General features: G+C 42.6%; 2 long non-coding RNA genes and 4 pseudogenes across 3 annotated transcripts; 2 read left to right on the plus strand and 4 right to left on the minus strand.

Annotated features, from left to right (window-relative positions):
• Nucleotides 1-6091: 6091 nt before the first annotated feature.
• Nucleotides 6092-8326, minus strand: LOC144369697 (C2 domain-containing protein 2 pseudogene; annotated as a pseudogene).
• An 18734-nt stretch (nucleotides 8327-27060) lies between these two features.
• Nucleotides 27061-31374, minus strand: LOC144369698 (large ribosomal subunit protein uL18 pseudogene; annotated as a pseudogene).
• A 2253-nt stretch (nucleotides 31375-33627) lies between these two features.
• LOC144369918 (uncharacterized) lies at nucleotides 33628-46376 on the minus strand. Of its 2 annotated transcripts, XR_013429760.1 has the most exons (4): nucleotides 46090-46376; nucleotides 43976-44116; nucleotides 35319-35473; nucleotides 33628-34891 (listed from the first exon to the last, which is right to left on the minus strand). It is a non-coding gene; the product is annotated as an uncharacterized LOC144369918 (long non-coding RNA). The 2 variants fall into 2 exon arrangements; XR_013429761.1 differs by lacking the exons at nucleotides 33628-34891; nucleotides 35319-35473 and having other exon boundaries at nucleotides 42904-44116.
• On the plus strand, nucleotides 40636-41321 carry LOC144370086 (gamma-glutamylcyclotransferase pseudogene; annotated as a pseudogene).
• A 10928-nt stretch (nucleotides 46377-57304) lies between the features above and the next one.
• LOC144369919 (uncharacterized) lies at nucleotides 57305-78488 on the minus strand. The gene is made up of 3 exons (XR_013429762.1): nucleotides 78252-78488; nucleotides 62355-62451; nucleotides 57305-59035 (listed from the first exon to the last, which is right to left on the minus strand). It is a non-coding gene; the product is annotated as an uncharacterized LOC144369919 (long non-coding RNA).
• An 18862-nt stretch (nucleotides 78489-97350) lies between these two features.
• Nucleotides 97351-98481, plus strand: LOC144370175 (C2 domain-containing protein 2 pseudogene; annotated as a pseudogene).
• Nucleotides 98482-144179: the final 45698 nt, after the last annotated feature.

Here is a 144179-nt window from a genome sequence, read left to right on the forward strand (position 1 = left end):
ACCACAACATACCAGAACAGGAAAAGCAGTGCTAATAGGCAAATTTATAGCAATGAGTGCCTAAGTCATAAAAATAGAACTAAAATCAATAACATTTTCTTATAAAAACAAAAACCAAATCCAAACTCCATGGAAGGAAAGAAATAGTAAAGATCACAGAATAAATGAATGAATTAAAGGCTAAAGAATAATACAAAGCCTCAATAAAACAAAAAGTTGGTTCTTTGAAATAATAATATTGACAATCCCTTAAACTGTTAAAGAGAAGGCTCAAAGAAGTAAAATTAGACTTAAAAAGGAGTCTTAACAACAGTGAAATTCAAAGGATCATTAAGGAAAATTTTGAAAAACTCATTAAGGAAAATTAGAAAATCCAGAAGAAATGGAAAAATATACATTTCTGTACACATATAAATTACCAAATTCAACAAAGAGGATATAAAATACCTAACTAGATTGATGACAAGTAATGAGAATGAAGCGGTAATAAAATTTTTCTGATTAAAAGGAAAAAAGAGATCTGGGGTTATGGCTTAACAGTAGAGCGCTCGTCTAGCATATGTGAGGTGCTGGAATCAATTCTCAGCACTATGTAAGAATAAATAAATAAAATGAAGGTCTTGAGTTCAATGACAACTAAAAAATAAATATTAAAAAAAGGACAAAAGAAATGACGATCCTAGGACCAGATGGAATCATTGCTGAATTTTACTTAATTTTTAAAAGTACTAACATGAATGCTGCTCAAACTAATTCATAAAACAGGGAAAGGAAGCTTCCAAACTCATTCTACAAAGCCAGTATTACCCTTCTAAGAAAACCTATAAAGGACACAACAGAAAAAGAGATCTTAAACAAACTTTAAAACAAAATCAGGAAAGTAGGTTACTATATATTGATCAAGGCATAATTCATCATAAAGATATAATTATTATAAATGCATAAGCAATAAATCTTGGAGCACCTAATTTTTAAAACCAAAGGTGATTAGAGATAAACTGAAAGATATGCCAATATCTATGAGAGAAACACAGATATGAAAATCTTTAATAAATACTTTTAGATTTAATTAAATAACAGATTAAAAAGATAACATGACATGATTGAGTTTCTTTCATTCCAAGGATGAAAGAATGGTCCAGCAAACACAAATAAATAAATGAAATAAAGCAAATAAATAAAATCAAGGATAAAAATCACATGATTATCTCAATTGATGGCAAAAATCCTTTGATAAAATTCAGCATTCTCCTTATGATGAAAACCCTGAAGAAACTACATATAGTAGGATCATGTCTCAAGACAGTGAAGGCTATACAACATACTAAACTGAGAAAAGCTGAAAACACTCCCTATAAGGGATCAGGAACAAGATGAAGATGCTCACTCTCACTAACCTTATATAACATAGTACCAGAAATTTTAGCCAAAGAAATTAGGCAAGAGAAAATAAACATTAAAGCAGGAAGTCAAATTATCCTCATTTACTAATGATCTGTTTGTGTAACAAGATAATTGGAAAAAAAGCCAAAAAAGACTTATAGAACTGATAAAATCATTTAAGTAGGATTCAATATCAGTATGCAAAAATCAGTAGCTTTTGTACATACCAATAATGAGTTCTCTGAGAAAATAATCAGGAAAGTAATCTTATTAATCTTATTACAGCAATGAAGAAGGAGGAGGGGAAGGAGAAAGGGAAAAGAGGGAAGGAGGAGAAGAAGAAAAAGAAGAAGAAGAGACACCTAAAAATAAATCTAACTAAGAATGTGAAAGGCTTCTACCATGCAAATTACAAAATACTGAAGAGAGATATTGAAGAACATATTAGAAGTTGGAAACACCTACTATGTTCATGAATCCAGAGAATTCATATTGTTAAAATGGGCCATACTACCCAAAGAAATCTATAATCCACTGCAAAACCCCTAAAAATACCAATGACATTTTCCAATGAATTAGAAAAAAATAATTCTAAAATTTATATGTAAGTAAAAAATATCCAGAATGAAGCAATTTTGAGCAAAAAGAACAATGCCAGAAGCACCACAATACCTTATTTCAAATTGTATCAGAGAGCCATAGTAACAAAAACAGTATACTAGTGGCATATAAAGAGACATGTACACCACTGGAACAGAACAGTGAACCCAGAAATAAATATAAACTGCAACCAATTATCAAAAAAAATATGCCAAAATATTGGAGAAAGAACAGCCTTCTTCAACAAATGGTGCTGGGAAAACTGGATGTTCTCATGTAGAAGACTGAAATTAGATCCCTACCTCTCACCTTGTACAAAACTCAGCTCAGGATTAAAGACCTTAATGTATGTCAGGATCCTTTGAAACTACTAAAGAGAACATAGAGGAAACACTTCAAGATCATGGCAAAAGCAATGATTTTCAAGTGAGGACTCCAACTGCTCAGGAAATCAGAATGAGAATGAATTTGACTATCAAATTAAAAAAAAAAAAAGCTTCTGCATAGCAAAGAATACAATCAGCAGAGTGAAGAGGAAACAAAAGAGAATTGGAGACAGTCTTTGCCAGCTATCTGTCTGATAGAGGATGAATACAGGAAAAAAATACAAACAAAAAGCAAGTCATATAATAAAAATGGACCAATGACCTGAATATGTTTCTCAAAAGAAGAAATGCAAATTTCCAATAAATATAAGTGAAAATGCTCAACATCTTTAGCCATCATAGATGCAAATCAAACCTATAAGGAGATTATGTCTTACCAAGTTGAGTAAGATGGTTATTCTAGTTGGAATGGTTATTTTATATTAATATCACTGGTGAGGATGTGGAGTAAACAGAATGTTAGTAAGAATGTTGGTAAGAATGTAAATAAGTATGACATCTATGGATGTCAAACAGTAGGGATGGATCTCAGAAAATTAAAATAGAACTACCATATGACCCAGCTATGCCACTGCTTGGTATTTATTCAAAGGAAATGAAATTAGCAAATAAAAAAAGACACCTGAATGACCATGTCTATTGTGACACTATTCACAATAGGTAAGATGTGGACTCAGTTGAGGTGCATCAATAAAGCAAATATAGTAAAAATAATGATGGAATATTATTCAAAAAAAATGGATCCTGCCATTTGCAAGAAAACACTTTTTGCTAAATGAAATATTTAGCCACATTAAGGAAAATATTGCATGTTTTCTCTCATATGTGGAAACTAAAAAAAACAAGAAAAGATATCCAGAAACAAGGACCAAAGGTATCAGGGAGAAGGGAGGGTGAGCAAGGGTAGAAAGAAGATCAATTCATGATACACGCATGTATGAAAATTACACAGTGAAGCCCATCAATTTATGTAATTAATATGTGATTATATATGCATATATATGTATATGTTTATGTACATATATGTACACACACACACAGGGAAAGAGGAGATTAGGACAAAGAAACACAAGAAGGGGGACCATGTGAGGACATAGGAAGAAGATGGCATGCACAATCCAGGGAGAGAATTCTTAGAAGAAAATATCCTAATGACATCTGGATCTCAGCCTTACAACCTCCAGAACTGTGAGAAAACAAACTTCTATTGTTCAAGCGACTCTGTCACTGCACTTTGTTATGGCAGCCCAAGCTGAGTACTATACATCCCTTTTTGCAGAGAGGAAGAGAAGGTGGACTCTGCCTTCCTCAATGGCAACCTCGGCCCCATGTCCCTGGAAGACAGGGCCCTCATGTGAGTCTGTTACTGAGTCCAACAGCACCTGGAACCATTCTCATTATTTTAATGCTTTTGATGACATAAAAGCTCTAACAAATTGAAAGCTGAATGCCATAATGGGTACAGATGGGTCAATTACAGATTGAAGAAAGTGAAGATGGGGTGGAAAACCTCTAAGGGATGCCAAAAAGTAGTAGTCAAGATAATGAATGAACAATTTTCCAAAATCCAAATTAACACAAAACTCTATGATGAACTCCGAAATGTCAAAAATTTAAGTAAGAGCAGGATCCACTTGATGATATTTAAAAACTTAACCACAAAAAATATCACAGACTACAGTCAATGAGAATGTACACCCTGTCCATAGGGCTGGAGTTGACCCAGAGGGCTTCAGCTGACCGGAGAACAGGGAGGTGTAGTTAGTATCAGAAGAGATGCAGGGACAGGCTGGCAGCAGGGGGCCCATTCAGGACTCTTCACCAACTCATATGGAAGTATTTCAATATTGTAATAATCCACACAGCCACACTGGTTTGAGCCATGGAACACCAGCCTATGAGTACAAGTGGAATCAGTCACTCCAGAGCACTCTGACATTGACTCAAAACATTTCTAACATAGTAAACCACCACTTGAATGACTGAGTCAAAGTCAAATGAATTCTTTGTAAATTTCTATTCCATGCAGGTCATACATTCTGATTACTGCTACTATTAATATTAATTATAGAGATGTTGTCAACTGGCTTTTGGTAATAACTTTCCCTAAAATTCAATGAAAATCAGCACAAGGAATTCTATATCAGTACAGTATTTTTGCTGTATGTTCTTTGTACTTTTCTCTCTCTCTCTCTCTCTCTCTCTCTCTCTCTCTCTCTCTCTCTCTCTTTTTGGTGGGAGAACTAATTTGCTATTAATACATTTGGAACTTTACAATAGGTTAAAAGTCAAATGCAATCTTTAAAAACAAAGTGAGGTTAAAAAGTCCCCAGCACCACATACAAACAAGCAACAAACAAATAAATAAAGCTAAATTCCAAAAAAACAACAACAAAAAAAACCAACAAAAAAAAGTCACTTGATAATTTCTGAAACACCTAGGAATTTTAAAATGTGCATTTGAAAGTGGAATTCTCAATGTAGTTTTTGAATGTCTTCCTCAAAACCAGGAAAAAAAAAAAGTGCTTCAGTTTTGGCTCTCACAGAGGGCCTTGCTCCTTGATGGCTCTATTCCCCTGAAATACATGTTGAAGGGTTAATGGAGCCTTGGAAGGCACACACCCACTTGCCCATCTGCCAGAGGTCAGGGTCACACCAGACTTTCCAATCTTACTAAAAGAACACCAGTCTCATTAAAGGGTCAAAATATGTCACTCCAGTGACAATCACTCTTCAACAAGCATGTCTGCTGGCATTATACATTCAAGAGGAGCAGAGCAACATGAAAACTGAATGACCCAAGATATAGGCATACTGATGAGGGAAGTGGTTTGCTAGGTACAGAAGGTTTTAAAAGTGTGTGCCACGCTTATCATTTTTCCTACTGGAAACCAAAAACAAGGACACTCCAAAATGTGTCCAGGAGCACTATTCACAGCAGAAATCTGAAGAGCCCCTAAAAAGATTTTTCCATGTTTGAACCATTTGTTATTAAATTCCCATTCCTAAAATGGGCACCTGAGATGCAAAACAATTTCTTCTAGTGCTCTACAAGTACTTGGTTTGGGCTGTAGGGAATATTTGGCAAAATAGTGTGTGTGTGTGTGTGTGTATGTGTGTGTGTGTGTAGCAGGGGTAGGCAGGTGAAGGGGGTGTTACCATGTTCTATGCCTTATCACTTATTGCTCACAACTTTCTGGGTCAGGTTCCCACTCTAGTCTAGTAAGTGCAGCAGACAGAAAGGAAATCTGCACATAAGCTGTTCCATTGGCATTCTGAGCTGCAGACGTGGCAGAGGAAGACTTAAGAACCATATCAGCATTTATGTTATATCCACTGGAAAGTAGGCTCAAAGTAACCATGGGAAAATGTTCAGTATAATATGCACAGGACATACTTAGTGTTTGCATAACTGTTCAAGTTCTATGGCTAAGGGCAAAGGCAAATGCCTTTCTATATTTGTCAAAGCATTTCAACTGCTATCGTAATTTCGTTATCAAAATTCCTGCCTGTTGGGGCTGGGGTTATGGCTCAGTAGTAGATCACTTGCCTAAGGCAGGTGAGGCCCTGTAGATCCTCAGCACTACATACAAACAACAAACAAATAAATAAAGTTAAATTCTTTAAAAAAAAAAAAAAAGAATCCAGTCTGTTCTCAGGGCCAGGTGTACTTTTTACTCCTGAGAAATGAATTAGGAGAGGTGAGCATCCACTCTGTTCATAGTGACCGCCCAGAGGGGCACACTTCCCCATGACACGATCCAGGCATGGGCCCCAAACATGTGCTGCTAGAGAGCTGTGTGGGTAAAATTGAATCCTCAGCTTCCCTCCCAGGCACTGCTGAGCATGGTATTTCTCTTGCAAGGAACTCTTCTCCTAACTGTTACCTCAATGCTAGGTGGGGGCTGCAGGTTCCACTGAGATTCTGGTGGCAAATTGGGCTTTGTCAGTTCTCTTTGGAGGAAGCCTCCAGCTGGAGACTTAGATTGTTCTTTCCCTTTCAAAAACTAGATTGTTGGGGAAAACCATGCTGGAAGAGGGCCATATGGTAGTGGCCAGAATGCCTGCTCTGTCCGGGTGAGGGTGCTGTCTTAGGTGCCTGTACTCCAGCTGCAAAGAAGGAGGCAGGTAGGGCTCCACAGGGCCCTATTCATGGCATTCATGCTGCTCTCCTCCTAGTGCCTGGAAAGTAAGTAGCTTCTTGTTCAGCAGCTAAGTGAGGGTCGCCCCCTTTTTCCAGGTGCCCTCATGTTGCTATAGAAACATGAGGTCACTGTGTGACTGGCTCATGCCGGGATATTTCTGCTGGTGCCACTGGAGGAAAAACAGCCTGGCATCCCACCTTAAAATTCCTCCTTTAGGATTCTTGGTAGTGCATAGCTCTGAGATGCTCAGGGAGCTCTCAGCTCGTCCCATCAATCAAGTGGTGGTGGGCCACCTCATGTTGCTGACAGGGGATTCTTCTCCAAGTCCTAGGGGTTCAGTACCTTCTCCTGGGGCTCCAGGGAAGCTGGGAACTGGATTGGCTTGTCTTCCACCAGTGAATAGAGGCCACAGCTGCATCTGGGGTCCAGATGTGCATCCTGGTGGATTCTGTCCACAGAGGATGCATAGTCCTACATCGGGGCAGTGTTGAGGACCTGAGAGAGTGAGGTCTTGGAGATCCTTGAAATGATGATAGTGTTGTTCTTCCATGATGACTTGAGTTTCAGCTTTGAAGAGTCAATGAGTTGCAGAATGGCAACTTCAGTGACCTGACCAAAGCCATTCAACACCAGCAGTTCCATATCTGAAGAAGAGAATATCTTCCTGACAAGTGCACCATGGCATGAAATGGTCTAGATAAAGATGTCCTTCTTAATGACTTTCACCTTGTTGGGTGTCTTCAGGGGAGACTCAGAGCTCAGCTGGGACACCCTCCCCACATCACAGTAAGGCTTCATCTTCACTGAAGTGATAGTAGTGACCACAATCCCACGTGGCATCACTATGCAATCCTTTCCTATCTTGGCAGCAGCAACAGGGGAAGGGATTTGCCAGGATTTCAGTTCACTAGGTTCTATGTAAGAAAACTCTGCAGTGACAGAGCGCAGTGTTGATCTGCTGAGCATGGGCCCACTGATCAGAAAGATCTACAGCCTGGATGGCTGCTTCTAGAACAGGTTGAGAGCACAGTGATCAAGGCCAACAGACCTTCTGAGGACTGCCAGTCCTCTGTAATCTGCAGGTGTAAATCCTTGGACTTTATATTCTGCTCAAAGGTGAACTTTTCCTACCAAATGAGGTGAGTAGTATTCTTGGCTAGGGTGCTGGTAAACTTCTCAACAGGATCATTCAGCTGGGCAATACACACAGGGTTAACGCTGCCCAAATACCAGGATCATTTAGCAGTGAGGTGCAGATGTTCTTCATCTGTGTTTTTAGTTCGTGAGGTTTAGGAGGACAGGATTCTTGAGCAGTAGATGAAGTGCACTGTAGATCTGAGCTTACTTTATGTCTGTGGGCTTGGTGCTCAGAACCATGACAGAAAAGCAGAACCCACAAAGTAGTTCAAAATATCCTTGAGGGTTTTAGATACTATGTTTGTCTCACCCACCTGGCCCTCCCTTGGTGCTTTGGGCTGGATTTTAATTGTCACTTCTGGCACATGGATGCAGGACCACCTAATCTGGATGTCTTCTTCTTCTTCTTTCATGTGTAGCTCCAGCTGTAGATGAACCAGGGAGAGCTGTATGTTATACAGCTGATGTACTGAGCCGACCACTCAGGGCACTGTGCTCTGAACTGAAGTGTCTTTCCCACCACATGATAGGCCACCACCTTCTCCTGGGCTGACTGAACCACATTGGAGACTTCTCCAACTGCCAGATCCTAGAGCTTCAACCACGGGTCCTGCTAGAAGAAGACCTGCGGGGGGCCCTCCCTTTCCTTTTGGCCTCATGGTTCAGGGCAATCATCTAGGTTACCTGCCCCTGGTACCTTCAGCTATTCAGTATCAGGATCAAAGAAAGCAGTGTGTAGGACTCCCAGCACTAATCTTCTTCAGGCTCTGCCCACTGCTGGAGGTGGGGAATGGATATCCAGAATATATATAGAATGCAAAAAATTTAACACAATAAAATCAAACATCCCAATCAATAAATGGGCAAATTAACTGAACAGACACTTCTTAAAAGAAGCACAAATGGACAATAATTATGTGAAAAAAAAAGTTCAACATATTTAACCATCGGGGGAATGCAATTCAACACTACATTGAGATTCCATCTAACCCAGTCAGATGGCAATCAAGAATGCAAAAGAAGAAATGAATGCTGGTGAAGATATGGGGGGAAATGGAACACTCACACACTACTAGTGAGAACTAAAATTAGTACAGCCCTATGGAAATCCGGATAAAGGTTCTCAGGATATTAAATATAATACTACTTATGATACAGCTATGGCATTTTTTGAAAGGATTAAAGTCAGCATACTACCCTATAGTTTATTGTTTCTTATAAAGTACAGCACAATTGACAAGTTTTGGAATCAGACCAGGTGTGTCTGTCAATGGACGAATGAATAAAGAAAATGTGATACACACACATACACACACACACACACACACACACACACACACACACACACACACAGTGGAGTATTATCCAGCCATAAAGAACAATAAAATCATGTCACTCATAGAAAAATAAATGGAATGGAGATCATAATATTAAGTACAATAATCCAGAAACAGAAAGACAAGTATTCCACAAGTTCCCTCATATGTGAATTCTAGGGATGAAAAAAGATATGCAAGTAGCAGGGAGACTTATTAGAGAAGATGATGGAGAATGGGGAAAATAGAGGGTCATGGGCATGGTTATCACTCTTGATACATTCAGAATTGGAAGTGCAGTCCCAGCTCCAACACTTTGAGAGCCCCTCCTGCTGAATTATGTACCTGGTATTATATCTAGACTACAAAGCTTTTTTAGCTCATTATGAACATTGGTGCCGAAGAGTATTAGTCAAATTCCCACCACTATAATAAATACCTGACACAACTAACCAATAAAGAGAAAAGGTGTATTCTGGCTCACAGTTTTGGAATCCATGATTAATCAGACCTATTTTTTTTTTGTCTCTGGTATTAGACAACATATTGCAGAAGGAGGGCATGGCCAAGCAAAACTACTAGTCTCAAAGCCAGGAAGAAAAGAGAGAGAGGCAGTGAATGGGGTCTTAAAATCCCCTGATAACATGAAGACTTCCCACTAGCTGCAATATCTAACAGGTGTTACATCAGCTCCCAAGAGCACCACCCTGGGAACCAAGCCTTTACCTCATGGGCCTTTGTAAGACATTGCAGATCCCAACTCTAATATATCCAAAGTACAACACTACCTCATAGTGTATAATGACAGCACACTATTTTGGGATAATGCTGTTGCTGTGTTTACCCTCTGGTTAGCAATGTTTAGGGGTCTTAAAGGATGTAAAATTAGTAGATCTAGTCTGGATATGTGAACTTTGTGCCAAACTAGTTTGCTTTTTTGTTTTTGGTCTCTTTTATACAGTCTCATTTTCATATAAGCTTCAGTTCCTATATCTTTATCTGGCAACATCTACTCTAAGATTTAATGAGCAATTCCATTTGTTTTTATGAGCATCAGGAAAAATAGGAAAAACAAAGCCATTAAAAATTCAGGGAAATAATGTCTTTTAAAAGTATTTCAAGAATTAAAATCATTGCAGTCTCTACCTTTTTCCCTAAATGAGGTATGGCACATAAAAATTACATAGTGGTTGCTTAAATCAATTTTATGATGTATCCAGAAATTCACATTTCTGCACTCACAGCTCATCCAATAATCCAAAATATCAAATACTTTCTTTTCTGAATTATTCAGCTTTCTGTTACTGTGATAAAATACCTGAGAAAAACAGAGGAGGGAAGATTTGGGCTAATGAATTCAGAGGTTTTCATCCATAATCACAGGGCTCCATTGGTTCTGGGCCTCTGGTGAGGGAGAACATTAAGGCCAGAAAATATGGCAGAATAAAGCTGTTTACCTCATGGTCAGGAAACAGAGAGAGAGAAAGAGAGAAGCACCAGGGACAAAATAAATCTTCAGAGGCACACCCCAAATGACCCACTTCCAAGGGGGCTCAACTTCCTCAAGTCTCCACTACCTCCCAATAGTGCCACCAACTGGGGACCAAGCACCTACCACTAGAGTCTTTGGGGGACACTCCAGATGCAAACTATAATATTTTCCTAAAAGGAAATGCTAAAAGTAAGAGGTAGCTCTCACACAAATTCTTTAAAATTGCATGCCAAGTTCACATCTTAAAATCTGGTCCTGATCAAGCAAACTGCATGTCCCTAGGTTCCACAGTGAACCCCACATTTTGTAAAATATCAAGCAATGTATCAAAATTAAGTGGCGTAATTGTAGAAATAGGCTTAAAATCTTAAACTCTTGGCACTTTTTCTTCTGACTATACTTATATTTTTAAAAAGTTAATTGTCACAAGGTACGGTGGCATTCATCTTTAAACCCAGCAGCTTGGGAAGCTGAGACAGGAGAATTGCAAGTTCAAAGCCTGCCTTAGCAACTTAGGGAAGTCCTAAGCATCTCAGTGAGAACCTGCCTCAAAACAAAACAAACAAACAAAAAAAAATGAAAAGGGCTAGGGATGTGACTCAGTGGTTACGGGGGTTGGGTTCAATTTCTGGTACAAAAAAAACCATAATTTGTAAATGCATACCTAAATAGACAAAATAATAAGTTTGAGTACTTTACAGCATAATGAGGGGACTATAGTTCAAAACAAATTATCATATATTTTATAAAATATACCAAACCCTACATTCTAGGGAGACCCTACACACCAGAAAGTAGAGGTTAGGGCTTCTTTTCATCAACCCTGATGTCCAGAAACTGTTGGAGATGCTAATCACCAAAAGAGCAGAACCAAAAATGTGAAAGGAAAACACTAAGAATGGATCCTCTTTCAAACCAAGGACAAATGCTGAAGTCACTGGGGGGCAAGAGAGACACCACAGCACACCCCTTCTGGAACACAAAATGGAAACCAGGACAGTTTCCTGGTTCTCAGCATTTCTCTTACCAAAAGGCCTTGGTGGATTCTTTAGAGCATAAATGTAGCCAGCTGTTCTGGGGCCTGCCCTCTCTGCACAGTGAGTCCCTGGTGGATACTGCCTGGGTTTCTGAGAGGTCTTTCTCTGCACAATTTAAAGCTGTTACAATTAACAAAAGTTTCTGATTCTTCCCCAGTTCAATCTTAGGCTGAAGAATCTCCACAGCTTTCCCAGAACCAGCCCTTGCCCAACTATGTAGCGCAGTCTCAATTTTTTAACCCAAACACTGACCCCACCTGTGTGTCAGGTCCAGAACCACACCTGCCTCACATCTTCTCTCTCAAACCTACCACCTTCTTCTCAACCCCAAAAGAGGACACAGAAAACAATTTGCTCTACATCCCAGGAGGAGGTATGGCCTCTGAGTCCAGCTGAAAATCAGCATGTGGAATGGCACTTGCAGAATCAACAGAAACAGAGGAAGGTTTTACTCCCTTTGCACCAAAAATCTCTCCCTAATCCTCAAGTCTGCCTCCATCCTTCTTAGGGATTCTAACAGCACCAAGCTCCAGGAGCGACCAGGGAACACAGTCTAGGGAGGTTCATCACAGATGCAAAGCAGCATGGCCCTCCCTGCAGATTTCAAGCATCCCAGGACTTGACTCAGCCTCAGGGCAAATTCCCAAGGAAGAGTTCTGGGTGCCAGGCTAAAAATAAGCATGGCCCCTTCCTGGCTGCCCGGCCCTCAAAACTTGTTTGTGAAAGCAGCAAAGGTGTTCAGAACATGAGGTCCAGGTGCTCTGAAAGATTCCTCAAGGGCCCAGAGCAAGACCCAGAGAGGGACCCGGAAGATCTATCCTGAAATTCAAGAGGCACCTCAGTAAAAGTTCTGGAAAATGAAAAGAAAGATTCAGGAAGTGACTTGATGAGGCCAGGGAAGTGTGACTTAAAAAGTGACATATCTATGGGTTCAAACAAGAAACTTCTGGAAAAAAGCCTGCAAGACCATCTGAGCAGAAAGTTGATGTAGATCAATGAGGGTATAATCCCCACATATGTGTGTGGATCCTGTCTTGATGCCAAGTATGCTTTCCCAAAGTCCAACACCCACAGAAAAGAAGAAAAAAAAAACCCAGCAATCTAGCATACTCCAAGGATCATCAATCTCAGATGAACATCTCCCAGAATCTTTCCTTCCTTGATCTGGGAACTCTCTTGATGCTAGAAACAAATATTATGAGGTATTGAATGAGACACAGGTTGAGTCCACACCTTCAGGCCCTTGATCCAATGAATCATGACTTGGTGAGAGACCACCCTTGCCTCTTCCACAATCAGACTTTCTCTTGGTCCCCTGTGACTCCAGGTCCAACTCTATTGCTAAGGTTACCAGTTTCCCAGAAGGACTTCCTTGGAAAGGTCCAGGAGAGAAGGTGATTTAAAAATTGTCAGTTCCCACCCTGCAGAGTCCCCTCCCTGGTCCCTCACCTGCAGAGATGCACAAGTCCAGGACAGGAATCCCACTGAGGCCATGAGCCCTCAGTGGTCCCTCCAGCTGCACAGGAGGACCCTCTTCCTTTCTCAGCCTTACACTTAAGTTTCTCAGGCAGAAGCCAGCACAGCAAGATTATCACAGGATATGCAAGGGACAGCCTCAAGCCCAGTCCAGGCTTGATAGAGGCCAGGTATGAGCCATGGGAGGAGAGTAGAGTTGTGGCCTCAGGAGATCCCTGCTTTGGTATGGCAATGCTGGAAATCAAAGAACATTCCCAGTCCCAAGAAGACAGAGGTGGAGAAGGAGGAACCTCCTGAGAGGAAAGTCCCTCCCCTCCCTGCCAGAGAAACATTAGATCCTTTGGAAGGCTATATTGAGAAAAGAAAGACTCACTTTCTGCAGTCACTACACTCTAATAAAAAAGGCAGAGGGCAGGAAGATTTCTTGCCACTGCCCAGATCCAGGGATCAGTCACAAGCAGACTGTGAATGGATAATGAGATGGTCGAAGCCCAGAACATCATGACAGTTATTCAATGGATCCTGGTGGATAAGATGGAGCATCAGCATGGAGGTGGTTCACCAGAGTTAAACTGACATGAAGTGGAACCCCAGACCCTTGTGGTAGGCAATCTTGTCACCAGACAGTTCCCTCCTACACAAATCAAAAGAGAATGATGAGTCATATGGCCTGTAGTAACCATGCCAGCCTCAAGGGCCACAGCCTTCCTAATAATAACAGATGCATCAGAAATAAGGAGAGCAATCAGGCCTTGCTGCTCAGGGAGCCTGTACCACCAGCTAGTCCCTGCCAGCTTAGGCCAAGAGGGCAGGCATCTCAGGTCACCTCCATCATTACCAACATGCTGTCTTCAAAAGGTTTTATGTGATCAAACATACCATGTTTTTTTAGTTTACATGGTAAGAAAGAAAAGTTTTCTTTCTGGAAAAAAAAAATCAATCCATACAGAGAATGACTATTTTGTCTCATGTACATTCTTTGTGTGCTAATGGCTCCTTCCTATTGATATGTCTACTGCTTTCTAATTCACTTTTTTTTCCTCATTAGAGGTAGTGGCTTCTGTCTGTGCCATGTTGAGTCATAGGGAAGGGGTCAACAGCCCTGTGTCCCCTTCTGGACAGAACTATTTGTGTGGTAACTGTCCAGTGGTTTGGTATGAGTTCAGAGTAAAATGTTTGAGAAAAATATTACATGTTTTAGTCAAGGAAGAAGGTAGAGTGGCATGGGGTCATCTTAAGTGGTGCCACAGACAAGAAGCCCATGCCCTCCCAGTACCAACCACCAGCTTAGAGGAAGGGGACAGCAGAGACTAAGTTGTTCACCCCATTCCACCCTAGGCCTCTCTCTGCCCTGGTTCCCAGACTACAGGCCTGGAGAAGCCCCTTTAACTCTGACACAAATGCAAAAGGAAGCAAATCCTTCAAGCAGAGATGATAGATTTCTGAAGGGTATATTAATAAGCCTGTTCAACACTGTCTCTTGAATTCCAGAAAAAATGAGTTGACAATTGGTGGAAAAGCCAAGACCAGGGCACTCAGATTATGACTTGAAGCCTAGTGACCTTTACACATACATATAGCTCTAGTTATGTTACCTGGAAGAAGCCGGGACTTAAAAGGGCCAAGGAGCCAGCCTGGGGTCACAAGAACAAGTCTCCTGGCTCTAGTCCTTGTTTGTCCCATAGATTTCCAGGGGAAAAGCAATCAGACAGGATATGTTCCCACAAGGTAAAGTGACCTGTTCAAAATTTTGGAGTTTCCTGGGTAGGGGGACAGGTCAGGACTGGTCCCTTCTGGGCCTTGCTCTGCTTCCAGTCCAGATTTCCTCTTCTCACAGCCTGTCCATTTGGGAAAGCAGAAAATTTCCAAAGCAGAGAGATGAGAATCCATTTCTCCATAGTGCTCCATGATGTGCCCTACATATTGTGAGCAATGGGCACTGCTCCATGGGTCTCATTTATTCCCTGGTGGGCAGTCCTGCTCCAGGAGGCACCACTGAGCCAGAAAACATGGCATGAGTTCTATTTCCATGCCTATCAAGATACTCCCTGTACCTGGAACTGAGCAGCCCTCAGGGTGTGGGTACAATCACCACAGGCCTCTTCTGAGCCTTTCACTCTCCTTTCCAGAGTGAAAGCAAAAATGGTCCTGGGCCAGGCACTGCTGGGTCCTTATGGACCCAAGTGGCAAATTCTGGGTGGGAGAGAGTTGAAAAGGTACAGCAAGTCTCCTGAGTGAACAAGTGCCCCAGACAGCAAAGTCAAAGGACCAGTCAGAAGCAGGAGGGGGCAAGTTTCTGTCCCTTCTCTTGCCATCAGCCCTGTCCAGGGTGGAATTCTACATTGTTATCTCTTGGAAAAATTCCCCTTCATAGACCACAATGCTGTTGACAATGTCAAGCACTTTTACTTGTAAATAACTCCCACAGGAAGAAGTTCCTCCAAGTTTTCCCAGACACAGCTATTCTTTCTGTCCTTCTCACCATGTAAACAGTATGACACATCCAACTCCACACAGTTCCAATGGCTTCCCCCTGTGTTCTCTAAGGTTGGTCACATTCATAACCATTCTTGTAACACAATCAATTGTAATTATTTCCAGGGCCAATATGGATTGCTTTATATTCCAAACAGGTGATTACTCAGAGGTCTGCTAGGGCGCCCCCTCCCTGGGCTGGGGTATCCTGATCAGAACCGCCATCTCCTCATAAACACGTGGCCCATGCTTCTCACTCCCGTGGAACCACAGTTATGCAAACCATACAGGTGAATCTAATGTCCAGAAATCTATAAAATAATGTTGTGCCAGCCACAGTGAATAGGGATTAGAAAATGCTAAGCTCTCTCTAGGGAACATGGCTGGTACAGCCCTGCAGTCTGATCATTTTTGTGCATTAGCTTTTCTCACCCTCATTCACTCTCATTATGTCTACAGCTCTTCCTTCCCCCCTTTGTCCAGTACTGGAAATTGCTGCCATCTGCACCCTCATGTTGTCACAATCTCTACCATTTGATGCCAACAACCATTTGACCAGACAGACATCCTCGGCTCAGGAATCCTACTGAAACTATGCAAGCAAGCCCATCCCACTACCCTTCTATATTCTTGCCATAATCTGTTGCTAGGAACACTTTACATACCTATCTCCGACATGAAGAAAAACTTCATAAGGTACACAAATTTCTTTTGTATGCTGTGGTCCCTGGAGTGAAACTTTCCACATTCTAAGTCTATGACATAGGCAAGTCACTCAGTGTCTCCAAACATCACTTCCTAAAATGAGAATGAATGTTAATAATATTGTAATGAAGAGGAAATAAGTTAAAATATTAAAATACATAATTCCTACTAGATGATTTTTATATTAACAGTTTTAATTTTTATTTTACTAGTATTACCAACTTACTGGATAACTTTTATATTATAATTGCTTTTATTTTTACTGCATGATTGCCAACACTTGTTAAATAAAGTACACACAATTGTGATATATTGTTTCCAGAATTAAGCAATTCACTTTCTAGCACAAAAGCTAAAGTTTAATAAACACTAGAGATTTACATTTCTGAGAAAAAAGGAATATTCTTTCAAGTAATATTTCAAATTGCTTTTTGAACATGATATTTACCATTTCTACTAATTTACTTTGGTGTTAAAGGACAGTTTTCTGTAATCCCAGTTACTACTGTTTTGACTGTGAACAAGCTGCACTCACAGAGTTCTTCAAAACTGACTTTGTTCTCTCCACACTGCATAGGCACACCTGCTTCAGCCCTTGGGTGAAATCTAGGGACCCCAAGGCTTAACTGTTTATGTTCAGATAAGAAAAAATCCACTGGTTCTCTCCAGGGGCAGAATGAGGTCTGGTTGCAGTAATTACTCTGCCAGTCCATGGTTCATAGTCAAAACAGGACACTGCATTGAAACACAGAGTTTCTTTCTCAGGATCAGCCAGACTTACTGGAATCCTGCAGAGCCAGTCCAGCAAACCGCATATAGACTTCTCCCTTCGCATTTGGTACATCTACCTCTTTTGACAGACAGGCCTGGTGATCTTGTCCCTGACCACATCAAGTCCAGCATCTACCCTGGAGTAAAAGAGCAAGAAAATATCACTTGATGGGTGCTTCTCTTCCCTGTGCCCACAAGGATTCTATCTGAACTAGACATGCGTTCAGAGGGGACTCCTTCATGGGCATTCCCTGGGGTTTCCTGGGCCTCGCTCTTGTAATTCCTCTTGCTGGTCCTCACAGTTTTCCACCTGGACCACCTCATCAAGTAGTACCCTTGCAGTCACCCTCTCTTTCCCCACCCCAGGGCTCTCAAGCTGTGGTCTAACTTTGGACCCTGTGGTGGAAAGCAGTTATTCCAAAGGCAGCCTCTTCTTGTTTCTGGGTTCTACAGCTCTCTACTCCCAGATTGCTCAAACATGGGCAGAAAATAGTGTCTGAGTTCTCCCAAATGCCAGAAGGAACCCAGGCTGGTTCTCACAGCTGGTACCTAGATGGGAATTGTTTGAAGAAAAACTGAGAAAACTTAATTTAGCAAAGCTTGCCTAAAGAAAGACAAAGAAAAAAGGTTCTAGCACAGGTTGTACTTGGGACCCAAGACGATTAACCCTACCACCTCTGCAGATTACACTCACCACCAGAGAAAAGGAAGTGCCATAACAGAAATCATCTGATTGGCTGCCATCAGCATTTCTGCCAAGTTTGTTTTCCTCTGGACATAAATTTGTTCAAAGTTCCTAACATCTTGGAGTATTGTATGTCCAGATAACTACTGCCTATGTGCACTGCTAGGTTACTCAATATATTTACTTTAGACTAAATAAAGCCAAGAGAAAAAATTGTAGAGACCTACGATATGAGTATGTTCCAAACATTATCTATGACAAAATATTGTCAATCTAAAGATCATGACAACTAGACCATAGTGAAGCACCCTGTTCTGCATGATTAAGAACCTTGAGCTCACCAGGCTGGACCACTCCCACTTACTTCTCACATTTACTGTTTACAGAGTCTCCTTTAAAAAAAGACCCCAAAGCATGTCCATTCCTGAGATGGCCCACATTCTCTGTTCCTGGAAGTGTGTTGAGGGCCACAGCCGAGTTGGGATGACGCATGGCATTTTTGCCAGAAGTAGTGGTTGAGAGGGGACGCCAGCAAGCCATTAAGATGATGACTTTTGAGTTCTTGCGGAGTTCCCATTGAGTTCCGGTTGAGCTCTCACGGGGATTCCTGAAGAGTTCACGGTTGGTGATGTTCCGGTGGTGGGAGTTCTGGTTGTGTTCCAGGAGGAGCTGGGTGGGTGGCATTTGGGAGAGTTCCCGGGGCATGTGCTGGTGGAGTTTGGAAATAAAGTTTGTTCCTGCTTGAGTGGCTCGTGATTTGTGCCCAGCCAGACTTCGGCAGAAGTGTGTATTCCTAGCTTTCCCAAATAAATAATTCCTGTTTATGACTCTTCCTGACACATCCTGAAATTCTTTTCTCTGGTATAAACAAAGAACCTATCAGGGTTGGGTTGAGGTCCCCTTCTTCTGAAGGACCTCTTCAGACCCCTGTCAGGTAACAATTTAACAGCATCTCAGTACCACTGGTCACATCTGGCATTTGATGGTGATCAAGGACCATCATGTGCTGCAAAGTAGTGTTATCTAGACAGGTGTTCAACTTTGCATTCAGTCTGTCAGCACAAGTCCCAGTGATATAAAGACCCATTTGGGCAAAACCAGACTTGCCAACAAGTACTGAGGATGAAACAAGCCAGCTGTTAGCAATTCCCACAAACAAACCAGGCGCAGGAAAGATAGGAGAGAACTGATGGAGTCATAAGCCTAAAATGAGAAACTAGGAAGCAGCACAGAAAAAATTCCTGCTACAAGCATAAGTTTCCAGTCTCCCCTTTGTGGTTTCTCTACCCTCCCACCTTTTTGTGTGTGTTTTGTAATACTGGAGTGTGAGCTTATACTTGGAGGCATTTTATCTGTGAGAACCCTATGATGTTGTTCTAAGGAGGAGGGCAGACCCTCAGTAAGAATATCTTGTAATTCAATGACAAGCTGTTGGTGCTACCAACCTGTGGCCGTGGTAATTTAATCCTAAAACCATTTATGTATTGCTAATTTGAATTAAAAATCTATGTAAGGGCACATCTATAGACATGAGGTTTCAGACTTAATTTTTTTCTATCTCATGTGCTAACTGGAAGATTTGTCCCTGTTCACCTTTTCATTGGGTTTGTAGCCTTTTGAAACCTACAACTGTAGGCAGAACTTTGAGTTCTATATGTCCCTTTTATGGACCCAAGGGTTTCCCTCATGTGGCCACTTAAGGATTTATGGGGTTAAAAAACAACTCAAGATTAGCCATGGACACTCAGTTTAACTTTAAGAAGACTGACATTTCATTTCCACCGAATGTAGAACATTAATCTGGTATTTGATTTTGTTTTAGTAGAAAAATAAAATAGACATAATTGTTCATAGGTAAATTGAAATAACCATCTTGATATTTTAGGCCTCAGATAAATGACAACATACACAACAAAGCTCATTCTTTAACTTCTTGGGGAATTCTTTGTTCTTCTTATTGTGCTATCTTGTCTAATATCTGCCTAAGGCACATAGTTTAAGCAATAAAACATTGCATTTTGCACAGAGAAAGCATGTGGAAATCACCATTCATTCCATTCAGCATCACAGTTGCAGTAATATTGAGAATCAATGCAGTTCCCCTTCTAATCCACAAGTACACTTTTGAGTATCAGGCAGGGAAGCTTCCCAGTAAGTGTGTATTTCATTGGTTCTTCCAACCTACCTCATCACTGGGGTTCCATCTGAAAGACAAGTATACTAAAGGTGAGACCTACTTGGCCCCCACTGCCTGTCTCCTCATATCATTCCTTTACTCCCTTCTATGTAAAATATAGACTATTTTAGAAATGATCACATTTTTAACTCTGCAACAACATAGTTTTTAATGGACTTCTGAATGTTTAAAAAAAATTAATATTGAGACTTAAGTAACCTTGTTTTTTTTTCTTTTATTAGAATATAAGCAAAGAGTCTTTACTCATTCAGGCATGATACTTACAGATTTTACTTGAAGATTCCAATTATAGAATTTATTGGGAAATAGAATTCAAAATACAATTGTCACCAAAATAATCATCAGACTAATTTATACACTGAACCTAAAATCTGTTTGAGATCATAAAATGCCATGAAAAAGTTATTATTCAAAATATGATTTATTTTCCTTTTTTTATTAAAGTAACACTGATACTTCCTATTGTGTGTTAAAAATTCTTAGGAACACATGTTTGTGCCTTTTCTTCTACTAAATGGCTTGGCTCTTTATTTGGAAACTATGGAGATTAACCTCCTTCCTGCTGCAGGTGAATTTGGGCTCCTAACTATTCAACCAAACATTTCTCAGTCCTCCAGCACTACCTCCTCAGGGCCACCATAACTCAGCCATAGAGAAGGAGGCCACCTCAACTCTAAGGTCCTCACCTTGATGCTAAAGACACTGTGAATCCCCAGTCTAGGTGAGAGTGAGGGTGACTATAAAGTGGATAGCTTACAGGTAGGAAGGGGGACTTCCCCCTTCACAGAGAAGTAAGGCGAGAGGTAAAATGGAGGTGAAATCAAATCAGTTAAAAAAAAAATGCTTGTCCTTTTCAGCATGTCCTTTCAAACCTATCAGCTGTCACCATTAGGCCACAACTGAGAATCTGGAATGGGACTCCTCTTCTCCCTAATGCACAGCAGCACTACTCATGATGGCTCCCTGTTAAAGAAGCCCTCTGCTTCTGCTGACAACAACACCAGCTTACAAACACACCAACTTCATTCATCACCACGCAGCCCTGGACCAGTGGCTGAGGCATGTGCAAAAAATCAGTACCAACCACATTTTACCTTTTTTAAAATTTGCTGCAAACTTATCTCTAGGGAGCAGAAAATTTCAACACATATTTCATAGATTATTCCAAAATTCCATTTTAAAAACATAATTATTCAACATTTATTCTTTCATAAATTGAACAGCAAAGAAATTCTTACATATAAATGAACGGTTTTGTGTTTATATTGGAGTTTATAATTTCAATTATAAATTAAGAATTAATAGATGCTGGATTTCTGTTCGCAACTAAAATGCTCAGGGGTTACTCCAGGGAAACTGGGCTAACTGGGCTACGAGAAACAACCACACAAGAGACAGAAATACCTTTTTCTTTGAGGTTGCTGTGGTGGCTCCTCTGACCTTAAGGGTCTGCAGAAAGAGAGAGAGACTGAGAGAGAGTGGGAGCCCTCAAGTGCTGACCTCTTTTATTGAGAAGCTATTCAAATGAGGCAAGGGGTCAGGTTTCAGGGGGCTGCGTCTAGTTTCATGATGTCTGCTGTCAGCAGGTTGACTGACATTAGGTAGGCTAAACCAAGGGCACAGTAATATAAGGGGACACACAAAAGGTGTTTCCATGGAACATTCTATCCCAAACAGGGCAAGGAGTGATATTACAAAGGGACAGGCGAGCATAGCTCCACCCATGGGCTACAGCAAGACACACCCATGCAGGAGACACCATCCCTGGAACCCAAGAAGGGTGGGGCATCTAGGGACATCTGCCCCCTGAAGCCTCCATCACCCAGCTGGGGAGTGACCCGGTCACATGCAAGGTTGGTCTCCCACAAATGAATGTTCTTAAAGGTACAGAATACCTTTGGCTCCATTCAAGATTTATTTCACCAACAGGATTTGTATAGGGAATGATTTAAAAAGACATCAAAAGGAATCAGAGGCTGAAATGAAGGCATTACTCCTTCTGCACAAAGGTAACATCCACATTCTGCACACCTATTTGCATCTATTGATGATAAAAAGCCAATTAGTGCAAGGATTTGAAGGAATTTTAGGCTACACTTGCTGCCTATCTTATTTCCAGTTTAGAGCTTCTGGAGATACATGGGTCTGCAACAGAATTTGTTTGAATTAAGTGTCTACTAAAAATTCTCCAGAGATCGAATGTAAGAAATTCATATATTTTGAGTATGTATGATGTACTTCCTTTATTTTCTTTAAAAAGTGTTTATCAAATTTAATTTTTTTTTCTCCTAAGCTCAACAAAATACTTGGTTGTGTCACTCTTGTTGTTTTAAATATTTATATAGAAAGAATGACAATCAAACACTTGCAAATCACAAGGAACACAAGGACCCTTCGTGCAGGAATCCTTTACCGATCTGGGCAATGTTTCGCTTCTGGAATAGACTACATGTTGGGGATACGTGTTTGACTCCCTGAGTCACTGGATGATTTTTTTTTTCTTTCTGACTGTTATTGATTAACTAATAGTTAATTTGCCTCATTTTCTCTGCTTAAATGACCTAACTTTGATTGTGCAATAGCATTAATTTACTCTCTAGGAGCCAACTTTCTCATTGTTCTGGTAATATACAATCTTAGGTCAGTGATCTATGTGGTAGCAATTGACTAACAATAAGTACTAAGTCTCCCAGCACTAATTATAATTTCAATACACTGCAGAGCTATGAATAAGGAGCATTTACTTCACATGCTTTACAGATGCTGCATTAATAAATCTTAGAGAGATGGGTGTCTTACCCCTGAAGATTCAGAAAGATGCTAGCTGCTGAGTGACAGACTTGACATATGACCTCCAAGAACTCAGATCAGCCTCCAGAAAACCAAAGAGGTTCATCAAGGCAGCAGGGTTGGACATAGTCACAAATCTAATGGCTTCAAAGGAAGAAAATACAAACTCATAACAGAATTGTACAGGGTAGATTAAAAATAAACAAACAGCCATCCACAGAATTACCTGGAGTCCTGAAAGAACTGTACAACACCAACTCTGTTCTCTAATTAGCGATTATCCAAGACACTAATTGCACTCAGTCTGAGAGAGAATCTCATGGAATAATCACCTTCAAAAAACTAAGCCATGCTGTTAGCAATCTTTTCTGAGAAAAAAAAAAAAGTGAGGCAACACTGCCCCTCATAGTGTATGAACACTATATTCTAAGGGCCTCATCAGGAGGTCTTTATTGCTCAGTTGCCCAAATGAGGCTGGGAAGAGACTTCAGACCCTTCACAACTTTCAGCAAAGAGAAGCAACTTGCCCTGGCTCTTTGTCCCCAGGAAAAAGCATTTCTGCACTTTCCTCCTGCTGAGGATACAGGAGTCTCATGAATGTGCAGCTGCTTGGTACAAGCTCCTGGGAACTAAAGTCTGTAATGGCTGATGACTTACCAAGGTGAGCTGAAGGCCTTGACCTCCTGCAGTGGAAAGCCAGCTCCTGTTGGCAGTGGTCCATCTAGTCAATTAGTGCCTGGAGTTGGTCCATGCTGGCCATGTACTTGAAAATCACAAGCTGGGGGTTTTCTCCATGAGAGCTTTTGATTCTGGCCAGGTGGCAGCCATTGTGCTGCACTAAGTACATGCATGTTCTTATGGGCAGAAAGGACCTGGAAGGGAGGAAACAGAACATGACTAGGCTGAAATGAGTCTGAACATCAGAGGCATCTCTTATCTAAATTAAAGTTTTTAATCATCAGATATCTTTGAGATTAAGATCAACATAACTAGAATTCTTAAGATATCAATATTAAAATTTGAAATTTACATTACCATATATTTGTAATAATTAGCTTTGGTGAAATCTGTTTGACAATTTAGTCAACATTGCCAAAGGGTCCATTTCTGAATTTCTGTGATATAATACCACAAGTTATGAATATTTATCTTTTTGATAAGCATAGTCCTTTCTAAATTGAATATCTTTTTCCTGAGATAATCAAATGCATGTATAACAGACACATTTGAGAAACAAAAAGCCTATATGATCATGAAACATAATATAAAATAATTCTTTTCAAGTCCTGAATTAAATTCAGGAAAGTGTTCTACCACTGAGCTACAGCCCCAGCCCTAAAATAAATATTTTTGACTAAAAATGACCAATAAGCTATCAGCAACTCATTCTGTGGTCAACACTAAATCACACGAGACATTTGAGCATCGAATATATCTATTCCAGGTAATAATCATGGGGACACAAATGTCAGCTGACAAATTCTGACAGATTTCTGTTATATTACCTGTTTTTTTAATGAAGGAAACTAGAAAAAAATTAAAATGCATTCCAAAATATTTACAGAAGAAAAAACTTATGACTTCTCTCACTTTCCTCCCAATTCATCTTACATCATAAAGGTAAAAAAGTTTACATGATGTAAAGGGCCTATATTTAAGTGTAATAAAGGAGACTTGAAGTTGCCTTAACTCTTATTTAGAACATCAAGTCATATGACCATTCCTCTATGTGAACTTGGTAAAATGATGAGTTTCTCTCTATATAGAAACATTCCAAATTACTGAAGACACAAAATAATTGTGTAGAGTTTGTGCTGCTAAATGAACAAATGCAATGGTATGGCTTCTCCATGAACAAAATTAAATTATCAAAACAATATTGCTAGAAATCCCCTAAGAAGTTCCCACAGAACTCTGACCCTCCTGCAGGGACCTAATGGCTGGCTCATCTTCCATACCATGCAGCAAGGGACAAATCTGACAGCCATATTGCTGTTTTGTGTACACAGGCCTGAAATGCAGCAGATACAACCAGAAATCCAAGAACTCCAAGGGCCAGGGAAAAGAACTCTGGCTCAAAGACTGTGAAGAGCAAGGTTATAAAATATCTCAAAACTAGCATGAATCAGAACAAACTGAACTAGCAGAACTAATGTCCATTTTATATTCAATGGCATTAGGAAAAAGACTTAAGAGGTCATCTCACTCTCTCTGTTGGCTAAAGGAGGCTATGAGCATTCCTACAGCCCCCTTGAAATCCATAGTTTGTTTTTTTCCTCTTTTAATCACATTTTCACTGGGCAATTCATATTTCAAAATTTTCATGAAAAATTACATAAGTGAGCTTGGCATTTATTTTCTGATTACCTACTCCAACCATAGAAGAATTTACCAATGTAAAAGAAAATAGGTAGAAGACTGTGAAGCTTAGGAACTCATAAATTATGATGCCATACTCTCATTTATTTTCATGGTTTTTGACATAAAGAAAAATGATGTGCATGAACAGATCATGCAGGCTAGTGGTCAGTGTGATATATTCAGGGTCTTGCATGGTTAAAATATAAGAAATCTTTTCCTTCAACTACAGAAGAGGAGAAGATTGAACATAATCTCTCAAACTATTCTTCTGAATAAAAAATCATAATTTAAATGATTGCCCTTTATAGTGAAATTATTTAAAAGACCCCAAGTAAGACACACATTTTTTTTAAGAGAGAGTGAGAGAGGGAGAGAGAGAGAGAGAGAGAGAGAGAGAGAGAGAGAGAGAGAGAGAGAGAGAGAGAGAGAGAATTTTTTTTAATGTTTATTTTTTAGTTCTCGGCGGACACAACATCTTTGTTGGTATGTGGTGCTGAGGATCGAACCCGGGCCGCACGCATGCCAGGCGAGCGCGCTACCGCTTGAGCCACATCCCCAGCCCAACAATTATTTTCTAGGTAACACATTGTTGCACATAAATATATGCTTACATACAGTATGTATGATTTAGGAACATTTATTAACTTCCAGAAAAATTCATGTGCTTACATAGATGTAAACAAGACATCCTTAGAAGTACAGAGTACAATGGCCATGTCTGGGCTTGGGCAAGGAGGAAATAGAGAGATTTTGGTCAAGGGGTACAAAGTTTCAAATATGGAGAATAAAAAAAGCTCCTATAATATAATATGCAGTATGGTGACTATAATAACAACACTGTAGTGTTTACCTACTATTTACTAGGAGAGTAAATCTCAACTGTCTCATCAAAGAAAGAATGAAAGAATTATAAATGGCATAAGGTAATTGCTATGCTAATAAGCTTAATGAGGGCAAGCATTTCACCATGTAGACATATTTCAAAACATCTGGTTATCTGTTTTAAATATATATCTTTTTATTTGTCAATTACACCTCAATTACATCTCAATAAATCCAGAGAATAAAATAAAATATTTTTGAAAGATTCAAAAGAAAGCAAAGGACATTTTCATAAATTTAAAAAGTGAATAGAGAACTGGGAATGAAGCTCAGCTGTAGAGCATTTGCTAGCACATGTGAGGCCACAAGCTCCATCTCCATCATCATAGGAAAAAAGAGTAAAGATTCTCTGAAGTGTTTTACATTTATTGATGTAAAAAATCATTTATCCTTTTTTCTTTTAAACTAATAAGCAAAGACTTATTGGTATTACTTCACAAGGAAAGAACTTTTCCAGAAAATAAGGACACAACCATTAACCCCCACATTTTACCTGTTTTCTAACTTTTTAAAAATACTTCTTGGCTACCACATTACAATCACAATGCACATCTAAATAAGCATGTCAACTTAGTAAATCCTTGACTTTCTTAATTTTGGTTTTGCACAGAGCAAACACCCATAGGAATTTAACTTTTACAGAAGAGCTTAACATACCTGTCATGTTACAGTACACAAGAGCTGATACGAGAGGGGTACTTCCATCCAAGTAAATGTAGTAGAGGCCTGAAGAGTTTCCACTGTGCTTACATGTAGGCTTCAGATGACCACTCGTATAGAACTGCAAAGAAGTCACAGTGTTTCAGAGGGGCTTTGAGGGAATGGAACTCTCCATATTGCCCATGGAGTGAGACTTTTCTTCCCATGAGGCTCATCTTGCATTGTTCTTAGTCATGTCTTCTCTCAGAGAGTGTCATTCCATCTCAACTCTATAGCAGGTAGATTCAGAGGCACAGAGTGAAAAATTTGGGGATATCTACTCTGAATCAGAATCCTACACATCCTTATTTTCAAAATCAAACAAATTAGATTTATTCTAGTCTAGTCCAAAGATTTCAAGTGCATTGGCTTAATCTGCCTAAATGCTGTTATTATCTAATGATGATTAATTTTTTTAACACTTTACTTAGTAATTATACCTTTTGTTTACTTAAAACAATTTATATGTTAAAACACATTTTTCCAATAGTTGAATTATTCACATCAGCAACTCTTCATGTCATTTATTTTCTGGTTCAATAAGTTTATTATCTGTATCTGAAAAAACTTCATAGAAAAACTGTTGTCTGGTTTAGCTCTCTGCAGCCCTTTCCTGAGCTCTGAGGAAGCTTGCCTTCTTTTGAGCTACCCGATCTTTCTTCTGGGCAAGGAACATTTTAGGACTGTTCCGCCTTTTTTCTTTTTTAACTTCTCTCTTGGGCTTTTTCTCATAGACTGGATTCTCTCGTATAGCAGAATGAGCTTTCTAATACATCTCCTCCATCATATCAGGGGTAACACTGTTCTTTATATACTGAGAAAATTGTTTCTTGTAAGCATCTTCATCTTCTTCCATTAGATAACGCATATAATCTGCAAAATTCTGACCCATAATGTGCTTCCGATGTACTTCTGCATTGAACTCCTTGCTTTCAAAATCATAACTAGGGAATCGTTTGGTACTATGGGGGATAGACAAGTCTCCATCCACAGCTCCCTTCAGGGCCCCAAAAACTTTATTGCCAGTTGTAGTTCTAGCAAGGCCTGCATACAAATAGCAGGTGAAGGCACCAGGTTGACCATCAATTCTTTCCACACTGTATTTATCTCCAGTCACCTCCAGTTAGCCTTAATAAATCTTGTCCATACCAAATCTATTGAGAAGCCTACAGGACAGCAGCAGGCCAGTACAATATGCTGTAGCATAATTTGTTAGGCCAACTTTCACACCATATTTTGGTAGTTCATGTGCATATACTGTGCAGACTATCATATCCCCTTCTATATGGGCATAAGCAATCTGGCAAATGATATCTCTGTTAGTTACACAAACTATCATCCTGTATTTGGGTGTGTTGTACTTATTTTTGTCCTGTATCACAAAGCATTTCCGAGCACAGTAATCAGTTTTGCCCTCTTCTTGACAACTTTAAGAAACCCCATCCTGTGCTGGGGATGTGGCTCAAGCGGTAGTGCGCTCCCATGGCATGCGTGCGGCCCGGGTTCGATCCTCAGCACCACATACAAACAAAGATGTTGTGCCTGCCGAAAACTAAAAAATAAATATTAAAATTCTCTCTCTCTAAAAAAAAAAAAAAAAGAAAAAAGAAAAGAAAAGAAAAGAAACCCCATCCTGCAGAACAGAGCCAGGGTCCACGGATCCACACAGACCTGTAGGCCCAACAGCACTATAGGGGAGAAAAGCTCTTCATGACATTTTTAAGTTCATTTTTTAAAATACACTTTCTTAAATGCTTTGCAAATGATTATCAAAAAATTAAACAAAAATATTTTATGTCTCTTTTTATTTTTAATTTATCCCAATTCACATTTTTTTAATTTGTACCACAAATGCTTTGTTATATAAAAAGCAAGTGATTAAAATCTCCACATTGAACCTAATTGATATTTAGCATAATTTTAAATGAATAGTAAATCTATAACATCTCCTGTGTGAATCACACATTGTCTTGATGGGAAAACCCTTCATAAAGCCTCAAATACAGGCCACAGCTACCAGAAAAGAAATGAAAAAGCATCAGATGAGGTGTCCATACAGACAGACTTGGGTAGTAGTTATGCAAGTGATACCAAGACAAAGAGATCCTAGTAGAACTGAGGATACAAACTTAGGTCATTCCACAGTGACTGCTCTCCCTCTCTCTATGTATATTGAGTGTGTATATATACACATACACACACACACACACACACACACACACAAAGTATGCATTTATATACCACTGTGTATCTATATATGTGTTTCTATATGTATGGATATATATTATATATGTGTGTGTATTCCCCTCATTTCAAATAGTTAAGAATGATCCAGGGATGTGTATAAAAATTATTTTTCTCTCATCTCACTGAATAAAAGGACACAGAAATGTCTGTTTAGTTCAAGGATATTACAAAAGAAAAATTTTTTGTTAAATATGATCAAGGGTCCAGTGTGTACAACCAAATCAAGAGTCCAACTAGAACCATCTCCAACTGATAAAAGTACAGACAACATGGATTGTTTTCCCATCATGCTTGGATTTTGGCCACTTACATTCACATTTCTATAAACAAACATGCTAATAACCACCTAGGAAAATAGCCCAGAGTGACGCATACACACATTTGGGCTGGGGCTCAAATTGCCTATAATAACAAAGGAAGAGGAAGAATGATTAGGAAAAATTTAATCTAAATGGGAATGTATATACGCATTAATTTTATACTTGGAACTTCAATCCCTGTCGTGTACTTCAACAAAAAAATAATGGCCCCATGATCACTTGGTTTTGATTTTCAACTTTCCTTTGATATAACCATAGAAGAATCACAATAAAATAAAATCAGTTAATAAAACAAATCATGGGCCACAAGAGGAAAGCCCTTTACATTTATCAGTCAAGTTTTTCTTCTCAGGGTTACTTGGATTTATGTTTAGATAACAGCTACTGATACCAAACACATTTAGTGGGTATCTGCTTTGTCTAAGAAACTTTTCTAGTGTGATGGGAGAGGCTGTAAGTAAAAGAAACCATCTCAGTCCTAACTCTGCACCTGTGGCCACATCCTTAATCCAAGGTTTCTGAGATCAGATGTCCAGCCCCTTTTAAATGAGAAGTTCCTTAGCAAATTCTTACCTAGCAGAGAAAAATAAATGAACATACAAATGGAACTGATCACTGGATATGCAGGGGGTGAGTCACCTTCTTTTGCTTCTCTGTGGAACTCTAATATCTGGAAACCCAGGGGTCTCATTCCAAACTGACACACTAGCTCCCTGGGATTCAGTTCCTACAAAGTTAGATTTGTGACAATCCATTCTCTACTTTATGTCTCACCGTTTATGTAGGAATAAAATTAATTCACATGGAACAGTTGTTTTTTTTCCCCAGTCCTGGGTATTAAAACCAGGGCCTTGCACATGCTAAGAAAATGTTCTACCACTAAGCTATATCCTCAGTCCTTTATAATTTTTATTATGAGACAGGGTCTCACTAAATCATTCAGGGTCTTGTTGAGTTGCCAAAGCTGGCCTTGAACTTGCAGTCCTCTTGTCTCATTCTCCCACAGGTATGCATAATGTGCCAGGCTCATAAAAGGGTTTTTAATGGTACAATGGTGGTATTGCCCCAGCAGGAAGGGACTGAAGGAGGCAGTTGTGAAATGTCATGCTCCTCCTCTACAAACCAAGGGAGAGGGGAAGTGCTGTGGAGATGGGACTCCAAACATCACGAGTGACATACGAATTAAAACAAACAAATAAAAAGTCCTAAATGAATAGAAACAAAAGTCAATAATCAGAAAAACCATGATTATTTCAGGGGCTCAATCACATGCTTCTAAAAGCTAATAATTAGTAGTCAGTAAAGTTTTATTAGCTTGAAATCTGACAGAGACTAATTCTTGAGAAAGAAGATAGGTGATGATAGGCTCCAGGCTCAGAGCTGTGAGTCGATGTAAATCTCCTCAGCCTCCTTCCTCCCTCAAGTGCAAATGTAGGTAATAATAACTCTTATGTCCTATGCTTGTTTTGAGGATTCAAGGAGTTAAAACATGCAGAGAATGATGCATTCCACTGTCATGTATTTTAAAAATAAAAGCAATTAAAAAAAAAAAACAGTTGCAAGAACAGTAAAAAAAAAAAAAAAATGCGGAGGACTAAAATTGGGCAGGCATATGGTAAATTCTGCACATGTGTTAACTCTTTCCATCTCCTTCACTGTCAAACAAGAACAAGACTGGCCAGGACCTGAAAGTTTACCTGTTTTCTCATTATTTAGAAGTATGGCCACATTTGCACCTCTTCTCATACTTCTGAGGCATTCCTCATTCAATTATATGTTGATAATCTGGCCACACATTATCTTTGGAAGACAAGAACTGAGAACTATATGTGTACTCAGATTGAGGAAGAGAACAAGATATCCCATTGTGTTTTCTGGATGCAGTTCATTTGGTTTAAATTCCTGCTGTATTTTATTTTACTACACTTATATTACCTTTGCTGGTTATTTTCTTTTGCCTTTTTTTCTCTCTATGCTGTTGTATTTGATGTTATGAATTTTTTAAGTTACTTCAACATCATTGGAAAATAAAATTGATTAAAAATAAACCAGACAAAAATGAGTCTGTAAAAAAACTTTTGCTTCTTGTCTTCTGGTACAGGGGTTCCCAGACACAAACACTTATGCACAAAATAATGAACAGGAAATCAGAACAGAAAGGAGAAGCAGTAGGTTATGTAACTTACAGGAATGGCAGGTAGCTCCTACATAGCCCACATGAGTGCAGTCAAAGGAGAAGGTGTCCCAGGACTGGGAACATTCACCCCCATGTTCACAATAGCTGGGCAAACATCTAAAGAAGGACAGACACATTGTTGTTTTTACATTCAGTCATAATAAACTGTGCATCTCACACTAGTATGGTATAGGAAAAGAAGGAGGACAACAATCAACAGAAACATTTCAACAGGACCAAAGACTGTGAAGTCTGATCTCACCATTTATGTGGGAATCAGATCAATTCACATTGAATAGTTGTTTTTTTCCCTTGAGTTGTCTCAAGGTCAACTAACGTTCAACCTCAAGTCAGTAAGTGCAGTACATGCTACTGATTCTCATGCATTTATGACAGGCAAATTTTCTATTTATCAAAAAATGTTTTTCCTTCTCATAAAAACATAATATTGATTTCATACCTGACCAGGATATAAACTGCTTGCAATGACCATAGGCAGAGCCTGCATTTACACTTTAAATCTGAGTTGGGCATATGACCAACTTTGACCAAAAGACATTTTAACAACACATAGTAATTAGTAGTCAGGCACAAAAAGGACAGTTCTCTTTTGTAAACCTCAAATATGTTTCTGATACATATGAAGAATGAAGTGGGTTTTTTTTTTTCCTAAAAGCACAACAATATAAATCAAGAATCAATAAATGGTATGGAGTCAAACTAATAAGCTTCTTCTTGGCAAAGTAAATAATTATGTGAAGAAAGAGCCTACAGAGTGGGAGAAAATCTTTATATATACATCAGAGCACTAATCTCCAGGATATATAAAGAACTCAAAAACCTTAACACCAAAAAAATAAATAACCCAACCAATAATGGGCTGAGGAACTGAACATACACTTTTCAGAAGAAGATAAGACAGTTGATCAACAAATATATGAAAAAAAATGTTCAATACCTTAATTACTAGATAAATGCAAATCAAAACTACTCTAAGATTTCATCTCACTCCAGTCAGAATGGCAGTTGTCAAGAGTACAAGCAACAGTAAGTGTTGGTGAGGATGTGGGGAAAAAGGTACACTCATACATTGCTGGTGAGACTGCAAATGAGAGCAACCACTCTGGAGAGCAGTATAAAGATTCCTTAGAAAATTTGGAATGAAACCACTGTTTAACCCAGCTATCCCACTCCTCGATTATAGCTTTGTAAGGATAGAAACAGATGTCATTTATCTTTTATTTTTTATTTTTGGGTGGGAGGGCTGGAGACTGAACTCAGGGGTACTCAACCACTGAGTCATATCCCAGCCCTATTTTGTATTATTTTTAGTTAAACACATGGTCTCACAGAGTTGCTTAGCACCTCGTTTTTGCTGAGGCTGGCTTTGAACTCATGTTCTCCTGCCTCAAACTCCTAAACTGCTAGGATTATAGGCAAGCACCACCATGCCCAGCCAGAAGTCATTTTATAGCCCAGTGGACATGTAATCTCCAAATGGAATGTGGTCTTACTTCCTGTTGAAGTTCAGTTTACATCTAATTAAATATCATATTTTTAGTATTTCTTATGCAAATGAGCACATAAATCCAAGTCCTGCAAGTGATCTTCAAACCAGATTTCTCCTTTCTGCTTGATCTCTCACTAGTGACTTGGTTTTGGGGACTCATAAGGGTCTTATGTGGGTCACGTTTCTAATGTAACCCCAAAAGTCATAGATCCTGCTCTACAGAGTAAAAACATCTGAAAACAAAAACAAGAGGATTTAGGTTAGATGCTTAAAATATATTTGATGATGTTAACTCTGAAATAGAATTCAGGAAGAAATTCTGTAATCTTAAAGCCAGAACAACGTGAAATGAAAAGAAAAAAATATTTCTTGTGGTCTTTCCATGTAACCCTTCTAACTTAAACATTGTAATAAAAATTTTGTAATCTATATTATTTTTCATCTATTTAAAATTTAAGCATCAAATATCAGGAGAAATTTACCTTTACTTTGTTTTCAAGGGAAAAAATGGTATATACTGCACTTTAAAAATTTAAAAAGCCATTCAACCTGGATGTAAGTATAGCTCAGTACAGAGCACTTGCTTGACATATGCAAGGTCCTGGGTTCCCAGTCTCTAGCACCACCCCCCCTGCAAAAAAAGAAAAAAAAAACAGTGTTCTATAACAGTGTTGACTAACCAAAAAAACCCAATAAAGATATATACATATATATGTATATACATATATATTCATGTGTATAAGTGTGTATGATTATATAATATGTATATATATATATATATATATATATATAGTAACCTATATCCACATGAAAACAACTGTAAATACTTCTAGTTACAATTGCATATAGATTGTAATGCTAAACAAACCAAAATTCAGGCAAAACACTGGCCAAATTAGTGCCCACAGTTCAGCTCACAAGGAAACTCAGCATGCTGGTTGTCAAGAATTTTTGGTTTATAAAAGAAAGAAAAAAATTTATTTTCACTCCCAGCTTTTCAACCAATAAGCAGTAAAGGAATGTATTAGGAAACTGTGGTGTTGAAAAACCTTTTGGCTAAGAAATTCTACTCCTGAAAATTATCATCAAAATAAAAGCCTCAATATCTGAAACCACATGTGCCAATGCTAATGTTTGTAGTGGGGAAAAAACTAGAGATAGGATACCCACCTTCAGTAGGAAAACAAAGAAAATACTGGTGCACTTTCATAATGAAATGTTAATAGCCATTAAAATAGAACTATACCTGGTTAAAAAAAGAATCCCAAAATGTGTTACTGAGTCAGAAAAGCATATTTGTAAAAACTGTCAAATTCAGATAGGTAAGTATTTATAAACATGTACATGAATATGAGCCAGTGATAGATCTAAGTGAGATTTGATTATGCTGGATACAATAAGGTAGGCAAACTAGTCCAGAAACATGACAGTGTTGGGAGGAAATACAGTTCTGCAGGAAAAAAGCAGAAGGAAATCTAAGAAAGCCAAGCAGAAAGAAAAACTGGGAGGAGACTTCAGAGAAATTCTATGGTAAGTTCTGGCCTTTCCTTCCTTCATGGACACACAGATTCAAAGAAATACAGATCAAGTCTTTTTATGAAAAATAAAGACCTTATTTCATAAGAAGCACAAAACTAGCCACATTGAAGCTGGTAGCAAAACCCATGAAACCCTAACCCCTTTTCCAGCACAGTGTCAGAGAACTATGAAACTGCAGTACCAGCTTCTTCCAGGGGAGGGAAGGAAAGGTCTGAACTGTACATCCAAGTCCAATGTTCTGAGGGCTGCCCATCGGTCTGGTCTGATTTACTTCTTACCTGAATCTGAGTCTTAACAGGAAGGGACCCTGTGTGGGAGTCCCTGAGAACAAAAAGAGCAGAGTGGAGGATATCTACCAAGCAAGTACGCCCTGTAGCCCCTCCCCAAGGCTCAACACAGAGTTCACTGCTGAAATTCCCAAATCCCAGGTTCCTCATGGGGAGGGGAAGAGATGGACTGTGTATCCAACATTCCAAATTTTCCAGTGACTGGCTTCTACCCACGGGACTGTTTCCTTCTCTCCTATCTTGAAGCAAATAAGAAGCTGGCATGCTGTCGACATCTAGGAGATATGAGAACAAAGACAGCAGTTTAGACTAGGAAGCAAGCACCTGCTAAGCCCCTCAACTAGAGCAGAAAAGCAAGAAGGTGGAAACCACCAAATTTCAGTTCCTGAGGAAGAAAAGGATTGGACTGTATGTACAAGTTTCCAACTTTTTCAGGGGCTGCCAGAGAGACTGGCTTCTGTCACATTTGTCTTGGTGTACTGATGGGACCTGAAACATTTTAGATACCTGTGAGCCACTGGGGAAAATGGTGGCAGTTTGAACTATCATGTCACTACAAATATAGCCTATCTTTGTGGTTCAAAAAGGGAATAAAGTAATCACCAAATCTCAACTTTTCTCTGGAAGGGGAGAGCTGGATCAGATAGTGTGCAGTGTTCCAACATTTTCAGAGGCTGTCCGAGGAACTGGCTTTTATCTCACCTCTCTTAGAGCATTGATGGGACCCAGCACATTCTAGATGCATGAGGGCCACTGAGAGTATAGCCAAAGGATGGACTATTCTGTAGTCATCTGCCAGAGCTCCTCTCCTGGTCAGCACAAATTAATCAATGAGAATCCCAGAACCTGGCTCATCTCTGTGATGAAGAGAAAAGAAAGAAACATATGCCAAACCATCATAACTGGCTTCAATCTCACCATTTTCAGAGGATGAATGAGACCTGGTATAATCTAGATGTCTGTGTCCCTCTGAGACCTCAAAGGAATCCTGGTGTGCTGCTGGATCAAAAACCAGTGGTACTGCAGACAGGAACCAAAAGCAGCAGAAGTCTGTGAATTCATGAAAGAAAGAAAAAAGGAAATGGAAGGAAGGAAGGAAGGAAGGAAGGGAGGGAGGGAGGGAGGGAGGGAGAGAGAGAGAGAGAGAGAGAGAGAGAGAGAGAGAGAGAGAGAGAGAGAAGAGAGAGAAAGAAAAAGAAACAGGCAAATCCCCTAACTGGGAATTTACACAAGTAAATCCAGCCAAGACACATACACAGAGAGTTTGAAAGGTACGTGGCAACACTTCCCATTGAGGGTCTTATTCTATACAAATCCTGTTCATAAAGACTGGAAAATGTGTTTTTTTTTTTCTAATGTGCAGATACTAATACTATGAGAGAAGGAAAATGAACAAATAGAAAAACATGCCTCTTCAAAAGGAATAAGATGAGACTTTTAGAACCCAATTTTACTAACATGTAATATATGAATTACCTGGCAAAGTACTCAAAATAAACTTGGGAGAAAAAAGCATGAACAAAATGAAAAATTTACCAGATACATAAAAAGAGCCAAAAGAAGTCTTGACCATAAAGAAAACAGTAACTAAAATGAAAAATTCTATAGAAAAATCAGTCTATATCAAAATATCATACTAAATCAAGCAGAAGAATCATTGAATTTAAAGATAAATCATTTGAAATTAGCCACTCAATGGCATAAAAAGAAAACAAAACGTGAAAAAAATGAATAAACTTGGTAACTTATAGGACACTATTGAATAGACTAGTATAAATAATTATGAATGTCCAAGAAAGAAAAGACAGAGCCAAAAGCTTACTCAAAGAAATAATGGGGAAAACTTCTGAAATTTGAAAAAAAGGAAGAAATATCCATATTTAGGAATCCAAATAAAAAGAACCCAAAGAATTCCACAGTGAGAGACACTATAATTGAATTGAATTGTGAAATATTAGACATAAAGAGACAGATCACATTACAGGGGAACTTCCCTGAGACAGTCAATGAATTTTTCAGCAGAAACTTTGCATACATAAAGGCAGTGGAATATTTTCCAAATGCAGAAAGGTAAAACTGCCAACCAAAAATATAATACCTGACAAAATTGTCCTTTAAAATTAAAGAGGACATAAAGAGACCAGTCTTACAAGAAACATTAAAGAGAATTCTTCAAGTTGAAACAAACCAAAGCTAACTAACACTATCTATGCATACATAAGTATAAAACTTACTGTTAGAGGTAAATGTATAGAAAAATACAGAATAATGTAACACTGTGACAATACTGTGGAAATTGCTTTTCAACGCTAGTATAAAATTTTTAAAACAATTATATAAAATATGTGTATGGTTACCCAATACAAAATGATATAAATTGTGATGTTAATAATATAAAGTTCCTTAGAGAGGGGTAATAATGTAGTTTTTATTGTTTTGTTTGTTTTTGTGGGGATTGAACTCAGGGGCACTCAACCACTGAGCCACATCTCCAGCCCTTTTCTGTATTTTAGAGAGAAGGTCTCACTGAGTTGCTTAGCACCTTGCTTTTTTGCTGAGGTTGGCTCTGAACTCATGATCCTCCTGCCTCAGCCTCCTGAACTGCTAGGATTACAGGCATGCGCCACCATGCCCAGCAATAATGTAGTTTTTATATGCAAGTGAGGTTATTATTATCTTGAAACAGACTGTTAGAAATATACAATGATTTAGAAATAAATCAAAGCATATTACTATAAAAATCAATAAAATATAAAAGAAAACATTATAAAAAACAGGAACAAAAGATTTATAAGATTGGCAGCAAACCTTTAACAAAATGCTAGTAATGTATTTCTGTGGCACAATAAAAAATAAATATTTGGTATTTGTACCTGATTCCGGACACATAGCTTCCATAACTCTAAATCTCCAAAGGTCTAAGTGCCTTCTGTATGCTCAAGAGAAGACTGATAACTAAATGCTACCTCTATGCACTTTTTAAATGGGAGCTGTTGCCAGAAAGACCAAAGAATCATTAGAGGCATGGAAATTTCCACTGCATTACATGTCCCAGAAGGCAAGAAAGGATAAAGATTGAACTTAGTCACCAAGGGCTAATGGCTTACTCTATCTACCTGTGTCACAAAATATTCATAAAAATCACTAAACAAAAGGGTTTGGAGAACATGCAAGCATCCATGTGTTAGGAGTGTGGTATGTTCCAAACCATGATGTTTAGGACTCTTCCCTAATTTGTCCTTTGTACCTCATTTGGCTACTTATTAGTAGCTTTTAAAATAAGCTGGTTATAGCAAGTAAAGGGTTTTCCAGAGTTTTGTAAGCTATTGTAGAAAACTAATGAACCTGACCTGGGAGTATTGTGATAACTCTGTAGGCAACTCTTGACAAAAGTGTGGGTAACCCAGAGACCTGATACTTGCAAATGTCATCTTAAGAAAGGACAATCTTGTAAGACTATTCCTTAAGAGTGTGAAGTATGACACTAATTCAGGGTACTGAGTACTAGAATTGCTCTGAACTGTAGGACACACAATTGGTGTCCAAGAGTTGGAAAAATGGTGTTAGAAAAGGCAACATAAATTTGGCATCAGAAGGAAAAATACCACACATGATTGGAGTCAGAAATGTTGTAGCAAAAATATTCACCTTCCTCATTAATGATTACTTTACTATGAATAAATTAAATTCCTCAACCAAAAGACACAGGAGTGGTTGAACAGATGAAAAATCAAGATCCACCTATGTGTTGTCTACAAGAGATTCAGGTTTACATATAAGGACAGATACAGACTGAGTTAAGTAATTCAACAGAATAGTCCATGCAAATTATAACCAAAATACAGCAAGGATGGCTAAACATGTCCAAAAAAATGAATTTTGAGTCAAAAACTATTACAAGAGACAAAATTTTAATAACATCAAAGGATAATAAAAGGATCAATTCACCAGAAAAATATCATAATTATAAAAACAAATGTACTAACATCAGAGAACCTAAATATATAAAGCAAACATTGCAGAAATAAAGCAATTCAATGATAGTAGGATACTTCAATGTCCAACTTCCAATAAAGAATAGAACATACACATAGAAAATCAATAAAGAAACAGCATAGTTGAACAACAAGGTAGACCAAATAGATATAAACAGAACATTCTACTCAAGAGCAGAAGAATACATTCTTCTCAAGCACACATGAAACTTTATCCAAGGTAGACCACATGCTAGGTCATAAAACAAGTCATAATCAATTTAAGAAGATTGAACTCATAAAAGTTCTTTTCTGATCACCATGGAACCTGGAATTCAATAGGTGAAGGAAGACTGAAAAATTCACAAATATGTAAAAATTAAAAAATATGCTTTTTTCTATTTGTTTGTTTATTATTTATTTACTTATTTGGTGCTATTGTTAGAATTCAAGGCACCATCTATGTAAGGCAAATGCTTCACTACTAAGCTACATCCCCAGAATTTTTTTTTTTTTAATTTTTATTTTGAGACAGGACCTTGCTAAGTTTCCCAAGCTGGCCTTGATCTTCTGATCCTCCTGCCTCAGCCTCCTGAGGAACTAGAATTAAAAGACCATGCTGCCACTCCTGGCTGTAAACAACACTCTCTGGAACAATCTGGTGTGTCAAGGAAGAAATTTAGGGGAATTAGAAAATATCATGGGACAAATGAAAAGGAGAACACTCTGTGCCAAAACTTTTGGAATAGAGCATAACAATATGTACCCACTCTGAAGATAAAGGAAGATCTGAAACAAAAAACTAACTTTATACCTCAAAGATCTAGACAAAGGAACAAAGCCCACCTTCCTCATCAAAGAAAGAAAATCATAAAGATTAGAAGAGAATTTAATGAAACAGAGAAGAAAAAAATTAATAAAATTGAGTTGGATTTTTGGAAAAAATGAGGAAATTCACAAAGTTTTAGCCACACATGAGCAAAAGGAGATTGAAATAAATAAAATCAGATATGAAAGAAAAGATATTACAACTGATGACATACAAATAAAATGGATCCTAAGAGACTGATAAGACCAATCAATGCCAACCAATTGGAGAGCATAGAAGAAATGTATAAATTCTCACAAAGATATAACCTATTAATATCAAGTAATGAAGAAAAAGACAATCTTAATAGACTTGTAACTAGAATAGTAAAAATGCTGACTTGGTGACCAAAAATCTCCTACTAAAGAATATTTAAATAATTTGGGGCTGGGATTGTGGCTCAGCAGTAGAGTTCTCGCCTAGCATGTGCAAGGCCTTGGTTTCAATCTTCAGCCCCACATAAAAATAAATAAATAAAATAAAGCTATTGTGTCTATGTACAACTAAAAAATAAATATTAAAACAAGAATATTTATTGAATTTAAAAATATTTAAAGAATTGAAGCCAATCCTTATCAAACTCTTCTAAAAAAATAGAAGAGAACATTTCCAAACTCATGCTGAGACTATCAAAATTAAAGATGATTTAAAAAGCAAAACCACAAGACAATATTTGTGATGAACATAGAAGCAAAAATCTATATCAAAATACCAGAGAACTGAATTCAACAACACAATTAAAGGGATAATATATCATGACTAAGTGGGATTTATTCTTGGGATACAAGAGTGGATCAATATATGAAAATCAATTAATGGGATTAACTAAATAAAAAGAACAAAGGACTAAAAATCACTTGATTATCCTAATAGATGCAGAGAAGGAATCTGAGAAAATTCAACACCATTTCATGATAAAAACTCCAACAACTAAGAATAAAAGGATATTACCTCCACATAATAAAAGCCATCTATGGAAAGCTAATATGTTCAACGGTGAAAAAATAAAAAGTTTTTCCTTGAAGATCAAGAACAAATAAAGGGAGTTTTTCTCCAGCCCCTAGGGGGTAGTGCTGCAGATACCAGTCCTGGTCTGTTGGCAGCAGCACCAGGTTACTGTGGGTTTCTTGCACTTCTGCTTCCCAACCCCCAGGATGGTGCAGGCATCTGGTGAGATATGGCTAGCTCCTGTTGTGAGGAAGGCACAGGCGAGGAGGAGAGGGTTTTTGTACTTCGCCTATGGCAGCAACTTAATGATGGAGATGAGCTACCTCTAAAACTCCTTGGCCACATTCTTGGCCCGCCTCTAGGATTTTAAGGTTGGCTTTGGCAATTTCCAAGGCAAAACCAGTCAGAGGTGGCATGGAGGCAAGAAGGCATTAAAAGTGGAATGTATGTTTTAATAGAAGTGAAAGTTTCAACTCAAGAAAGGAAAGAACCTATCAAAACTATCTGATGACAAATTATGACCACACTTCCCCATCCCAACTATATAAAAAGGTTATTTGCATGGGTGCAAAAGAAAACAGTTTGCCACTGGAGTATTAAGAGAAGCTAAAAGCAATAGAAATAACCAGATGTAGTGGCACATGCTGGTAACCCCAGTGGCTCTGGAGACTGATGGCAAGTTCAAAGCCAGCCTAAGCAAAAGCAAGGCACTAAGCAACTCAGTGAGACCCTCTCTGTAAATTAAAAAATACAAAATAGGGCTGGGGATGTGGCTCAAGTTAAGTGCTCCTGAGTTAAATCCCCAGTATCCAATCCCCCCCCCAAAAAAAGGCAATAGAACTAAATGACTATAAAGGGAAGGTCTCAGAAGACCTTATTATCAAAAAGGGGGAACAAGAGCTCTTTAGAACATAACAAAGTACTAATATAAAATATTTCTAACATTTAAGAACAGGGACCTGTGATATCTCCATGTTAATCTGTTTTCAACAGTATTCTGAAGGGGAACTTCACTTTCGTGATTTCATATTTTCAGACTATAAAATAACAGGCTGGTGAAGAGTTGGACAATTAAAAGGGGACTGTGAAGTCCTGTAGTAACAAGTAGATGTGGGTATTCCTAGGGACACTTAAAGCTGTTTTCTTGGGTTGATCTTAAGTGTCCTCTTGTTCTGTGACAAGGATAGATTTGCAGTTCTCTCGATGATGATGCTGGTAAATTGCTCTGCTGCCTGGGCTTTTTTTTTAGTGTAATAAGAGTAATCAAACTACTGACATAATTGATAATAAAAATAAAATTTTGGAAACTGGAGGAAAAAAAAGAATAAAACGAGCTGCCCACTCTATTTGTAGTCAACATATTAACAAAAACCATAGTCAGCAATTAGGCAAGATAAAGAAATAAAATGCATCCAAATTGGAAAGGAAGAAGTAAAATTATTTCTTTTGCAGATGACATTTTAGAAATAATATTTTAAAAATTGGAATTAATGAAAAAATTAGTAAAGTTGCAGGATAAAAAAAATCAACACAAAATTCTGTTGTGTTTCTAAGGAAATTGCATTAGTCAGCTTTCTGACACTGTGACAAAATACCAGAGATAATCAACTCATAAGAAAGAATGATTTATTTTGGCTCATAGTTGCAGAGGTTTCAGTCTGTGGTTGCTTGGCTCTGTTGTTTTGGGCCTATAGTGAGAAAGTACCTCATGGTTGAAGCACATGAAAAAGGAGATCTGTTCACCTGATGGCAGCTGGGAAGCAAAGACAGAGAGGACGCTGGAGTCCCAATGCCCCCTTAATGTACCCCCAATGACCTATCTTACTTTCAATAAACCATACCTCCTGAAGATTCCACCGCCTCCCAATAGTGCCACAGGCTGGGGATCAAGCCTTTAACATATTGGCCTTGGGGAACATTCCAAATCCAACCTATAGCATTCTACCCCTAGCCCTCAAAGGCTCAAGTGTTAGAAGCCTGGTTCTCAGCCTATGGTACTACTGTATAGAGGTAGAACCTTTGGAAAAATTGGGTCTAATAGAAGAAAGCTGATTTACTGGGGGTATATCCTTGAAAGAGATACTGGGACCCTGGCTCCCTCTTTTCTGCCTCTTAGCTACCATCAGGCAAAAAGGTTTCCTGTGCCATACCATGCTGCACAATATATTCTGCAGGGTCCAGTGACCAGAGAATAAAACCTGTGAAACTATGAGCCAAAATAAACCTTTCCTCCTTATAACTGGATTACCACAGGTGTATTGTCACAGTAACAGAAAGCTGACAGAGAAATTAAGAAAGCACTCTCACTTACAGTAGCATTAAAAAGAATAAAATACTGAGGATAAATTAACTAAGGAGGTTAAAAAAGAAAAAAAAAACTTGAACTATACAGAAAACTCCAAAACACAGATAAAAGAAATAAGAAATACATGTCAAGTTCATGGATATTATAACAATACTGTTAAAATGGCAATTCAATCCAAAGTAATATACAGACTTAATCCATTCCTAATGGCATTTTTTTATTCAAATAGAAAGCAACCTTAAATTTCATACAAAACAGAGAATTCTATATAGCCAAAGCAATCTTGACAAGGAGAGCAAGAAGCATCATATGTCTTTTTTCCAAAATATATTATAAAGTTTCAGAAATTGAAAAAGAATGGTATTGGGATAAATATAGAAATATCGACCAAAGAAACAGAATAAATACCATAAATAAATCCACAAATATGCAGACAACAGATGTTCCACGGGAGTGCCCAGAACGTACAATAGGGAAAGGATTTTTCCTTCAACAAATGGTGTGGGGAAAACTATATATTCACAACTGAAAGAACATAGTTGGACTCTGTTGGGAAATAAGGATCTCAAGACTTCACTCCCATGTTTATTGTACCGTTACTCACAATAGCCAAAATGCATAAACAATATAAATATCCATTGATGGATTAGTGGATATGAAACGCACACATACACACACACAATGGAATATCATTCAACCTTTAAAAAGGAAATCCTGCTATCTGCAGAAACATAGATGAACCAGGGGAACCATAGGCTAAGTAATTTAAGCCATTTGCAGAATGACAAATATTGCATGATTTCACTTAGATCTAAACAGTCAAACTCATAGAAGCAGGGAATAGAATGGTAGTTACTAGGGCCTGAGAGCAAAGAAAAATGGAGGGTTGCCATGTAACTCATGTAAAATTTCAGTTACTAAAGATAAATAAGTTCTAGAGATCTGCTTTACAACATTGGGCCTAGTTAATGTTATTGTACACTCACAATTTTTTAAGAAAGTATACTCATGTTGAATGTTGTTATCACCACAAAAAGCCTATTAAAAGCTGTTATATGATACTTCGTGATTTTGCAACATGCATCCATTTCACACATAAATATTAAATTCACACATAAAAATTATATCAAACATAAAGAAAAAATTATACCAAACATAAACAAAATTTGTATGATTTGTACCTTTAGAAGTATATTTTAAAACTGAATCAATGAAACAAATTGAATCTCTCTTCTCTATTAACCACACATTAGGACTTTCTTACCATAAAGAGTTATCTCTGGTTTGTGTTTCTTGGACAAATTAATGATATCCACTCCATTATAATAGAGATTTTCAAAACACCCAGTGGATGCTCTTATGTGGCAACACCATTGATACTCCATGTCCAAGAATCCCTCCAAAGCTGATATTAAAAAGAAAAAAAGATATAAATAATATTAATTATTTTCTGATTATCTACCCCAAATATTAATGATATATAGATACTATGATAAGTGTATTCAAATTTGCTTTGCATATTATATTGTCATATTAATGCCAAATGAAGTTTTAAGATGCAGATTTATAATTTTATTCATTATAGAGAGACTCAATCCCCTTATTACAATTTCTAGACATATGAGTCTTCTCCTAATAGTTAGATGAGAATATTGTATCATTATTTCCATGGTGATCTGTATAATAGCTTATCCAGTGTATCCTTGCTAAAGAAAAGAACAGTAAAACTCCATGTCCCTGAATGCCTCCTTTATTTAAAAAAAATTTTTTTTTTTTTTGTAGCTGTAGATGCACAGCATGCCTTTATTTTATTTATTTTTGTATGTGGAGCTAAGGATCAAACCCAGTGCCTCACACATGCTAGGCAAGTGACTGCCACTGAGCCCCAGCCCCAGCCCTGATTGCCCCCTTTCTGTTCCCAAAAACCTTGCCAAGTTAAGGGAACACTGAGAGCAAGCCTGGACCGGAAAGTCCACATATGCATTATCTTAAAGGACCTGGGCTTCCTCTTACACACAATGGAAACCAGAACTAGTTGGTGCTACCTGTAGAAAGCTACTTTCTTACGTGTACATCAGGGCAATTGCTCCTTAGGATGCTGGTCAGACAAGCTAACTAATTAGCTAACACTGATGATGTCACTGCTTCCGCAGTCTAAGGCTGAGGGCACCATGGAAAGGATATGTGACAACAGTCCAGCTGGCCACTACTGGACAAAGTGGTGAATATAACAAAGTGGTGAACAAAAGTAAGAATATAACTAGGCAAATTCAAATGAAGTTCTCTAGCTTATTGAATAGCAATATAGTAATGAAACCCTGATAATGAAGAATTAAACGATTTCCAATTTTAGCAGTACATATTCCTAAGTATGTCACTGATGGCATTAAGAATAACTAAGGCTTACCTTGCAGTTAGCCCACAAGGACATATTTGTTCTGTACATGATTTTGCCAAGATTATTTAGGTCAAAAGGATTTTACCCTCATCCTCTCTGTTGCTACTATGGTTCTGCAATAGTTAAATGATTAAAGCATCAAAATCTTCTGGAGCATTTGCTGCACACAGATTGCTGAGATGGGGCCCTGAATTTCCCACTGAGCAGGTTTGAGGTAGAAGCTGAGAATCTGCATTTCAACAAATTCCCTCTTGGTGTCCCAGTGCTTGAGCTGGTGTCCATACTTTGACAGCTGCAGCTTTAAACCACCAAAATTATATTTCTTGGAAGATTCTCCTCAGGCAAAATGGAGTAGTGAAAATTTTATTGGTGAGACACAAAATAATGGTTTTAAAACTCTTTTGTCCTAATCCTTTGAGTTATTTCCTAATGTGACCTCTAACACTATCTAGAACATTTAACCATGTGCTAATCACTTATATATCTGATAAGGCAAATCTAAAATGTATATGGACAGACATTTCTAAGCTCACTGGGCGATCAAAGTAGCATGTGGACACCTGGCAAACTGGGTGTAACAAAAGTACTTAGTCACAGCCATCCCTGCAGCAGCCCCAGTAGTTTAAAATCTTAAAGGACAATAAACCTAACCTCAATTTCAGGGATTTAAAATGGTAGACAAGGCGCAGGCGCTCGCAGCCGCTCCCGCGTGCCCCCCCGACAAGCCCCGCGCGCGACCCCCAGCCCCGCGCGCACCCCATCAGTCCCGCGCGCACCCCATCAGTCCCGCGCGCCCCCCCTCAGTCCCGCGCCCCCCCCTCAGCCCCGCGCCCCCTCCCCCACCCCCACGCGCCCGCGACTCTCGGGGCTGGAGTTTGTTGTTGTTGTTTTTTTATTAGTTGCTCAGGACCCCCACTACCTGGTGCCCGAGCGCCTTGGGTTCACCGCCCCAGATCCCCCAGCCGTGAAGACGGGCTCACCTCAGCAGCAAGAGCGATTGCTCTTCAGCCACCAGCGGCCCCCAAGGTTCCCCACGAGGCTGGGACTGCTGGGCGGACGCGGGAAGCTGAGAGAAGGCAGAAGATGCCTAGGTCTTGGGGCCATTGGGGACAGCTGGCCTCGTCCGGGAGCTGCTCCTGAGGGCCTTGGCTGGGCTGGCGAGAGCGAACGTCTGGCCTCAATGAAGGAGCCACGCACTGGGCGGAGACCCCAGCGCCCAGCGCCGCTGAGCTATTAAGCTCAGAGCGGGATTCCCCTAACCGGCCCAGCCCCGCCTCCCCAGCGCCGCTGGGCCCCCATTGGCCAGCGCCGCCTGCACCTCTGGGGAACCGGCTCTTGTAGAGCTGAGCCGAGAAGGGGAAGGACTGGGTGGCTGCTCCTCCCCACCCACTAGGCCCAGCAGTGGACCTCAGTGTTCCACACTTGGCAGGCCCCTCAGGTTCAGGTAAATAGATGGGATTCCATCACTGTTTGTCCCTGGTCCTAATGACTTTCGTCTTTGTGTCTTCCAGCCAGACCTCACCCCTCAGGCCTGGGGCCTGGAGGCACCAGCTGCCTCTGAACAAGGGCCTTTATTCTTCACACTGTCCCTCTGAAGGCCTCCCAGCAGGGATGGCCTTCAGAGGCCAGGAGCACTGTGAAAATTCCTGTCCCAGAGAGGAGAAGCAGGCAGGAAAGGAGGGGGCAGGTGCAACTTTGACCCAGTTAAGTGATTCTGGGGAAGAGCAGATGCAAAGGCCCTAAGGCAGAATCAACTTGGAGTGTTCAAGGAACCTCCAGAACAGCATTAAGCTGAGGACAAGGTTAGTAGTTGTTATGTTTGAATATGAGGTGTCATCCAAAAGGTCAGGTGCTGACACAGGAGGTGTGTGATTACAGTTTGAGAGCTGTAGCCTAATCAGGATTATTGAGTGGCAACTGCAGGCACATCCTGTATAGTTGGAGGTGGTGGGTCACCAGGGGTGTGCTTGGAGGCTTTATATTATGTCCCTGGCTCCTTGTGCTTTTTCTGCATCACCATGATGTGAAAGGCTTTTCTTTGCTACATTCTTCTCCTATCAACTTCTGCCTCATCTCAGGCCCAGAGCAACTTTCAGCCAACCACAGAACCTCTGAAGCTAGGAGCCAAAATCAACTCTTCTTCCTCTACCTTGTTCTCATCAGGTATTTGGGTCACGGTGACAAAAAAGCCAACTAACATAGTAGTTGAGTGTAGAGACGTCCTTGGCCTTGGAGGCCAGTGCAAGGAATTTGCATTTGCTTTTGCTGAGATAAGAAGCTCCTAGAAGAGGCTAACACTAAGAAGAGACATGGGGCTAGTCTGGGTTTTCAAGAAGCAGACACCAAGAGGGGATTAAATATGTAAGGGTTTTATTAGGGGAAGTGCTTTATTGAGATAAAATGGAGCTGGACAAGATGAGATCTGATTCCTAGTGAAGGAGAGATAGCGGGAAAATTGGGTGGTCCAAGGTGGCCATGCAGTCTGAGGAAGATGCTGCAAAGCCTTGGAGCATCTGTGAACTGTCAAGGTGATTCTGTGTTCTACAGAAATGGGCCTGCCTTAGTGTCCTGCCTCTTTCAGACACTGGCTAGGGGTGACCCCTGGAACACATGGCCTCTTGTAAATGCAGGGGGCTTTCAGATCCAGACAGCCATAGCCCTCAGTCCATTGGGCACCCAGGTTGCTGATCTGCAAAAGGCGTTCTCATATTGCCCACCTAGCTGGCATTGTAGACATGCACTTGGGCTATTTCTAGATTATCTGGGAAGGTGAGCAAGAGGCACAATGATGACCGCAGAAGGTTCCAGCTCTAGAGCCCCACCCAGGGGTGCATGAGCAGCCCCAGATGGAACTCAGTGGGGGCCAGACAGAAGTATGTGCCTGCCAGGGAGTTAGGCACTGCCTGACTCCATCCCTGCCACCCAGTCTCCTGCCACCCAGCAAATCCCCTGTCTCCCTAATGGAATTCAGGCCTATATCCTGGCTTCTGGCTATTGTGCCATTTTTATAGCCTGGACTTGATTCAGATGTTAAAGCCTTGCTAAGAATATGCCCCACTTTAAAGAACCTTTATTATTATTCTAAATTGTAAAGAACTGGTTGTTGCCCCCTCCTTCCCTTCTTCCCTTTCTTCTCTTCAGGATCAGGCTGGAGCTAGGTCATTGTTGTTAATTTTAGATCTGAAATTGTATGGATTATGGCTGGTGTCCCTATACTTTCATTCCTTAAAACAGGAAGGAAGGTCCCAGCTGGGAACTTGGGAGAGACAAGAAGCTGCTCAGGGCAGTGTTGCAGTGGAAATCACTAAATATACGTAGGAAACGCCAGATTCAGAGAGAGTTTTTGTGTGGTTAAATTAAAAAAATCCCTCTGCCCCCCCCCCACCATCAGAGGGCCAGGATTACACCCATCATGGATTACAGAGTGGGAGGTAAGACCTGTATGTGTGGGTTCAAATCCCAGCTCTGCCACTTTCTAGCTCTGTGGCTTTGGGAAAGGATCAAAGTCCAGCTTTTTCACTGCCTCAATTTCTTCATCTGTAAAATGGGTGATACAATCTATTATGGCTGGTAGGGGGTTAATCAAGGTAGCCTATGTAGTTTTCACTGGAGTGTCTAAGGCAGGCGTTGCCTTTGTGTGTGTTAGCTGTTAGGACAGGTTGAGCTTTCCTAATCTGAAACTCTAAAATTGGAAAAGCTCCTAAATCCAACATGTTTGGGGTGCCAACACAATGCCCCAAGTGGAAAATTTCACACCATAAAATTCTGTTTCATGCATAAAATTATTAAATATATGATATAAAATTGCCTTCAGTCTATGTTTAAGGCACATATAAAAATGAAGAAATTTTATGACTAGACTTCAGTCTCATCCCTAGGATATCTTATTATGTCTATGCAGATATTCCAAAATCTGAAAAAAAAAATCCAAAATCTAAAATGCTGCTGGTCCCAGGCATTTTAGATAGAGGATACTGTACCTATATTCACTCTGAATTTCCTGATTGGTGGGGCTTAAACTTAGAACACATCAAGGAAGTTCTTAGGGATAAAAAATAAAATCCCACAATAAAGTAGTGATCAAATGAATAAACTTACTATTTTACTACCTGGTAAGACTTATTAAGACATTTAATGATACTTGCTGATGTTGACCGAGCACTTTCTACATAGCTTTTGCTGAGCTAAACTCTTCATGAATAGAACAGCCCAGAGCAGCAGGCAAAGCAGGGAATCTGGATCAGGCCACCTGGTTCATGATTCTGGCTCTGCCACTCAGAAGCTGCTTCCCGCTTCTTATTCTTCTTTAACAATTTGGAAGTCAGAATCTCTCTGCAGTGGGGTAAATTCTGTCTCCCTGCACATGTCAAAGTCCTGGCTCTGAGTATCTCAGAAGGTGGCCTTATTTGGAATTAGGGTTGCTGCAGATGTAATTAGTCAACATGAGTTCACACTGGAGCAGGGTGAACCCTTAATCTAATCTGAAAGGTGTTCTCATAAAAACACAGTGTGAAGGTCCAAGGGAAGAACACCATGTGACAAAAGGGACAGAGGTTGGAGTGAGGCAGCCACAACTAGGGGGCTCTGTGGGTCAGCAGCTGCCACCAAAAGCCAGGGAGTGGCAAGGAACCCTTCTACCCAGAGTCCCAGGGGGACCACATCCCAGCTGAAGACTTGATGTCAGTCTCTGTCCTCCAATGTTAGTGGAGCTTTCTGCTGTGTGCCACTCAGTTCAAGGTACTTCATGATGGCAGCCCCTTACCTCCTAGGGACCACTGAAGCCACCTGGAGTCCTGTGAGCCAGGAGATGTGGGCCTACTTTTCCTGCTGCCCAGCCTCTCACAGTACTCCCTGTTTCTGCTCAGCGTGTGCCTTGTCATGAGAGTTAAGTTTTCATTTTCCTGCAAGTTGTGGTTCTTCCTGGAAAGCCATTTTGAAGTGCTGGACTCCAAATGCCCCCTGAAGGAGTTGAGCTTCTGGAAACAAAACCAGCCCCTAGAAGAGTCTAGATAGAGACTATCACTGTGGTTTAACACTGCCCATCAAACACTTTAGAATGAAAAGATCCACGTATTCCCAGCACTCAGGGTAAGGGGGAAATCTAAGACCTAGGTGTATGCACCTATGTTGCTTCTTTTCTAATTAAGTCATTTTATACATTTGTTTTTAAGTGTCTCAGGTAACTCCAGGCATGCCCTTACTCATCCCTAGAATATCTTATTAATTTATTTTTTCTTCATCTCAAATTTAAGACCATATATGCTGTGGGGGAAAATACAGGGTTTGCGGCCAGACCTTGCTGGATTCTCCCCAGCCTTGTTTTCTGATCTCTGACTCACTTATATTTTCTCATGTAAAATGTGATCATAACTACACTTACTCCAGAGATTTTTTGCAACATGTAATAAGTGGTGTGTCCAGATCACAGCACATTAGATAGGAGCTGATCTTGCACATCAGTGTTGTTTGCTGAGGCAACACTTTCCTGGAGATTACTCCATGCTTCCTGTGAGGTCTGTGGCTTGTGCTGGCTTCAGTGGAGCACTTAGTAAATGCTAATGGGTAGCACTCCCTCAAATCCAGGTATACTGGTGATGGCCCTGCCCAGTGCTATCCCCTTTTCCATTTTTGCTTGCAGTGTGAGTATTCCCCCACAGAAACCTTTACTTACTGGGTCAGTATCTTCTTTTCCCTTCAGTGGGTCTTTAGCGTACATACAGTCCTGGGCTATTGGGAAATTTCCTTTGGATTCCAGCTTCAGGGAGACAGCCCAATGCCCAACTGCTGGCAAAAGAGAAGGAAATGAGTATTTCAGGGCCTGAGGGGAGCCAGGCTCTTGAGTTTGCAGGGAAGGAAGTCTAAAGGTGACTCTTCTGCTTTTTCTTGGGCAACCTCTGCCTTGGTGGACCTGCAGGCAGCCCTCATCCATGGATTGGCCCATGCTATCTTGTTCTCAGCTCTGCAGGAATTCATGCTGTTAAATACCTAAGCATTCTCAGTGGTGGTGTTCTGCTTCATCACCTATGGTCATTCTCAGTCTCCATGGTGGATAGCCCTGCCACACTCACTACACTGATCTGAAGCCAGCATATTTCACTATGGCTTCCATTGTGGGTGTAGAACTTGTAGAAGTGTCTGTCTTTCTGATTCCCTATTTTTACCCCAGATGTTCACTTCAGGCCTTGGGGACCATGTGAGGGGGACTTTCAGGTCTGATGTTGGCATCATTACTTCCCAGATAGGCTCCTGTATGGATGATTCTAGATTCTCAGGCTACACTTAACTTAGCACAACCCTGGTCTTATTTAAACTTTTCTAAAAGTTCCCTGGTAGACTTTTTAGAAGATGATATTAATTTTGCACTAGAGAAAGACAAAATGCACCCAGACCCTCTGGGTGTATTAGTATCGTAAAGCTGATGTAATAAAACACCACAATCTGGATGGCATAAAACAACAGAAACAAATTTGCTGAGGCTGTCTTTGAACTTGCAATCTTCCTCCCTCAGCCACCCCAACTGATGGGATTTCAGACATGCCCCATTGCACCCAGCCAGAAATGCAGATCTTTGAGTTGTCAAGAAAGTAGATGCAACACTCAGTTTGAATGATGGCACAAGTGCCACCCTAAGCTACTGTAAGAAGATCCAAGGTCATTTAGTGTTGTAAAACAGCTTTTTTGATGAGTACCATCTCTGCCTTAAGGAAAGAACTACCTTTCTCAGTGTCATTGAGAGCTTTTTGAATATAATTGTCTACAGCTTCTATGTACCACATTTACATCCTCTAGACCAATTTTTGAGATAAACAGTAAAGCTAAATGATTATACCAGTGAAAAACAGATTGTCCCCATCTATGCTTGAGACTGGGGTTATTTGCAGGTTGACTTATTTTTTTGTGTCTACTTCCCTTGCATCCATGGGTATACAATAGTACATCTTTCCATGTAGTCTAGAGGAAGCCAGGGCCATAAGTTAGTCCCACATATCCACTAGGTCCCATTGGGTGCTTATCATCTAATTCTAGGTCTGTAGTACCATCTAGTCCCAAACTGATCATAAGCCTGTGAAATCACAATATGTTGACATTGAGATTTTGAGGTCTATCCTGACTCCCAAATGAAACTAGGCCACATATCCTAAGTGTTGTTATGTTATTCACAACACATTGTGGTCTTCTGATTGAGATGTTGTGTGGTGGGCATAAGCCATATATATTTATCCCAAATTTTAAAAAAAATATTTTTAGCTGTAGATGGACACAATACCTTTATTTATTTAGTTCTTTTAATGTGGTACTGAGGATTAAACCCAGGGCCTCATACATGTGAGGAAAGCTCTTTATCATAACCCCAACCCCATTCACCCCAAATTTGATAGTAATATTCCTTATATCTTTGCTATTCTGGCATTTATAATGGAAGATAAAGTGAAGATGGACTCCAATGTGGATTAATGACTGCAAAAGTTTGGAAATTGGTTCACTCTACAGTGAAGTTTTTTCCATGACCTGGGTGTGTCAAAGTCTCATTTATAGGACATAATTTAACATCTGCACAAGAAGTGGTTCATAATGAGTCCATCTTTCCCCTTTGACCTAGCATTAGAGACCATAATTTTGCCTAGTCATACCAACAAGCTGGGGTCAATCCATGTTCTGATTGTTCAACTACTGACATCAAAAGAACTATGTGCCTTGATGCACCTAAGTTTAAGATAACATGACCCAATAATGGAGTTAGATATTTAACCATTATCAAAAGTGAATAAGTAAATATTGTATCTTCCCAATTGCAACATGGAAAAGAAATAAAGTGTCTTATATTGTGTATTCTGCAGGAATCAGCAGAAAAGTGTCCAGGGAACAAGGTTGGGACACTATATGTGGTGCCAGTATCCTAAAGGAAATGAATGACCCTATTTCCTACCTCAGGTTACCCTCAGTACAGCCCCAGTGATGGTGACTGTCTGGGGTGCTGGCTGATTCCCAAGGCTTCCTCATTCTTGGGCCATCATTTTGAGAGTGTCTGACCTGAGTTTCTTCAGCCTTAGGGGAGTGAACTTTCCAGTGGCCTCTTCTGCCACATATAGAGTAAAGAGTCTTTGAAGCCTGCCCTTAATTTAGTGATCTTTCTTCTAATGTCCTTACTTTCTGTAACAATGACAGACATTTTCAGAGGCTCAAGGGTCCTGTGGAGGAAGAAAGGGGTGGACATTAAGAAATGCAGTCGATAATTGCACTGATCTCTTGTCCCTCATTTCTCCTTTTATCTATCCCTTAAATGTTCCTCCTGGTCTAATCAGAAAAGACCTGTGTGGCCACCTTCAAGGGAAATTCCAGGGCATACAAAATACCAATTTTATAATTTCTATCTAAATTTTGGAGCAAATTGAAGAATGAAATTATCTTTTAAAATAAGTTGTCCTTCAAGAGATGTAGGATCTAAGGGTGTATATTTTACTAAGCCTTCTTCAATCTTTCTACAAAAGCCCTGGGGTTTCACTCCAACCCCGATTAATTGTTGCCAGTTTCATACAATTAATAAGTTTCATCCTACTGTTTTTAAGTTCTACCTTGAGACAAATAACCGTGTGATTGCTGTTCCACCTTCTAGGTGATTCATCATAATTCCATTGATGAGGCTAAGTTGCAACAGTGAAAGGGCCACAGGGTATAAAGTGTTAGTAATATGTAAATCATTCCCCCAAACCCTAGAACTTTCTGTGCCCTGATGTCTCTCTGTATTGGTTAGTGATTGATTCAAAATTACAGGTACACTTCTCAAAGCCTGGGTTAAATGTTGGTCATCAGGAAACCTTCCGAAATCCCCTTGATTTCCTTTAGATCTTACATAGAAAAAGACACTTGCATTCTGACTGGTCCAGATTCTCCATTTGTCTCTTGTAATGGGTGTAAACTGGCAACGGGCTTGGCATGGATAGGCTCATGGTGAAGGAAACCACAATGGGAGGAGTGGGAGCAGTAGGTAATGGTGGGTACAGAGGAAAGTGGAAGAATTAGATTTTGACAGCTTTGTGTGAAGTACATTGTTGAGAGAGAGGAAGAGGTGGTTTGAGGGGTCCCCTAGGCCAGTAATGTTTTGACTCATCATTGCTAGAAGGGCCTCATCAATGCTGCAGTTACCACATCAATTTTTTTGGTACCTTAGTAAAAAGAAAGCCTGTAGATAGGGAAGTTCTACCATTTTACTTCCTTTCTGCAACATGAATCTCATAAGAGTATTATAGTTTAGACTTCCATTAATGGGCCATTTCTTTTTATCCCCTAATTCATACTGAGGACAATCAATATCATCCTCAGAATGAATTAGGGGATAAATGAAATTAATCTCTTCTTGAGGGTCTCCAGGCAAAAAAATCATCCTAGTTTCATAGGATGTACCCCAAGGAGGTGGTAGCTTGTATCAATAGTTGATTTCCTATCTGTGAAATAAAGCCAGCCAGGTGTAATGGCATACTCCTATAATCTCAGGGACAAGGGAGGATGAGGCAGGAGGAGTGCAAGTTAAAGGCCAGCTCAGCAACACAGCAAGGCCCTAAGCAACTTAGCAAGACTGCCTCAAAATAAAACAATAAAAAGGGCTGGGGATGTGGCTCAGTGGTTAAGTGCCCCTGGGTTAAATTCCTGTAACAACACACACATACACACACACACACACACACACACACACACACACACACACACACACAAACACTAAATAAGTAATGAAAGAATTAACAGCCTGTTGATACCCCCAGGAGTTCCTCAGTAGCACTGACCTGCAAGACAGATGACTGTATGAAGATATCCCTCACATACATTGCAATTTAAACCCAGAATCAGGAGCCATCCCTGTGTGGTTCCCTAGAATGTAGTGTAGCATGTGTGTCCAAGTTCAGCAACCCATGCCTTGTCTGCTCAACTCTTTTTCTCAAGCCTTTAATCTTATTTATTAAACATGTTTAATAACCTTATGCCAGACAATTGATATGACTTGGGGAGTGACCCTTAACCCTTTTGCAGATTTGAAGAGTATGATGAACTTGATGTTGAAAAGTGGAGGGAGTCAGAGGTTTTTCTGTCACCCTGTTGGAAACATAGCAAGGCCAAAAGTAACAATAAGTGTCATAGAAAAGAGGAAGGATCATTGTATGGCTGGTTTTTTCCTTGGAATATAAACTGCAACTGTGAGGGGTCATGATGTCCATGGAGAGTCATTATACAGTAAGGACAAAAGAGTACCATTTTGGTGAAGATACCAGCTGAGAAAAGGTTTCTTAGCTATAAGATACCTTAAACTAACTAGTGCCCCATGAGGTGATTTGCAAGTAGGTAAAGATGGTGAACTCATTGTCCTCCAATTTCTGAACATAGCCTCTAATAGAAGGTGGTATGATGCTCATTACTGAAGAGAGTCAGAGGTTACTATAAAGCAACAGCCAAACAGTGGAGTCTCATTGCCTCTCTGGTGGCCTTGCTCAAAAAGTTGCCACAAAAAGCAAGAGAGAGTGTACATCTGCATGTCAGGAAGATAAAAAATGGTGCCGCTGCAGTTATTTACTGTAAGAAAAGATGGCACTGGTGTAACATATGGAACAGATTTTGGCAGAGGAAAGTATACACAGAGAAGCTCAAAGCAAAAGGCAAGATATCAGGGGTTAAGTTACATATCATCCCAACCAAAGCTGTGAGAGGAACAAAGTGAAGTTCATATACCTGTCCTGTAGATGGCTGTTGATCTGAATGGAGGCACCAGGTTAGAAGTCACAGGAGAGTGGAAAGTTGAAGCTCTAAACTTCAGTTATTGTGTTCCAAAAAAAGAAAGCCACCCAATTGAGTCAAATGTATGAAAGGTGATATATCATGAGCTCTGTAACGTTTTGAACAACCAATAAAAAAAAGAAAAAAAAAACAAAAAATGTTTTTCACATCAAAAAAAATATTTTAAAACAGAAAAAAAAAAGAAAGCCAGACACTGAAAGCCATGCAAGAGAATTTTATTATAAGTAGAAAGTAAAGTAAGGCTCAAAGAGCCCTCTCATGAGAGTGGGTCATCTCCCATCAGAGAATGAGAAATGAAATAGTGCTGTTTGTAAATGTACTGCTGTTTTATGGTTGCCTTGAGAACTGGGGTTCACCTTCATCACTCTTTGACAATCGGGTGTTCAACTCCTTCACATCAGGTGGTAGAGTTTTTGATCCTAGTTGGTTGTCCCCAGAGCTGTCATGGTGGCCATCCTATTAAAGGGGGGGATTTATTTACAAGTCAATCCTATGTTAATGTGAGTTTTGGGATCAGTGAGTAGACAAAATTTACCTTTGTGCTCCTGGATTCTAAGAAAATTTATCTTCAGGAATATTTTGAGACACCTATGGCCATAAGAATGAATATGTGAATATAAGATCCTATTTTCAGGAGATCCCATTGTCTAGCTTTACAATGACACCAGCTAACCCTGTCAAGAGTTAGTAATCGCTCCACTAACCTTATTTGATGTATTTCTAATTGGCTCCCTTTGTTCTGTTTATTTGTATAACTGTTGTTTTTCTGCATTTTCTGATTACCCATTTGCCTTAAAAAAATAAAGAAAACCTTAAAGTAACTTAGAGAAAATCCCTGTTATTGTTCTGCATTTCATTGCATTGCAGTTCACTACTCATTACTATTTAATGTCTCCCATTCCCACTCCATTGAACTGACAATGACAACCTTTGGTTTGTGCAGGTTGGAGGAGGGTCCTTTTGCATTGGGGCTGGCAGGCTAAATGGCAGATGAATAGGATTCCACCGGCCACCCTCAGGGAGGGACCAGCAGGAAAACAGGTAGAGGGTGGGGTTAGTCACAGAGCCAGCTGAACCAGCCAGACTTTGTTAAACATGATGAATTTTCTCACTGATCTTCAACAGCTCCATGGGCAAATTGGGCAAAATCCTTAGAGATGAGGAATTAAAGCAGAGCACAGAAGTCAAGGTAGCCACAGGCAAGCGAGGGGACCGGAATGCAGGTCCCCCCATCCTGGGTCAGGGCACCTCTCTACTGGGTGGCAAGAGCCTGGCATACTTGGGCCTGGGCAGGCACCAAGTTGTGGCTTCACCAGACTGAGGTTCTGATGGAGTTGGTGTCTGCTGCAAACCTCTAATTCAATATATTAGCATTAAAAACAGGAAACAATAAATTCTAATCATTGTAATATTCCCTTTACTAACAATATTACAATATAAAATTTGAATAATTTTTCAGATTTAAAAAATGTAATGACATCATTAAATATTGTTACAGCATAATATTAGAAACAACAAAAATGCAAATATGGCATTCAGATTTCTCATAAAACACATTTTCCTCCAGATTAAAAACATTTTATTCAGATGTATCATTTGTATATCTTTATGGGGTATAACACAGAAATTCAATATATGTATACAAGTTTTATCATGCAACATTAACTTTACTCCTAGGAGGTCACTAGAGTGTAATCTCTCTTTAGTCTTTTGTTTGTTTGTTGTTTGTTTGTGTTTTGTAACTAATGTCTTTGCAGAGAATTCATACTGTGGCAGAGTCAGAGAAACTGTCTCTTTTTACCCTTCAAGAATGGAGACATTAGAGCATTTCTAACAGGCATTGATGCAGGACAGATGTGGCTGATCACCTGTAGAATTTTGGGGATGCAGTTTTATTTAAGTTGCAGCAATCCAGAGGGACTAATTCCAAGAAATCTCTGGACCCTAGGTGAGGAAGTTCTCTGAGATTTATAGTCAGTGGTTACACAACAGGGTGGTTAACATAACAGTTACTGTTTCTTCCATGTTCTTATCTTAGGTTAGACAGAGATTTCACAAGTTTTTACTAAGAAAACAGAAACAGTAAATTTTGCACATCAAAAAGCTTGATTGCAGACTGTTTTATTTTTCTTTTTTTGGTTGTAGATGGGCACAATACCTTTATTTCTTTATTTTTATATGGTACTGAGAATCAAAACCAGTGTCTCACATATGGTAGGCAAGTGCTTTACTACTGAGATACAACCCCAACACTGCTGACCTAATTTTTACAAGAAAGAGAAACCTGACATTTAAAACAAAGTGGAGCTCATATCACATGAACGCTCTAGAAATCCTGCTGACTTTAAAAAATATATATATATCTTCTTGGCTAGAAAGGAGGCTTATATGTTACAATTGGTGAGGGTCTTTTGGGGACCACATCATTTGGAGTCTTTTGGGGACTACACCATTACTCTCTTTGAAGTTCATTATTTAATCTTTTAAATCAAAGGCCATCATTATTTTCTTGGTTTAAAGCTTCATGTGATGTTATATCTTAGTTTCTCTCTCTCTCTCTCTCTCTCTCTCTCTCTCTCTCTCTCTCTCTCTCTCTCTCAACATCTGCTTCTAGAGTAGACCTAACAGTTTTAATGTAAAGGGAAGACAAACATGAAAGCAATGAACAAGTTAATAACATAATCTCTACTATGTCAATTACGCTTTTGAATCCACCAAGAATAGAAAACCATTCTCCAAATCGTGAGCTTGGATCCTAATCCTTAATGCCCTCTGAGGTTTGAACTGGTACATGTACTAGTTTTCTGATATTGTCATTTGTGTGTTTGATTGTTATCAGTCCTGTAGTAAGCACCAAGGAAAGGACCATGTGCATGCCAGAAGTAATAAATCATAGCATAAGAGCCATCTCAGTAGATAAAACAGTCCATTTGTACTGTTGGTTGGTTTATCTTCCACCTTGCAGTGATCAGCCAGCCCCCAAATGGCTGAAGCAGGGCTGATGTTTCCTCAAGATTTGGGTGTGTGCAGGCTTTTCAGCTTCCAGAGTGACTAGAGCAGGGATGGTGTCCTTCTGATCCTCAGTTGTCTGTTGTTTCATTCTTCCTGATGGTCAGCTGAAGGGATGCAAATTAAGGGAGAAAGCTGCAAAAGAATGTATATGACAATATAAGATTATATTTTCAGAAGATCCCAAAACATGCCAAAAGAAACAAAATATTACAAAATGTATATCTGTGTATATGTATATACATATGTTGATATATTTGGTGACACTTTAAAGAAGAATATGGAATTGTGGTCAGTGCTCCATGTATGTGTGGTAGAGGTAGGGGATATCCCAGGAGGCTTAAACTACATAGATTTATCTCAATGTAACTTTTTTTTATGAAGAGAAAAATGTTTATTTGACTCACACTTTTGGAGTCTCTAAGTCCTGTTTATCACAATCTCAGCAAAGGCTGGATGTTGAGTGTATGACTTCAGGACAAGTGACAGATTGCAATGATAAAATTTCATGTTGGAGTAAGTGGTCACATTTTCAGCCATGAATGGAGAGAAATGGGTAGGGCCAGGATTGCTCCTTTTATAACAATACTCAGAAAGAATTTAGGGTTCTTATGAAAACCACTAACAATGGATTGCATATTGTTTCATGCCCCAAATGATCTTAGGACCTCCCAACTGGGGCCCACTTCCCAACTATTCAGCCACTTCCTAACAGTGCCACCATGAGGACCATGTTTTTAATCATGAAGTACCCTTTAGAGATACAAACATTTAAAACAGCAAGTTTCATACCAGTGGATCCAATGAGTCTGCAGAATATTGTCTTCTCTGTATGTTACATACTCAGATATTTCCCCAGTTTCTGAATATGTGATCTGTACAGATAGTTTATCTGCTGGTCTAATAATCACCTTACTTTGTTAGCCTGTATTTAGTAAAAGTCATAATGGTTGAAAGTTCAGGTTGCCAAGTGAAAACCCTGAAATTACATTCTTCATTCTACAGAAAATTGTAAATTAGATACAAACTGGGGGTATAAAGGAAGGATAGATATTAGTGATACTAGCTTTGACTTAAGTGATTTAGGAAATATTTTCTCAGTAATCTTCTCATATAATTCATTATTTTAATCCCTGAAGAAAACAGATAATGGTAGATTATGGTGTTCTAATATCAAAAAAATAAGGTGGCATTACCAGTTGCAGGTGCAGGCTAGATTTGGTACCTGCAGTAGAATAGGTTAAAAAAAATGACTCAATGCCATTAATGACCAAAGAAATGCCATTAAAAATTCAATTTAACTTTAAACAAATTTGTAAATAGGCCTACACTTTTATAAGCCTGATCCAACTTTTCATGCTTTGGCTTATGATCTTTCATATATTATTATTTATTTAATCTAAAAACATGAAGTAAATTTTAATTTTCTACCTCAGATGTCAGCTTTCTTCAAAAGGTTCATTTCTAAGTGTGTCACATTAATCTCAGCATATATTTCTTCAGGGAAATAATGCCAAATGCCTTCCTGGCTCCCAAATTGAGGTAGTGCTCAGCAGCTTAATTTACCCCTGGCTTAGCATCCTCACCATCTTTATTTTTCAAAATATAAAACCAAGGTTGTACCTAGTTCTGTACCCTGGTCAAAGTCACCTGGTTAAGAGGGATTTGAATCCAACTCTACCACCTCTGAAGACTTGGACTCTCCTCACACTATCCTTTAGCAAGATAAAACTCACTAACTCATATTTTTCCTTTCTTGATAATCTCTTGGAATAAACCTATGCCAGGCTAAATTTTGTAGGTCTAGGAGGGTATTTTCCCAAGAGACTGCTTTTTCCCACTTCAGGTTTATGGAGTCTGGCCAGTCTGGCTGTCCACAGAGCTGCAATATACACAGCTCCACCCCACTGTCCAGAGGCTCAATGCCCATCAGCCCTGTCTCTAGGACCCAGAGTCCTGTTCAGGGAGGAGTGGGGGGTGGGGGAAGGGGCCAGGGTAGTACACTCAGGAGAAAAGACCAGAAGGTGCTCCCAGAGCAGCCAGAGATCTCTCTCCAGCTTGCCCCACAAGGTCAAGGTCCAGACTTGGCCAGCAGTCCCCAGGCTTCACCCTGGTCCCTCACCAGCTGGCTGGACCCACCTAGCCCAGCCTACTGCCTGCTGTGAGGACTGCAGCCTTTATTTAATGTACTCACTTATTTCCCTAGGACGAGTTCCCTCAGTGCCACAGTTCCTCAAGTGTCCAGAAGGACTGAGGGCTCACCCTAGGGGAGGAAAACCAGATGGCATGCGGTGGATGCTAGTGAGGCCACTGTCATGTGGAATGCCCAGCTTCCCCAGCTTCTGTAGTCTTGGGCAGCATAGCAGTAGCCTTGGGGTTGAGTTGCTACAGCAACAGCAACAGCATGGAATGGTAGCCTCTGATGACAGTAACAAGCAGCTGTTTCCTGAGTAGGGAGTTGAGCATTGGCATTGGGGCATCTGTGGAGGCATCAGCTGGACGGTTTGGGAGTTTGATTGCCATGCTAGGGGAAACAAAGTCTTCCAACCATGAGCATTTTTGTCCTGCAGTGCTGACAGGAGTCCAGCTTCAGTTGCAATAAAGTTGGCATCCAGTGCTGATTGTCTCTGGTGTCTATGTTGGAGTCTGGTGGCAGAAGTGTGAAGCTCCACAGTCTGATGTGGCAGCAACAACATGCAGCTGCATCAGAGTCAGGTGTCAGGTTTAGGACCTTTGAGGGTATGGGCATGGGGTGCAATGCATTGACATTGGGGCATAGGGGGAAGTGTTGGTGTCCAGCTAGGGCCTGGGAATTTTGTTGCTGTGCAGAAGTGGTAGCACCAGAGAGTCTGGAAGCTGGTGCAGCAGCAATAGAGCATCCAGCCCTGAGCATCTTCATCCTGCAGCAGTGACAGGAATCCAACTGCAGTGGTGGTGAAGGCAGCATCTGGTAGCCATGTGGGGAGTCCAGTGGCTGTGGTGAGGAACTCCAGGCTGGCAGCAGTGGTGAGGGCTTGGGGCATTAAGCGTCCGAGTCAGATGTAACCAGTAGCTGGGATGGCTTCCATTGTGACTGCTCCAGGCCCTTGGTCTTGCTCCTGGCAGAACCAGCCTACTCAGGAAGCAGGACAGGGGAGGCAGTGGTACCCAGGCAGCCTCCAAGGACCTTATGCTGCCCACACCTAACCCACCTGGGACTGGCCATATCCCACTGGGCAGCTGCCCCCCCCATCTCCTGCTATGGCCTCTGAAACTAGGCAATCTGCCAGGTGGGGCAGCCTTGAGAGAGGACCCCTGTTGGCATAACTACAGCCATCTTCCTTACCCCTTGCCCTCTTTATGAATTCTCAAGAAAGAAAAATCTGAGGGTCTCTGTTCTCTCCTTGAGAGATCAAAAAATTGCTCTTCTCGATGCTTAAGAAACAGTAACTTAGCTAGGGGTGGTGACACATACCTGTAATCCCATCAGCTTGAGAGGCTGAGGCAGGAAGATTGGGAGTTCAAAGCCAGTCTCAGCAAAATTGAGGTGATAAGCAATTCAGACCCTGTCTCTAAAATAAAATACAGAAAAGGGCTGGGGATTTGGCTCAGTGGTCAAGTGCCCCTGAGTTCAATCCCTGGCATAAAAAAAAAGTAAATAAAAATTTCATAAATAAATAAATGCTATTAAGAGAAAAGAAAAGAAACAATAACTTGCCTTTTGCAAAATCAGGTGATGCCAGTCACAAAGGCTAAATCTGCCCCTAACAGGCAGCTATGATTCTGTCCTGTAAAAGGTAATGCTCAAGGGGAGTTGCTGCTGCTTTCCCTCTCCTTTGCTCTCTCCTGCTTCTGCTGCTTTCCCTCTCTTCTTGATATCTCTGTGTGAGACAGCCTTGTCAGGTTTCTGACAATAAGTCTGCTTATGCATCTGTAGTTGGTGTTCCTGTGGTCAGTCCTGCACCACTTTTCTTTCATTGATGCCAGTGACTTGGATACAAGCTCTGATACAGACTCTCCCCTCAACCTTTCTTTATCCTCTAGGGATTTGAGCTCCTTCAAGATCCTGGCCTGAAGCCCAGGATGGTCACAGGACACCTCCTTCCATTCACTGAGGGCTCTTTCTACCTCCACACACTGGTCTTATATGGGTAGGTGAGCTTGCCCTTCACCTGCCCTCCTCCTCACAAATTTCTTCTCTGGAGACTCACTAACCTTAAGTTTTGGCTCAGCACCAAGACTCACTACAATTGACACTACTTTCTCGGCCCATCCCCTTTGGTGATTTTCTACTATAGTCTTGGCTCTGTGCCATTGGGGTCTACGAGGCTCTCTGGAAGAGCTACAAGAGCTCTGGTACCAGGCACCAAGACTCTTGATGGGCTTCACAAGCCTTGGACTAGTGAAGTAGTGGTTGATGACTCCCCTTCTCTCAGTCCCAGAATGGCTTTATCCCTGGGCCAGTGAGTCATGTGGTGACAACCCCCACCTTCACTGTTGTCCCTTCTCATTCTACTCTGGTTTTTCCTAGAGCCAGGTATGCCTGCCTCTAGCCACTTTAGCACTCCAACTTGCATTGGGGAACTCTCAATCCAAAACCCCATTTGACTCACCTATCAGCTGCCTCCTTACCTCTGCTCCATTTGACTCCAGATCTAAAGGCTCATCAACTGATTCAACTTTCTACAAAGTCAAGGCCTTTTTATGACCTGGACAATGGATTCAATTGGCTACCTAATGGCACCTTCAATCCCAACATTTTGTGGGATCTTTACAACTTTTGGGAGTGCTTGGATAAATGGAAGGAAATCCCTTACATGCAATCTTTCTCTTTTCTCCATTTGAAACATTCCCTTTGTTCTTACTCTCCATGTCAATCCTACCCTACACAGGTATTCCTTGCTTACTCTCCGTAAACCCTTTACCCCTCCCAATCCCACCAGGTTTCCCCCTTTTAACCCATAAGGTTTCACTTTCTTGACCTCCACCCTATATTGCTGTGCCACCACCCAGCCACACTTTCATCACCTTGCTCAGATGCACCTTCACTACATAGGGAGTCTTCCTTTCTTCTGACCTCAACATCACATAGCCTACTCCCACCTCTCCTTCTCCCTCTTTCTTTTCTCCTCAAATTCACTTTCACGGACCTCACCTGACAACTTCAACAGCCCCCCTCACTCTCCTAATGGTACCACTCTTCCTCAGCTTCACTAATAATGTTTCATAATTTTCTATATTCAAACACGGCCAATTTGCCAACTGGAAAGAAAGAGGGTTAAAAATCCATAGGCAGCAATATCCCTGGCCAAGTACACACTGAAGCTAACATTGAAATACAAAGACTCAGCAGGTTTGATAAGAGGCCTAAGGCTAATGAAAAAAAAAATGTCAATTTAACTTTTCCCTTGGCTGCAAAACAGGAAAAATCACTCAAAAAATAATTCTCTCTCTCCCCCTCTCCCTTTCCCTCTTCCTCTCTCTCTTTCTCTTATATACTTTAATAAAATAATTAATGGCCATATCATTTTTTCCTAGGACTCTTCTTCTGCCGCACGACCAGCGCGCAAGCTTCATAAAAGAAGGTTCGAAGCATAGAAATTTACTAGTGAGTTTTAAAATTAAAGAGACATACTCTCATTACCTTTAATTCCCAGCTCCAGAGATGGCTTCTCCTAGCTCCTGCCTCCAGCCACCTAATGTGGTGGCAAGGTTTAAAGAAGAGGCTAGCGAGAGAGGGAGACCACGCCAGGGAGTGAGCTTTTACTGGGGAACAAAAAATTCAAGGGAAAATGCCATCCAATAAAGGTCAAGGGGGCAGCATCCCAAGGTCAGGGCCAGCGATTGGTTTTCGGGTCAGTGGCCAGGCACACCTCCACATGGATAAGCTCTCGTACCTGGGACAGGGTGGGGAAGGCTCTGACACAGTTGCATCTAAGTGCCTCTCACCCAGCCAGGGAGGTAACTCAAATCATGTGTGAGGATGGCCTCCCACATCTTCTTTTTTTTAATATTTATTTTTCAGTTGTAGTTGAACACAATACTTTTATTTTTATTTATTTATTTTTATGTGCTATTGAGGATCAAACCCACCCACGGCCTCACTTATGCTAAGCAAACACTCTACCACTAAGCCACAACCCCAGTCCCTAGGACTCTTCTTTTTTAAAAAAAATTCTGGTTTTGAGCTCATAATTTTGATCCTGAATGCCTAAATTATACTTTCTGTTCAGACCCATTTTATCCAACTATAAAAGTTGTTGGTTTTTTTTTTACACTCTGCTTTCTTCAGAGGCCAATTTACAAGGGTTGACTCTTAATCTAATAAGTTTTAAAAGTTATGAGGCCTTTACTTGTTTGTTCTGTGTACTATCTTATCTACATGTGTGTGTGTCTATTAAAATCAACATACAGAGCACTCATAAACTAAAATTTTTAAAAAAATGGAGGCAAATACCTTTGATTCACATGATTTAAACTTCATTTTAAATTGGGTAAACAACAAAAGGTAATGATGTCTTCAAAATCACTAATGCAAAAGATAAGACAATGTAAAAATCTTATTTTCTAGTAAAGATTTTAAATATAATATCCATTATTTCTTCTAGTCTTTTCAACAACAAAATGCCTTAAAAAGTTAAAATAGATAAATCAGATTTAACATAAATAATTTAACATAAATAACATTATAAAAATCATTTCTATAATTTGTTGTTCAATGGAAAGTTTATGATTGCTTTATTTCTGGCCTTACTAAAACCATGATGATTAAATGTTAAAATTCTACTTTCATACCTGTTCTAAAAACTCACAAGATGATAAAATACTGTGTTATTTTAACCAAATGATACCAGACATTAGACATCTCATTGTCAACACTACTGGACTCTGGACTCTGAGAATCATGCCGGCAATGAGGGGCAAGAAGCCTCTGAGCCAGCTGCATTGGCTTCTACTGCTCCACCTGCCCAGCATCCTTCACCATTTTCTATTCTAAGCCTTCCCTTTGCTCTTTTTGCTCTCCTACCAGCTTTTACTGTCTCCTCCAGAGACCCTATTTCTACACAAACAAGAGACCCAAACCCTCCTTTCAACCCCACTGATGAGCCTCCCCCTTACTGAGTTCCACCAAACCCACCTGCTCCCTCCACACCATCATCCCAACCACTCTTCAGCCCTTCCATCACCCAATCTCACACAACCATTTGAGAGCTTTTTCTTTACTCCCTCTCCAGGAATTGCTGGGTCTCAGGGGGTAGGCAGAGTCCATGTGTCCTTCTCTGTAGATGATCTCTCCCAAATAGAGTAATGCCTAGGTTCCATTACCTCCAGCCCTAGTACATATACCAAGGAGTACATTACATAACATATTCCAAAGCCACACCTTTCATGATATGCTCGTGATCCTATCCAACACCCTCCTCCTAGAGGAATGCAGATGAGTCTGGGAACAAGCCTGGAACTTTGCCAATGAAGCCCACCAATTGGGACTAAAAAATTTCTCTGGAGGCCAAATAAGAAGGGGCTGATTTTTTACTTGCTTACTGACAGGTTTAAAAATGGCAGCTCATAAAGCCATTAGTTATTATAAACTCCAAGAGGTCATTCAAGATAAAAATGAAAACCCCTATTCCTTTTCAAACTGCCTGACTCAGGCCCTGCTCCAGTACACCAATTTGATCCTGAGTCACCTGATTATCAGAACTTACTCATAACCTACTTCTTCTCTCAAAGCTTCCTGACATTCCCACCTCTACCTCCACAACCTCCATTGTCAGGGTGGAAGGCAAAACATATGTCATCCATTTTCCTGTTTAAAGCTAAACTTAAACAGTTGGAGCGAGGTCCCCTCACTCCACATGCTCAAGTGCTTGAGGTGGCCTTCAAGGTGTACAATGGCAGAGATGAAAAGGGCTGTGATGCTAAATATCAAATGCTAGCCAAAACATTTCAACAACCTGCCACTACAATCACTACCTGTGTAACCGAAGAAGACCCCCCGGGAACATACTATAGGTGTCATCAGTTGGCCCATTGGGCCAAATCTTTTCCAGTCCTCACCAACCTCACAGTTCCTCTTCTAAATGCCACCAGATAAGCCATTGGGCTGTTGATTACCCTCTTGCCCAGAGAGGCACAAGGTCACAGAGCCTCACACTCTGCAAGCAGACCTTCTGGAAATAGCTATGGATAACTGATGAGGCCTGGGATCTCAAAATGCAATGACCACCATCACAATAGGGGAACCCAGGTAACCATTGTGGTAGCAGGTAGACCCATCTCTTTTCTTTTGGACTCCAGGGCTACATTCTCAATACTTGTCCAATTTTGTGGACCCACCTCTACCTCCACAACCTCCATTGTCAGGGTGGAAGGCAAAACATATTAACCCCTAAGAACCTCACCTCTTACATGCTCATTCATGAGATCCCTTTCTTCCTTTCTCCCACTCTTTCCTCATTATTCCCCAATGCCCCACCCCCTTACTAGGTCAATATTTCCTAAGTAAACTTACCTCATCCATTTACTTTAATCTTTCCATGCCATTCTCACTCTCAGACTCATCCCCACTCCCACTCCTCCTCCTTCTATCACCTACAACAACCCTGTCCCATATCTGGGGATTGCCCCCATCCTTGGTCAATCTCCAGGTATGTGACATACACAACCCCTCTGTAGCCACACACCAAGATCCCATCCACATCATACTCAAAAAACCCATCTCTCTTTATATCCCAATCCCAATACTCATTACCTCTAAGCAGGCTTAGTGTACTCAGACCCTATCATTTCTCACCTCCTAGCCAAAGGCCTATGTCCTGCAGATTCCCTCGTAACACACCCATTCTCCCCATCAAAAAACCCTCAGGGTTTTTGGTCCAAGACTTCTGCATCATCAACACAGCATTAGTCCCTTTACACTCCATTGTTGAAAATTCATACACTATCTTGTCCTCCAAGATTTTCTGTTCTAGACCTTAAGGATGCCTTCTACTCCATTCCTTTACACAAAGATTCTCAAAGCCTCTTTGTTTTTACCTAGACTGACCTAGACATCCAGGTATCCATTCAACTTACATGAACAGTCCTTCCTCAGGGTTTTAGAGATATCCCCCAACTTTTAGGACAAGCCTTGGCCTGAGACCTCACCCACCTATCCTTATCAGCATTATTACTCCTCCAATACATGGAAAACTATTCTCTGCAGTTTTTCCCAATACCATAGTACAATCCACATAGCCAAATTATTAAAATTTTTGGTCTTGTAAGGATATCTCATCTCCTCCTCTAAGGTTCACCTTTCTCTTCCTACAGTCACTTACTTAGGCTTCCAAATAACCCTGCCCACAAGGCCATCACAGTGGATCACAAAAACTCATTTCTCACCTTTCTGTTTCTACTACCAAGGCTAAAATATTCTCATCATTCTTGGGAATAACAGGATACTTTAGGACATGGATACCCAATTGCTCTTTGATGGCCTGACCCCTTCACAATGCCACAAAGTTTCTCTTGAAGAGCCCCTCATCACACCCATCAACACTCCCTTTTGGGCCCCTAGCAAGCCCTCCCTCAGCCCTTCACTTACCTGACATTGAGTAGCATTTGTCTCAAAGGCCTTTGAATAGCAGTGGTACTTTTCTCAAAGCACCTTGAACCAGAAATATGAGGATCAGCATCTTGCCTTTAGGTAATAGCATCCTCAGCCATTTTAATCCAGGAGTCAAAAAAACTAATATGTTGGTCATCTCTAACAGTCCTTTCCCCCCACCACTTAACTGAATTACTCTCCTATAAAGGTTCTCAGACTCTGTCCCCTTCCAGCATTTTTTCCCCATCAGATCTCACTAAGAATCCCACTCTAACCTTTAAAACTTGCCCACCACTCAATCCCTCTACTTTACTTCCTCCTTCTGGTGACTCCAATTCTCATCAACCTCTCAGTTCCTGTGTAGAGCTCTTAGAACAGTTACTCCCTCATGCCTCCCATATTTAGGAAGGACCCTTGTCAACTCCCTCATACACCTGGTTCATGGATGGGTGTTCCTTTTCACATGAAGGCCTTCGAATAGCAGGCTAAGCAATCAGCATAGCTTTAGAAATGATAGAGTGTACCCCCTGTCCCCAGCACCACCAATCAACAAGCAAAACTAATAGCTCTAACCCAAGCATTCACCCTAGCTAAGAGTTAATCTTTGACCATTTATAGAGATTCTATATATGTCTTCCATATATTTTTAGCTCACTCAGCAATATGGAAAGAGGGTACTCATGACTACCAAAGGCTCCTCCATCACCAACACTTCATAATCAATGCCCTCCTAGAAGCCTCCCTCCTCCTTTATTCTATGGCAAAGCCATGAGACAGATAATTTCATTATTACAGCAGGTAGCAACTGTAATAAAATGGCCCAGCAAGTGACTCTATCCTCTCTCCCCAACAAAGAATCCAACTCCATTCTCCTTTCTACATCCCCAGACACTGCCCAAAACGCATCTACACCCCCATACCACCCAAGGTGCCTAGCACTTACTTTATGCTAACCTATCTTCTTTAAGGGACTTTCTCAAACAATCTCTAATCATCACCTTAACCATATCAAATTTCTCCAGAACCTCTTCTCCTCCTGAGAGACATGTAAAAGAAACAAAAACAAAACAAAACAAAAAAACTAATCCTTCCTCTAATATTCATGCTCCCATCCCAATGCAGTTACTCCACCTAATGGTTTGTCCCTAAATGGATGGGACCATATGAAGTTACTCTTACCACCCCAAGTGCTGCCAATTTTAAGGGCTCTGCAACTGGATACACAATTCAGCTCTCAAAACCTTCCCTCACCTTCACTTCACTGCAACAACCACAGGGCCCCTCACCTTGAAGCTCAAACAGACTCAAGCCTTCAAACTTCACTCAGTATCAGAACAAACCAAAGACCACACCACCCCAGATTAGTGACTCCTTCTCTCCCTTCTCATTACTATCAATTTTTTCTCATCCTATGGACAGAGCTGGCCCTTGAACCAGGACTTCCAAGGCCTATTACTCCCACTTTCCTCTTCCAGCTCCTTCAGGATTTACATTTTCAGGAATTCTTTTCCAACTTCACCCCAACTGAAATTTACCTCTTACCTCACTGCCATTCTCTGCCTGGCCTTTTGTTACCATGTGTTTTCAAGTTTCTACAAAAAAAAAAAAAAACCATCATGGAAAGGACTAGGACCTTCACTAACCAAGTGGTCAATAAGATGCTTCTGGGATAATATACTCATTGAAAGAAGAAACCTTCCTCTAGGGCCTGCCTCTGCCCCTGTCACCACCCCCATGCCAGTAGGAATTAGCTATAAGAAGAAGAGACTTCTATCCATAAGCCATCCTAAACCCTAGTATTAAAACAAAAATGGAGGAATGTTGGCATAACTACAATCATCTTCCTTTCCCCAATCCCACTCTATGAACACTGTTCTTATTCTCAAAAGATAAACCTGCAGGTCTCTATTCTCTCCTTGAGAGATAAAAAGCTGCTCTTCTCTATTCTTAAGAAAAAGTAACTTGCCTTCTGCGAAATCAGGTGATGCTTGCTATGCCAGTTACAAAGCCTAAACCCACCCCTAAAAGATGGCCATGATTCTGGCCTATAAAATGTAATGCTCAAGGAGATGTTGCTGCTTTACCTCTCCTGCTATTCTCTATCTCTCTTGTGCTGCTCTCCCTCTCTGTATGAGTCAGCCTTGTCAGGTGCCTGATAATAATTCTGCTTATGCCTCTGTAATTGGTGTTCCTGAGGTCAGTTCTGCACCACTTTTCTTTCAACCCCCACCCTCCCCATCCACATTCCACATGGGCTGTGGGGCATAGAGCAGAGGACCTAGGACATCTTCATCCTCAAAGTGCACTTCCATGGGTGAGGGAAGCAGAACACCAAGACTGAGGGCTCTTCACCTTTAGACTCTCTTTACTGCCTATGCCCTCCACCCTCATCCCACCACAGGGATGCACTTTGAGCGTGAGGATGTGCTAGCCCCCACCCTGCCACAGCTCTCTTCCACCACAGTCCAGGGGAAATGTGTTTGGGAAGGGAGTGTCATCTCCAAAGCCTACCTCAGCTGGCAACTGGCCTACTATCTCTGCAAAGGCCACAGCCCAGGGAGGAACAGGACAAACCAGGGGTGAGGCAATTAGACACTCAGTGGGCTTAAGGCCAGTGCCAGGCAGGGCAGGGATGGGCAGGAGGAGGTCCTCAGAGACTATCTGGGTACCACCATATCCCATGTTCTGCTTCCTAAGCAGGCATGCTCTACCAGAAACAAGACCAGTGGCCTGAAGTAACTGCTGCAGAGGCCACCCCAGCCTCCATTCTCCTTCTGACTCAGAGGCCTGCCACCCCAAGCTGTCACCATTGCTGCAGCCAGAGCTCCACATTATAGCCACTGGAGTCCCAACATGGCCACCAGCAATGTCGCCCCACCACCACTGCACTGTAACTGAACTCCCGCCACCACCAAAGGATGAGATTGCTCCTACCTGGATGCCTTGCCTGCAACTGCGACCTCCAGCCCCCTCAGTTTCCTTTGCCACCACAACCATAACCAAACTCCGGACACTGAAGCCTTCACAGAGGTCCAACACCAAGCTGACTGCCCATTGCCACTGCCTGTAGCCATCTTTGCAGCCTGAGGCCAAGTCTTCAGCTGCCACCAATACAATTGGTCTCCCCAAACTGCCTTAGGACCCCTAGGCTTGCTGATTGATGCTTTCCCCACTGATCAATGCCACTGGTGCTAAATCCTGCTCTGCCTCTTGTTGCTGGGCACCTTGAATGTGGAACACTGATGTGGAACACTGAGTAAGGTGCTATACACTTCTGAGCCTCTGCAACCAGACTTTTTTTCACAGCCACCAGATGCCTCCACAAGTGCTACCTGTACCTCCAGGCTTTTAGAGGGTGGAAGGCATCCTTTCCATGCCTCTGGCCTTTTCAGCCCTGCCAGAGGATTAATTCATTGATAAGTTAAGGCTATTATAACTGAATCATTTCACCTCTAAACTTTCTTTCATTGTCTCACCCATGAGCTTTTTGGGGACACCTAGTAACAAAACCGTAACACCTCTTCATCAAATAGCTTAGCAAGATCTTAATAACTTGCTTGTAGCTTCTACATCAGCACTTACTGCTTCACCTTGCATGTATATTTTATGGATATGGGCTTCTTGCCTTAAACCATGAACCTTATCTTAAATCAAGAACCAAATTCTGGCACCTTCAAACTTCTTCTGGAGCTTCCTCACTTCCCTTGGCATTAGAACAATTTAAAGTTATGGCCTTATTTAGATTTGGGTTTGACTTTGAAAGGTTAATAATATTGAGAACTGTTTGCTAATCTTGTTCCCAGAATGTGCTGTCCCCTACTACGAACTGTTTGCTAATCTTGTTCCCAGAATGTGCTGTCCCCAACTGCCAAACTGCAAAATGTAACTTCCCTCCCTGCCCTCTCCAAGGAAAGTATATAAACTCTGCTTAAGCTGTTCTCAGAGCTCTCTCTCTTTGCTCTATTCAAGTGAGCTCTGAGCCCCAGCATGCTGGACCCCAAATAAACCCCTTGCTGTTGCATGAGACAATCTCTTGGTGGTCTCTTCCTCCGACACTCGCCTGACCTTTACATTTGGAGGTTCCACTGATATCCTGCAGCGGCAGACGAAGGATCACCAACGGGCTCTTCTTGGGGTAAGTAAGGCGCCTCTTTCTGGTTTCTGATTTCCGGTTTCAGGTTTCAGATTTCAGGTTTCAGGGGGGCTTGGCAAAGTGGCTGTTGGTGAAGAGCGTGAGCTCTCTCCAACAGTGGCTGACAGACGTGTCACAGAGCCACAGGCCACATCCCTGGGGGACACCCCAGAGGACTCTGGAAATCGAGGAACAGTAGTTTCCTCGACTCAGTATTCTGCAGTATTCTGCTTCGGATTCTGTCTGCCAGCCTATCAAGTTTTGCTGGCTACTCAGTCCTGTCTCAGTGTTGAATGTTTACTGTCTGTCTTTATTGTCTGTGTCGTGTGTCCTTGCTTTCACTGTTTGTATATCTTTCATTATGGGACAGAGCACTTCAACGCCTCTGTCCCTGACCCTTGATCACTGGACTGAAGTCCACTTAAGGGCTCAGAATCTTTCTTTTTCAGTAAAATGCCGGACCTGGCAGACTCTCTGTGCCTCATAATGGCCCACCTTTGGAGTCAGATGGCCCCCAGAAGGATCTTTCTACTCCCCACTAATTCGAAAAGTCAGAGATATTGTCTTTCAGCCGGGGCCACATAGCCATACAGATCAACAGCCGTATATCTTAACTTGGCAGGACCTCTGCGAATCTCCTCCTCCATGGGTGAAGACTTTTCTTGTCCCTGCCCCTGCTCCTACTCCTTCCCCCACGATTCTATCTCTCAAACCCTCTGCTCCTCCTCCTCAACCCTATGTTCTCCCTGAGTCTCAAGATTTGACTCTACTGGACTCTCCTCCCCCTCCTTATCCCCTGCCCTCATCCTCCAACCCCCAACACCCTCTAAGTAATTCCCCTGCTGCTGACTCAGCCTCTCCACCATTGGAGAAAGCTGAGCCAGGCCAGCTCCCTCCAGATGACTCCCCCCTGGCACACACAGCTTCTCCTCCCCTGGAGGAAGCTGGCCCGGCTAAAGGAACTGGCTGGCAGCGAATGATTAAAAACCCTGAAGCCCCCGTGATACTTCCCCTCCATCCTTACGGGCCAATAATAAAGGATGGCCATGGTGGAGAAATGCAAGCCTACCAGTATTGGCCTTTCTCCTCTTCAGATCTATATAACTGGAAAAATAACAATCCCCCTTTTCCTGAGGACCCCACCCAGCTCACAGGTCTGATTGAGTCATTGATGTTTTCACACCAGCCTACTTGGGATGACTGCCAACAACTCCTAGGCACTCTCTTCATGACAGAGGAACGAGAGAGATTCCTCCTGGAAGCTAGAAAAAATATCCTCGGACCAGATGGGCGACCAACACAACTTCCCAACATAATCGAAGCCGACTTTCCCTTGAACCGACCCAACTGGGACCCCAACACCTTTGAAGGTAGGGAGCATCTGTCCACTTATCGCCAGGCTCTAATAGCTGGTCTCCGAGCGGCCGCTAGATGGCCAACTAATTTGGCCAAGGTAAGAGAGATTATTCAAGGGCCTAATGAATCTCCCTCTATGTTTCTGGAGAGAATTATGGAGGCATATAGGAGATATACTCCCTTTGATCCTCAGGCAGAGAATCAAAAGACATCTGTTATCATGGCCTTTATTGGACAAGCTGCCCTGGATATTAAAAGAAAGTTACAATGCTTAGATGGATTACAAGATATGACTTTGAGAGATTTAGTCAGAGAAGCCGAGAAGGTATACTATAAGAGAGAAACTGAGGAAGAGAAGGAACAAAGGAGGGAGAAAGAAAGGGAGCAAAGGGAGGATGAAAGAAGCAAAAGACAGACTAAGGCAATGACTAAGGTCCTGGTCACAACAACAAATAGGCCAGAAATTAAGAGACAGGGAGACAGAAAGGGATACCTGGGCCCACGCCAGAAGCCACTTCTGGCCTCAGATCAATGTGCCTACTGTAAAAAAAAAAGGACACTGAGCCAAAGAGTGCCCTAGAAAGAAACAGCCACACCAGCCAGCCATTCTAACTCTGGAGGATGACTACGAAAGTCGGGGCTCGGATCCCTTCCCCGAGCTCAGGGTAACTTTTGAAGTGGAGGGGACCCCAGTAAACTTTGAAGTGGATACAGGGGCAGTATACTCAGCCCCTAAGGCCCCATTGGGCCCTCTATCAACTAAAAGGTCTCTAGTTCAAGGGGCTAATGGCAGTAAATATCGGGCTTGGACAACTAAGATGACCATGGACCTGGGGAAAGGAAAAGTCCATCACTCCTTCCTAGTGATCCCAGAATGCCCAGCCCCATTGATGGGCAGAGATCTTCTCACCAAACTCCAGGCCAGAATAACTTTTAACCCCGAAGGCCCCCAAATAAAATTTCTAAATCCTTCAGTAAAAACTCCTATAGTCATGGCTTTAACTATGTCAGTAGAAGATGAACATCAACTCTTCACACCCCCCAAGACTGATCAAACAGGCAAGCTACCCCAGAAATGGATAACAGATTACCCAGATGCCTGGGCAGAAACTGCTGGGTTAGGCCTAGCCATAAAACAACCTCCAATAACAGTGGAGTTAAAAACCTCAGCCTCCCCAATTAATATTAAACAATATCCTCTGAGCAAAGAAGCTAAAGATGGGATAAGGCCCCATATTCAGAAATATCTGGCCTTAAGGGTCCTAAGGCCCTTTCAGTCAGCCTGGAACACTCCCCTGCTACCAGTAAAAAAGCCAGGAACTGGGGACTATCGCCCCGTTCAAGACCTAAGAGAGATCAACAACAGAGTGCAGGACATTCACCCCACGGTACCTAATCCGTACAATCTGCTTAGCACTCTGAACCCTGAATGAAAATGGTATACTGTTCTGGACTTAAAAGATGCTTTCTTTTGCTTGCCTCTACATAAAGATAGTCAGTTGCTGTTTGCTTTCGAGTGGGTAGACCCAGAAACTGGAATGTCTGGTCAACTAACTTGGACCAGACTCCCACAGAGGTTCAAAAACTCCCCTACTCTCTTTGATGAAGCCCTCCACAGAGATCTCAACAACTTCAGAACTATGCACCCCGAAGTCACCCTACTTCAATATGTGGATGACCTGCTACTGGCAGCAGACACCAAGGAAAACTGTGAGTCTGGGACCCAAGCACTACTATCCGAGCTTGCTCAACTCGTGTATAGAGCTTCTGCCAAAAAGGCCCAAATTTGCCAGCAAGAGGTAATCTTCCTGGGCTATTCCCTTAGGGGCAGTAAACAATGGCTCACTGAGCCCAGAAAACAAACCGTTGTGCAGATACCTCCCCCATCTAACAGGAGGGCAGATGAAGAAGCTAAATTGGCAGCCCTTAACGGAGTAACCATGTTAACACTTTCCAAACCGGGGGAACATAAGTCAGGAGATTTAACTATGTCGGAGCGCCCCGACAACTTAACATCTAAGGACACTGACACTGAACTCCTCGACTTCACTGAGCCCAGCCTGCAATTTCAGAAAGCCCTACACTACGTTAAAAATGTACATCAACTCACTCACCTTGGTTCAAAGAAATTGCAGGCATTCCTAAAGGATCAAGAACAGAGTTTTCCACTAACCGGCTCACAGTGAAAGGAAATAGCTGAACGGGTAACATAAGCCTGTCGGGTCTGTCAATTGGTTAATGCTTACCCCTCCAAGCTTCCTGTAGGAAGGCACCTTCGAGGAACCAGACCAGGAAAATTCTGGGAAATAGACTTTACTAAAATTAACCCAACAAGATATGGACTTAAATATCTCCTAATCTTTGTAGATACATTTTTAGGATGGATTGAAGCCTTTCCCACAAAAAAAGAAACGGCACAAATGGTGGTCAAGAAGATCCTGGAAGATATTTTTCCAAGATACAACCTGCCTAAGGTAATAGGGTCTGATAATGGACCGGCGTTCGTGGCCCAGGTAAGTCAGGGGTTAGCCAGGACCCTGGGGATTAATTGGAGGTTACATTGTGCTTATAGACCCCAAAGTTCAGGACAGGTAAAAAAAAATGAATAGAACCATTAAAGAGACCTTAACGAAATTAAACTTAGAGACCAGCATAAAAGATTGGACTATGCTCCTGCCTTATGCACTGTTTCATGCAAGAAATACTCCCTCTGTTTCTTTGTGTAACCTTACCCCCTATGAAATTCTCATGATGCCCCTCCTCCAGTAAGGGACCTGACCCCAACGCTAAGACTTAAAGATTCCTTTCACACCCCCTTGCTTGACAGACTTAAAGCTCTTAAAAGAACCCAGCGATACCTGTGGAAACAGCTGGCCACTGCCTACCAATCTGAGAACGAAGGAACTCCACACCGATATCAAGTGGGAAACTTCATCTACGTAAGACGACATCAGGTGTCATCCCTAGAACCCCGCTGGAAAGGACCATACCAGGTGCTACTTATAACACCTACAGCGGTAAAGGTAGACGGAATCACTTTCTGGATCCATGCCTCTCATCTCAAGCCTGCGCCCTGTTCAGACTCTGCCTGGAAACTGGTAACCCTTTCAAATTGTGTATTCACCATGTGGATAAGGCTATAGACTCTCCCCTTAACCACCAGTAGTCCTAACCCTCATCAGCCCGTTCAGCACTAATGGCTAATCACAAATCCTACTGGACAAGAAATATGGTCTATCTCACATACAGCCCCCTTAGGGACCTAATGGCCATCTCTCCACCCAGACATTTGTCAGCTGGCTATAGGTCTTTCCTATTGGGATATCCCTGATAAAGAGGATCCCACTAAAATTCCATTAAATCCCTTCCATACCATAGATAATGGAAACAAACATTATGGATGTAGAGACATGCAAGCCAGATGTAGGTTGGCTAACCTGGATTACTATGTTTGCCCGGTGGACTATCGAAGCCACTAACAGTCAAAGCTGTGTGGGGGAAAAGCCGACTTCTTCTGTAAGTCATAGGGATGTGAGCATATAGGGGCTGCCTGGTGGAACCCAAACTCCTCATCAAATTCAGTACACAGCATTGGCCATATTACCAATTAGATAACCAAAACCGATGGCCCCCAGAGGGGTCTCTAGATCCTCAAATTCTGCGTGACCTTTTTAACTTCTGCAAGTGCTCAAAAGGGTGAAAGGAGGTTCCCCTATGTGGAGGCCTTTTCCCTCCTTTGCTCACATTCTGAACTATGCTTCTCCAATAGATCCTCACCCTCAGCCTTCTGCTCCAGACTCTCTGCTGTCACTCCCACCTCAGCAACCTGATTTCTCCCCTCCAATTACTAGATCAAAAACCCAAACCTCCGCTGGTTCTCAGACCATTGCCCCCTTGCTGAGGTAGCAGGTACTGAGGTACCTCTCCACCCACTCACTCCTCTCTTTTTCTGTCAGTGCCCACACCGGGTCCCACCAGGTCCTCTTACCAGCTAACCCAAAGCTCAAACCAGCTAAAAAGAGCCCTCAGACCCCCTATCCAAGATGTAATAAAAATGGCCTTTAAAGTTGCTTTGTCATCACTAAAAACAGGTTACTAAAAATTTAAAGTCCCTCACAGGCTTTTGGGGATACTCACTCCCATCTTCCCCTCTGCTCTACCTGTTCTACTACTCAAGTTTTTGTTGCTAGAAAAATCCCAAAGTGCTTTCCCATTATCCACGGAGCTACTCTCAGCCCCACCTTCCCCGTCTTCCCCGTCTGTACCAGGCCCACAAAAAAGTCTTAACTGACCTTCTCCAGAAGTCTTCACCATGGCTGACTTTAGGACTTTCAGCAAAAGATTCCCTATAAAAGAGTTCAGTATAGATAAACTTCCTCTTTTCATGTTGCCCTGTTCTACTTGGCCACTGGCTGGAAAAATCAGCACTCCTAAGCTAGACACCCCCTTACTAGTTTTTCACAAAATATATAAACAAGGCCTCTGGCCTTGAGCTGGGGCTTCACAGAGATGGATACATTTCTAAGATAAAAAAGTTACCAACTGGGCTCCATGGTAACAGGAAAAAAGAAAAAAAGCGCTCTCCCCCTGCCAGGTGTCCTTGAAAAGTTAACTTGCCTAGAACAGAGGAAAAAACAGAAACAAAAACTGCTTTTTATAAACTTCTGCAGGCTGTGAACTTCTGAGCCCCTTCCCTTACATGTTGGGTACAAAATTCTGAAACTACCTAAACTTGGGGTTCAGGGGATTAATTGATTACAACAGAAGCAATGCCCTCTGAATCCGGTTGCAACCAAATAGGACTGTTTCCCTGTCTTCGGTACTATCTTAGGTGCCTTGCCTTGTCTGTACCTACAACAGTATAATTCTATATACTTAAACATTGTTTATGTTTTCATAAATGGTCAACAGATGTAATTAATTATTTAATGGTGTAGATGTTTCCCAGAGTGCTCTATCATGACGCAGGTTCATTTGAAGATCAAATAGGGGGGCATACAACCCAGTTCCGCTGGGAACCTGTATCCCTCACTTTAGCCATATTATTAGGAATGGGAATTGCTGCAGGGGTGGACACAGGGACCACTGCCCTGGTCTGTGGGACACAACAAATGACCCAATTAGAAACAACAATGGACCAAAACTTAAAGATATTAGAAACCTCCATCACAGCTTAATCAGGAATCTTTAACCTCTCTCTCTAAAGTTGTTTTACAGAACAGGCAAGGGTTGGACCTCCTCTTCATGAGAGAAGAGGGCCTTTGTGCTGCATTGAGGGAAAAATGTTGTTTTTATGCCGACCATACTGGAGTTGTAAAAAAATCTATGAGTAAATTAAAAAGATGCTTTGAAGAGCGTCAGCGAGAGAGAGAGGCCCAAAAAGGATGGTATGACTCTTGGTTCACACAGTCCCCCTGGTTAACTATGCTTTTATCAGCCCTGGCCAGTCCATTAAAAATCCTTATATTGTTGCTAACTATAGGACCCTGTTTTCTCAACCGTGTAGTTTCCTTTCTCCAAGCCCAAATTGGACAAGTCAAACTTATGGTAATCAGACAACAATATACCCCACTAGCAGACATAAAATGTGACACCCCCCAATGATCACTTTTGTAATTAAAAGTAGCCAGAAGAAGAAGTGGGGAATGAAAGGTTAATAATCTTGAGAACTGTTTGCTAATCTTGTTCCCAGAATGTGCTATCCCCAACTGCGAACTGTTTGCTAATCTTGTTCCCAGAATGTGCTGTCCCCAACTGCCAAACTGCAAAATGTAACTTCCCTTCCTGCCCTCTCCAAGGAAAGTATATAAACTCCGCTTAAGCTGTTCTCAGGGCTCTCTCTCATCCTTCCAGGATGGTCTGTGGGTGACCTCCCCCACAGGACCCATGTGCTCTATGGGGGCTCCATCTTCATCTACACAGTGTGGGGGGGAGGGGCACAGCCTAGTGAATGGATTGAGCAGTTTTAATGTCAACATAAATTTTGTTGCTATAATTACTGACAATGCCATCCTAAACAATGAAAAAAAATACCATCACAAAGATAAAACAGGCAATTTAAGAGGGGAGGGGAAGGATAGCTGTGGTGGAGGATCTGGCACTGGGTAATTCTCAGGACCTAGTAACATATGGGTGGTGCCATAGAGGACTTTAGAACTAGGGCAGCCCAAAAATATTCCAGAAGTGGAAGAGCTGCTGGACTAATAGTTACTTGACTTCCTGCCTCTGGCATTTGGGTACCTGATTTTGGTAACGGAAATTTATGTTGCTGCCAGGAAAGGTGGCTCTCTTTGAAAGGATGTGTTGGCAGCTTGGATCATCATCTCTACCAACTGGAAGGTAGTGTTTGTTCTATGTCCTCTTGGCTTGCTGACGGTGCTGATGGTGCTGGAATTTGGACATCCTCTAGTTTTGAGATCTATTCTTCCTCCATCACAGGGAATTTGGTGATATGCTGCCTGAAATGTAAGCAGGTAAACTGGGCCACTACTGCTGGTGGCAATTCTATTACTTGAGATGGTGCTAGAGCTATGGGAGAAAACACTCCCAACATGACTGCCTTTCCCTGGGCCTTTCCCAATTCACACTAGAACCCTGCCTCTGAGAAGATCCCCACCCCTCTCCACACAACAGGCAGTCTTCCCACTCCAGGGTCCACCAGTTACAGGATGTAGGCTTGTGTGGCTTGGGACCAAATGCAGATCCCCTGGGAACCAACACAGATTCCTCTGAATATGCCTTCAGTCATCCACCCCAGGCCCATCATCAGAGGGCTCAGACTCACTGGGATCTGTGTTCTCCAGCTGTGGAAGGAATTTCTGGATGTGGAAGTTCAACTCTGATTCAGGCATGGTGAGCAACAGGAAAGTCCTGAGAAGCTTCCAGTTGTCCAGGTCCTGGGCCATCAAAAAATTTTCTGGTTAGAGGTATAGCCACATTTCAATGATGGAGCAGAGGATGCTGTAGAATTTTGAGTGAGACAGGGAGCCATGAGGGGCTGGGGCTCTTCTTTAGCTGGAACCTCCCTAGGCCCCCTGCATGGTAAGCTTCCCAAATAGTGGGCAATCAGGTCCCATGCATTAGATCAAAGGGGGAAAACCTGTGAGGCACACGTATGGGTAGAGTGCTAAACACACTTGCCGTCCAGTCTGTGTACAGAAATGTGTGTGAAATCCTGGCTGGGTCTGGCTGTTTTGGGGAGGGATCTTCACAGGGTCTGGCTCTGAAACACCAGTCACTCCTCTGTTTCTTGGGTACCCACCACAGTTCAGTATGTTTCTTCTACAGGGTAAGCCCCAGACTTCAGTCCTCCTCTGGGAATCACACAAGGCGGAAGCTGGGGTTTGCCTAGCCATCCTGTACAATAGCCCCCCAAGTGACCACTCTCAAGAGATGAACCTTCACTCTTGGCCCAAAGATCATTCATTTCTTTTCTTAAAGGTACTCCTCCTCAACATCTGATTGGAGGTATCCATATTTAGAGAAAGCCAGGAGACTTTCACCTCTAATATCCTGTGCCCAATATCTGCCTAGCTGCCTTGTGTGCTTTATTAACTTCCTGACAATCATGAAATCTCAGGATGTCTGGGAGGTTAGTCTGCACTGCTTCCTAAATGATATACCATGTGCCTGCCAATGGTAGGTGCTTCATATACATTTGAGCCATGAATAAACCCAATCACCTTCTGCCTACCTACCTCAGGGCCAGAAACTACTCCGTTCACCTCAGAGGTCCCTGTTTTGGCTACATGCAGGTCAGGAATTCTCCCAGATGCAGTCCACAAACTGCTTTCCAGATGTGGAAACTTCTTTTTCTGAGGCCTGAGAGTAGTAAAGCCTGAGTCAGAGAACTTTCTCACAGAAAGGGGACAGGCCCACAGGGGATGGCCAGAGCCTTTGGCAGCCTGCTCCACAGGACCAGGCCTGAGGCAAACACTCCTAGGTCTCATTCTTCTTGGTTTTTTAAACATACAGGCAGGGTTCTCCTCTGAAAACCCTACTTTCCACAGAGCTGATTGAGGTTCAGACTGATGCCCAGCATTCCTAACATTAAACCAGGAGACAGTCATGTGCCAGGGCTTAGAGGTGATATATACCTTAAAAAAAAAACTTTATTTTAGTTCATGGGGTTTTTGTTTGTTATGTTTTGTTTTGTTTAGTGGTGCTAAAGATTGAACACAGGGCCTTGTGCATGGGATTCAAGGATGCTACCAATTGAGCTATATCCCCAGCCCTAATACTTTTATTTTAATTAATTAATTAATTTATTTATTTATTTTGCGGTGCTCAGGATCAAACCCAGTCCCTCATACATACCAGGCAAGTGCTCTGCCACTGAGCCACAATCCTAGCCCTGATAAACAGCAGATCCAGAACCTTCTTGCTACTGGCCAAATTTTGATAGAAATATAAAAATTAATGAACATAACAGATGATCCCCTTCTACAAGGCAAGCACCAGGACATTTTCGAGTTCCTGCAGAATGAGTGCTGTGAAAATATTCACTAGACAGGACACATGCTCTGATGGATCTTGGTCATCTTCTCCCTAGGTTGGAGAATCAAAGAGGGCCCTTTCAACAGATGGAAACAGTAGTCATCTGCAAAATGACTCACTGCTATATAGTCAAACAAAATATTTTCCCTCCATATTCTCAGGGTATATGAGACACACACACACACACACACACACACACACACACACACAACACAAACCTGGTGAGGGCCTAAGGCTATCCAAAGGAGAATTTGGTTCATAACCCACTTGAATCAAATGTATAAAATATGATATGTCCAGAACTATGTAATGTTTTGAACAACCAATAATAAAATTTTTAAAAAGGGGAATTTGGTGGGCTAGAATATGGTCACTTACAGTGACCTGTCCAGTCTTATCTTTGGTCTCCTTGCAAAAAAAATTGCCAGAGTCATTGGGACCCAGTGCTGACCAAGTACCTCCACCCTCTGGAAAGTTCTCTACTCAATCAGGGCTTCCCTGACACCTGAGCATCCACAGATTGGTAGGAAAAAAACTCATGATGACATATGCATAAGTTGACATAGTTACACCAACACACCGTGGATTAGGTTCCCAGACAGACCTGGGTGGTTTGGGGGACACAGAGCTTGGCTCAGACCTATCCCCTCCTTCTGGTTATATGTGTGACCCTGAGGAAGCCTTGGTGCCTTGCAAGGCCCCCATAGCTTCCCAACATGTTTCCCAGTGATCATTCTAGCATCTGCTTTTGAGGTGTATGTGCCCATAAATACATGGACTCCCTGAGAAACCCTAATTCTAGAGTCATGTGTCTGTGATGCACACATAGATGACACAACATAGGAAGGTGAAGAACAAAGGAAGACATACAACTGTACCATGACCTATCAGAGAACCTGCTCCTGGGGCTTTCCTGATGCTCCTGTAACAGGCACAGTCTAATTAGACTTGTGTCTTGAGGGAATCTTCTGCTGGACTGGGTAGTATTTGGGTTGTCAGTCTGGTGAAGGAGGAGAGTCTCCATTGGGCTTATTGAAGCAGTTTGTGATGACTTTTGTCAGCAGTTTGTGAGATATAAGTGGGACAACAGGAGACAAATGTGCTCCAAAAGAGTTTCATCATTTCTCAGGGTTGTCATGGACAAAAAAGTTATGATTCTTTGTGTTTAGCAGACCAGAAGAGGAGAGGGGGTATAGGTTGAGAGAGAGCCAGTGGCTGACATTGTAATTGCTCCCATGGGCTGGTGTCTTTAGGGGGGATGGTCCTGCCCCACTGGAGTGGGTGCCCTGGCCTAATTGAGTAGCCTGGTAAGCATCTGTTTGCTAAATCGATGGTCTGGGATACACAAATTGGTGAAAGGTGCAGCTGAGACCAATATCTTCTTCAGGAGACTAGGCATGAGGAGGATGGAGATAAGGTCCAGGTCTCCCAGAAAGGATCAAAGAATCTGCAGAACCCAAGACAAGCCTCTTGGAGGTACTTTTCTCAACTGCCAATGGACAGTTGTGGGATGGTGGTAGGATGACCTGTGAAGGGTCCTGTGGGGCTGGGCAGCCAAGAGTGGCCAGCCAGTGTAGGGAAGTCAGCAGATGCTAGACAGGGCTTCATGAGAGATGCTTCTGGTAGGTTCCTTAACCCAGGGGCAGGGGTGAGGTACAAAGCTTGCCTTGGGAAGTACCCATGGCAGGGTTTAGGGAAGGTGAAATTCAGGAATTCCAGTGGGGAGTGCAAAAGGCCCTTCTACTGCTACCAACATGGCTTCAGGTGAAATGGCAATGTCAGACTTGTTCCCAGGATGTAGCTTTGAAAGGTATGAGTAAAGAACCTTGGGCACGTGCAGAAGACCATCAATACAGGGAAGGAGACAGGGTCTCACCAGGAAGGGACATGAGCACATGCAATGTGTGTGCGGGCACCAGAAGCAGGAGGGATAGGCCAGAGAACTGTGTGCCTGGTGCGTTTATGGGTCCTGGGGGTGCTGTGGAGTGCTGGCACTGGGGCTATGGATCCACATCATGCTGGTTCACCACCTGACCCAGTGGGGTTCCTTGATCATCTAAGAATGGTGGGAGATATTGGATTTGAGCATCCACAGCTATGGCAATGGTAGTGATCCCTCCTTTCCAGTGGTGGTGGATGCAAGTGACTTTCTGGAAGCTAAACTCAGTATCATGGTTTCTGTTGGGAATTGCTGAAATCATTGAACCATCTGGAGGGCCGGAAATTTGATTCCATCTATCTATCTATCTATCTATCTATCTATCTATCTATCTATCTATCTATCTATCTATCTATCTTTTCTATTTAAATCAGGCATAATAAATCCAAGGGTGCTTCAAAACTCAGCCACATTCCCAGCCTTTTTGTTATATTTTTATTTAGATACATGTTCTGGCTAAGTTTCTGAGGCTGGTTTGAACTGGCCATCCTCCTGCCTCATCCTCCCCAGATGCTGACATTACAGGCATGGTAACTTAACCTATCATTTGGTCAGATATCTGCTGGTTAAATATTTTTCTTAGGGAATGGCCAGGAGAAAGGAAATTATGTCATAAAAGGATCCTTCATTATTGTAAAGTGCTAGAGGTTGTGGTTTGAGTTAATCCAACAGTCATCTTAAATAATAATGACCTCAGCATTTAATTTATCCAGGTTGTCACTGCCTCTCTTCCTACCCCATGCTATCATGGATCACTGAGAATTTCTATGGTCAGAGTTCAGCTACAACACTTTTCTTTCTTACTAAGACTGGACTAAAACTTTCTACAATGACACCTCCTAGGACTGGAGGTCTGGAAAGAAGAATTTGTCAGTAGTGCTTTCAAATATAAAACCACAAAATTTGGTAGTAAGTGATTTGTTTTGTCTAGTGATGATTTTCTTTTAAATTTGTCTAAAGAGGTAAGACAAGAAAAGGACCTAGACTAGTTATGTACTTTGGAAGGAGAAAGATAAGGGGAAGAGAGCCAGAGAACAAAGGAAATTCAGAATGAATAAAAAGGCAGAACATGCTCATTTCTTGAGATACCAGGATACCAGCTATGGCCCCCTTCTCCCTCCCAGGAGAAGTCTGTTACTCCTTTGAAAAATAAACCCTGCTTTATATGCTTGCCTCAGCGTGCTTCTCTAATGTGATAATTCAACACGTGAGGAAGCAGAACTTGTCACCAATAACCAGTATTATCAAAAGTCACCACCTACATTTTATAATTCATATTGTGCTGTATTTGCTTGACCTCTGTGTACCCTATGGCATTTTGTCTGTCCATCTTCAGTTTTCATAATGTTTCCTCCTGCACACTGCAGCATGCTAATCAGTGTCTGTTTACTTGGCTTTTAGAGAAAATAAGTTTCATGTGAATTAAGGCATTTAATTAAATGGTCTTTCACATTGATCAAAACTCTGACAACTTCTGTTGCCTGCTTTCATTCCTGAGATTCCCTGATTCCCTCTTATGTCATTTAACTTCAGCCTGAAGTTCCTTCCACAGATTTTGGCAGCAGGTGCATCACTGAGGGGTTGATGTGGGGTTCTGTGGTGGTGTATGGTACAGTTCAGTTCTCAAAGCCTTTGGTCTGCTTCTTTGCTGCTACTTGTGATTTCAATGCATTCCAGAGGCCAACTATGATATGATGTCAGGATCATGGCAATATCTGCATTAATCTTTGTATTTGTTTTTGTTTGGTCTTCAATGAGGTTCCAAATTGATCTTTTATTTCAGCACTGCAAGGTCATATTGCAATGTCCCCTAGCCTTCATGTTTTGTGATGAGAAGTCATAGACCCTCAAACTTTATAACAAAAGTTGTCATTTTCTCTATTTTCAAGAGTTTTCTTCCTCTTTGATTTTCAGTGGACTGGGCACATGAGATTTTTGAAACTTCCTGGATCTGGGGTTCCTGCATTGTAGAGTTTTCAGACATTTTTTCTCTCATGAAAATCATTGGTCAACACCTTGTATCTCCTTCAGGCACTCCTGTGGGACATATGGTACAATTTCACTACTATTTTACACATCTCTTATGTTCTTTTCATTTTCCTTCAATCTTTATTCTTGTCCTTTTTTGTCAGACAGTATTATTACTGTTGGTCTGCAGGTTCTCTAACACTTTATTCCTGGGCTCAGAAGTCATTTCTTTCATTAGCTTTTTGGGAATGGTTATAATGGATGTTTCTATGATGAATCCTTTAAGTGGATCACTTTAGGGATGGAGTATTGCCAGATTTTCCTCATCTTCTCTGTGCTTTGGTCTGTAATTATGCATAGTGTTCTGGACAGGTGGATTATGGTAGAGTGAGATACTGGTTCCTACTAAAATACAGTCAAGGTCAAACAACACATGTGTCTTGCCTTCAGAAGACCTCTGTAATGCTCAGTGCAGATTTCAGGCCCTTGCTGTATGGTCATGCCCGAATGACTCCTGCACCACTGAGGGGTTGATGTGGGTTTGTATGGTGGGTTGTTATTCAACACAGTCCCCAATCTGCCTCAAAATGCATGTGGGTGACTGGATGCTTTTTGAAAACATGGGTGCATACACTGTTGTCACTGCTTCTAATTTCAATGGATTCCAGAGGCCAACTATCTAGTAGGTGATGTCAGTACCAACATGGTAACTAAAGCAGCAGATCCTAAATCATGGCTTCGCACTTGAAGTGAAGGAGCAGGACATGGGCACTCTGCCCATGCCTTGTTCTCAGGAAAGCAGCATGAAACGTCACTCAGCTGTGTGAACCTCCACTGGTATCCATGTGTAAGTGCCACTCTGTAGCTGTTCACTGTAAGTTTAGATTAAGTGATGTGGGAGTACCATTTAATTTAATGGTAGTTTTGAAATGTCTTTGTAAGAGTAGAGCTGGCACAGATGCAGCAGTATGGAAGACTAGAAGGTGGGGTCACACTTATCTGTGTTTATATGGAAACTATTTTAATATTTGATTTATATGGATTTTATTCACTTTGTTCAAACAAATTACTAAAGAGTGTCTTTGCTCTCAGAATGTGCTGTGCAATAGAAGAGCCAAAGTGTTAATATCACCTCCCCTGTGCATCCTGCAGGGCCAGAATAGGGAGATGCAGGGGTGAGAAAGGGTGTGGATGCAGTCACAGGCAGGAGCAGTGGTCCAAAGCCTGGCACCTGGGATGGCATGGGGTGACTGGGGGTCATAACCTACAATGATCTACATGAGTGTGGCAGCAGCACAGAGGTGGAGATGGAAGAGGCAATCACAGCACAGGGAGGAGTTAGGGGCCCCAGGGATTGCAAGCCACAGGCTGGGATGCACCACCCAGGGCTACATGGAGAGAGGCACCCAGAGAACACCAGGTGTGCTTTACTCCAGGCCAGGATATAGGGATACAGAGGTGTCCGGGAGGTAGCTGACCCATCCTTCCTATCCCCAGGACTATTCCAGGCACCTGCTGGCTGGGCCCAGGCTGTCCGGGCCTCCCTACCTTCTCCTTGTGCAGGGCACTCTTCTCCAGCATGTCTACTTGCAGGAATTTCTTGCCACTCTAGTGCAGGGCAGCTTTGTGAGGACACCAATGTAGCAGGCCACTCCAAAGCTTGGTAGTGGGCAGAGGAGGGTGAACTGGGGCAGTGGGGTTGGGCAGCACTAAGCCATGCAGCCTGGAGGTGGGCCCAGGATGGGGGATGAACAGAATCTCACCATCTTCAGACCAGCAGAGAACTCAGGGGCCAGACTCCAAGACCCTCTATGCCCTGACTTCATGGGTAAGGTTGGGGCAGGCCCAGCAGCCAAATCAGCATGCTCACACCACGTCACCCTGTTCTTTCTTTCATTTTCTGGCAATTTCCCTCTTCCTCTCCCCTTTGCTGCTACCCTCAGGCCTATGCATATGTTCCCATGGCCTGGGTGTCCATGCCCAGGAGCAGCCTGCTGGTCCCAGGACTAGTATTCAGGTCAACATGAGTTTACCCTTTGGTTTTGGGGCCATGGGGTCCAAGGGCAGTGGCCAGGATGACCATCAACCTAAGCACCTTCCTGGACCAAGGTCCCTGCATCTGCAGTAAATGGCACTCCTGTCTGATTATGGACAGAGGACAGACTGTCCAACTCAGGGATGGTGGTAAGGGGGCTCCCTGAACTCAGGCCCTATGAATTTTCACAGTGGCCAGGTTGGCACTGGACTATGGTACTGGAGATGGGCCAGTGTAGGGTACTGTGGGGAAGAGAGGGCTATGTAGTAAAGGAGGGATAAAAGGGGGCTGTCCTCTGGGTGGGGGATCTGTCCTGTGGTCTCACTGCTGATGATGAAAATGAGTCCAGAAAGGTGCCATCAAAGCCTGGATGGCAGCAGAAGCTCTTGCATGGGGTCAGACATGCCCTCTTCTGGTCTTTCCCAGTGCCCACTCTGACCTTTCCTTTTGGGAGAGCAAGATTACCTCAGTGGTGGAACACCCCCATTTTCACCCAGAAACAGGACCTACAGAGCCACAGGGAATCACATCAGCTAAGCTGACCCTCACTCCTCAGGTTGGGCTTGTGGGGCAGAAAGAAAGGGGAACTGCCACAGGGGTCCAGCTTTCAGAAAATCCTCTTCTTTTCTAACTATGAGTAGTAGTGGCTTTCGGGGGTCTTCCCTCACCCAGGCAAAAGCAGAGGGTCCACTTCCTGCCCCTGGGAGGAAGTACCTGTCTGGGGCATGAGTCCTGGCTCCTTCTCCTATAGCAATTGTACCAAATCCACCAGAAAGGGCAACTCTCAGAAGGCCAGAAAGGCCTGTCACATAGGAAGCCATGAGGCTACCCATTCAGCTATCTTCATACACCACCTGCCACCAGGCATACAGGTATGCAGGAGCCCAAGGCCACCTGATTCCTGCCTCCATTTGCTCTGCCCTATTGATCAGTTCACCATCAATAACCAACCTCCTCTCTCTGCCCCACCCATGGCTCCCTTCTCTGCCTCACCCAGAGGTGGGGTGTGCAAGATAACCTTCCCGGCAAATGGCGGTGAGGACTGAATGCAATGTCATTTTGTAACAGGAGTTCACTTAATGCTTTGACTATATACCTTATTGACTTGAAACTTACATTTTTTTCTTTTTCCAAAACTTCTTTTCCCTGATCTTTATCCTCCTTGATCTCTCTTCCCTAATCTCATTTTTCTCTGAATCACCTCTTTAAAAAACCCCTGTTTCCCATGATGAGCAAAATCACTGGCTCTGGGACAGGAGTTCCTTGGGTTTCTCCTTTGCAAGCAAAGCAATAAAACATCTTCCTTTGTGGTATATTATATGGTGTATTTAAGAGAAGGATCCATGTGCTGCTGAGAAGAAAGGTTGAAATATTCTATATATGTCATTTAAGTCTAAGTTATTGATTGTATTATTGAGTTGTATAGTTTCTTTATTCAGATTTTGTTTGGAAGATATATCCAGTGATGAGAGACGTGTGTTAAATTCATGTTTGATGAACATAGTTGCACCATTGTTTGGGGCATATATATTTATGATTTTTATGTCTTGTTGGTGTATGGTTCCCTTGAGCAGTATGCAATGTCCATCTTTATCCTTTTTGATTAAATTTGGCTTGAAATCTACTTTATTTAATATGAGGATAGAAATCCCTGCTTGCTTGCTCAGTCCATGAGTGGTATGATTTTTCCCAACCTTTCACCTTCAGTCTGTGTATGTCTTTTCCTATCAGATGAGTTTCTTGGAGGCAGCATATTGTTGGTTTTTTTATAAATCCAATCTGCTTTCATATGTCTTTTGCTTGATGAGTTTTAGCTATTAACATTCAGGGATATTATTGAGACATGGTTTATATCTTCATTTATATTTGTTAACTTGAATTGACTTTCTTATTTGATTAGTTTTTGCTTTAGGGTACTACCTCTTCTACTGATTTTCATTGTTGTTTTTCATTTTCTCTTCATGGAATATGTTGCAAAGGATGTTTTGTAGTGCCAGGTTTCTAGCTATAAATTCTTTAAACTTTTGTTTATCATAAAAAGTTTTTATTTCATCTTCAAATCTGAAGCTTAAATTTGTTGGATACAAGATCCTTAGTTGGCACCCATTATCTTTCAGAGCTTGGTATATGTTGTTCCAGGATCTTCTAGCTTTCAGGGTCTGAGTTGAAAAATATGCTCTTATGTTAACTGTTTTCTTCTATATGTATTCTGATTCCTTTCTCTCATGGATTTTAAAATTCTCTCCTTATTCTATATGTTGGGCATTTTTCTTATGATTTGACATTGTATGGATCTTTTGTGATTTTGTACATTTGGCATCCTGCATACTTCTTGAATTTAAATTTTCAATTCATTCTTCATGTCTGGAAAATTTTCTGATATTTTTTCATTGAATAGATTGCTCATTGCCAACCACTCTTAAATTTGGTCTTTTTATGCTATCCCATATTTCTTGAATATTCTGCTCATGGTTTCTTACTCTATGTTCTTTTTAAGATTATACATTTTATCTTCATTGTCTCATGTCCTATCTTCCAAGTGGTGTGCTTCATTGGTGATGATTTCATTTGAGCTTTTAATTTGATTTATTGTTTCTTTCATTTCAAAGATTTCTGTTTTGTTGTTTTGTAGAACCTCTATATCCCTGTTGAGGTCATCTTTTGCTTTCTGGGTTTGTTTATGAAGCTCATTTTTGAAGTGATCTTTCACTGCTTGTATTTGCTCTCTTATATTTTCCTTGAGTTGACAGAACATTTTATCCATGTATATCCTGAACTCTTTCTATGTCATTTTTTTTTCTGCTGTGGCTGCCAATGATTCTAATGATATGGTGTCTTGATTTGTTTGTGGTACTTTCTTCCCTTGTCTTTTTATGTTGTTCTTTTGTGTCTTCCTTTCCAACTCTGTGGGTCTGGGGTGTTATTGTTTTTACACTATAGATTTGTAGTGCTCTTGTAGTGTTCCAAGATCCCTCCTTTGTGGGGAAGGACAATATTTGCAGATCCCAATATCAACAATATTCCCCCTATAAACCATTTGTTGTTATTAAGATGTTTATAGTTTAGTCTCAACATCCAGAAATGTTGGATTCAATTATTATCTAAAATATAATCAGTAGTTTTGTAAAAAGGTTTACAGTTTCTGACAGTGAACAATGAACTGGGAGTGTAGCATAGGACAATATGCTGAGGAGGAAGCATGTGAGGATATAGAGTTAATATATCTTAGGACATGTGAAAGAGAAACCTAATGAAGAGGGTTAGTAGCAAGAGAATAGAGAGAAAATAATTTAGGATAAACAAATACATGGGAAGACAGTAGGGAATATAAAACAAACACATTTTTGTATCAAGACAAATACAGGATGTTAAAATAGCAAAATTTGGAGGGGGAAAGAAAAATGAAAGAAGAAAGAAGAGGGAAAAAAGAGCATATACATGGGCTGGGGATGTGGCTCAAGCGGTAGCATGCTCGCCTGGCATGCGTGCAGCCCGGGGTTCGGTCCTCAGCACCACATATAAACAAAGATGTTGTGTCTGCCGAAAACTAAAATAATAAATATTTTAAAATTCTCTCTCTCTCTCTCTAAAAAAAAAAGAGCATACAATACTTGTATATTATATTATTCATTTCACTTAGTCCTCAAAACCCTATTTCATGCAAAGTTCTTGGTTGGGGATGTGAGCGCCAGACGATAGAGGGGTAGAAGAGAAAGAGAAAAAAAGAAAGAAAAGAAAAAAATTATCAAAAGAAGAAACCAGGATTGTTGCTAGTTTTAGAGATCCTTTCCTTTTCTGTTTCTCTTCTCATCCAATAGGTGGCATTGTCTGCTTTAAGTTGGTGTCTGCTCTCAGGATGTTGTAGGTAACCATGGTCCTGGAGTAGGGTGTCTGCAAGATGGGAGTGCCACCTTTCAGTCAAAGCTGGGAGACCACACTTCATGGGTCTCTTTTTGGGACCTCTCATCTGACTTTTGTGCCCAGTATTGTCTCCCTCTCTTGCCTGGATTTCTCAGCTCTGGGTCTCTCTGTTAGGCTCCAAACTTTAGTCCCATCCCCTCACTTAGCAGTTCTCTCTTGGGGGCCCTCTCACACCCAGGCTCATATCAGGTGGGTGGCGCCCTGATTACAGTGCACACCTGCCCAACTGGGAACTTTTTTGTGTTGGGTGGTTACTGTGCCAAGTTATTGCCACTGAGAGGAGGGGGACAGGAGTTCAATACCTGGTACCTGGCCAGGTGGAGATTCGATTTGAGAGCTGCCCCCATCAAATAAGGTGAGAAAGTGCATCCAAGATGGAATTGGTCTGCTTCCAGCACTGGGGTGTCTGGTGAGGTTAGGGGAGCTGGGCGATGACATTGGTTGGTAGGTAGTAGCTGAGTGACCTGCGTGGAAGCAGAGTGCAGTCTGGAGTTCTGCAGAGGTGCTAATAGATGATTCTGCTAAGGCACTTGAGAGCCGTGCATGGGCTAGAACTGTGGGCTTTGGGTTTAGGGAACCAGAGGTATGGAGTCTTACTTGAATGCTAAGGCTCTGAGCCCTGCGTGGGGGTCACAGTACTAGTGATTTCTGCAGAAATCAGCTGTATAGGGGTCCTCTTAAGCTCTCTGAGATGCAGTATTCCAACTAGGTGAGATCTGGGTCACAGAGCAACACAGGATGCGGCCTCTGTCTGGCCAACCATCTTGAAATCTCTGTATTCTGGTTTTCAATATTCAGGTTTCCAAAACTTTCATTTCTGTGGTCAGCAGCCAGACCTGCTCCATGGGGAGCACCAGCACCAGCACAACAGAACAATCCAGGAAACCCAGGCCCAGAGAGAAGCCTGGAGCCAGCAGAAATTGACAAATAACTTTCTTAAAAAATAATCTAAGTATAGTCAGAATAAAAAGTGCCAAGAGTTTAAGATTTTAAACCAATTTTCACAATTATGCCAATTTATTTTTTTAAGTTCATGCTTTCTTGTTTTAAATATCTTTATTTTATTTTATTTTTTATGTGATGCTGAGGATCAAACACAGTACCTTACACATGTGAGGCAGGTGCTCTAACACTGAGTTACAAACTTAGTCCACCAATTTAATTTTAATGCATTGCTTGATATTTTGTAAAGCGTGGAATTCACTTTGGGACCTTGGGACATACAGTTTGCTAAATCAGGTCCAGATTTTAAGATGTGAACTTGGCATGCAATTTTGAAGGACTCATGTGAGAGCTACCTCTTACTTTTAGCATTTCCTTTTAGGAGAATGTTATAGTTTGCATCTGGAATGTCCCTCAAAGACTCATGTGTGGTTGCGTGTTCCCCAGTTGGTGGCACTGTTTGGGGGTGGTGGAGAATTTAGGAGGTTGGGCCTTCTTAGAGGTAGGTCACTTGGGGTGTGCCTTTGAAAGTTTATTTTGTCCCTGGTGCTTCTCTCTCACCCCTCACCCCTCTCTCTCCTGGCCATGATGTGAACAGCTTTATTCTGCCATACCCTCTGGCCTTGTTCTGCCTCCCCAGAGGCCCAGAACCAATGGAGCCATGTGACTATGGGTGAAAACCTCTGAAGTCATTAGCCCAAATCTTTCCTCTTCTAAGTTTTTCTCAGATATTTTATCACAGCAACAGAAAGCTGAATAATTCAGAAAAAAATGTGTCAGACATTTTGGATTACGGGTGAGCTGTAAGTTTTTAAATGTGAATTTCTAGATATATTATAAAATTGATTTAAGCATCCACTATTTAATGTTATGTACCATACCTAGCTTAGGAAAGAAGTTGGAGGCTACAACAATTTTAATTCTTGAAATACTTTTAAAAGAAAAAACATTCTTTCCCTGAATTTTCAATGGCAGGCTTCTTTTCTTCAACTACATTGCTAACAATAATTTCGATAAAAACAAATGGAAGTGCTCATTAAATCTTAGAGTAGATGTTGCCAGATAAAGATATAGGAACCGAAGCTTATATAAATATGGGACAGCATAAAAGAGACCAAAAACAAATGAGGAAACTAGTTTTGCACAATGTTCATAAATCTAGAATAAATCTACTAATGTCACCTCTTTTCAGGCTCCCAGACATCGCTAAGCCAAGGGTTTTTATAAACACATCAACAACATTATCCCAAAGTAGTGTACTATAATTGTATATTATAGAGGTAGAATTATAGCTTGGATATATTAGAGTTGGGATCTGGAATGTCCTATAAAGGCCCATGAGGTAAAGGCTTGGTTCCAAGGGTGGTGCTCTTGGGAGCTGATGTGATCTATAAGAGATTGAGGCCAGTAGGAAGTCTTTACGTTATTAGGGGTGTCCTCTTAGAGGGGATTTTAAGACCCCATTATTTTCCTCTATTTTTCTTCTTGGCCTTGAGGCTAGTTGTTTTGCTTGGCCAACCCTCATTCCTGAAGAGTTGCCTGCCACCCCACTCAGAGGCCATCACAGAGGCCTAAAAATAGGTGTGATAAACATGGACTCCAAAACTTTGAACCAGAGTACACTTTTTCTCTTTTTTGGTTGGCTCTGTCAGGTATTTATTATAGTGGTGGAAATTTGACTAACACCCTAGGGCACCAGTGTTCTTAGGAGATCCATCAGTGTGCTAAGGAGCTAAAAAGCTTTGTAGTCTGGATGCAAAACCTGAGTGCAGAATTGAGCAGGAAGGCCTCTCAGTGTGTGGGAGCTGGGACTGCACTTTCAATTCTTAAGTAGGTCAAGAGTGATACCCATGCCCATGACCCTCTCTAACCTGCTCCTTCACTCTCCTTTGTCTTCACTATTAAGTCTCCCTTCTACTTTCACATTTTTTTTCATCCCCAGATTTCACATATGAGGGAAATTGTATAACACTTGTCTCTCTGTGTCTGGCTTATTTTGCTTAATATTATGATCTCCATTTTATGTACTTTCCTGAGTGACATGACTTTATTGTTCTTTATGGCTGGATAATACTCTATTTTGTGTGTGTGTGTGTGTGTGTGTGTGTGTGTGTGTGTGTGACATTTTCTTTATTCATTTATCTACGAACAGACATGATCTGATTCCATAAGGAATTGTGCTACGATTTACAAGAAGGAGCAAACTATAGGATAGTATGCTGACTTTAATTCTTTCAAGGAATGATACACCTGATCATAAGTAGTATTAGATTTTGCACCCTGAGGAAACTCCTTCCTGATTTCCATAGGGCTGTGCTAATTTCACAGCAGTGTGTGAATATTTCATTTCCCTCATATCCTCATCAGCATTTGTTTATTGTTTTTTTTTGTATTCTTGATGATTGCCATTCTGACTGAGTGAGATGAAATCTCAATGTAGTTTTGATTTGCATTTCTCTAATGGCTATACATATTGAACATTTTTTTCATATAATTATTGTCCATTGTGCTTCTTTGAGAAGTGTCTGTTCAGTTCATTTGCCCATTTATTGATTGGATTGTATGATTTTTCTAGTGTTAAATTTTTTGACTTCTGTATATATTCTTGATAATCATTCTCTGTTCAAGTGTGACTGGCAAAGATTTTTTTCCCTTTCTATAGTCTATCTGTAGAAATTGTTTCCTGGGCTGTGCAGAAGCTTTCTAAACTGATACAGTCTCATTTGTTGATTCTTGTTATTATCTCCTGAGAGAAAACCTGAGTTCTGTTCAGGAAGTCCTTGCCTGTTCCAGTGTCCTAAAGTGTTTCCCCTGAATTTTCTTCTAGTCCTTTCAAAATTTCAGGTATTTTGTTAAGGTTTTTGATCCATTTTGAGTTGACAGAGGTGAGAGATAGGGATCTAGTTTCAATCTTCTACATATGGATATTCAGTTTTCCCAGCATTGTTTGTTAAAGGGGCTGTCACTTCTCCAGCACATGGTTTTGTTACCTTTGTCAAGAATCAGATGGCTCTAGTTGTGTGGTTTATTTCTGTGCCATCTATTCCACTTAACTGGTCTACAAGTCTGCTTTTATGCTCAGACCATGCCATTTTTGTTACTATGACTTGGGAGTATATTTTAAAATTCAGTATTATGAAGTCGCCAGCATTTCTCTTTTTGCTCAGGATTATGTTTGCTATTCAGGGTCTTTTGTTCTTCCCTTTGAAGATTTTTTTTGTAATGCTGTAAAGAATATTTTTAGTTTGATGATGCTTTCATTGAATCTCTGTAATGAATGATTAGTAACAACGATAGTTCAGAAAGTTCAATTTATAAAACAATGAAGAGAAATACACTAATGAGGCCCTCTGGCTGCTGGGTCTATTCCTGTGTTCCCTTTTCCCAGATGTGCCAGGCCATGGGCACCTGGCTCCAGCCAGGTATTTGTTCCCTATTCACACTGCCTGGCCTAGAGCTTCCAGACTCCACACCTCACCAGGCTTGGGACTGATTCACTCCATGCAGCTCCTGGCAGGCAAACCAGTGGATGTGCTGAGCTTGTAGCCGGAGGACTCTGTGTCCTGGCATGGGGGCTGTTCCAGGAGGTTGGGGAAAGGGAGGCTGGCTATTTGCCAGCATAGCTGGCTGGGCTGGTGATATGATGAGGTTCAGTGGTTTACGTTGATTTGGCTCTTCATGGAGTCTCTGATCATGATAGGCATGTACCTGACAGCAGGGCTCACTGACCAGGGCCTGACCCCTGCCACAGCGGTGGGAAGACCTGGAAGAGGAGCAGTGCCCGGGGTCCTATGCATTGCCTTCTTGGATCCTGAGGCTGAAGAGCTAGAGGGACCAGTAGCAGGCAGGCTGGGTGATCACACTGAACCATGAGGCCAAAAAAAGAAGGGGCCCCCTGCAGCTTTCCTTCCAGCAGGATCAGTGGCCTCAGCTATAGGAGCTGGCAGTTGGAAAAGTCACCAGTGTGGTTCAGTCAGCCCAGAAGGTGGTGGCCTGTCACATGGTGGCCTGTCACATGGTGAGCAAGACTCTTCATTTCCTGGTCAGCATAGTGCCCTTAGTGCTGGGCTTGGGATATCAGCTGTATGACATGCAGCTCTCCCTGGTTCACCTACAACTGGAGCTATACATGAAAGAAGAGGAAGAAGACATCCATATTAGAAGGTCCTACATCCACATGCCAGAAGTAACCATCAAGGTCCAGCCCAGAGCACTAGGGGAAGGCCAGGTTGGTGAGACAAATGCAATATACGAAGCCCTCAAAGTTATTTTGAAGCACCTGGTGAGTTCTGCCTCTCTGTCAGTGATTCTGAGCACCAAGCCCACAGACACAAAAGAAGCTCAGAATCTATAGCGTACTTTATCTACTGCTCAGGAAGCCTGTCCTCCTAAACCTCCTAGGGCCCATGAACTAAAACCACTGGTGAAGAACATCCATGCCTTGCTGCTAAATGATCCTGGTGCTTTAGGTAGTATAACCCCATGTGCATTGCCCAGCTGAATGATCCTACCCAGAGGTTTACCAGCACCCTAGCCAAGAACTCTACTCACCTCACTCGGGAGGAAGAGTTCACCTACAAGCTGAACAACAAGTCCAAGGAGTTACACCTGCAGTTTACAGAGGGAAGGCAGTCCTCTGAAAGTCTGATGGCCATGACCACTGTCTCTCTGGACCTGACAAAGCAGCAGCCTTCCAGGCTGCAGAGCTTCTTTCTGCTCAGTGGGCTCACCCTCAGCAGCTCAGCACTGGGCTCTGTCACCACAGAGTTTCCTTACATAGAAATCAGTGAAGTGAAATCCTTGCAAACTCCTTTCCCTGATGCTGTTGCTAAGAGAAATGGACTGACAAAGATGCCATATGACACCATGGTCACTACTGTCACTGCCATGAAGACAAAGCCTTACTGTGACGTGAGATGTCTTGGCTGATCTGAGTCTCCTCTGAAGATGCCCATCCAGGTGAAGGTCAAGGAGAAGGACATCTCCACCCAGGCCTGGTGGTGCTTCTGACAGTAAGAATGCCGTTCTTCAGATACAGAACTTCTGGTGTTGAATGGCTTCCATCAGTTCGCTGAAGTTGCCATCCAGCAGCCCACTAAATCTTCAAAGCTAAAACTCAAGTCTCATGAAGAAGAGAACTAACATCACCAATCTGAGTCAACATACTCAAAGAAAGCATTTGGTTTGGGGGCATTGGCTTTCTTCACTTAGCATTATATTCACCAACTTCATCCATTTACCAGCAAATGCCATGAATTTATTCTATTTTAATTCTGAGTAATATTTCATTGTATATAAATATCAAAGTTTCCCTATCCATTTATCTACTGATGGACATCTGGGTTGGTTCCACAATTTAGCAATTTTGAATTGTGCTGCTATAAAAATTGATATGGCTGTGTCCCTGTAGTATTCTATTTTTAAGTCCTTTGGGTACAAACAAGGAGTGGGATAGCTGGGTCAAATGGTGGTTCCATTCCAAGTTTCCAAGGAATCTCCAAACTGTTTTCCAGATTGGCTGCACCAATTTGCAGTCCCACCAGCAATGTATGAATGTGCCTTTTCCCCCACATCCTCGCCAACACTTATTGTTTTTTATATTCTTGATAGCTGCCATTCTGACTGGAGTGAGATGAAATCTTCTGCTTTTTGCTGCTGACCTATTAGCCCATTGGTTGCTGCTTATAGGGGTGTTGCTAGTTCATTGGACTTTTATGGCCCTCAGATAATTTGCCTAATAACAGGCTATGCGTAAAAGGCTTGCCTATGCAATAATAAAGTGGATCGAGTTCTCTGAAACTGGTCTCTGGAGGTCTCTTTTTGATTCTGTTGCCACACCCTCCTCAGCTGTTTGGTGAACCCACATTCAAGTTACTTGGAGATAAAGATGTTTTCTTTAGTTCAGTTAGAGAATCAGCATTTATTGAGCACCCTGGAAGGTGAGGCATTGGGCCCTAATGTAAGAATATAAAGGCAAATATTATGTGGGTTTGGCCTCCAGGATGCCTTATCTATACTGCATCCTGACATTTATTCATATATACACACAACTTATGTCAGAGTGCTCTGGAGTGACTGATTCCACCTGTACTCATAGGCTGGTGTTCCATGGCTCAAACCAGTGTGGCTGTGTTGATTATTACAATATCAAAATACTTCCATACTGGTTGATGAAGAGTCCTGAATGGCCCTCTGCTGCCAGCCTGTCCCTGAATCTCCTCTAACACTAACTATACCTCCCTGTTCTCCTTCAGCTGAAGCCCTCTGGGTCAACTCCAGTCCTATGGACAGGTGTTCTATTCTTATTGGCTGCAGTCTGTGCTATTTTGGTGGTTAAACTTTAGAATATCATCAAGTGGATCCTGCTCTTATTTAAATATTTGACATTTCGGAGTTCATCATAGAGTTTTTGTACTAATTTGGACTTTGGAAAACTGTACATTCATTTTTCTTGACTACTTTTTGGCATCCCTTAAGTTTTCCATCCCATCTTCATTTTCTTCACTCTATAACTGACCCATCGGTACCCATTCAGGCATTCAGTTTTCAGATTGTTAGTGATATTATGTCATCAAAAGCATTAAAATAATGAGAACGGTGCCAGGTGCTGCTGGACATGGTGACAAGCTCATGTGAGGGCCCTGCTTTCCAGGGACACAGGGCTGAGGTTGCCTTTGGGGAAGGCAGAGTCCATCTTCTCTCCACTGCAGAAAGTGGTGTAAAGTAGTCAGCTTGGGATGCCATAACAAAGTGTAGTGACAGAGTCACTTGAATAATAGAAATTTATTGTCTCAGTTCTGAAGGTTGTAAGGCTGAGATCTAGATGTTATTAGGATGTTTTCTTCTGAAAGTTCTCTCTCTGGATTTTTTTATGCTATCTTCTGCCTATGTCCTCACATGTTTCTCTCTCTTGTGTGTCTTTGTCCTAATCTCCCCCTTTAAATATGTATATGTGTGTGTATATATATATATTTTTTCACATATTTTATAAATCAATGGGTTTCACTGTGTCACTTCCATACATGCCTGTATCATGTACTGACATTCTATCTACCCTTGCTCAATTTCCCCTTGCCCTGCTACCTGCTTTCTGGTCCCTTATGATCTCTCTTTCTGGATATCTTTTTTGGTTTTTAGTTTCCATATATGAGAGAAAACATGAAATACTTGTCTTACTGCATCTGAATTACTTAATTTAACAGGATCCAGTTCTTTTTCCCTGCAAATGACAGGATTCATTTTTCTTTGACTGAATAATACTCCATCATTTATAAAACTATATTTGCTTTATTCATGCATATGTTGACAGGCACCTTGGCTGAGTTCATATCTTACCTATTGTGAATAGTGTCACAATAAACATGGTCATTCAGGTGTGTTTTTTATTTGCTGGTTTCATTTCCTTTGAATAAATACCAAGAGGAGATATAGCTTGGTCATATGGTAGTTTTATTTTAATTTTCTGAGAAACATTTATACTTTTCTATAGATGCACTAATTTATATTCTTACCAACATTGTATAGAGTCTGTTTATTCCACATCCTCACCAGTATTTTTTTAATAAAGCCTATTCCAACTGTAATAACCATCTTACCCAATTTGATAAGACATAATCTCCTCAGATTTGATTTGCTTTTATGTAATGGCTAAACATGTTAAGCATTTTCATATATATTTATTGGCAATTTGAAATTGAGAATAGTCTTGAATAGAATAGTTTGAGACTTGTCTTCTTTTGAGAAGTGTCTATGCATGCCATTGGTCTATTTTTATTATATTACTTGCTGTTTGGTTATTAAGTTTTCCCTATGTTCATCCTCTGTAAGATGAAAAGTTGGCAAAGATTGTTTCCCATTCTCTTTGTTATCTTCCACTCTGCTGATTATATTCTTAGCTTTGCAGAAGTTTTTTAATTCAATATAATCCTGCTTGTTCATTATTATTCCTATTTCCTGAGCTGTTGGACTCCTAAAATGGAAATCATTGCTTTTGCCATGATCTTGAATTGTTTCCCCCTATATTCTCTCTAGTAGTTTCAAAGGATCCTATCTTACATTAAGGTCTTTAATCCTGAGTTGATTTTTGTACAGGGTGAGAGACAGGGATCTAGTTTCAATTTTCTACATGTAAATGTCCAGTTTTCCAAGAATAATTTGTTGAAGAAGACTGTTCTTTCTTCAATATTTTGGTACTTTTGTTGATAATCAGTTCTAGTGTGTATTTACTTCTGAGTTCTCTGTTCTGTTCCATTGGTCTACCTGCCTCTTTTTATGCCACTACTATAATATGGCTCTCAGGTAAAATTTGAAATAAGATATTATGGTACTTATAGCATTGCTCTTTTTGCTCAAAATTTCTTTGGATATTCTAGATCTTTTTTATTACATATGAATTTTAGATTTTTTTAGTTCTATGAAGTTTCTCATTTGCATTTTCTTTTTTATTAATTACTCAAGACAATACAATGATCTTGACATATCATACGTTTTATTCAAATAGGGTATGAATTCTCATTTTTCCACGTGTACAGATTGCAGGATCACATTTGTTATACATCCATGTGTATACATACATTTGTATTTTCTTGGGGGTTGCAGTAAATTGTAGATTTCATTGGGTAGTATGGCCATTGTAACAATACTGATTCTCCTGATTCATGAACATAGTAGGTGTTTCCAACTACTAATGTGTTCTTCAGTATCTTTTTTTCAGTATTTTGTAATTTGCATTGTAGAAGCCTTTCACATTCTTAGGTTTATTCCTAGGTATTTCTTCTTCTTTTTTTCCTTCTTCCTCTCCTACTTTCTTTTCCTCTCCTCATTCCCCTCTTCCTTCTTCATTGCTGTAATAAGATTACTTTCCTGATTATTTTCTCAGTGAATTCATTATTGGTATAAACAAAAGTGACTGATATTGAATTCTAATTTACTAAATTTGTTTGTCTGTTCAAAAAGTATTTTGATGGATTACCCCCTCAATTTTCTAGTTACAAAAACATATTAATAGCAACCAGGATAATTTAATTTTCTATTTTAATGTTTGTGAACCATTCACTTTCTCTTGTCCAATTTCTCTGGCTAAAATTTCCAATACTCTGTTTAATAAGGATGTTGAGAGTAGGCATCTTTGTCTTGTTCCTGATCTTATAGGAAGTACTTTCAGCTTTTCTTAGTTCAGTATGATACATAACCTTTATTATGTTGAGACTTGATCCTAGTATATGTAGTTTATTCAGGGTTTTCATTATAATGAGAATGCTGGATTTTATCAAAGGATTTTCTGCATCTATTAATATAATTGTGTGATTTTATCCTTGATTTTATTTACATGTCTTATTATATTTATTGATTTCTGTTTGTGAATCATTCTTGCATCCTTGGAATGAAATAAACTTGATAATGGCATATTATCTTTTTAATGTACTATTACATTAAATCTGAAAGTATTTTATATCTCTGTTTATCAATGATATTGGTCTTTTTTTCTGTTGTGTTCTTTATGGATTTTGTTAGCAGGGTAATACTGGCTTCATAGAATGAGTTTGAAAGCTTTCTTTCTCTGTTTTATGAATTAGTTTGAGCAATATTGGTGTTAGTTCTTTAAAAATTTGATAAAATTTAGCAATGATTTCATCTGGTTATAGGATTATTATTTTTTTTACTTTTAATGAGGAAATTTTTATTACTGCTTCAGTCTCATTATTTGTCACCAATCTATTTAGGTATTTTATATCCTCTTTGTTGAATTTGATAAGTCATGTGTACAGAATTTTTTCTATTTCTTCTGGATTTTCTAATTTTTTAGGCATAGAGTTCTTCAGATTTTTCCCTAATGATCCTTTGAATTTCAGTATGTTAAGACTCTGTAAGTCTAATTTTATTTATTTATTTATTTTATTTCTTCTCTTTCTTTTGTCAGTTTAACTGAGGGTTTGTCAGTATTATTGTTTCAAACAACCAACTCTTTGTTTTATTGAGGCTTTACATTCTTTTAGTCTTTAATTCATTTATTTCTTCTGTGATCTTTATTTTTTTTCCTTCCATGGAATTTAGATTGTGTTTGTTTTGTTTTTGTAAGACATATGATGAATCATGATAGTATTGATTTGAGTTCTATTTGTATTATTTTGCTGTAGATGTTATTGTTTAAACTTGCCTTTTAGCACTGATTTCCCTGTTTTGGTATATTATGATTCCATTTCATTTGATTCAAGGAATTTTAAAATTTCCCCTCTGATTTATTTTATAATCTACTGCTTATTTAATAGTGTTGCTCAATCTGCATGTGTTTGTGTAGTTTATGCAACTATTTCTAGTTCCTTTTCATTGTAATCAGATAAAATATAAGAAATTGTTTTATTTAAAAAAATTGATAGGAGTTGTTTCATGGACTAATATATATGGTCTATTTTGGAAAAACATTTTTGTGATGAAGAAAATAATGTATATTTAGCAACTGTTGGATGGAATATTTTGTAGATATTTGTTAAATCTATTCAATCTATAACATAATGCAAATCTGATGTTTCTTTGTTGATTTTTTTTTGTTCTGGATGATTTATTTATTGTGGCTTATCTTTCCATTCATACCTAATCATGTTTGTTTTTTAAAATTTGGTGCTCCATGACTTTTTCCTTATGCATTTATATCTTTGTGATGAATTGTTCCCTTAATCAATATATAGTGACCTTCTTTTCTCTTCAGATTTTGTTTTAAAGTCTGTTTTGTCAGTTATAAATGTTACTACTTGGTTTAGTTTTTTGGATTCCCTTTACTTGGAACATCATTTTTCCATCCTTTCATTATCAGTATGTGTATGTCTTTGCACATGAAGTAAATTTCTTGTAAGCAGTAAATGTTAGGTCTTGTTTTTTAATTCATTCAACCAATCTGCATCTTTTATATGGAAAATTAAAAACATTTTCATTCAGTTGATTATCAATAGGTATATACTTGTTCCTGTCATTTTCTCTTTTTCCTTCTAGTGGTTTTGAATATTCCATGTTTTTTTCTTTCTATGTTATTCATCTTAAAATGTCATCAAATATATTCATCTAATATATTGACAATGTATAATTCTTAACTACTTATTTGCATGTCTTCTCTAGTGGGATTTACTTTTTCACATTTACTGATGATTTTATCTTCCTTCCTCTTTTGGGTATATTATTCCATTTTGTATTATTTTAGATTATCATCACTGTGACACAATACCTGAGATAAACTCTTAAAGAAAGAAAGATTTATTTTGCCTCATGGTTACAGAGGTTTCATTCTTGGTTGGCCAGCTCCATTCTTTTGTGCTTAAGGTGAAGATGAATGTCATGGCAGATGGGCTTGGCAGAGGAAAGTTGCTCACCTCTTCTGTATTATTCACTGGGAAGCAGAGAGAGGGACAGGAAGGGGCTGGTCACAAGATATAATCCACAAGGGCCTGCCCCCAAAGACCCACTCTCTTCAACTAGATTCTACTTCCTATAGTTTCCATCACCTCCCAGTAATCCATGCATATTACGAAGACATCAATGGATTAATCAATTTAGGAAGTCAGAGTCCTAATGATTCAATCATTTACTAAAAGCCCCACTCTGAATACTGCACTGGGGATCAAGCTGTCTGAGCCTTTTGAGGACATTCTGGATCCAAACTATAACAAATATCTTCAGTGATCCTGGTCTAGTGGCCATACATTCTCTTAATTTATTATTATCCAAGGTCTTTATCTCTCTTGTTTTCTTGAAAACGAATGGTGCTGGGTATATCAGTCTTGTTTGGCACTCCATTCCTTACCTAACTACTTTCTTCTTTTTAACAATCACCAATCATAATGGATTATAGCCAGTCATAAGGACCTTATTTTACCTTAACTACTTTTTAAAGGCCCATTTGCCAAATAAAGTCACATTCTGAAGTATTGGTGGTTGAGACTACATATGAATTTGGGGGCACATAACTGAAACACAATAGGCAGGTGTGGAGAGTTTGGTTGTCTCTGGTGAGCATCTTGAACCTCAGGGCCACCACAGTGTTTGTAGCAGGGATACTTATGGGGCCTATGGATGAGGGTGGGATAGCATGGCTGGAGAAACCCTGCTTTTGTTTCCCCAGCAAGTGACAATAAGTTACCTCATGCATGAGTCAGTAAACAGCCCAAGAACAAAGACTTGATAGCTTGATATAAATGAATGGTGTTGTGTACATTATTAGTAGTCATATATAGACTATAAATCTAAAGTCCAAAGTGTTTTTGCAGAATATGAATCATGACTCCAGGTGACATAACCTAGAAAACAACACTAGTTTACCTTGAAGGTAAAATACTGATTTAATTCATCCATGAGGTCAATCTGATGTTTATAGTGATGTTTTAAATATGTGATCAGCTTGGAGACATGGCTAGAAGCCTAAACACACATTGATTCCCATTTTGTTACACCACCACCAGCATCAGTCATCGAAAAAGGGTATGATGAAAACTTGCTGTATCTTGTCAACACTGTTGAATAAAAATGGGATCATTTTGCTTTTTCCTACCAGTTGGCCAAGATGGAATCCCCAATAAATATGGGTCCACTTCTGTGGGGAATGAAATCAGCAAAAACGATGTGATAGGTTTGTCTTAAGTAAAATGTATCTGTTCTCAATTCTGAGGTTATGCCCTTTTTAAATTTCTGCATTAAAATTTACTTACTTTTAAGAAATCAAAATCATAAAATCAGTTTGAAGTTTTTAACTTATTGTTTTATTTTAAATATTTTAAAAATGTTTTTAGTTGTACATGAACACAATACATTTATTTATTTTTTATATAGTGCTGAGGATTGAACACAGTGCCTCATATATTACAAGCAAGTGCTCTGCCACTGAGCTATAACCTCAATCCTATTTTAAATATTTTTACTTCTTCCCTTGGCCCAGGAAAAACAAAGAAAATATATCACATCTTGATTTGGGAATATCAAGAGGTTTTTTTAAATTTTTATTTAGAGTCTCCATAAATGTATGAAGTTTATGACTGTTTCTGTGAAGCAGCATCTCCTGGGCTCTGGGGCACCTCCAGGAGCCATGCAGTATGAACAGCTTGGGTGGGGGAAAATCTGTTGGATCCTGTGCATATGAAGCAGAAGGGACATCCTTGTCTTCCTCATTGTTGGTGAGCAGGTTGTAGGGTACCTCCCTGGCCCTTGGTAGTTCAAGTGTCTGTGGATCCTGGGGTCCACAGTGAAGAGGAGCATCATCCATGCAGAAGGTCTGCAATTATTCCCTCTAAGCAGAGGGTAATGGCCCCAGCTGTGGGTGCCCTTCTCTAGGACTTGGTGATGACATTGTCAAGTTATAATTGAACAACCCAGAATGGCCTTGCAGTTAAGAACATTCCTTCCAAGAACCTGCAGATTTTGTTGGGAATAAGCAGTACCCTGATAGAGTCATGCTGCTTGCAGGCAGACTTCATCACCAAATGACTAGTAAAAGCAATGGTAAACTAATCACAACTGCAAGAAATGAGGCATTGCCAAGAGGACCTTGGAAATGCATTTATTATTCTGCCAGTAGCAAGGAACTTGCTCTGAGGGTCATAACAGAGCCATTAGGAACAGAGACTTTTATTTGTATTAAATACTGAGCAGTCCATTTTGTATAATGTGCTGTGGTTTTTATATTACATACTGTTAACCTTCTTTATCTGCACTCCTCATCCATGGATTCAATAAATCACAAATCAAAAATATTGAGAACGAATAATTTGTCTATATTAAACAGACTTTTTCCCTTACTATCTATTATTTTCTAAACAACACTATATAAAAATTCTTTCCTGTGCCTGAAGCTCATGAGAAACCTGAAGGGACAGTAATGAGTCCTCCCAGAGCATCTGAAGTTTCACACACTGGAAATACTCCTTCAGTGCACTGTGACTGTGGCACTTGGGCTGTGGAGCATCCTTATTTAGGGTCTCTTGAGGCAGTGACTGAGACTAAATTCTGACCTGCTTGGAGGTGTCCCCTCTCTCACTTGGGGTGCTCAGGGTGCACTGGAATATACTTGGGGAAAGGGACCTGACAGGCATGTTTCTAACTGATCCATGAATAGTGAGTCTGGGGTCAAGGTGATAATAACGGCCCACAAGTATCACCAACCAGCCTCAGTCTCCACAATTTTGCATAAATTAAGTAAATTACCATGTCTTTAGGATTTAGGTGTGGAAATAATGGCTTGCCCTGAATCACACAATGGGCGGGGGATGCTGGAATCTGCCCTTATGGCCTTTACTCCATCCAGACTCACAAGGGGTTTATGGACCTTTTGGGGGTGTGGCCAGGACTCCTCATCCTACAGATATGCTCAAGGTACCACTTAAAGAAAAGGAAGGATCCAGGGAAAATACTCTTTTCAACTATGAAATATGCCTTATATCTGCATAATTCTGATTATGAGAATTTTTGGTCATGGAACTTGAGCATAGAATGCATTATTTGAAGAAAATTTTAAGAAATTCTTGTTCATTACAAATAAAAGTTTAGTAATTACACTAATATTTTTGCAGGGAATATTTTGGAAAAATACTTAGCAAATTAGAATCAAGAGTTGAATCCCAGTTGTATTATTAAGTAAACATTAATACAGAGGGATACAGTATATTTAGATTTTTCCATGATCATTTTATTCATGAATTTTAATAAAGTTTAAAAGATAAAGATTTCAGAATTGTTCACTTGGCTCACAAATCATGCTCATCACTGCAACTCAGCAAGTTATGGAAATTTAATATTATTTTGATGTTGACTATACAACTTCATTTAGGTTCCTTATATTATTAGCAGGTGCCAGACAGAAAACCTTGTATTTTATAAAAAAATTTAAGGTTCCTAATCAAGTATTTGATTAGTTCAGCTTTGTATTTTCCATTCAAGTTATTTCTTTTTTTTTTTTTACCCCGTATACAGATTGCTGAATCACATCAGTTACATCAATTACATTTCCATTGATTTACATATTGCCATTCTAGTGTCTGATGAATTCTGCTCTCTATCCTATCCTCTACTATCCCCCCTCCCTCCCCTCCCCTCCCCTCTTCTCTCTCAACCCCCTCTACTGTAAAACATTTCTTCCACTTGTATTATTCTTCCCTTACCCCTCACTTCCTCTTGTAGGTAATTTTGTATAACCCTGAGTATCACCTTCCCATTCCATGCAATTTCCCTTCTTTCTCCCTTTCCCTCCCCCCTCTCGTCCCTATTTAATGTTAATTTTCTTCTCCTCCTGCTCTTCATCCCTACTCTGTCCTTAGTTACTCCCCTTATATCAAAGAAGTCATTTGGCATTTGTTTTTTAAAGATTGGCTAGCTTCACTTAGCATAATCTGCTCTAATGCCATCCATTTCCCTCCAAATTTTATGATTTTGTCATTTCTTAATGCAGAGTAATACTCCATTGTGTATAAATGCCACATTTTTTTATCCATTCATCTATTGAAGGGCATCTAGGTTGGTTCCACAATCTTGCTATCATGAATTGTGCTGCTATGAACATCTTGACTCATTTTCCCAGTCTCATAACCATTTTTCATAATTCAATGGAAATTACTTTCCTTGATAGTGAAAATGACACTGAGAAGTGCTGGTGGGTGGTGGGTCCGTCAGCAAAGCTGGGCTCTGCCAGGACCCTAGCATTAGATGATCTTGATGACAAACCAGGTTCCCAATGCCTTCAGCTCCCCAGGACTCTCTACCCACTCTCTGCAGTTACTCACTAGAGTAAAGTGGGATCCCACAAGTTCAGCCACCTCTGCACAGTGGCCCTTCCAAATCGACTGATGAAGACATCACCATCCTCCCTTTAGATTTTCTAGCACCATCCAGGGTAACAGAAAGTTTCTAAACTCAAGAAAATGACCTGATGACCTCTTAGAGTGGCTCTACCTGCTTTCAAAGGACAAATTCAGGTTCATCTCTAGCCCCAAGGTCCCAGTTCCCATAGAATCCATAGAATCCAAGTGCCTGATTCTGGCACACAGATTCCCATGACCTTGTACTTGGGGACAGAGGGGTATGACAATGAATAAATACATAAATACTGTAGATAGCAGTGGGGCAGGCAGGGGTATGGACTTGGAAGAACAGACTGGTCCTCCTGGAGACCAGGGGAGATCTGTGGGATGGGCATTCAGGAATAAGCCCATTGAGAAGGGAAGGAGCCCTGTAGTACTTGGGGGGGGGGGGCATTCCAAGCACAGGGAAATCAAACAGGGTTTCAGGGAAGGAATAGCATCCAGAATGGTTCAGAGAAAACCCCAGCATTGGTGGAGTTCTGTGGGGGGAGGAGTATGGTGAGAGTGAGGCCCCAGAGGCCACACCTTGCAGGACTTTGAGGCAGTGGGTGAGAACCTGAGGTTATTCTAATAAGATGGGTGCATAGGAGGATTTTGAGGAAAGCATGACTCACTTGGATTTCTCTGTAGGGATTCTGGAGGCTCTATAAACAGGAAAGTAAAGAGTAAGAGGAGGGAAGGATGCTGAGCTATTGATAAAGAGGGTATTACAGGGGGGTCCCAGTGGTCTCTGTCTCCTACTGTGTTCCTGACATTTCAATCTGTTTCTAGATGTGCAACACTAAGTCATACCTTCTGTCTCCCTAGAAGACTGTGATGTGCTCCAGGGCTGCACCTGTGGAGCCCTGTTCTTAGGGATGAGGGAAGAGGGTGAAGTCTCAATCAAAGAGGGTCTGACAGTTCCCTTGTGAAGCCAGTGCATACTGGTTTTAGTTGTGGTTGCAAGTGGATGGCTAAAGGGTTTTTGGTAATTTTGTGTTTTCTGTCCTGTGCTCTACAATTCATAGTGACAGAAAATTATTTTTCTTTTAAATCAGTTCTTATTCTGCTTTAATTATTGTGCTGGGTTTGTAGCAATTCCTCAAATTCTAATTTTTATTTGTATGGAGGGGGGACTCTGCACACTCTCTCAGTAGAAATTTTTCTTTTTCTTTCCCACATTCTCACTTTACATTTGTAACTCCATGAATTCCTCTCCATCTTTTCTGCACATTTTGTGTTTGTGTAGATGGCTAGGATATCATGTAGGTGCACAGCTCCTAGTAGGTGGAGTGAGTCCAGATGCTTCTTTCCTGGTTTATTTTATTCCTACAGTCCATTTGCTATAGGTCTATTGTGTTTCCAAAGTAGTCAACCATCCTGAATTCAGTTCTTCTCTCCAATGAAGTAAAAACGTGACATTTATACACGTGACTAGATAATAACTAAAACTGGACAAATAAGATGATTTCTCTCACTGGAGGTTGGGAGCATTCGATTCATGTTTAAAATTTGTGATTCTCTAAACTATGGGTCAGAGCTGAGGCTAATGTAAACCTGTAGAGGAAGAAATTTTGCAGGTCTACACCTGGAATCTGCATTTCTTCTGAGGCAATGGCATTACAAAGGAACAGAAGTTCCTGGGGATTTTCCCAAGCAGAGAACATGATTTGGGAGGCCATATTGACAGTGTCTCAGGGTTCTGGAGGGAGAATAAGACTGCTGGTGTCCCTTTTGTGCATCCAGTTGGCTAAGTGGTTTCAGATCCATTGGGAAGGAAGAATGAATGTGGGGTCTCTGTGGAAAGTATCTGTGGGTCAAGTCTACATGGGAACTTTGTGAGGTGCATGTGTGTCATCTCAGTGTGGGTCTCTCAAAACCTGTGTGAAGTCTGTGTTAGGTCTCTGAGGACAGTGTATGAGCTCTCTGTTTCTGTGAGATGTCTCTGTACTGTGTTTTGATGATCTATATGATGAGTTTTCTGTGAGGAATCTGTAGGATATGCTATGGAAATGTTTGCCCAAGGTCTGAGACTATGGGAGTTCTCTCTGAGAGATCACTGCATGAGGACCATGTGGCAGTGAAAGGTTGTGGTATATCTGTTGGGTCTCTCTTGGCACTAGTCTCTGTCAGAGGTCTCTCTAGGAAGTCTGTTTCAGGGGTTCTGTGAGATCTCTGTGCAAGGACCCTGAAGTTGTGTTATTTCTGAGGGATTTCCCTGTGTTCCTGTGATTGCTGTGTTGGAGGTTCTGTGGTGATCTCTGAGGCAGTCATTTAGTTGGGTCTGTGGAGGGCTATGAGGAAGGGTCTCACTTGTATCTGACAAGATTCTGTGAAAAGTCTCTGTTGGGCTCTCATTGTGTCTCTCTGTGGAGTCTCCTGACTGTTGGAATTATTGCCCCTCATAGATGATAGAGGTGACAGAGCAGAGGGCACAGTGACTTTCTCACTCATGATTCTGGCTGTACATCAGTGTCAGTGTCTGTAGCATTATCCCCTCAGTATCCCTTGGGTCCATATCCAGTTCCTCTGCAGTGGGATTCTGCCTATATGGGCTCTGAGAGGACCCAGCAGGTCAAGATTCAAGGACCCAACTCTCCTCTAGTCCACCTGGATTCTGAGTCTATTCTTGAGGTTGGTTCCACCCAGAGTGGCCTATAGATCCTGTGCCTGCACCAGAAGGTACTGTCTGAAACCACATATGAAGTAATATAAGCCATGCCCATTTCATCTACCTTGGTGGCACCTCCTGCATAGGACTCTTTGTCAGGGAACAAACAGGGCAAAGGGCCCTGGAGTGGTGCCAGCATGAGTGGCACATCCCCTCATGTCACTTTTGTCCCTTTCCCATGCTGATGTGCTTCCTACTCACCACACTCTGTATACCAAGCTTATGTTAATCTGCCTCCTTTCTTGTCTCCATCCTTTCTAATTCTCTACATCCCATTCTCTGTCCACTGTGCCCCACTTTAAATAGTTATTTATTCATTTATTGCCAGGTATTGAACACAGGGTGCTTAACCACTGAGCCACAGCCCTAGCCCCTCTTTTTAATATTATTTATTTAGAGATGGGCTCTTTCTAAGCCTCTTAGGGCCTCATTAAGTTTATGAGGATGGCTTTGAACTTGCAATCCTCCTGCCTCAGCTGGGATTACAGGCATGTACCACCGTGTGAGTCTGTAGATGATTATTGCATGCATAGTTGTGCCCAAAGGGGGATATAGTGGGCCATGTACAGGAGGGATACACCCACATGACCCTTAGCAGTCAACTCACAGTTCCCACACCCACACATATAGCATATATTCCTCCACATTCCATGCTGGCCACTGCTCTTGAGTATGAAGAAGGCAGGGGCAGAGAAAGGTGACATGGCATGTTATAAGGGCTGAACTGAGAAGGAATTGTGGGGTCCATCTCCATTCCCACCTTTACCAGGCAAAGCAGGGTCCCTAAGGTAGGGGGTCTTCTAGTCCCCCTCAAGAGATCTAGGCATATCTGTGATCTCAGCTTCTCAGGAGGCTGAGACAGGATGATTCCAAGTTTGAGGCCACTCTCAGCAGCTTAACGAGACCCTGCCTCAAAATAAAAAAAACTAACAGGCCTGAGGGTATAGCTCTGTGGTAGAAAGCCATGAATTCAATCCCCAGGGCCACACACACACACACACACACACACACACACACACACACAAAGATATTTGGGGGGGTCAGACTCTCCCACCTCTAAACTCAGGGCTAGCACACTAAGCCCCTCCCCAACCTGTACCTGTACCCATTGTGGTATATGAAGCCACCAAGTTCCATGGTGTCTGTGTACATCTGTCCCCAAAGCTGTCAAAGTTCAAGGGCGGGGGAGAAGGGAGACAGGTTGAGCCAGATTGTGGGGTATGGTTTTTGTGGGGTTGCCTCATACTGGAAAGTTTCAAGAGTTTTCTATTGTTTCTGTAATGACCAAATGAAAAAATACACAATACAATGTGAGAATCTGGAGTAAGGGTGGTCCTCAATGTCACTTTGATCTCCCTACATGTCCTCTCCCTAGGAGTGGAAGAGCACATTTTGACCCTTTCCCTACACCCCACCACATCACAGACAGAAGACACTACCTCAGATGAGAAAGAACAAGTGTTAAAAGCAATAGACATCTCAGTGGGAAGACACCCTTTGCACACAGAGGATGTCTTCATGACAAAACAGTTTTTCCTCCACATGAAATGAGCTGTTCCTTGGGGGAAAGATTTTCCAACAGAAAAGAAGAGAGTAGCATGATGATATTCACCAGAACAGCATCAAACTTCTCTGTAGACAATGGTGCCTAGGACAGTGGACATGGTGGCCCAAGACTCCTGGTGTTCTAGGCCTTTGCTGGCAGGGGCTGGTGAGTGGTGCAGTCACTCTGATTGTTTTCATTGCCTCTTATCCATGTCTTCTTTGTAGGAAGGCTGTGGCCCTTGGTGCCAGCTTGGTGAACACCAGCCAAATTACACATCACTCACATCACTTCACTTTGCTCTTGAGAGACAGTCCCTTGAGGTAACAGGAGTATCTACCAAGCAAGGTCTGGAGTACCTCTTTGTGCAGGCTATTCTTTGAGGTAGAAAGTTTATGCTGAAACCTCATCTTCTCCTCTAGGATCTATGCAACAACAGTTATCAGTATCTGGGCATCAGCTGCCCGCTCCCCTGTCTATAAAGTTTGTGCTTGCTACTGACATGAGGGATGCAAAATGGCTGATGGAGATTTACCTTTTTTCAAGAAATGTGCCTTCCCTTTATTGGAGAATATTTGCTTCAGAATTTTTTTATCCTGTTTCTGAAGTGCCTCTCTGAAGGGGATTGTTCTTTCTCTGGAGGGAGACTCAGAGGACTTGTCCACACTGAGTGCCCTCTATTTCCCTGACCTGAGCAGGGAGCATATCCACCAGCATGGGAGGGCTTCCCTTCAAGACCTTTCTTCCTGTGTGCCTGACCTGGGCCACACACAGCCCTCTCTCTTGTCAGTGGGACCAACCATGTTCCTCTTGTTCTTCCATGGATCCTGCAAGTTTGGGATCTTGAGCTCCTGCAGGTCCTGGCTGCTTTTCTTGATGGTTAAGAGATCACACATCCCCTGGGATGTTGACACACTGCTGCTGGATATCTTCAGGAAGGTGAACAGAGTTTTCCAGGAAGTCACATGTCAGGGGTATGGTCCCAAAGAAACACATCAGTGGCACAGTCTTCAAGGATGATGCCATGGTCAGACCTTGAGGCTGGCTCAGCCTCTGTTCTCTTGCAGGAATCTTCTGGCTCTTAGGAAATAGAACTTCAAGAACAGCAGTAACTTTACTGATCCCAGAACTCCTCAGAAACATATGAACCATTTGGGAGTTGGACATCTTTCTGGTTCTCATGGTGACTACCTCTTCAGAGAGCCTATCCTCAGCCTTCTCTATCTACCTGATGCATTTGACCTTTGAAGTTTAGGACTCGCCATTGATCTGGTATTGATATGCTGTGGCATGGGTCTTTTGAGTCCTCACCTTACTGTCCTGTGGCTCATACCTACCTTATTCTGGGCTTGGGCTTGGTTCCAGGCTGCCCTTCCCAGATCCCAGGGCAGTATTTCTGTACCAGGCTCGGACTACAAGAATCTAAGTAGGGGCACTGAGAGGGCAGGCTACCCCTCAGTTAGAGGGCCTCTGAGAGCCCACAGTTGTCACCAAATGGAGTCCTGCTCAGGGAATCAAGTGAGGGGTCAAGGGAGAGGATTCTGCAGGGTGGGACCTTTCTGAGTGTGTTTTCCCAGTACCCTAGCATTGTGGACAAAGGAGTCAGCTAAGAGGATAATGAGAGAAGGGCAGACTATGGAAGGGCTGAGGCTTGAGACTTTCTCAACTTGGAGAAATTTATGTGCTTGAGGACTCTGAGGGGTAGGCCCCACCTGTGCCTCACAGGGAGACTTTTATTGTGTGCTTCCAGCACCTGCTGAGTGCCAGCATTCAGAAAGGATAGCTCCTGGGAAAGGTTCCCTCAGGTTTTCCAAACTTTCAATGATTTCCCATCCCCAGGTCCCAAATGTGTGAATTTTCAGGCAGGGCAGAGACATAATATGTGGCAAGCCTGGAATGATAACCACCCACAGGAATCATGCCTTCTTTGATTTGCTCCAGCCTCCTTCTCGAAGGTACTTGCAAGCTATCTGTATGCTTCGTATCTGGGTCTTTTGTGAATAATTTTGAGTTACTTCTTTAGGATTTCATCAAGTCCCTTCCTAACTTTTTTAGATCATCCTCAGACTATGTTCCAGATAATTGCCTGAGTATTTCCCCACCTGTACCATTTCTGGGTTCCCTGCCATTCTGGCTGGCATCATCTGGAATCATGAAGCTCCAGAAAGATACATAATTGTCCTTTGGCATATCTGTGCTTGGCAACTTTACCCTGGGCTCCGTTGTGTCTGAAGATAGCTGGATCTTGTGGAATACTCCATGCCAGTGCTGAGTAAACCTCTCCTCAAAGGTGTTACTTGAGGGGCTGGAGATATAGCTTAGTTGGTAGAGTGTCTGCCTCATGTACAAGGTTCTGGGTTCAATCCTCAGCACCACACACATCCAAAAAAAAAAAAAAAGAAAAAGAAAAAATGGTGTTACTCCAGTTTCTTCTGGTATTCATTGCTGATAAAATAACTTGGGAATCTGGCTGTGGCCTTGTGTTTCTGGGAGGAAATGTGCTGTCTGTGAGATATCTAAATAATTCCTGATATGGTTTGCTCACATAAGGTAAAGCCCTCATACTTTTTAGTTGCTTCTTTCAAAGGTGATGTTCTAAGTGTTAAATAGCAATTAGAACGGGACATTGCATCCCCATCTTGGGTTGTAGGGCAGGAAATGCTACAGGTACTATTCAGAGGTGAGTGGCTGACAGGATTTGGAGTGACAATGTTAGATGACCCTAGTTCTGAATCTGAGCTAGTGGTAGGGACTCAGACAAGGATAAGTTTGGAGAAAAGTAAAATCTTTGGGCAATGAGCAGGACACTACCACCCCACAATTCTTCTCAAACACAAAAGGCAAGCCAGAGCAGCCTTCTGTTTCTCAGCTGTTTTTTTTTCCCCAAGATCTTATTTTAATGTTTAAATATGGTGGAGCAAGGGCTGGGAGAAAAGTGTCATGCAGATACTTTAGTATAAATTTGTACTGGTATGGAATTAGAGAGTTCATTGAATAACATGGAGGAAAGCCTAGCAGAGGTCCTTATCGTAGGCACCAGAGCCTTGCTGTTTAGAAGGCCCCACAAAAGCTGGCTGCATTTCTACTGTGAGTGCTCTCCCAAGACCTTGGAGTAAATAAGCTGCTAAGGAACAGAAAGCTGCTGTGGCTTGCCTTTTGTGTTTGAGTAGGATTGTGAGGTAGTAGTGTCCTGCTCATTGCCTAGTAACTTTTCTGTGCTCCTCAGAGAATGAAGGAGGTCATTTAATTCCTGTTTTGTTCTCAAGTTACAAATTTTTAGTTATGCTTTCTTGCTTACCAGTATCTCCTGCAGTTTCTGTACATAAGAGATAATGAAAGAGATACCTTTGGCCTCTACTTGTAAGAGTGGGTTGTTTGCACAGAATGAGTCATCTGGTGGGTGGCAAACATGGTGTTTCTGGAATTCCCTGTGTAAATATTTGGAGAGGCATGAGATTCTGGCAGCCATCTACCACCAGGAGAGGGATGACATGGAACACATGGAGAGAACATGGACTGAGATTGCTGGGACAGGAGAAAGCAATGGCACCGAAGATGGCATTAGAATAGAAGAAGGTAATGAGACAAGAGATTTTGATGGGAGAGGAGCAGGCTATGGGACAGGAGAAGGCAATGGAACAAGAAATGACAATAGGAAAGTGTTATGGTTTGGATGTGAGGTGTCCCCCAAAAGCTCATAATGTAATACAATACAAGAAGGTTCAGAGGAGAAATTACTGGGTTGTCAGATTCTTAACCCAATCAATGAGTTAATCTCCTGATTGAGATTGATTGAGTGGTAACTAAAGTGGTAATGTATGGTTGGAGACAGTGGTTCATTGGGGGCATAGCTATGGGGTATATATTTTGTATTATGAGAGTGACTGTCTCTCTACTTCAGGATCACCATATGAGATGCTTCCCTCTGCCACATGATTCAGTCATTATTTTCTTCCCCACCTCAAGCCCCAAGGAATGGAGCTAGCCTCCTATGAACTAAGCCCTCTGAAACTGTTATCTGTGAAATAACTTTTTTCTTTTTTATAATAGTTCTGGTTGAGTCCTTTTGTGTGAAAAAAAGATAATTAAAACAGAAAGCCTCATGTTTGATAAAAATATTTTAAAAGCTTCTAGTTAAGTCTTCAATTAGTTCAGCATTTTTAAATTAGTTCTTGACTGATTATCTCAGTCTCATTAACCTATCCATAATTCCATGGAAATGACTTTCCTTCATATTTGAAAGGACAGCAAGGAAATAAACAGGAATAGGTATAGTATTTTTTCTGATATTAAATAAAATAGACACTGTCCACAACATATGAAGTTCATGATTATTATTCATGTTAAACTGTGCTCATAGTTTGGATTGCTAAAATCCAAAAAATTACCTGCAACATGAACTTCCCATCTTGTGATAGCTGTGCTCAGTTCCAGTAGAGCAAGTTTGCTGACATTTTAAAGCAGCTGTCCTGGTCATGAATCATAGCTGATCTCCATTGCCTAAGACATTCCTTTGAAATGATGCCTTTGCCAGGAAGGCCAGCACCTGCTGCAGCTGTGACTCTGAAGTGCTTTCCTTGAAATACTCCTTTAGATAGACGGGAACAGAAAAAAGCTTAATGGAGCACAAGTTACTGCTGGTAGTTACTTAATTTCAGTTTATTCTATAGGTCTATTTGATGCACCAAGATGCACACTCCAGGGAAAAATCCTCTAGCAGAGGCCTCTGCACCTAGGGCCTGAGGCTCTCCGTGGTGGTTCTGGGTCAGCTGAACACTCATGCCTCATGGTCACACACTCAGGTCCTCACTGTACATGGCCCAGAAGTCAAGGGAAGAGTCTGGGGAAGATGCTGAGTAAATAATAGGAAAAACAATAGCTGCATAGGCATTCTGTAGAGTCATTGAGGGTGAATCTCTGAAGGAACTGGATTTCTAAAACTGTAAAAATGGATTGGAAATAAAATCAAATGACAATAAGGAATAGGATAAAGTTAATTTGCAGAAGATGCAGAAGTTTATCAAAAACCCTGAAGAGCCAGGAACTCTCTATAGGGAACTAAAAATAAACTCAAGGAAACCATGCACAACCTTCCCCACAGAAGGAGTCTGCCAGGCCCCCATGGTGTCCTTGTCTTGATGACCAGGAGCCCTGCAGAGCCACCCTTCCACATCTGGATCTGGGTCCTCAGTTCACAATCCCTCTGGGGCCAACTTTTGACTTTAGGGCTCCTGTGGAGAGAACAGTGCAGTTAGAACATACTGAGCCCCCAGTAGCTTGTGTGCTATGAAAGAGCTGGGCTCGGAGCCAGAGGACTCGGGGCACAGATAAATCCAGGTCATCACTATTCCTTTGTCCCATGACCTGAGCAGTTCAGGGCATAAGGGGAAGCTGGGCAGTGGCCTAGGGCATTTCCCGTCAGGACTTGACTCTTGGGATGCATCAAAGGCCTGTGCCAAGGGCTGACTCCCCCCACTTTACCCTGACCTCTGAAGCCTCAATACAGTGACTTCCAGCTATGCCCACTGCCTGCAGGTTCTCTGCACTTGGACTCAGCCACCCTGATCATCCTGCAAAGGGGTGACTGAGACCTCATGGGACAAGCTGGGATCTTCATGGGCTCACTGGGCACAGAAAGCAAGAATGGTCACCATAGCCTCCGAGGACCTAGAGGATGGAGACAGAGAATGGCAGATAGATCTGCCAGCAAAGCTGGGCTCTTCCAGGACACTAGGACTAGGCCCCACTGATCTTGATGACAAACTGGATGCACAATTCCTTCAGTTCCCCAGGCCTCTCTGCCCACACTCTACAGCTACTCAATGGAGTAATATAGTATCCCACAAATTCAGCAGCCTCTGCACAATGGCCTCACAAAATCTCCTGCCTCCAGAAACCAGCATCAGTCCAGGCTGATAGAAGGTTTCTGGGTTCAGGGAAATGACTTATTAAAGTGGTTCTACCTGGTTTCAAAGGACAAATTCAGGTCATCTCTAGCCCCAAGTTCCCACTTCCCATGGAATCCATTCATGCACTCATCAGTCTCTTGTGGTCATATTCCAAGTGCCTTTTTCTGTCACACACATTTCCATGATCCTGTATTTGGGAAAGAGGGGTGTGACAATGAATAAATCATAAATACTGTAGATAGCAGTGGGCCAGGCAAGGGCATGGACTAGGAAGAACAGACCTGGCCCTCCTGGGGACCATGGGAGATCTGTGGGATGGGCACTCAGGAATAAGCCCATTGAGAAGGGAAGGAGCCCTGTAGCATTGAGGGAAGGGTGGGGATTCTAGGCACAGGGAAATCAAGGAGGGTTTCAGAAAGAAACAACATCCAAAATGGTTCAGGAAAACCCTAGCATGAGTGCCTTGCCATGGGGGAGGGGCATGATGAGAGAAGCCACAGAGGCCCCCAGGGGCCACACGCTGCAGGACTTTGAGGTACTAGGTGAGAACCACGGGAGGATTTTGAGGAAGGCATTGATCACTTGGCTTTCTATGTAGGGATTTTTGGGGTTCTGAACAGGAAAAAAAGGAAGGAGGAGGGAAGGGAAGGATGCTGCCTATTGATGAGGAGAATATTGCAGAGGATCCAAGGGGGTCTCTCTCTCTCCCAGTTGTATTTCTGACATTCTAATCTGTTTCCAGGTATGGGAGATTGAGCCATGCCCTCTGTCTCCTCAGAAGACTGTGATGTGCTCTAGGGCTGCACCTGTGGGGCACTGTTCTGAAGGATGAGGGCAGAGGGTGAAGTCTCAGTGTAGAGAGGGTCTGACAGTTCTCTTGCTGAAGCCAGTGGTTATGGCCCTTGTTGTAGTTGCAGCTGGATGAGGCTGTGCCTATTTTTGTGTTTTCTGCCCTGCATTATATAATTCATAGCAGCAGAAAATTTTTATCTTTTAATTCACAACTTATTTCACTTTAACTACAGTGCTTCGTGTGTAGCACTTCCTCAACGTGTGGTGTATGTGTGTGAGTGTGTGTGTGTGTGTGTGTGTGTGTGTGTGTGTGTGTGTGTGAAAGAGAGAGAGAGACTGCACACTTTCTGTTAGTGGAAGGCTTCCCTTTTTCTTTCCTACTTTCTCACTTTCCTTTTGTAACTCCATAAAGTCTTCTCCATCTTTTCTGCATATTCTGTGTTTGTGTGTGTGGATGGCTAGAAAAATGTGTGGGTGCCCAGCTCCTGGGAGGTGGCGTTTGTCCAGATGCCTCTTTGCTGGTTTATTACATTTCTTTTTTTTTTAAGTATTTATTTTTAGTTGTACACAATACCTTTATTTTGTTTATTTAGTTTTATGTGGTGCTGAGGATTGAACCCAAGGTCTCGCATGTGCTAGGCAAGTGCTCTACCACAGAGCCAAAACCCCAGCCCTGGCTCATTACATTTCTAGAGTCCTTTTACTGTAGGTATTTATTGTATTTCCAAACTAATCAACTATCCTGAATTCAGTTCTTGTCTCCCATGAGATAAAGAAATGACATTTAAAAATTTGAAAAGTTAACTAAAACTGGGCAAATAAGGAAATATCTGTCACTGGAGGCTGGCAGTGTTTTATTCATGTTTAAAATTTGTGATTCCCTAAACTGTGGGTTAAAGTTGAAGCTAGTGAAAACCTGTAGAAGTAGAAATTTTGCAGGTTTACATTTGGAATCTGTAGTTTTGTTCAGAGGCAATGGCATTAGAAAGTAACAGAATTTCCCAAAGATTTTCCCAAGGAGAGAACACCATTTGGGAGACCATATTTACAGTGTCTTGGTATTCTGGGGGCAGGAAAAGGCTAGTGGTGTCCCTCTTGTGCTTCCAGTTGACCAAGTAGTTTCAGAGGAAGGAAGAGTGGATGTGGGGATTCTGTGGAAAGTCTCTGTGAAATGTCTCTATGTTCAGTCCCTGTGGGAACTCTGTGAGGTGCCTGTGTGACATCTTTGTGTGACTCTCTCAGAATTGGTAAAGTATGTATAAAGTCTCTGTGTGAGGACCCTCTATGAAGTCACGTGTTTCTCTGAGATATCTTCATAGTATATCTCTTCGTGGTCTCTGTGATAATTCCTCACTAAGAAAATCTGTAGGACATCTCTGTGGAGATGTTTCTCCACGGTCTGAAACTCTGTGGGAGGTCTCAGTGAAAAAATCACTGCATGAGGACCATGTGGCAGTGAAAGGTTGTAGTGGAGGATCTCTGTGTTATGTCTCTGAGGTTTCTCTTGGTACAAGTCTCTGTCAGAGGTCCCTCGGAGAGGTCTGTGCGAGGAGTTCTGTGTGATCTCAATGTGAGGTCCCTGAAGTTGGTGTTATTTCTGAGGGAGGTCCTTGTGTTTCTGTGACTGCTGTGTTGGAGGTTCTGTAGTGGTCTCTGTGGGAATCTTTTAGTTGGGTCTCTGAAGAGCTATGTGTCTGTGGGTTTTGTGTCTGACAAAATTCTGTGAAAAGTTTCTGTGAAGAGTCTCTTCATGGGTCTCTGTAGAGTCTCCTGATTGTTGGCATTACTGCTCCTCATAGATGAGAAAGCTGGCAGCAATACAGGGTACAAGAGTTTCTCCCTCATGTTTCTTGCTGTCCATCAGTGTCACTGTCTGTGGCATTATCCACTCTGGATTCCTGGGGTCTCTGTCTAGCTCCTCTGCATGGAGAACCTGCCTCTCTGGGCTCAGATAGGACCCAGCAGGATCAGAGTTAATTACCTGTCTCTCTTCTAGCCTATTATTCATCTGGGTCTGTTCTTGATGCTAAGCCCATCCTGGGGCGATTCTGATCAAGGAAGGGACAGGACCTGGCTCAGGGGTTACACTGGGAGGGACTTCCTAGTTTTACATATGGAGTTCTTTCAGGCATAAGAGCAGGACCACACCTATATCATCTGCATTGGTGGCACCTCCCAGTATGGGACTCTCTGTCAGGAAACAAACAGGGCAGAGGACGCTGGAGTGGTGCTGCTACCTTCCCAGGTGGGCCATAGCTTCAAACACTCTGCAGGCATGGCTTCTCCTCTTCCTTCTGTGGGGCCTGCCTGCTTTCCCATGTGGACCCGCCCTGGGAAGAAGCAGCATGTACTGGAAGCAGAGTGAGATGGAGGAAGTCTCCTTCCTGGTTGTTCCCCCCCCCCCACCATCCAGCTTGCTCCCACGTTTTGGACAAGTCACTGCTCTGATGTGACAAGTTCTAACTGAACCATCTCTTCTCTAGTCTATGGATAAGTTCTGGAAACCTAGAAAAACTTGCTTTGTGACCCCAGGCTACCCCCTGTGGTCTTTTTAGGTCCCATCTTTCCACTGCAGAGGAAGTGATAAAACCATGTATGTGTCTAAATATCACCAAATTGGGAGTCACAGCTAGAGTTCCCTGGTCCTGGCAATTCTGCCAGTTGTTAACTCATCCCTTCTATAAATAGAAAAAGCCACCCAGCCTCATTCAGTATAATGTCAGGAAATGAATCTTCTCTACCAAAGGGTTTGCTTCCTCTCTAGCCTATGTCATTGCTAAAAAGGCTTCTCCAGGCCTGTGGTCTGGGAGCCAGAGCAGGGTGCACAGGGGCGCAACCACGGTGAGTCTGTGATGTGTCCTCCCCCCAGGTTGGTGGCTGGTAGTGGGAGGGTGTGTTCCTCTGCCTCTTTCTTTGTCTCCATTTCAATCCTCCATGTCCCACTCTCTGCCCACAGTGCCCCACTGTCAGATGGTTATTGTGTGCATATTTGTGCAGGCTGGGGGCATTGGGAGGGTGCTGTAAATGACACAGCCCTTAGCAGCCAACCTGCAGTTCCTGCCGAGGTACTCCCACCTGGACCTAAAATTTCCATCCTGATTATGGCTCTACAGAGTGATGATGGCAGGAGCAGAAAGAGGTGACATGGCCACATCATGGAGCCAGAGCTAAAAGGAGTTGACAAGACCCATCTCCATGTTAGCCTCCATAAGGCAGGGGTTCTAAGGGCAGGTGTCCCCTGTTCCCCACCAAAACATCCAACAGCCAGGACTCTGACTATCTCTGAACTCAGGGCCAGGAAACAACCCTTTTCCCCAACTTTCCTGAGCCCATTTTTGGCATAGGAAGCTACTGAGTCCCATGGGAACCCTGTACACCAATCTCTACAGCCTCACAAAACACAGGATGGGGGGAAAGGCTGACTCAGACCTTAGAGTGGGGTCCTTGTGAGGTTGCCCCATCTTGATGAGTCCCAAAGGCACTCTATTACTTCTGTAATGATCAAGTCATGAATTCTTAAGGTATATTGATGGGATCTGGCATAAGGGTGGGTACTCAATGTCACCTCCACGCATATACAGTCTCTTCTAATGAATAACAGACACAACCACCTTCCCTATGACCCAGCACAACACAGACAGAAGCCTGTCTGATTAAACAATAACAACAACAAAACAGTATCATTAAGCAATTGTCACCTTATTAGGAAAAAAGCCTTTATCAAACAAAGATTAGGCTCACATGGGGACAGTTTTTCTCAGTATGGTTTGAATTATGGGAAAAATTTCTTCTCAGAAGGACAGGAGTGAGACGCATATTGATGTTGACCAGACAACATAGGTCTCTGAAGAGCACAGTGCCTTGGACAGTGGACATTATGGCCTGCTATGCTTGCAACCCGGGGCCTATGCTGGCAGGGGCTGGGCAGAGGTGCAGATTCCTTGGTCAGGAAGGCCTGGCTGTTTTCCTTGTTTCTGATCCACAGGATGTCTGTCACCCCTGAGGCTGGCCTGGTGACCATAAGCCTTATGTCCCATAACTCTCCTTTGTTCCATGGAGGAGGGACCCCTGAAATAATGGGATTGCCTACCCCACAGGGGCCTGGGATACCTCTTTGACCATGTTTTTATTTGAGGCAGAATGATCATGATTAAACCTCATTTTCTGCTCTATGATTCATCCAATAGAGGTCATGGGTGGCTGGGCTTCCAATGCCCTGTTGTCTGTAAATAGTCAGCCTGAGACTGACCCTCAGCTTTAGGTAGAAGTTGATGGGGGTCATGATTTTGGATGGAGAGTTTGTCTGCCCCTTGCCTTTACTGGAGGAAATATACTGTGGAAATTTCTTTATCCGCCCCAAGGTGCCTCTTTGAAGGAGCCTGGGAGAACTTGTCCTGCATAGTGTCTCCTACCTCCATGACTAGGGCAGAGGGGCCCAATTCCCCAGCACAGGATGGCCTTCTCCTGCAAACATTTTTTCCTGTGTTTCTGACCTTGCCCAACTCTGTCTTCTATCTTGGGAGTTGACCTGCACTTATTTTTGTTGCTCTTCCATGGATCCTGGAGTTCAAGCATCTTGGGCTCCTGCAGGTCCTCGCTGCTGTCTTCACTAGTTAAGAGTCCATGCAGCCCCCAAGAAGTTGATGCACTGCTGCTGGATATGCTTAGAGAGCTTGAAAATCTCTCCTGGAAAGCTAGGATACCTGTGGCCAAGAGCACCTCAGGGGCAGTCTTGTAGAATGATGCCCTTGGCCATATCTTAAAGCTGGTTCTCTGGATCAGTCTGTGTTTTAGGGCATGAGTATCTTTGGCCCTAGGAATTAGAACTTCTATAAGGGAAGGAGTTTTTACTGGTCCCCAGAGATTCTAAGTTCCCCGGATTAATATGTACATTTTGGAAGTTTGATATCTTCCTGATTTCCATGGTGACTCCCCAGTCAGAAGACTTGTCATCCCCTATCTCTCTAATTTCTTCACCTTTTCAAAATTGGGACCCTACACAAAGTGATGAAATGCTGTGTCATGAGTCTTGTAAGCTCACACCTCCACTCCCCAGTGACTCACATCTTCCCGTATCTAGGTTTAGATTTGGTTGCAGGCTCTCTTCCAGCTCTCATGACAGCATTGCTGTGCCAGGTTTTGCCCACAAAAATATAAGTGTGGGGCTGAGAGGGCAAGCTGCCTTCTTGTGCAGTTGAAGGAGCATTTCACAAGATGAACTTCTACTCAGGGACTCAAAAGAGGGGCCAGAGAGAGGACTCTTCAGGGTGGGAATTGGAGTTTGTGCTACCTTCTTCAGTCCTGAACTTTCTGGGTGGTTTTTCCCAGGACCTTGGCATCATGGGCATTGGGGTCAGCCCTGGAGCCATAAGAGGCTAAAGAGGGAAGGGCAGGCTGTGGAGGTGGTGAAGCCCCAAAGTTCCTCATCTTCAAGGTATTAACATGCTTGAGGACCCTGAGGGGTAGACCCTACCTGTGCCTCACTCTTAGACTTATAGCATGTGCCTCCAGCACCTGCCGAGTGCCAGCATTAAGGAGGGGGAGCTCCTGGGAGTTGTTACTGAAGGTTTCCTTACCTTTTATGGATTGTCCCTTCCCAGTTTTCTTGTGGGTGTTTGAATTTCCAGGCAGGGCAGAGACATGATATGTGCCCAGCGAGAATAGCAAATACCCACAGGAATCATGCCCTCTTGGATTATTTCTCACCTCTCTGAAGCAGTCTCCTGTACAGTAGGGTTTCAGGGACTGGCTTGAACAGGAGTTATGAACACCTCTTTAAGTCCTGAACAAGGAGGTACTGGACTGATATCATACCCATTGCAATTCATGTGCACAACCAGTAGAAGAGGGTGGTGGCTGGGTGGGTGTGCTTTGGGATTCGTGGGTTAGGGAAGAGCCAAGGCCTGCCATATTGACCTCAACCTGGAGTGGCCGTGACTCTCTCCCTAGTTGGATGCCACATGGCCAAGGAAAGGAGTGGTCCTCCATAAATGGCAGTGTCCCACCAGATATTGGGAACCCCAAACCCAACCCATTAGCACAGGCTGGCCTCTGCCAGAAGCGGTGCTCAGCCAGAGGTGATCATGTCCACTAGCACCACTCTAGTGCTATAAAGCTGTCCCTATGAGACTCACCCAACCCTCCCCTGTGCTTAGGGCTACTTATGGGGCAGCTGTCTTTTCCTCTCTCTCAGGGGAGCAGGGTGAGATACTTAGGCACCCATATTAGGCAGTGACACCCAGCTCCAACCTTGCTTTTCAAGCAGCTCTACACACTTCTGGGGGCCACTTGTGTTGGGCCAAGGTTCGGCCCTTGCTGCAACTCCACCCAAGTCCCCCTGCCCACCTCCCCCAAGTTCTCAGTGCTTGTCTGGGGAAGCTGGCCTAGCCTGCAGTCTGAGCTACAGTCTTAGCTTGCTGGATGGTGGCAGAGACAGAGAAGGGAGTGTCTTCTGCATGGAGGGGGATCCAGGGCAGAATTGGACTTGGGATGGGCCAGTGGCCATGAGCAGTCACAGGGGACCCACTGCTGCTGGGTGTCAATTGACCAGGGGAACTTTCTGGTTACAGCAATCTCACTTTTTTAGAAACTGAAACTGAAATGGGACTATAGTCACCTGAGAAGGAGGCACAGTTTATAACAACTGCCTTGGGGAGTTCTGCTCATCCTTTGAGACCTGTAGGGGAAGGGACACTGGGCTGGAGGATCTTCCCCAGCTAGAGACAGCACTTCTCCTGTGAGGAGGCCCCCAAATTCTACAGCCAGTGTGGAGAGAGGCTGTCTCCTGCAGTCCCAGGACTAGGAAAGTTGCAAGGAGTGCTGGGGTCAGGTGGGGAATGCATTCTAGGCAGATGGGAGCAGGGCAAGCTTGCAGACTTAGCAGGGGCCCAGCTCCTGCTTAAAATTTCCAGTCTCTTTTCTTTGAGGGAACTGGAATTTAGTCCCTCTTTGGGATGAGAAGCCTCTGGCTGAGCTGAAGAGCCCTGGACATTCCAGAGGATGTCTGGGGAGGTGTCTGAGGCTGCTGGAAGTGGAGGGCTCTGTGGGTTTGCAATGCCCTGGGAGAGGTCCCTGCAGCCTGCCCAGGAGGACAGGAGGGGACAAGCTGTCAGATGGGCCTTCCCTGCTGATAGTCAGGATAGATCAAGTGCCTCCCCTGCTCCTGTCTTGCTGCCCTAGAGCCCATGGGGCACAGTGCTCCCAGAGGGCAGCACTGCTTTCCCCTAGCCCCAAGGATGCCCTGAGCATCTGGGACTTGTGGAACCTGAGTGGCTGTAGATTCCTTGCCTTGTGAAGATGGAGTTGTGGAATGGTGGAGCCACCTGCCAGGGCTCCCCACCCCTTGGTACCAGGAAGAACAAATGCCAGATGGCACCTTGGGAGGAGAGGGTTTGCAGTCCCAGGGGTTTAAAAAAGCCAAGCTGCTAAGCTGTGACATGCCCAGCATTGTGCTATATACGAAATTATCATAAATCCCTGTCCTACAGATGTTGAGAGTAAAGCACAGAGAAGTTAAGTAACTTTCCCACTGCCTCACAGCTAGTGGCAAGAAGAGACAGGATTTGAACCCTCTGGAACCCAAGTGCAGGTTGAACTGTGGTTGAGGTCTTGCTGGTCTGGTTTGAGGGGAGAAAAAGGGTCTGAGTGTTGAGCAGCACCAGCCTGTCTTCACAGGCTTGCTGTGAAGCCAGCATTAAAATTAATTATGGAACAAGATAGGGTGGTCCCTGACAGTGGCCAGGAAAGGGCAGGTGGGACAGACACAGCACTCTTAGGGGCTTCATTTAGTCCCCAAACCTTTGGGAAGTGGCAACCCACATTCATCCTGCTGCAGGGCCTCCCTGAAAGGCCACTGCCCTCTGCCCCTCTTTTCATTTCTGGTGAGGGGCTGGGACTGGCCGAGGGCAACAGAACCACTTGCCAGCAGAACCAGGATCTGCCTGAGAACACAACACAGGCATGAGGCCTTTTTACCAAATGCCACTGATTCCTACTGTTGCTGGGAATCAGACAAGAAGCAGGAGGATCAGAGCCTCGGGAACTTTTTTAGAAACTGAAACAGGACACAAGGGACTTGGCTTCCCAGCAAAGGAAGGCCTCTCCTTTCAGCCACTTGGAGGTTCTCCAGGTGGTTCCACCTGCTGCAGGACCAGGGTAGGAATCCTAGGAATCCATGGGGCCAGCAAGGTCACTGTGTGCTCTGCCAGGAACCCAGGCCTGGAGGTCCCATGGATGAAGGCATGGGGGAGAGGCTGGGGTCTCTGCACAGACAGGTGGTTGGGTGAGGGCTTAGAGAGCTGTGGACCACCCCCAGGGACCCAGGCGGGCCTCCTGCTGGGAGGTTCCTGGAGGAGGCACCAAGGTCCAGGCAGCATGTTTCCTTTTTCTTCTGTTTTCCTGGAGGATGTGTGTCTCTACAATGGAGGAAATAAGTTCAGAGTCTCCAGAGCATCAGGCCTCCTGGGAGGCTGGGAGTGTGCAGCTTGGAGCCTGGATGGTGGGCACTCCCTGCAGGAGGAGCTGCCTTGCCTCTTGGGCCCAGGGTCAGTGGGGTTCAGCCAACCCCTGGCATGGCTCTGGTCTGTCCCCATAGGAGTCTACAGGCTCCAGGTCCCTGGCCTCCACCTTCCTTTCCCTGCCCTAGACCCAATACGCATGTGTCTCAGGAGCTGTGGCCGGCAAGGTGTGGGTCCCACTCTCCTCGGGGTCTCTGTGTTGATGTACAGGGCTGGGTGCTCCTCCACTGTGCCGCAAGACCCATGTGTGGGTGCTTGTTGGTTGGCAGGTGCTTTCAGGTGCTCTTCCTTGGAAGTGAGGCCCGATCAGCCTCTGGGAGGCATTAGACATAGAGGAATTATTCTATGGTCAGGGACTCCCACTGGAGCCCAGGGAGAGCTGTGGGAGGGAGCTCCTTGCCAGTATTCAGGAGCACAGGGCGGCAGGGGAGAGGGGACTCCCTGGCTCAGTTCCAGCTCACAGACACCCAGAGTGTGGTGCCTGCTCCCAGGCTTCCTCCTGGGCAATGCAAGACCTCCTCCACATACATTAGGATGGCTGCAATAAAAACCATCAAATCACAGGTGTCACTGAGGAGGTAGTCTGTGTGCCTGGCTGCAGAGCCTCCCACTAGCCCTGGATCAGCTGGTTTCCCTCATGCTTCTGCTGAAGGGGCAGAGCTGGGCCATTTGTGAGGTGGCAGCACCCACTCAGGTTTTGGGCCTTGTGGCAGGTCATTTTGGGGGGAGGCACCGTCTTTCTGTTCTGTGCTGCACATCCTGCCTGCCCACCCTGACTCCCAGATTTTATTTCTTGTGAAAGTCTCTCTATTGACATCCACAAGCCACCCAGGGTTCTTCTCACCAAGCAAGTGGCATCCAAGTTGGGTCTGTGCCAATCAGCAGGCTGTTCTTGAGACGCTAGTGGTGTGGCGGGCAGCTTGGTGTCTGCTTTTTGGGGTTCACTTTCCAGGGCATTGGTTGGGTGTGTTCCAGGTTCACTATAATACCAGTAGAGAAGCTCGCTCATGTAATGAAGGTGCTGTGAACATGAGGAAAGCAGGGCTGCTTCATCCCTGTAGAGGGATGCTGTCACTCACAAAGGGCTATGGCTGTTCCTGAGTACCATGGTCGCACACTATTTCACATGTGGGTTGGGCTGGGCCCTGGTGAGTTTGGAAACAAGGTGCCTGGTGTGGACCTTCCTCCAGGGCCATGGGTGTGCCAACAGCTCCCTGCTGTGGTGTTGATGGGCATAGCCACGTCAAATCAGGTTGGACTTGCCCAGGCCAAAGTGAGCTCTTCATGTCAGCAGCACAGGTGCAGTGGAAGGAACTAGTGTGCCCAGGAGTGAGGGAGGGAGAAGGGGCCAGGCAAGGTTGGGGAAGGGTCCTCAGAGGCCATGGGAGTGGACTGGAAGGACTGGACAGTCCACCTGGGATGCTGTGAGATGCTTGGCTTAGAGGTAGCCTTTCAGGCTGGAGCTTGGTTGCTCTTTTCAGGAGGGTGAGACCAAGGATGGGTTGGCTGCTCCTGGAGAAAAAACAGGTGAACACAGCTCAGAACCCAAAGACCTGAGGAAGCCAGAAGGGAGTGACAAATATTACACAGCTGCTATGACAAAGGAGAAGGAGCAGAAGAACCAGAAGGCCAGCGCATGGGCTGTCCCCACAAGGTACCAAGTCGCCAGCCCAGGCCCAAGGCACAGGGAGGCCATCTGTGCCTGTTGAGGGCCGCTGGGATGAGTTCAGTCCAGGGGTGTCAGGGGAGGCGGGCTGGCTAGGCCAGGGACTCACACCCTACTCTCCACTTCTTGGCCACTTGTGATGGGCAGCAGCCAGGGGTGATACCAGTAGAGAAAGAGGAGGTGGGCTGGGCCAGGAGCAGTTGGTGACCACAGTGCTTCCTTCTCTCTTCCAGCTGGCTGAAGCCCAAGGAGGGGATCACTGTGCACTTCCATGCCATCATCCCCCAGCATGTCACCTTCGACCCCGAGCTCCACACGGTGTTCATCAGGGGAGGAGAAGAGCTCGGACGGCCCGAGTGGAGAGACGCTTGCAAGATGTACTATGTTGAGTGAGTCCCGCGGCCCCCAGCCCTCTGAGTGTGTGTTAGAGTTGATCAGTGAGTTCCCAGGGTGACCCTGCTCCCTGGATGAGCGTGTGTTTGATATTCCCAGCATGCAAGTCTTCGTTTCGCTTCACTATGGCTCTTTTTTCTGTTCTAACTGGAAACAAAGCCCTGCCCTGTTCTAGACATGCTGTCTTGGTCAGTGTCTGTTATAATTTTGGGTCTATGTTCCCAGTGTTTGAGACCTAAATCTTCTGATGTAAGACTTCCAGATAACTGGCCAGTGTCTGTTGATTTGCAGGGACTTACATGAGCACGGGTCCCTCATCGAAGGCAGCATTGTCATTCCCAGGCAGAGCCTGGATAGAGCCATCCCTTACAAGTACGTCCTTCACTGTGGCCAAGGTTCCAACTGCACCGTGGAGTATGAGTACATCTACGAGCAGCCACAGAAGGCAGGCGAGCACGTGAACCGCTGCCTGTATGTCAAGTCCTCCCTCCTGTGCTCCGGAGGTAAAGGGCCTTTCCTGTGACACCTGTGTCCTGGCTTGTATGCTGCTGTGTGGAGTAGACTGCCTGGTCTGCATGGGTCCTCTGCTGTGCGCTGCCCCTGCTGTGGTTTAAATTATGCGAGAGAGGAAATAGGAAGGAGAGAGGACAAGCCAGAGGAAGGACTTGGGCAGTAGGAAGAGTGGGCCCCAGGTCCCAGGCAGACTCTGGGACAAAGCAGGGAACAGGGAGCTGCTGGTTGGCCCTTTCTGGCGGCAGCTAGGTGGTGACTGGAAGCAGGACAGGGTGTCGAGAGCTTCCTTGTGGTTCTCTGCTATTTGTCACGTTTTGTTGGTGGCATTTGGTTGGCTTCCACATTTGACTTGCTGAATCCTTTGAAAGAACCTTCTGCACCACTTCAGGCCCTCTGGCAGCTCTTTGTATGTGACCTTTTCTATAGCTACTGGCTGTCCTGGCCTGCCTGGGCACCAAGCCCTGTCCTCAGCTCCCCCCAGGGCCTAGGAGTTAAAAAAAATATATGTTTTTTGGGCTGACCTCAAGCACCTGGGCTCCAGAGGTCCTCCTGCCTCATCCTCTTGAGAGGCTATATGTGCACCATGCCTCCTGGCTATGTACTTAATATTTAATAACAATAGTGTATTCCGAGGACTTCAGCTTTTAGGGGAGACTGGACTTCATCAGATAATTCCACAAGAAAAGATGGAATTTCTGCTCTGACAAGTCCCACAAAGTGAGGGGCTGGAGTAGGGTCAGGAGAAGCTCCAGAGGAGGCCATGCCTGAATCAGCATATGAACCCTGGCCAACTGTCACCTGGCAGGGACAGGGTAGAGCTGGGGTGGCCGGACCAACCAATGGGACAGTAGTGTGCACAGTGCCTGCTTTGGGCCTCAGGAGTCCTGCTCAGCACCTGTCTTAATATTTCACTGCTATTTGTGTGTGTCTTTCTACACATAGGACTTTTTTTTTTTTTGGTAGTAGGGATTAAACCCAGGGGCACTTTACCACTGAGCCATGTCCCCAGCTCTTTTTATTTTTTAATTAGCTTAGGGCCTCTGAAGTTGCTAAGGTTGGCCTTGACCTTGCAATCCTTTGCCTCAGCCTCTAGAGTCACCGGGATTACAGGAATGTACCATGGTGCTCAGCTACCTCTGACCACTTTATAAGTTTTCTGTCTTTTTTCTTCTCTTTCTTTTCTTTTTATTTCTTACTTTTTTTTGACAATGCTGGGGCCTCATGCATGCTGGATAAATCCTCTACCCCTGAGCTGGATCCCTAGCTCTTTTAAATTTTGAGTCAGGTTTTGCTAAATTACCCAGCTGCCCTCAAAATTTTGATCCTCCCACTTCAGCCTCCTAAATTTCCTGGAGTACAGCCAGGCATCATGGTGCTTGGCTAACCACTTTTGTCTTCTAATATTTTACAGTTGACGTCACTGGATTTTCTAGGTCTATAATTGTGTCTCTTGCAAGCTGGATTTTAGAGCAGACTTGAATTCAGTGCTTGCCTTGTAGTGGGCACCTGCTAGTATCTCTGTGTCTGCTGGGTAATCTGCACTGTCCTCTTTGGAGTGAGTGTTTCTGTTCCCAGTAGGTACTCTGAAGTCATTTACCAGAACAGGACTCACTTGCTAATGAGAGATGCAGTTTTGGAATAAATGTTTAACCTGCGTGTGGTCATGTTTAAAGCTTTTACCAGGCTTTCTGAACTGCATGACTAAGCAGAGACTTGGTTTTAAGCTCATCACTGTGGGTTGTCTGGGATTTCTGTCTCTAGGGGCATGGCCATGGTAGCTGATGGAGTGAGTTCTGATTGCCTCAATTTACCAGAATCCTCTTGTTTTCCTTCCATTCTTTCATCCTCTGACTGTGCTCCCCAGTTTCCTGTCTGTTTATTTTTTAGTCAGGGCCTCCCTAAGTTGCTGAGGTTGACCTCTAACCTGTGATCCTCCTGCCTTAGCCTCCTTAGATACTAGCATTACAGACATGTACCACTGTGCCCAGCTACACCCCTGTGTTTGTCTTCTGGGATGGTGCCTTGGGCTGGTGGGTTTTGAGATCTTAAGTGTGACATTTTTCTTGCTATCACCCATAGACTGGCATCAATATGATGATATAATTTGCACAAAGCCTCCTGGGACATTCCAGAAATTTCAGAACTTCTTCACTAATAATATGAAGAAGGAGGTGGTGAAGGGGAAGAAGATAGCAGCGAAGATCATGCTGGGCCGCGTCTTCAGCCACCTTCAGACCTGGAACCTCGTCAACCTGCAGAAATTCTTCACCCAGTTCCGGCAGTTTTATCATGTTGTCCAAGTGCCTATGATTTACGAAGGGAAAGCACAGCCCTGGCACAGCCTGGGCCTCGAAGAGGAAGAGGTATCAGGCTTCCCCTGGTTACCAGCAGCTCTGGTGTGGGTGGGCAGGGTCCCCTGACTACTACCGGTAATGAGACCCCGTGACTGACTGGGGCAGGTGCCGAGGGGGCAGGAGGACCTTTCCTTTCCTTCTTTTCCTGCTCCACCTCTTGGGAATCCCCTGCCCCCATGTCCCTCCTTCTGATTGCACTTCTGAGCCTCACTCCCAGCACTGATCTTGAGTTCTTTCAAGGCCTAGGCAGAGTTGAAAGAAAGGGTGGAGCCCATCATTGCCCCTTCAGCCACACTGTGGCTTGGAGACAGAGATGGCGCTCTCTCTGAGTTGAGCTCTCAGGAGCATCCAGGGTCTCCCAGACCCACCTCACTGCAGGGTTTGGGACTGAGCATCCCTGTGCTTCTGCTGTTCCAGAACCTCAGCGTGCCTGGGAGTTGGGGAGAAGAGGGAGGTGGGACCCTCCCCAGAGCTCCCCTTCCTCAGGGCCTTGATCCCCTGCCCAAGAATCCTTCAGCCTCCAGGGCATGCACTCCATGGTGCCTCTTTTTTCCCCTGCATCAGGTGAGAAAACACCTATGGGAGTGTTTGAAAAAGCAGATTAAACCGGTTCTGGAAGGAAGAAGTGGGGATGCCCTGCCTGAAGGCTGGCCTGTAAGGAGCAGAATAAGGATAGGCTTTGTCTTCCTTTTCCTGGTGGAAGATACCAAACTTTGCTTATCAGAGGGTGACCTGACCTCACTGTGCTCCATCCTCTGCCCCAGCACCTGCTCTTCAGATGTCCTACACAGTGAACTCCACCACATCCTGGGCACATCTGAGAGGTATCCCATGTTTTTGTTTTTGTTTTTTTGGTCAGAGGTTTCATAGGCATTTATCATGATTTTTATCTGATTACAGAGCTAAGTGCTTGTTAGAGAAAGGCTGTGCACACACTGGGAAAAATAAAACCACAGTCATGTCACCATTTGCTCCTGTCATTTTCCTGGCATTGTTTCATTGCTAGTGTTGTTAAATTCTGTGTTCTCCCAAATACCCTGACTTCAAAAAACTTCACAGAGCCAGGCACCATGGCAACACTGTCATCCCAGATACTTGGGAGCTTGAGGCAGGAGGGTTGCTTGAACCCAAGAGCTTACAGCCAGCCCGGGCAACTGGAAAAAATAAATGAATATAAAATACATGACAGAAGTGTTCCTGGGAGGACCTTCCTCTTCATGCTCAGCATGCCTTAGCACTGGGGCCCAGGCCTGCCTGCAGGTGTCACCTAGGAATGCTGCAGAAACCACAGGGTTGCTGTTCCTGCTGTCCCACCTGGGTTGGTAGCTCTGGAAGCATACTGCCCCTGCTGGGTCAACCACAGCCTTTTATGTGGTTGAAGAGACCTCTTCTGAGCTGCTATGCTCAGACAATCAGGGTCTCCTCTGCTTCTGTTTGGTTTGAGCTTGGGTAAAATCAGGCAGCCTTTCCTGAGCTCTTAGTACCTGTTGGTTTCCTAAGTTTTAAAGACCCAGGCAGTTGCTGTGGCCTCTATGAAAGAGAGACATTGGTTAAGAAATCTACAAACAGCTGTGTGAGGGTGTGAGAGAAGGAAGAAGCATCTATTTCTGTGCCTGTGAGACACACACCATGAGTTGTTCCTTTTAAAAAGTGGCTTTGTAGCTGGGCACAGTGGCACATGCCTGTAATCCCAGTGACTCAGGAGGCTGAGTCAGGAGGATTGCAAGTTTGGGACCAGTCTCAGAAACTAAAGAAGACCATGTCTCAAAATAAAAAAGGCTGGAAATATAGCTTAGTAGTAGTGTGTCCCTGGGTTCAATTCCCAGTTCAAAACAAAGAAAAAAGTTTGCTTTGTGTTTAGGTTCACCTTTGCCAGACTGCCTGGTTTAAACCCTAGGCCCTGTGTGAATTCTTGGCTGGAAACCAAGGGCCTCAATACCTCAGCTCTTGTGTAGGTGGAAACGACACCCATGGGAGTTTGTTGGGATTCATGACATTCTGGTGCACTGGGATGGGGTCTAGGGAATTTGTCCCCCTTGCCACCCTATGTCTCCTGATCTGGAACTCGGTTCAGGTGCGCCACTTGCTACTTCTGCTGGTTGCCCTCCTGAGACATTGGACCACAGGGCAGGTCGGACACAGCCAACCACAGGTCACATTAGGTCTTGGTTCCCTTCCAGATGGCAAGAGTACTTGGTCAACCTGTGCCAAAGGTGCATAGACGCAAGAGTCGTCGACTGGCTGGGCATCCTCCCTGTCCTGCACTACTGTATGCAACTGGTTCCTCCAAGAAAGGACTTTGTGAGCCAGCCTGAGGACATCTGGGCTGCCCTTAAGGGAATCTCCTTCTCTCAGTTTCAGGAAAAATGGCTAAATGAGTAAGTTGTAAAGCTGCATTTATATAAGCGCCTCTTGGAATAATGATTCTTTAGCACTTTGCCACTGAGCTACATCCCCAGTCCTTTCTTAAATTTTCAACTTTTGAGACCAGTCTTGCTAAGTTGCCTGGCCTGGCCTGAACTCATGATCTTCCTGTCTCTGGAGCTCTGGGATCACCGGTGTGGCTACTGTGCTGGGCAGTCTTTCTCTTATGACTGTATTAATGTGTGTTTACTCATTTGTGTGACAGACACTTAGCACCTCTGTGTATCCCAGGACACAGCCCCCAGTACTGCAAACCTTAGTTCATGATCTTGCCTCTGACCTTGCCTTTTACCTGAGGTGAGGGGTGGTGATTGCATTTTTGCAGGGCTGGAGCAAGATCCTCTTTTTGCTGGCCATAATTCTTAGGCCAGAGAACTGGCCAGGAGAAGCAGAGGACTTCCACACTCTCTGCTCTCTAATTGTGAGAATGGTGTGCTATCCTGTAGGTGGGAGGCTCAGGCCTCCTGGAGTGTGGAAGTCTTGGTGGGCAAGAGTACAGAGACAATGACCATGGGCTCACTGGGCCCTGCAGTGTGTACAAGACAGTGGCCATCCAGTGGGGAGAGGGACTGAAAATTGGAAAAGTCACTGTTCCTGAGATGTGGATGCACAGAGCTTGCTGAAGGCTGAAGCAGGAGATAGGAGCCAGTTTCTGTGGACCCTCAGATTCTGGCTTCTGCCAGGGGTACTGTGGCCCTTCTGTCAAAGGATTGAAAATTTTCATGATCTGAGTCTCACTAAGCTACAGCAAAGCCCTGGCTCCTCTCCCTAATGCTGCATGGCCAGGGAGGAAATAGGGGGATGAAACCCACAGATAGCCCCAAACATGAGGAATTTAGTAAAGTACCTTCAGAAAAATTGGAACATGTTCTGAACAGTTGGGAAATTTCAGAAGAGCATTGGAAACCATGGGTATTAAGAAAATTGCCAAGTCGGAAGGCCACAGATGACACCTGGAGGGCAGAAGGAGACTCTTCTTGATGGCTCAGCAGCCACCTGGAGACAGCAGCAGGGAAGGGGCCAAGAACCAGAGGACTGGGGACTGGGCAGTAGAAATATCATGCTCACACAGAGAAGGAGCAGAGGGGAGAAAAGTAGAACAGAACTTCTGAGGTCTGTGGGTGAAAACCAGGTGAGAAAAGAGGAGAAAGAGGAGAAAGATGCCAGAGGAAAGATGGAAAGATTGTGCTGGGTTTCCCAGAACAGAGAGTGCTGCCTAAGACTCCCCATTACCTAAAGACTCCAGGGAGGACAGGGGTAGGCCATTCACATCCGGCACAGTCATGGCTGCTGGGCACAAAAGAAAGACTTTCTCCAAGGCAGCTGGAGAAAAGACTCAGTAAATCCAAGGGACTGTGGAAGGGTGAATGGAGAAGGGAGAGGTGGCACTCATACAGAGTGCTTAGCCTTCACATGGAGACAGGTTCAGTCACATGCTGCAGTGCAGACCTGTGCTGAGGACATTGAGCTAATGAACAAAAGCAGACCACAAAAGGACAATTACCATGTGATTCCACCCATGAAGTCCCTAGCATCCTCACACTCAGAGTAATGTGGCTTGCCAGGGGCCAGGGATGGGGAGTTAGTCTTTAATGAGGATAGAGTTTCAGTTTTGCAAGATGAAAAAAGTTCTAGAGTTTGGTTGTGTGAAAATGTGATGTCATTGACACATTGCAAATACTGGAAAATGGTTGAAATGCTAAAATTTAGATTATGTTTACTACAATTAAAAAAAACCTAACTTTTAAGCCAGGTGTGGTGGTACATGCCTGAAATCCCAGAGACTTGGGAGGCCAAGTCAGGAGTATCATAAGTTCAAGGCCAGCCTGAGCAACTTTAAAATCTCAAAATAAGATTTAAAAAAGGGCCATGGATGAGGCTCAGTGGTTGAGTTCACCTGGGTTCACTCCCCATTACTAAAATAAATAAATAAATAAATAAATAAATAAATAAATAAATAAAATCATGATAACAATTAATTTTAAAAATCCACTGTCTAACGTAATTCTAGGCATGATTTCTTGACTTTTAGCACTGTTGTATTTTTGGGACGAGGCCATTCTGTGTGGTGGAGGCCATCCTGTGCACTGTAGGGTGTCAAGCAGTGTGCCTGGCTCCCACCTGGAAGGTGCTGCTGGTCTTGCCCCCTCCCCAGTTCTTAAAGGCACATGTGTCTCCAGGTATTGCCAGGGCCCCAGGGTGGGCAAGGGAAGGGCTTGAACACCCCTTTCCCCACTTAGAACTGCACTTCAAGAGGCTAAAGGGGACTCAGAGATGCAAAACTCCAAGCTAAATAAATGATAAACTGAAATACTAAACAATATGCATTCCACCAATTTAAAAAGCTGGCTGAGGCCCTGGGTTCCAACCCCAGCACCACAAAAACTAAAAAAGTCAGAGCGGGAGTTACAAAAGAATAGGTGGAGAATAAAATCCAGTCCCCAATCAAGAGTCTGAGAGGAGGAACAGGCAGATCTGTACCTCTGTGGAGTTCTGTGCCTCCTTTTCAGGGACTGGTGGAGCAAATGGCTAGAGAATGAATATGGTACAGACACTGAGGAGAAAGCTGCAGAGAAACCAGACCCAGGTGTCACCCAGGGGCTTTAGTGCCCTGCATGACAGGACACATGGCCTTCTCAGGTGTGCCTGTGGAACATGGAGCAAGACAGGCTGCATTCTGAGCTGGACCACTCTCAGTACCCTAAGATGGTAACCACTCAGTACTCAGCTGTGGTTAGGGTGCAGGTTCCTAACCACAGCTGAGCAGATGGCTCTCTGGAAGATCCTTACATGCCTATGTGTTAATGGCATGCTGCTTCTAAATAACCTCATCTTGAAGTGAGGAAAGGTTTTTCAGAGAAAATATGGAAAGCACAACCTACATAAGAAAAATTGTAGGGGGCTGGGCTGTACTCAGTGGCAGAGGCCTACTAGCAAGGGCGAGGCCCTAGGTTGCCACCTCAACACCACAAAAAAATAATTTAAATCCAATTTAAGAGAGAAGTATAAAACTTAAAACTAAAAATAAATCTGAATTAAACATGAAAGCAGCCTTTGCACTCATTTCCACACACTGATAACTGCCATGTGTGGAGTGTCCTGTCCCCTTGCCCTCTCCGTCCACTGGGAGCCTGGTGCCATCTTTAGGGTTGAAGGCGATAAGCTCAATTGTTCTCATCTCTTCTCTATTTTAGGAACCTTTTGAAATGAAAGCTAAATAGAAATGATTTTTAAAATTTATTTGTTTTTTAAATTTTATTTATTTTTGTTATTTTTAAATTTATTTATTTATTTGTGCCAGGGATTGAAACCAGGGGTGCTTAACTACTGAGCCACATCCATAGCCCTTTTTTATTTTTTATTCTGAGACAGGGCCTCACTGATTTGCTCAGGCTGGCCTTGAACTTTCAATCCCCCTGTCTCAGCCTCCTGAGTTGCTGGGATCACAGATGTGCCATACACTTGGCTATTCTGTTCAGTTTTCATCTGATTCACTCTGTATGTCTGTTTCCACATGATGATGCATTGATATCATCATTAAAATCTGAGCTTTCTGGACCTTCCCAGCTTTGCTTTTCCTTGTCTTTAGTCTGTTCAGTGCTCTCACTGCTGCCCTGGTCTCTGTCCAGGTTTCTTCATTCAGGAACCAGTTTGTTAACTTCATGGAGAGGAAGAAGCAGTTGCTGAGTATGGATGAGTATCTCTTTCAATCCTGGTTCAGTTTGCTGCCTCTGGAAAGCCTGGCTCCCTATATGGAAAACTCCAATGAATACTTGAGTCTCATGCCTGCTAGGGTCCTGGACTCTTTCCTAGGGACTCACTACAGGCTACAACAGCTTCAGAAGATCTCTAAGATCTCAGAAGATCTCTTGGAGGTTTGTTTTTGGGGGTAGGGTGTCAGGTCCTTTCTTAGCAAAAGCAGGTTACAACTGAACATTGAGTGCATGTGGGTCTTCTGTCCTGAAGGGCAGATTGGTGGAAGTGCCGAGAAATAATAAGAAAATTATTGAAATAAGAAATCCCTATTTCTTAGGGTGAAAGTTTGACTTTCCAAAGTTGATTCTTGTTTAGTAAATAGAGCACAATAGAACAGTAGCCATTTGTTAGATATGAGTATTAGAAGGCACTCTGGATGTCACACATTTTATGCTTACTGTCTTTCTTTTTGGGGTAAAGAAAATGAGATAAGCACTGAGATGTAGCTCATGGCAAAGCACTTGCCTTGCAGATGCAAAGCCCTGGGTTTGATATCTGCTTCCAAAAAAAAAAAAAAAAAAGAAAAATGGCATAAATTTGCAGTGTGCATTTCACTGGTTGAAAATGAAGTTTGGTCCTTGAGCCCTTCAAGGCTTGTATACAGGAAGAACAGGATGAGTCCCTGTGCCTTTTTCCCTTCTTGGCACAGACAGCTGTTTCCTAGTTGGACCTTTCATATTTCTCTTTCTCTTTCCTGCCCTAGCATGTTGAGAATGTTTTCAAAATGCTGATGCACCTCATGGACATCTATCAGGATGTGTAAGTAGAGCAGCTGGTACAGCCCCTTCGCGTGGGCTCCTATATGGTGTGGGCCACCTGCTGTCAAATTGGGAGGGTGGTACATGAGCAAGTGCCACAGTGTCTTCTGAAGTTGCCAATCCAGCCATCCATGTTTTCTCCTCCTCCTCCTCCTCCTCCTTCTCTTCCTCCTCCTCCTTTTCTTTTTCTTAAAGGAAATCAACAGGGTTGTGGATGTAGTTCAGGGGATGAGCACTTGCCTAGCATGTGCAAGGCCTGGGTTCAGTCCCCAGTACCAAACAAACAAACAAACAAAAAAGCAAATAACAGCTCTTGGGTGCTGAGATTTTGCTTCATTCCCATCTGACCTTTTGACCTTTGTGTAGTCACTTATTTTTAAATGATCATTGTCACAGTACAAATGTATGTGTCCTGCATTTTTTAAGCATTTAGTTCTATGTTTTTTGTAAGTTGGGCCAATATAAAACAAAAATCAAAGGTAGCCTTGCAGAATCATTTACTCCCACACCTGGAGTGACCTTTGACACCTGGAGGAACAGCATGGGAAACAGAACAGGAATGTGCACCAGGGACCTGTGTGTTCCTGGAGCCTTTCAACACTGCTGGTGCTCCCCACTCCAAGCCCCTGGTGTGTCTGGACATGGGGCATAGCACAGGGTCCCCCTGTGTGGCAAGCCCCTGTGACTTTGCAGGGTCCTTTCTCATATCACCAGGCTGTCAGTCAGTAAATGTGAAACCTGGTCATGCCAGGTGGAAGAAATTCTGTGCTCAGTGCACATTGTTCTTCTAGCACCCTCCCTCCCTCCCTCTCATGTCCCTCTGAATTTTTCTCCAAGTATATATCATATTTTAATGATTATAAATATACATCCCTTGAGGTTTTTTGAATAAGGGAATGTATTTGCAAATATTTTATCTTGCTTTTGATAGAGTTCCAACTGCTGAGCTAAGACAAAGGAACTGTGTGTTCCATTTTTATCTTAGTCACAGCTTTAAGACCTATTGTAATGATAGTCTGGGGGAGAACAAGTAAATGCCTTCTTGTAGGTCATTTATTTTAAGTAAATAATTTATTTGCAGTACTGGGGATTGAACCCAGAGGCTCTCTACCACTGAGCCATACCCCCAGCCCTTTTTATTTCTTATTTTGAGATAAGGTCTTGTAATTTGCTGAGGCTGACCTTGAACTTGGCCATCCTCCTGCCTCAGGCTCCTGAGAAGCTGTGAGTACAGGCATACTTGTAGGTCTTTTAAAGGGAAGGGACTGGTAATTGATAATTGGTATTGTTTTCTCATTTTCCAATGACTTAAATGATCTCTCTGAACTCCTGGTGGGTAGGATTGTTGAGAAAACCTCCTTTGAGTCCTACTTGACTGTGTGCCTGAAGCTCCATGAAGCTGTCAGCAGGATCACCAAAAGCCTGAGGTTTTACGAGATCCCCGCCTTGTCTGCTGAGATCATTTGCAGAGTCATTGGACTTAGACCTCTGGAGATGAGTGGGATTTATGGACCAAATGTCATGCCCAGGAGAGATCTGGGATTCCACGAAGCCCGATTTGGAAGGGAACTAAGGGAGTTCTGGGATGGCTTGATTAGACAGAGTGGTCTAGTCAACTGTCAGGTATTCATTTGGCATTTCCTACCTGCTGGGTTCCACTGTATGCAGACTACACACTTCGCCCCTGGCCTCGCCAAGAAGATGACCCCTCCTTTTTCCTTGATTCTATTATTCACAGAAAACTAGAGCCTCTTTACCCCCCAAAAAACACATGTCTGTGCCTTGTCTTCCCCACCAGACTCTTCACTTCATGTAGCGACACACCATGGCAGCAGAGTCCATGTCCTGCTGCCCTGCTCAGGCCCCTGTGCCCCTCAGCGTGCAGTCACCCTCGCCTTCATACCCAGAGGGAACCTCACTCTGATTCCTGCCACTGGAGCTCGGCTGCCCCTGGCCTTCACACTCTGTTCTCTCACCCGTGTCTCAGGGCAGTATCCCTCCCTGCTGCTGCATCAGGAGCTTTGAGTTGCTGTGCAGCTTCTCTACTGTGGGTCCTGAGCTTCCACTGTGGGTGATGGAGAATGGCATCTGTGGGTGACTCATTTTTTCAAAACCTTTTTGCACATCACCTCAGACCTGTGACGTCAGGGATGGAGATGGTCAAGTCTACATTTTCACCTGATTCCTTTCAGCCTTTCTGCTTTAATATACCACAGACACACTTTAAGAATTTCTTTTTTCAGTACTGGGGTTGAACCCAGCAGTGCTTAACCACTGAGCCACATCCCCAGCCTTCTTTGGTATTTTATTTAGAATCAGGGTCTTGCTGAGTTGCTTAGGGCCTTGCAAAGTTTCTGAGGTTGGGTTTGAGGTTTTGATCCTCTTGCCTTGGCCTTCTGAGCTGCTAGTATTACAGGTACTAAGAATGTATTTTATTGATAAGATGTCTGCTTTCTCCTGAGTGGTACTATTTCTTCCATCACAGGTTGGTGCCAGATCCCAATAAATGGTGCTTCAAAAGTTTGTCAATTATTTAGGGTTCACTTTTCTGCAGAAGGAAGTGTCCTCATTGTTGGTGGGGTCCCAGATCTGTGGTTACAAATATTCTACCTGTGCTGCAAAAACAAAATTTTTGCTGTGCTAAAACTGACCAAAGCAAAATCATGCCTGGGCATGTGGGAGCCTCCTGTCAGGTGGTCATCTGGGTGGCTGCTGTGAGGGTCAGAGCACAGTTCAGGGCCCTGCTGCTTGTTCAGCCTCAGGGTTGTCGGTGCAATTCATTTATTGACCACCTCTGCCCAGCCTGGATGACACCTGGATGGGTCAGTGTGTGGCCAGAGCCATTCTTGGAGTTGGTGGAATGCCTGAGGCCCAATACAAGGGACATACGTGTCCTGATGAGGCATTCAGATTGTCCTGGAAGGTAGGAGGTGGCAGATCCAGGTTTTGTGCAGCCCTCAGGGGCTTAGGAGAGGCCTCTCTAAAGTGGGGCCTGATCTGTAGCTGTGTGTGCTCCCTGGCACCTCTGGAGTGCAAAGAGAGAGGGGCTGAGGAAGGCTTGGGTCACCAGAGGCCTTGAGCCCCTGAAAGGGAGTGGTTCTGTGGGTATGGTGATGGAGGTGGGGAAGAGAGAGACAGTGGCTGTCCCCACAGAGTACTTATGGGGAGAGAACTGGTCTGCCTCCTGGCCAGGAGAGTGGTTGCTTCATATTCCCAAGGATTAAGGGCTGGGAGTTTGCATGACCTACTGGTTCAGGGTTCTCTGGAAGCTCTCTGCTCATGGGTGCATTCTTCTCACCCAATCTGGAGAAAGCACAGGGCTATTGTGTGTGCCTCCGCTGGTGGAGGCTCTTGGTGAGGCAGAGTCTACTCAGGGACCTGTAACACCCGTACCTTCTCCCCTCCTCTCCCATGTTGCCCCTTTCATGGGAGCCCAGGGTACTGGGGAAACGACAGTGCTTGTGTCAGGTGGGCTTCCAACAAGCATGGAGCTAGGAGGTGTCTCAGGTGTGGGGAGCAGCAGAGTAGAGCTGGTAAACCTTCTCTCATGTGCCCACAGGATGTGGCAGAGGACTGGGGAGCCGCAGCCAGGAAGGGCTCACTGGAAGACGTCTTCCAGAGTGTCCTGGCCACCGCGACATCCTGGCTGCGCACAGTGTTAGCAAAGAGCATGCTCCGGAAGGGTTCAACTGTCCTGTTCACATACCCCGAGGAGATCCAGGTGAGCTTTGCCTGAGGCTGCAGAGCCTCCAAGGGCAGCAGAGTGGGGAGTCACACAGTTGTGTCCTGTCACCAAGCACCGGACCAACAATGCC

The sequence above is a fragment of the Ictidomys tridecemlineatus genome, chromosome 13, assembly GCF_052094955.1.
Source record: "Ictidomys tridecemlineatus isolate mIctTri1 chromosome 13, mIctTri1.hap1, whole genome shotgun sequence".
Taxonomy (NCBI): Eukaryota; Metazoa; Chordata; class Mammalia; order Rodentia; family Sciuridae; genus Ictidomys; species Ictidomys tridecemlineatus.